The sequence below is a fragment of the Lissotriton helveticus genome, chromosome 3_1, assembly GCF_964261635.1.
Source record: "Lissotriton helveticus chromosome 3_1, aLisHel1.1, whole genome shotgun sequence".
NCBI lineage: Eukaryota > Metazoa > Chordata > Amphibia > Caudata > Salamandridae > Lissotriton > Lissotriton helveticus.
Genome location: NC_136061.1, coordinates 425,976,032 through 426,120,210, shown reverse-complemented (window position 1 = coordinate 426,120,210; position 144,179 = coordinate 425,976,032). Strand labels below are relative to the sequence as shown.

The following is a 144,179-nucleotide window of genomic DNA, read 5'->3' as shown; positions in this document are numbered from 1 at the left end:
CTTTGGGCACTTTGCCACTGCTGTTCAGTGCCAAAGTGCAAGTGCTCCCTTTATAAATTGTTGTTATGGGTTAGTGATTCCTTGATTGGCATATTAAATTTACTTGTCAGACCGTAGTAAAATGCATTGCATGTGCCCAGGGGCTGTAAATCAAATGCTGCTAGTGGGCTGCAGCATTGATTGTGCCACCCACAGAAGCAGCCTGTAAAATGTCACTCTGGCCTGCCATTGCTGCCTGGGACTGCCATTTCGACTTGGCAAGTGCACACACTTGCCAGTCCCTAAAGCTTCCCTTTTCCAAGGTACCCCTGCGGGCTGGGTGCATTGTATGTTAAAGGTAGGACATGCCCTGATGTGTGTGGCATGCCCTGATAGTGAATTACTGCCAACTTCATTTTTCACTATTGCAAGGCAACTTGTTCCCATAGCGCTGAATGGGGAGTTTGTTTATAACTGGCCCAAGGAACAAGGTAGAAAAATAAAGTTTAGTATGCCTGAACTCGGGGGCTGGAGAGGGGCTGCGGCTCCAGAGGTCTGATGAGTCAGAGTTGTGCTAAATAGACCTGGGCTGCATTTAGAGTAGGGGGAGGAGATTTCCTTTTCACTGGAATGGGCCTGGTCTGTCCTCAACAATGCTGTCTCCACCTCCTGCCAGGAAGCTGCACCAGTGAGGACAGAATAGGTTTTAGCTGGGTTCAGACACTCTCTGTCTTCCGAGAACAAATGATTTGTGTGTATAAAAAGTGGGGCCCAGACCCAGACTTTTAGATCACTTCTGTGAAATCAAGAGGACCTTTTGCTGAGGAGCTAAGAAGGAATACTGCCCCTGTGCTGTTTGCCGTCTGGGATTGGCCTGCAATGGCTGCTTGCTGCAAAGGAAAGGAGAAAAGGACTTTGCTGTTTGTTTAGTCATCTTGAGGATGATCTACAAGGGCTTGAAACAGAACTTGCCTCCTGTTCTGATGTCTCAGGGACATAAAGACTTCACCACCAGCTCCCCTGAATTTCCTTGCTGGGAATTCCAACCTGTATAGAAGTGCCTGCTGCTGTTTAGAACCTCTAGAGACTGTTTGTCGCGGGGAGCTGGAAAATCGAGACAACACCGAAGAAACATCAAGACTGTTGCATCGTTGGGGGCCGCAGTAAGAAACAGAAGCATCAACTCCCCACGCAGTAAAGAATCGACTCATCATTTCCACTGCGCTGCAGTAAGGAGCCAACCCATTACCTCCCCTGAGTGTAAGGAACCGACACATCACCTTCCGTGCGTCCATTTTATTTCTTTGCGTGACACATCTAAGGTTCTTTTGAGAAGAGTGTCGCAATTATAACTTGCATTGAACTGAACTATTTCTACCATTTTAAAGTCTTATCTTTAATACTGGATCATGGGTTTTTGTCATTTGGTCTCGGTTTGGTTTGGAAAAAGATTGCCTATTTTTCTAAACTGGTGTGGTGTCCATCTGTAGTGTTTTCACTGTATTACTGTATGTTTTCACAAATGCTTTATACACTGGATCTGAGTTAAGCCTGTCTGCTTGTGACAAGCAACCAAGGGTTGAGCAGGGGTTACTTTAGGAGTGTATCCCCTTACCCTGACTAGAAGCAAGGGCCTGTATTTGGACAAAGGTACCTACCTCTGCCAACTAGAGACCCCCCTTTCTATCATTGGTGGTCAGCGGTGAGAATCCTGGACTTGCATTTGTGATTTACATACAGTGATTGGTGTACACTACTAGGGAGTGCAGACCATTACGCAGCCATATACATTTTGGTAGAGTTTTTTCCTTGGAACTTTTTGCATCTTGAGAACTGCCAATTTTCACCATGAGCAAAGCAGCATCCATTGCATCTGTGGATATTGAATTTGAGGAAGAGAGGGTTGATACCTACACTGTGCCACATCTCAAAGCTGTCAGAATTGTTTTTTCAAATCTCTGTAAGAGTCCTCACCAGAAACGAAGAACACCAAAAGGCGCTGAGGGCCTGATTGGAATTTAGGAATGCCAGTGAGCATCCAGAAGAGCCTATGGTGGAGGGAGATAATTTAGATGGGCAGCAGGAGGGGCAGTTGGGTCTGACTGGAGGTAAAGCGCCTTCTAGGGTGGGCAGCAGTGTTTCTTCAAAGGGCCTGTCTCCAGAGGAGTTGGAGGACAGGGAGCGAAGCAGAGTGCATGAATTGGAGCTTGCTCAGCTCAAACTGGGGAGCCTGGTTGAGCTAGAAAATAAGAAATTCGAGTTGGAGAGCAAGAGATTGGCCATGTAGGATAAAAAGATGCTTTCAAAGCATGAGAGAGTGTTGAGGGAGTTGGATCTGAAAGCAAACAGTTTAGAGATCAATCCCTCTGGTGGCAGCACACAATCAGTGCCTGGGGAAGGGAAGGTATACATTTCCAAGGATGTTATTTAGAACTTTATGAAGCATGAGGACATTGGTCAGTGGTTCAAAGCATATGAAGTAGCGATTAAGTCCCACCTAGTCCCTGAGAAAGATTGGGGAGCGGGGCTGTGGGGACACTTTCTTAGTGAATGAAGGGAGACATTGCTGGCATTGCCAACTGAAGATCCGATGTCCTATGCCCCCATGAAGGAAGCCTTAGTAGCCAGGTAAGGGTTGACTCCAGAGCTGTACAGACAGACATTCAGGAACTGTAGGAAGCTGGAGTCCAGGACCTGGGTGGATTATGTGTCTTACTTTTGCAGAGCATCTTAATGGTTTGGTGAAGGGTAGCAAGGTGAATGATTTTCAGAGGCTCTATGATTGGGTTGCATGGGAGCACTTGTCAGATAATTGTTTTCCAGAGCTATGCCAGCACCTGATTGACAGTAAGCTGACTGACCCCAGGAAGCTTGCTCTGGAGGCGGATGCTGGGTCAGTACCTGGGTTCAAAAGGGTTGTGTGGGAGACTCTGCCAAAGGTGGGCAGGGCCCCCAGCAGAAGAGTGGGGGGGGGGGTACAAGCATAAACAAAAGGAGTTCCAGAAAGGACCCCAAAGTAATTCCCAAGGGAACCAATGTAAGAGTTTCCAGCCTCCCACTGAAAAGAAACCATGGGTTCCAACAGGTAAGCCGGTTCAGGGGAGTCCCAAAACCTGTTTTAGTTGTGGTCAGGTGGGCCACTTCCGGGGAGATCCTAAGTTCCCCAAACCGGTTACCACCGCACCCACGGGGGCACCGCCCCGGCAGATGGCTAGTGTAGCCTTGGGGGAGGAGTTGGGTGCCCAAGGTGGATGGGGTCCCGCAGAGTTGTCCCTGGTCTCTTTAGGAGACAGTGAGATGGTCCAAAGTGCTCATCTCCCTGATAACACTAAAAGGTACAGGCAGTGGGTGACCATCAATGGCCATAATGTAGAGGCCCTGAGAGACACTGGAGCCAGTGTGACAACTGTCAGTTGTTGGCTTGTGTCTGAAGAGCAGGTGGTCCCCAACGCATTCTACCCAGTAGTTGCCACAGGCAAATCAGAGTGCCTCTGCAAAGTGGCACAGGTTCCCTTTGAGTGGGGGGGTCTTAGGTACCGTGAGAGTAGCCGTGAGGCCAGTCATGCCTGTTGACTGCCTGGTAGGCAATGATTTGGAGAGCTCCCCTTGGGCGATGGTCTCATTTAGAGATGTTGGGTCTGTCTGAGTGGGCATGTGTGACCACTTGGTCAATAGCAGCCGGTAAGGGCATTCAAGAGTACCTGGAGCCTGAAAGAGTGGCCCAAGTGCCTACCAGGAAGAGAAGAGGCAGGGGGCATGGTAAACTGCCCAAAGTTCCCACAGTCCAGGAGGAGGTAGACCCTGAGGGGGAAGGAATGGAGCCTGCAGGGAAACAAGTGGCTGAACTGGGGGACCTACCTGAGCTGACCCATTGGCAGTAAGAAGGAGGCCCCACCTGGGAGGAGTTCTGCCAGGAGCAGCAGACATGCCCTTCTCGCATTGGTTTGCAGCAGCAGGCTGTAAACCAGGCAGCAGGTGATCTGTCCGGATCACATTGGATTTACTGGGAGAATGGTCTCCTGTATAGCGAGCCTAAGGTTGTTGAGCCTGGGCAGCCCGTGGGCTGGTGGTACCCCAGGACTTCAGAGCCTTCCTACTGGGTATGGCTTATGATGTGCCATTGGCAGGGCATTTGGGGGAAGACAATACCTTTGAAAGTCTGGTCACCCACTTTTACTGGCCCAAAATGCGCAAGCACTCGGATACTCATTGTAGGTCTTGCTAGACTTGCCAGGCAAGTGGCAAGAATGGGAGGAAGTGTAAGGTTCCTCTCCAACCTTTCCCTGTAGTCAGCACCCCCCTTGAGAGGTTGGATATTGACATTGTGGGGCCTCTGGATCCAAGACAGCCATGGGCAACAGGTTCATCCTGGTCTTGGTGGACCATGACACCCGGTACCCGGAAGCCATCCCTCTCCGGACTTTGATGGCCCCGTGGTGGGTCGTCTGTTGATGGGGATTTTCTCCCGTGTGGGGTTCCCCACAGAGTTGGTGTCTGACTGTGATACTAACTTCATATTGAAGTATATGAAGTTCCTGTGGCAGGAGTGCAGTGTTACCTATAAGTTCACCACTCCATACCCCTACCAAGGTAAATGGCTGGTTGAGAGATTCAACCAGACCCTTATGAGAATGATTATGGGTCTTGGTGAACCCATGAGGCATAAGTGGGGCATACTCTTACCATGCCTTTTGTTTGCTTACAGAGAGGTGCCCCAGAATTCCTTAGGGTTCAGTCCCTTTGAACTGTTGTACGGCCATCCTGTAAGAGGACCTCTGAGTCTGGCGAAGGAAGGCTGGGAGAAAGCTCCCAGTTAACCTCCCCAGGATGTACATAGCTACATGCTGACCTTCAGAAACCAGACTTAGCGCTTCAGACAACTCGCTCAAGCGAATTTGGAAGCCAGCCAAGAGGAGATGAAACGTTGGTATGATCAGAATGCCACTCTGATCTAGTTTCAGCCTGGACATAAAGTTTGGGTCATGGCACCAGTGGAGCCTTATGCGCTCCAGGATAAGTGAACCAGACCATTTGAGGTGGTGGCGTGCAAGAGTAACATCACCTACTTGGTGGACTTGCATGCTCCGACGAACCCTTTGCGGGTCCTGCATGTGAACAGCCTGAAGCCCCACTTGGGGAGGTACGAAGTGAGCAAGCTCCAAGCAACAGATGCTAGGATGGAAGAGGAGACTGAGCCCCTTCCTGACCTCCTGTCTGCAAAGGAGTAAGATGGGTCAGTGGACGGTGTGAACCTCTCTACCGCCCTGACCCCTGAACTGCAGAGTGACTGTCGCCAACTGTTAGGACAGTTTCTTGACCTGTTCTCCCTGACCCCCGGTGTCACTCAGTGGTGTGTCCATGATGTGGACACTGGGGACAGTCCTCCAGTAAAACATAGGATTTACAGAGTGACTGACAGGGTCAGAGCTAGCATCAAGGACGAGGTCTAGAAGATGTTAGCATTAGGGGTGATTGAGCCCTCAGACAGCCCTTGGGCCAGCCCAGTGGTCTTGGTCCCGAAGGCTGCCGCACCCGGTACCACTTCAGAACTCAGGTTCTGTGTGGACTACCGAGGGCTCAATTCAGTCACCAGGACTAACGCCCACTGCATCCCCAGACCTGATGAGCTCATCGATCGGTTGGGGGCTGCCCGATACCTCAGTACGTTTGACCTAATTTCTGGGTACTGGCAGATCACCTTAACTGATGGGGCAAGAGAGAGGTCAGCATTCTCCACACCAGATTGGGCACTACCAATTCCGGGTGATGCCCTTTGGAATAAAGTATGCCCCTGCCACCTTTCAGAGGTTGGTCAACCAGGTGTTGGTTGGGCTGGAGGATTTCAGTGCTGCCTCCCTGGATGACATTGCAGTGTGCAGTGCCACTTGGGAAGAACAACTGCACCACCTCTGCAAAGTGTTTTGAATGCGCTGCGGAAGGCAGGCCTCACGATCAAGCCAAGGAAGTGCCAGATCGGACTGGGTTCTGTGGTGTACTTGGGACACCAGGCAGGAAGCAGCCAGGTGGCGCCCCTACAGCCCAAGATTGATACCATTCTGGCTTGTGAACCCACCAAGACCCAGACAGAGGTGAGAGCCTTTTAGAACTCACTGGGTATTACAGTAGATTCGTCAAGGATTATGGCTCCATTGTTGCCCCCTTGACAGAGCTGACTTCCAGGAAACAGCCCAGGAACGCGAACTGGACTGACGCCTTCCAGAAGGCTTTTGATGCCCTGAAATCTCCATGTGCACAGCGCCCATGCTTCAGGCGCCCAACTTCTCAAGGGAATTCATAGTGCATAAATATGCTTCAGAGCATAGTGAGGGAGCACTGCTCTCACAGCTGAATGAGGAGGGCCTAGACCAACCTGTAGCATTCATTAGTAGGAGGTTACTTCCACACGAACAGAGGTGAAGTGCGATTGAGCATGAGGCATTTGCTGAGGTCTGGGCACTATAGAAGCTGAGACCATACTTGTTTGGGACTCACTTCCAGGTTCCGACAGACCACAGGCCCCTCAGATGTTTGATTCAAATGAGGGGTGAGAATCCAAAGCTGTTGAGATGTTCTATTTCCCTACAGGGAATGGACTTTACAGTGGAACAACGTCCTTTTACTGAACACCCCAATGCTGATGGTCTGTCTAGATTTTTTTGCCTTAGTAAAGAGAACTCCCAAGAGGGTGGGTAGTTCTCCCCTTATTTGAGCTGGAGGGGACAAGTGGTAGACCTGGCACCACTGGGCTGGGTCTCCCTTCCATCTTTTGCTTTTTGCCTCCTATGTTTTTGCTGTGTGTCCGACTCCGTTTTGCTGGTCTAGATGCTTTGGGCACTTTGCCACTGCTGTTCAGTGCCAAAGTGCAAGTGCTCTCTTTATATAATATTGTTATGGATTAGTGATTCCATCATTGGCATATTTGATTTACTTGTCAGACCCTCGTATAGTGCACTGCGTGTGCCCAGGGCCTGTAAATCAAATGCTGCTAGTGGGCTACGGCACTAATTGTGCCACCCACAGAAGCAGCCTGTAAAATGTCTCTCTGGCCTGCCTTTGCAGAGCTTGCGTGCAATCTGGGACTGCCATGTTGACTTGGCAAGTGCACACACTTGCCAGTCCCTTCACCTTCCCTTTTCTACATATTAGTCAACCCTAAGGCAGGCCCCTGGTACCCCTGCGGGCAGGGTGTATTGTATGTCAAGGGTAGGACATGCCCTGATGTGTGTGGCATGCCCTGAAAGTGAATTACTGCCAATTTCATTTTTCACTATTGTAAGGCTACCTGTTCCCATAGGGAAGAAGGGGGAGTTTGTTTATAACATTTTATAAACATAACTGACCCAAGGAACAAGGTGGATAAATAAAGTTTAGTATGCCTGAACTCAGAATGTTAAAATGCATCTTTTAGTGAGGTTGATTTTTACATTCTGTGTTTGAAAATACCACTTTTAGAAAGTAGGTATTTTCTTGCCTAACCATCCAGTGTGCCTCTGCTGGGTTTGTGTATTCCATGTCTGGCTTTTGAATGACAGGGGCTGGAGAATTTTTCTGAGAAAATAAAAAAAGGAAACAAGCATCCTAGGAATGGTTTCGTTGTATCACCCCTCATCAGCCAGGCTAGCTTGAATCCGGTGTCACAGTGAGCAAGGGACTCAAGTCTGGGCATATCCATCCCACTTAGGGCAAAAAGTGCTGTGGCAACAAATGATGGACGGAAAACCCTGCAACCAGTCCCAGGAGGCTTGTTTCCGTTCCATGGAGGACCCGGCTTGGCAGTTCAGGCTGGACTGTCCCCATGAGGAGCAGGGTCAAGACTGATTTGCATATTGCTGGTGTCAAAGTGGGATGGCGTAGTAAGCAAAGGAACAATGGATTTAACTCAGCTCTCAAGACAGGGTGGAAAAAGTTTGATTTATTCAGTATTCTGCCCATCATTTGTTGCCACAGCACTTTTCATCCAAAGTGGGATGGGGATGCCCAGACGTGGCTCACTTGCTCGCTATGCCAAGATAGCCTGGCTGATGAGGGGTAATATACCCTGAAATTGGTCCCAGGATGCTTGTTTACGGTCCAGGGAGGACTCGACTTGGCAGTTCGGGTTGCACTGTTCCCATGAAGAGCAGGGTCAAGACTGATTTGCATATGGCTTGTTCCAAACTGAAGTGGTGTAGTGAGCAAAATAACAATGGATTTAAATTAGAACTCTTGACTGGGGAGAATGTTCAATGTATTCATTATTCCAGCCATCATTTGTTGCCAAAGCCACTTTCTAAAAGTGGAATTTTTAGACCTGCAATCTAAAGAACACATTTACTAAACGATGTGTTTTTAAATTGTGAGTCCAGAGCCACCAAACTCTTTTCTATCTATTCCCATTTGGAATATACACTTGTATGATGTTACGAGGCAGTTTTCATGCTAACCTTTGGGAGAGATAGACCTTGCTGTAGTGAAAACTGAATTTAGCAGTTGTCCACTACCAGGACATGTAAAACTCACAAGTACATGTTCAACCTCTTAAATTCACTACACCCTGCCCACGAGGCTACCGAGGGCCTACCTTCTGGGTGCCTAAATTGTAATAAAGGGAAGGTTTGGGCTTGGCAAGAGGGTGCACTTGCCAGGTCGAAATGGTAGTTTAAAACTGCACAAACAGATACTGCAGTGTCAGGCCTGAGACAAGTTTGGGAGTCTACTCATGTGGGTGGCACAATCAGTGCTGCAGGTCCACTAGTAGCATTCGAGTTACCGGCCCTGGGCAAAAATGGTGCACTGTTCAAGGGGCTTACCAGTAAACAAATATTACAGTAATGGAGAAACCAATTACCATAAGGCTTTAGACACAGAGTCCTTGCACTTGAGCACTGGTGAGCAGTGGTCAATTATCCAGAGTCCTAAAGCCACCAAAAATGAAAGTCAGCACACAGTCAAAAACAGGATGTCAGATGCAAAATGATAGGGGAAAGCACACCAAAAGATGCAAGGCAGGAGTGGCAGTACTTCATCACTCACTACAGGTGAGATTTACTAACACACGCATTTGCAAAGTCACTGTTGTGCTGCTGTACATGGCTGCATCATGCCATGTTGATTTATTTTAGGGTCCTTCATGACATGGCCATAAATACACCTAGGACTTCATGCATATTTAGATGGGCTGCTCATGTGTACCATAGACTAACCTCCACAACTTTTACATGTGCCGGGCATTAATTAGGAGTGGGCGGAATGTATCATTCCGCACGCAGAATTGGTGGAATTTGGCTACTCCGCATTTTGTAATAAAGTGTTCTGCCCAAATTCCACTAATCGCTGTGTGGTGGAAAATTATTCCTGAAAGGCTTTGGAAATGTGGTAGCATGCGAGGTTTGGTATTCCCTAACGTGATTTTCTACGGCGGTTGTTCTCAGGCAATAGCGAACAGTCGCGGTACAAGGGCTGCTTTTCGAGTAGATTTGCTGCCACACAAGTAGACTTTCTATTCAAGGGCCAGCAAAATCAACATGAATGCCTGCCAGCTCTTGCACACTGCATGGTGCCATTCACACTGATTTTTTAGCGTTGATCGTGCTACTGGCACTACATTGCATTATGAGCAGCGCAACATGCATATTTTCTTCCCGTTGGCAAAATCTCGCTGAATTTTTAAGCAACTTTGTGGAATTCCAGTAAGTGCAACTCTGTGTGTTCGCCCATTGCTGGCATAAATTTGACAATATGTCACACTTTACATGCCTAGAGGAACTATGTATAGCGTGCATGAGATTTCTTCGCCAACTCCTTGTGATACATGGCAACTGTGTTTGGATGAATCTTAACTTGTGAAATTATGTTGGTGAAAATGTGTTTGAGGGTATAAACATGGACATGATCTCTGCTTTCCACGTATGTTTGGGTTTGGGAAGGGTACTTATTACATGATCTGTGTAGTACATTGCTTATATTTTCTAGTTCTATTGTGGCTTTGCCTTTTAGCGTAAAGACTATCTGGGGCAATAAAAGGCATCACTTGATCATCTGAGGCAGTGAGATAGACCATGCTCTCTGGGCCGTCCTTTTACTTGGGGCACCGCTTCAAGTTGTGCCACCTATTTTTTCAGCTCCCCCACTGTCCTGCGATTGGATGATATTACATTTACTTTGGCTAGAAATGCATTCCACTGAGCTTCTTTCTCTGAAAGGTATGGATGGTTTGGAGGACACAACAACAGTTGGTGCTGGTGCTTAGCGACCTCTGTTATTTGGATCTCTACATCATTCTCATTTTAATTTGCTTGTCCTCCCTTCTCTGCTCTGTGTTGTCTCTTTGCTGCATGGGGGTTCCTTCTGTTCCTCTATGCCAGGATCTGCTTTTTATATCAGTTTTAACTAAAACAACCAGCCCTCCTGCACACATTCTTCATGATAAATGTTAAATGTTCAAATGTTTAATTCAAATGTTTGGTCTTTTAAAACCATTACACCAAAACAACCTATTTTACGTGCTTAGGGCGTCCTAATAAAAAACATTGATAGGTTAAAAACCGTTGATCCTTATTTAACAATGAATGAACTCAAGTCCAGTTTATATTGTCCATAAAGTGCTGCAGCCTTGAAATACATCTTCATCACAAAAACGACGTGTAAGACATTGTTCATGATAATTCCTGATAATTTGCTCTGTCTTTCAGCTCTGCTTATTGCTATAGTCATGCATACACCGCGTTACACTATTGTTTTAGCGTCATTACGTGAGACTCATTGCAAAAATGGCCGCCCAACTATTGTTTTCACTTTGCACTATGTTTTCACTTTGAACGAAGCAAGGTTGTTAATTGCCGAACAGCATTCCAGTGCGGGGAGAATGGGAGATGCATAAACCTTGGTATGGGTCTATATATTTATTAGTAGCTCCTAGCCAGAAAAGGAACATATAAGAAAAAGAAGATTTTAGGAGTTTCTCTAAAAACCTACACACAGGTCCTATCTAGCTCTTCCATCTAGCAGCGCCAGACTGCCCAGAGTTATATTGCAACACTGGAGACAGATTCACAAAGCTGCCGTCTGAAAGGAGGCCAAGGCATGGGCCAATGAGGAGTAGGCTTTCACTAATTTTGACATGCTAAGAAAGCACCTAGTAATAGGAACAATATATTCATTCAATAGCAGAATATTGAATTTTTTGTTTTACTATCCAGATGGAAACAGACAGATAAAGGAACATGCTAAATTACCCAGTTTTACACAAATCTATCACACCCAGTTTAGGTGGCAACTACAACAGGTGGATGATGTAGGAAGTAATTTAAACCAATTCCCAGCTCAGCACATCGACAGAGACCTTCTCCATGTATGAATCCAATTTCTTTAAAAGCGAAAATCTTACTATCGGAAAATATTCAAAAGCACCAATTCATTGCCACTCAGAAGTGACATTTTCAGAGCGATATGCACACACTAATGTTTTTTGAAATGCCATTATTTGGCATCTTCTAATAACATTACATTTCTTTAACAAAAAAAAAAGGCTTCTGAACACCCATCTTTGTCTGCATATTTTATCCTTGTACATGAGAGTGAAATATATCCATTACATAATATGAGTGATCAATCCACGAAACCAGTAAGCACATAATTATATATTGGATAAAGTACCCCTGACATACATTGTAAGGATATTGCAAGTCACAGAAGAGATCCTTGACCACACTGAGGAATGAGGCCTAGGGCTGAGTTATTTAATAAAGTTATAAAAGGTGACTCACAATATCCTTATCATGCACAACAGGGTGGTACTTTATCCCTCAGAATACATGGTTACACTATCACCTTTCCCATAAACCACTCAAATCCATAGTTCTCATCTCTTTGAAAATAAAGAGAGAGCATGTTTGCAAACAAGAAGAATAAAAATAGAACCTCTAGTGAAAAATGTATTGCATCAAAACGTTTTGAGATGTTTGTTGCAAGAAGATATTAGAAGCAGTTTGATACAAGCTTGTCTTTTTTTTAAACAAAAATGTGTTAAAATATATGCAAAAAGTTTCTAACTTTTCTATATTTACCTAAGGAGTGCAAAAAATAAACATTAAACACGATGCCTCAATTGTCACTGGACAGCTAGAAAAAAAGAGCAGAAGAAAGAAATTTCACTTTTGTTTTTCATTCTATAAACAGATGCTTTTGGTGCAGCGTAAAGTTGACCACTCTTTACACATCAAATATACATCACCAAATGTTAATAGTTAAGTGATATGAATGTGCACTTAGCACAAGTTTCTTACTTTTTCAGTTTCTAATGAAAATGTTGAATTCAACATCATTATTAAAGAGTGCATTCATTGTAAAATTAGAGAATTAACCAAGCTAATAAAGATGTTTCAATGAAGTCTTGACAAAATAAAGCCATCTTAATTTAATAGACAATGTATATACACTGAAGAAGAATTTCGACTTTCATAAACGTGTACCATAACGTATGAGGGACACCTAATGACTTGTAAACTAGATTAAAACCATCCTCATATATGTAGACTGTGATTTTACTTGAAAAAATATGGTTTATGTAATGTATGCATTAATGTCACATGTATATGCATTTAAATGTAGGTCTCAGCCATACTTACACTTGATCATATCTAAGATTTACTGTGGTGCTAAATGTAGTACAAATTTAATACACTGTATTAGAAACTCATACTCATTAGGGTTTACTGTGCACACACATATTAAATGTGCACCATTGACATTAATGTTTAACTTGTCCTGAAATTTTAGGTCTATATTTCACCATGTTGCATTTAATAAAATACTGTTATACATTTTCTTCTAACTTAACATTTCATGCAGGTGTTCACATGCATTGTTTGTTTAGAATAGATATATTATTATTACTTTATTCGATCAAAGTTATGATCATTCACATAATAAAAAACAGTGCATCAGAATAAAAACAGTTGATATTACATTAAAAGAATGTTCATTAAAATATCCATTAAAAACAAAGTTATAAGTTCTATAAAAACACAATAAGGAGGATCAATCATAGAAACAGGTTGAGCTAAATAGGCCCAGCAATGTTCGGAGACTGGTTAACACATTTTGACCTCTTCCACCAGGCAAATAGCAAGAATCTCGAAATAGCAAACGCTAGCCAACTTGTAGTATCAGATTTAAAATGTGTGTGGCTTCCGAAGGACACATAATAGAAAGCATACGGCAGACAGGAACTATCCAGGTTCTTCTAAAATCAACATAGGAGGGACAGCAAAAGAAAAAATGCTCAAGTGTTGTTGTGTATCGATTTAGATTCTGTATGAATTTCCCGATTCATGCCCTTATATAGGTACAATTCACATTGCCCTTATGTCCATGCTACCCAAATACAGACACGATTTACTTACATCCGTTCATCTACGTCACAACGAATTCTTGGAAAAACAGACTCTTAAGTTTTAGGGACTTCACCTTGCCTGGATATTGATTTCTCCAATAACTCATTTATTATGCATGAACATCTATTCCTTAGTGGTTCATTCATGACATTCATATGCCCGATTTTTATGTCAATACTGGCATTCCTAAACACCTTCAAGGTATAAATATACCTTTACTTGCTATGGCAAGGCACAATGCGGTTCGACTACCTACTTGCACGACGCGGCTCGCCACAGCAAGTCCCGAAGGAAGTGATCTCCCCAACTGACGCACTGACCAGACGCTGTCATCCTCCTCGCCGAGAATCCAGCACCAGTGTTTCTGACTCTCCCTGCGGGGTGTTAGAAAATCGAGTCCTGGGAAAGAGATACCAACCTCTCTCATTCAAAGGTATTTAGCTGATTAGAACCTAGAGAAACCTTTGGCAATCCTTGGCATAACTAAACTTATGGTAAGACAGCACCTACTTCTTCCCTTGTACTAGACTTAGGTTAGGTACACTGGGGTAGGATTATTTTAGAAGCACCAGTTGAGTATTTTAGCCTGTGTTATTTATGTATGTATTTTTATATATGTCATAGCTACAGACCATGCTATTACAGTATTATTTATATAACTATTGACGCTCTACACATTATACTTCGCATTCTGTCTTACGTTTGTAGCAGTTCATATATCTTGCATGAGAAAGAAGACTGTTCAATAAATGCTTTTTATTGAAACGCCCGTCTCTCTATTTCTGTGCAAACTCTGTAGAAATGAAGCATGCACGATTGACTGAGTGAAACGGTTATCTATTGTTTCCACATCTCTGAAGATATTGTTCCGACTCTAAGGGAAAAAAAGATGTCATGTTTATGCGGTTGTCAGAGACTAATCCCTTCCTGTTCATTCGAGAACGTTTCTAGTGACCTCTCAGTTAGCTGGCACACACAAGTAGTTAAGTTTAATGTACTCGATAGAGACATACTGATCTTAGTCCTATGTCAAAACTATAGTGTATATTATTCCAATGCGCAGAACCTATTAGGAATATAGGAACTACACTTCAGTGTCTCGGGAGCAGTGTTGCAAGAAGGGCACAATAGGTTAAATTACTGTATTAGAGATAGGGGAAAGAGCTTGAGAAGAAGACCTTGATGAAAGTTCATGGGGAACCAGAGCATTGACTGAAAGAACTATTGAGCAAATGTTGCAATCCACAGGTGCGTGTGTGTGGGAAATGTTGTTCCCATGTTAAAAGTGTGACTTTCTCTAAATGTAACCATCTTCAATGAGAGAACTAATGAGGACAATGATCTCCTGATGGTGGGTGTTGCCTAGGGACTTTGTGTGATATAATATACTGTTCACCCTGTCCAATTTCAGAGACCCATTGAGATTCTCTTCAGATTGCTTCGCAGATCGCTTCCTGATTTCTGATCCCTTCTGAACTTTCCTTGACTTCATGCAGATTTCTGGGCTGAACCCTTTCTACAGATCTTGCAGATTCTTTTCAGACACCTTCCCTGATTCCCTACTACCTGAGTGGAATTTGAGAGGTTTAGGCCTCAATGCTTTCTTTTGATTGCTTCCTAAGTGTGGCTTAGGCTAACACTTATTCCTGACCCAAGGAAGACTCTTGACCTAGCTTCTGAGATGCTAAGACTTTCCTACTTGATTTTGTTTCGGCCTGTACTGATTTCCTTCAGGGAAATTCCCTGATTTGTAAGCTTCTTTATTGTCCAACCATACTGTGGACTTTTATATTCTAGAATACGAATGTAGAAGCAAGAGAGTCTTAGACTATTTTCTGAGCACCATATATAGATGCTGCTCTTTTGTATCGCAATCACAGAACTGGTTGTTTATTTGATACTAGTCCACCTCAATTTCTTTAGTGAGGACTTCCAGTTGTTATGCTGTACCTTTACATCATGGTCTTAAGAGTAGTCTATTTGAATGTGATTAACAATTTGTAATAAACCTTGTTAAACTTGGATTCCTGGTCCTAAATGTTTAGTCAAATGGGTTGCACTGTTAACTGTTCTTGGTTTGCTTGAATGTAAATGCTAACTCTCATTACCTCTCAATTGGGTTTAAAACATCCATCAGAGGACCAATGGTAAGAAAGTGGGCCCAAAAAATGCAGTATCATTTTAATTATGCTCCGCTCAGTGATCTGACATGATATCCCCTTGGGTGCTCGGCTCTAGCTGTGACTTTAGAACTCAGCTGTAATTAGTTATTACAATTGAGTTCTGAAGTCTTTTCTTTATAACCACTCACTGGGTGCATCCTGAGTCATCATCTAAATATAGAATTATAGATGGGTAACAGTGAATCACAGGGATGTTTTTCACTTAGGGGTTCTGAGTGACATTACATAGACACCAAGAGCACAGCTTGAGTTGTCTATCATATGACTCAGAACCCTGAGGTGAAAAACATCCCCATTATTCAATGTTTACCCATCCAAAACTTTATGCTATGCATAGCCCCCAAGATCATCTGCCTCTACTTTTAACTGCTATGCCGTGGCAGAGGAGTTATGGAGAGCCATACCTAATGTGGCCTGTGTTATGTATTCCTGTCTGCACTAAGGTGGCTAAAGTTCCTCTTAGATAAAGATAGGTAGACCCATAGATTATGGTCTACTGAAGAAAAAGGGAAATTATCTATATACACAGGTATAGGGAATGGTTTGTTTGTTGTGCTATAGAGTGGTTGGGATATGGTGTTGTAAAAGAATTTCTCCTGTAGTCATGAGTGCCCTCAGACACCCTTGCGAGTGTCAATTATCATAATAGGGCGTTGCTCCTTGTGTGGGTGGTGCTGCAGTCCCTCACTGGCCCCACGAGGGGGCTCTTTAGTGGAGATCTTTTTAAGGATATGCCGCAGTTGTGCTTGTGGGTGTGGGGGCCTGGGAAACTGTGTGGTGAGTTAAAATGGTCTTACAGTACCCTGAATCAATTTATTCGTGGGTCTGTATGAACAATTAAAAATGGTGTGTCCTGGAGAAAACCTCTAAAAGCAAATAAGAGGAGTGGTTGGATAATTAGCCACTACTCACAGGACAGGTGATCTGGTGAAAAATTATGAATAATATTCTTAGGTCAACATGTTTCGCGCTCCCTGGCGGTCCCTAACGGATCCATAGGCACTTCTTCAGGACCAGAAATACGGGTTAGTGTAATACAAATAGTGCTCAATAAATAGCTAGAATAATAGGTCCTGGGCTTGAAGTCCCACGGACCTATAATACCTTATTCTTCAAGGTGTGGCGCGTCTGACCGCTGATGGGTACCCTGATTCTCGGTACTCATCCCCAACCCCTTTAAGATCAAAGGTCGGGCTCCCTCGACAGCTGTTCAGGGGAGGCTGGAAAAAGTGTCCAGTACTCCTGCTGCCAAACGACCTACCCATCCGGAACAGTATTGGAAGTGGACACTTATAGCTCCATGGGACTTCAAGCCCAGGACCTATTATTCTAGCTATTTATTGAGCACTATTTGTATTACACTAACCCGTATTTCTGGTCCTGAAGAAGCGCCTATGGATCCGTTAGGGACCGCCAGGGAGTGCGAAACATGTTGACCTAAGAATATTATTCATCATTTTTCACCAGATCACCTGTCCTGTGAGCAGTGGCTAATTATCCAACCACTCCTCTTATTTGCTTTTAGAGGTTTTCTCCAGGACACACCGTTTTTAATTGTTCACACAGACCCACAAATAAATTGATTCAGGGTACTGTAAGACCATTTTAACTCACCACACAGTTTCCCAGGCCCCCACACCCACAAGCACAACGGCGGCATCTCCTAAAAAAGATCTCCACTAAGGGGCCCCCTTGTGGGGCCCGTGAGGGACTGCAGCGCCACCCACATGAGGAGCAACGCCCTATGATGATAATTGACACTCGCAAGGGTGTCTGAGGGCACTCATGACTACAGGAGAAATTCTCTTACCACACCATATCCCAACCACTCTATAGCAGGACAAACAAACCATTCCCTATACCTGTGTATGTAGATAATCTCCCTTTTTCTTCAGTAGACCATAATATATGGGTCTACCTATTTTTATCTAAGAGGAACTTTAGCCACCTTAGTGCAGACACGTATTACCTTGGGAGCATTGGCACTGGACCTCATCAATTCTTAAATTAGCTCCCAGTCCCCCTCTCATTAGTGTGATAATAAATTATGTATTCCTGTCCCATACGGTAAAAAACAAAAACTTACCTGACATCCTTGACCATCCTGCCTTCCTTCCCTATCCTGGTCTGCAGCTGTGCTTTCTGTCAAAGCATACAAGAAAACCTGCACTGACAAGCTCTCAAGGAGGCCTTTCAGCCTGGCTTTGAAAGCCTTTGTAACATCACAACAGTGGGTAATTAAATTTGTTATCCACAGTTGCAATGTCATAGCAGTGGATTATGATATTGAGCAACCAAACAAATGACAGAGCCTACCTATGTGAGCAACACATAACATACAGATTTGTAGCTGGGTAAGGGTGTATTACAAGGATGTTTTTCACAGAGGGGTTCTTAGTGACATTAAATAGATAACAAGAGTGAATCCTGGATTGTCTATGATGTCACTCAGAACCTCGAGGTGAAAAGCATCCCTGTAATTTACTTTGTACTCATCTATAAGTGTATGTTGTGTATGGCACTGATAGAGCAGAGGTTTCTTCTTATAAAATTATAACAAATAAGAGAAGAAAATAATTGTCACAATATTCTTTCCTGAATGACGATAAACTTGTGTCAAGCCTCACATATCTGAAAAATGACAAATGAAACTCTGATTTAGATACTGCATTGTAAAAGCATGCACATTGCTAAAGGGAGCCTGTATCATAATTTTTGTTGAATAAATATATGTGCATTATTAACACCTTTAATGATACAGCTCTTGATGGCCAGATAATGTGAATATTAATAACAAATATTTCCATATACAAAATTAAGGTTTCCTGTATTAGAAGTGAATAATTATTTCTAGTTGTAATGTGTACACTGAAAGTCACAAAAAAATAGCATGTGTTACACAAGTCTGATGTGAACCTTTCCTCAAAATATGCCTTTAAGATTATGCGTGTTTTAATTAACATATATGCAAAGATGATTTTTGTGTACCTTTCATATATATGTGTAACAGAAACATCTTTAAAATGTTATGAGTACCCTATATTTACTAGAAATCATTCTGATTCAATTGAACGCATTCATTTGTGAAATTATTATTATATACTATTCAATGTGAGATTCATATTTTAGTAATATTCACCAAAGAAGAGCTGTATTTCATTTAGACCTCATATCTTGCTTTTCTCTAAAACTATGAATTCATGAACTGAACAGTCTGAAGTCTATGAGAACTTTTAGTCAAGTTGCCACTTGTGTACTGACTCTCAATCGTTTCCTTTGACACAATGCAGCCCTACTGACTGGATCTGCAACAAAAAAGATATATGCTAGACCAGATGCTTGGGAACAAAATACAGAAATGACAATGCATATTTTCACTTACTCTCTAATTCCTTATTGTTCGTATGACTAAATTACAACGACTTAAGGAACTGCGTAACTTGAACTTTAAGATTAGTATTCTTTTTACCTACTAAAACCTCCTCACCCTATCGAAGTCGACCAATGGGAAAGAGTGGTCTGATATTCCTGTGTGTTTTTCCAGAAATCATTGGAGTATAATTGATCAGATCTTGGAACTGTAAAGGAGAGAGCATGTGATCAGCTTCACATCGGTGAGGCCGACGACTTTGACATCTGAGGACTAACGCAAACTGTGTCAAAGGGAAATCCCTGGGGTATGCTCGTTTTCTTAATATTTAACAACCATGGCAGTTACACTCGAGTATTAGTCCCGCGAGTTGCAGTACTATAGTGTCAAAATAATAATAATTTCCACAGAGAAATAAAATTTGTTAACACTCTATTAAAATCAAAGGCGATATTTATTTTTCCATACAACAATACACAAAAAGTAATGTTTAAAATTTCAAAGCAATATTCTTTGAAAAATAAAAAGACATACAATCAATATCTCACGTGTTCAATAATTAAAAATACAAAACAGAATGGTACATATATCCCACACTCGTAATTCATCAACAATAAAACAAGATGTCACAAAAATACATTATAAAATCAAAACCCCTATTATAACTATGGCTCATGGATATTTTTGCCACTATAGATTACTAGATCCAATAGCCTATGATTACTTTCACTTTTGTACACCACTGTGACCAAACAATTTGTATATATACATCCAGTGTGTACTAGGCTTCCCTTGGATTCTCAGATTTACAAAATGCGTCGACGCGTTTCGGTGCAGTACATCTGATATTGTGGCACCTTCCTCAGGACTTCTTGTTAGGGGTTTCCTGTGTCAAGAAGATTTCGAGTTTTGGTTGCTCTTTAAATAGGAGTAATTCTCCCCTTTACTAGATGTAGTAAAGGATACAGTCAAAGTCTGCCTTCTAGTCTCTGCAGTCTCTTGTTGCTGTAGTCTTGTTTTCTTTTGCAAGACTCCTCATGTGGGGATTTCTTTTTGTAGTTTTACTCCGTCTTTTTATCGTTTGAGTGAGTGTATCTTAGAGTATTATAAAACTCTCTCCGAACGGGCATACGGTATCTGTGGACCTCACGGGGACCTCACGGGAACCGGATATGTTCTGCGTGTTTTGGGTATCGCGTCTCTGCCTCGTTCGAATCGCTTGCTGCGACAATATACTGCGATTTGCTACTGGCTGGTATGCTAGCAAGTGAAACATTTCGGCTGTAGGTTCGCGTCATATTGCTGTGACTTTGATGTTACAGCTACGGACTAAGACAGAGTGCTGTCTTTTATGAACTGGAACTGGTCACTTGGAACTTTCTGAACTTAGCTGGGGCTTGTATGAGGCGCAACTGATTTTTCTTATTCATCTATGTGCTATAGATGCCAAAAACTCCCTTGGCTGATGAAGTGAAGTATTGCTTTATTAAAATCATTATTAATTTAAATGTAGGATTGTACGCTGTCTCACTTATTGCCATTGTTTCTTGAATGCTATACTAAATTTGAAATTCTGAACTAATATCTGCGGAGTCTGACTCATTATTCCTTGTGGGTAAATCAACTTTGTTAAAATCTCCTTGATTGGTTTTCTCAAAGATTCGAAACTGCATGTGAAAATAGCAATTATCATATTCCTGGTCCTCATTTGATAGTTGCTCATCCTCCGTATATCCAGTCCCTTTCAGCGCAATACAAGATCCATCGGAGGACCAAGTGAATATGGTGGGAAATCAGTGGGTTAACTTCTAAATTTCAGTTATAGTGAATTTATTTGAAACAAACTTTGGGCCCTGTGCATAAACCCTACAACAGCACTTAAAATCATCTGCCCCTACTTTCAACCACTACACTGTGATAAAGGATTAATGGAGGAGCCATACATAACATGGCCTCTGTTATGTATCCCTGTTCCAAATTGTTTTTAAACAAAACTTACCTGCCATTCTTGACCAACCCCAACCACCTCCCCTGCCTTCTTTCCCTCTCTTGCAACTGTGCTTTCTGCTTTCGGTCAAAACAGACTAGCAGTGCCTTACTGACAGGCTCTCAGAGAACCCTGTCAGCCTGGCCTAGGAAGGTTTTATGACGTCGCAATAGTGTGTAACCAGATTTGCTATCCACTGTTACTATGTCACAGCAGTGGGTTATGAGAGTCATAAACTGACATAAACAATACAGGCTCTCTATGAGAGCCATGCATAACAAAGAAATTAGAGACAGTTGTTATACAGGGATAGCCTGAAACCCATGTATTATATTTCTGGATTTGAAAGTCACAAAATGTAATTCTTGCATGTTACTTTCTCGCTGGGCTACTTTGCAAGAATGGAGAAAAGTGCAGGCATTACTATAGGATAGCTAGGTTTCAGTGACTCCCAAACAGCCCTCATAAATATGATCTGAATTGTATTCAGATGAGCAAAATTAGGCAGTTGAGCAGCCCGCTTCCCTGTTTGGGGCCCAGAAGTTGCTATTCACCCAAGACACCTCCTGCTATTTAATCTCTGACTCAATAGCACCAAAGTCATTTTCCATAATATTCAAACTACCACAACAACAAATGAACTCATCTGTGACTTACGACTTACTTTTCTTACATTATCAGAAGCATTAATAACATGATCAGACCAGTGTTAAATGATGCGTCACCTACATTGCAGCCATGACTTTGCTTTTATGAGAGGATTACCACTGGGCACACTTCAGAGCAGGGTTGAGCCACTGGATTAACCTATGAGAAAAATCCAAGTCTATCATGAAAACAAGCATTGGCAATGCCAATCGTCCTGACCTTTAAGGGAAAATGCCCCCTCAGTCAATATTGGGTTTATGCATGCAATAACGCACTTTGTCAATCATCTCACCACTCGTGTGGTAATTATTCCACTCACTGATTCTTTTGTGCATCTACTCATATAACCACAATAAATGTACACACAAACTAAAAAATATGTGCAGGATAAATTAAACAAATAAAATTAGATAAAGAAAACATGTTGTCACCCAAACAAGGAACGGCATGTGCTTGAAGGAAACATTAAATTAAACCTTTCAGCAGGTGGGAGCTGAACTTGATGTTTCGTTGTTTTGATGTTCCAGTATGGCAAAACCAAAGGAAATGATGGACGGAGCGTTGACAATACAAGCACTCACCCCCAGTCAACTGATCTGGGTTTAATCCATCACCATTCTTTAGCCCACTCTGCCACCCCAGTTAAGACATGGCCATATGCAAATCAGTCTGACCCTGTGCCTCATGGGAACAGTCCAGCCCGAACTGCCAAGCAGTATGGCAGCCATGTTCAGAACCAATATGTGGCCATCGTGGAATAATGAACAGTTAAACTACGGACTATACCATTCCGTGACAATGGACTTTTCTAGAGGCTGTGGCCTCACGGATTTGAAGTTCGCTATTAGCACTGTATGGGAAGCTGTACTATGCTCTTAAAATAATGAAACTAAAACGATGGTAAAGACATTAAATGGATGGAGAAAACTGAATATGTAGCCCACCAGCCCTGGCACTGAAGAGCACTCATATGCATGTGCTCAGCAAAGAGATCAGAAAGATGCTGTCACTCGAGGGCAACAGCAAAGCCAGTGTCTGAAGTGGCTGATACGTTGCCTCTTTAAGTCATTGGCTATATTGCATTAGCTCAATTTCCCTGTGAGTCACATCATTTGTATGCTATTTTTCTGATCTGATGTCTTTCCGTCTCCTCTGTAGCATTTCCAACATATATACATACACACACACACACACACACACACACACACACACACACACAAATGTATATTGAAAATAAAAGAACAAAAATACATGTTTACATATTTTGACCCAGTATAATAATAATCCACCCGTAGAGGCTTATTGGCAATACTATATCTGTTGCATAATAATAAATAAGGCCTAACACCTTTGCTGTAACCTTTACAAAAACAGACCAGTACTATGGCATCTGGCAACAATTTTCTTAATGAACTAATCAAGCATATAAACTTTATCATTGACATGTCATCATAACCAAATCAGACCTTGAGTATAAGGTACAAGCTTTTTCACAAGGCAGCCATCAGATACACAGTAATAAATTTGCAAATAATTGCATATGAAATCCCTCCAAAGAGAACCTAATTAGGATTGTCACATTCTAAGGCGGTAACATGGAGTTTGGCAGGCAGAGCACTCTGTCACAAACATGCCGGAGTACCCTGTCATCTAAACTCATGGTGTGCCTACGTTATTCAGAGAACGGTGGAATGTCAGCTTTCAGTTGATGGAGCCCCTGTTGGCTTTGTTGGCACATAGCTATCTCCGACAGCCCGACAGAGTAGAGGATGTCAGAGAAAGGGCATTACCTTGCACGCCCTATTTAGGTTGGACAGTGTAATCCCTTTATTTCTGTCACTGCCAAGAAAATCCTAGAGGTGAAGAACAGAAAAAAATAAAATGCCCTCAATACCCTGAAAGGAAACACAGATCACTGCTGGGCTAGTGGTGATCTCTAAATGTGGTGAACGGTAGTTCCATCGGTCAAACTTTACATTGATCCTAAGTCTTCTGTCCCCATAGTGCGTTTGAGTAGGTCATCAACACAGAATAACCCTTGCCTACTATGGTGATCAGTGAGATTCCCTTTAACAAAATGAACTGCATAATGCTTTAACTACAGTGTAATCCCAATCCACAGTTAAATGTCGATTGTCTTTAACACTGCTTTTCACAATAATTACGTTGCGCCAACAGGTTTTCCCATAGCCTTTCATAATAAACAGATCAAACCTACGAATCTGACATAATTCCTCCCAATGAACCAATATGCCCTATAGCCATTGCCCTATAACCATTGCCATTGGCTGCATTCCATAACCAACATAGGCCTACTACTGAAGTGTACACTTTCTAGCAACCATTATGCATACAGATATATAAATACAAATATGTACAAAGTTAGAGTTGGTAAAACAATATACAACCCCTTTCAAAAAACCAGCCTAACAAGGATCATCACCATGATACTATTCCACCCCCAGTGGATGACCAGGAACGAAAACCCTTGCCACTATGGTTATCTGTGATACTTTATGGAATAAAATAACTGTCTGTAACCTATAACACACCATGATTACCATTCACCATTGAAGGCCGACTGGCTTTAACCAGTGCTTTTCACAATAAATGACGTAAGACTCCTACCTTTGTCATAATATTTTATTATAAAGATATCAGGCCTATGGATTCAGGCATAACTTGTTACCAGTGAACCCAACCAGTCAGGCCTCTACCCTTTATCACTGTCATATCTCCACAGCCAACTTTGGTCTTCAGTACTGAGCATAATCTTTCCAACAAGGCAGGAATACAGTCACAAAATTAAAAATGTAAACAACATAACAAAAAGTTGTCAAAGAAAAATGCTACGTCTCGTAAGAGGGCCTGACAGGGATTATCTATCATATGGCAAACCTTCTATCCTTATGGATTGTCAGACGGAGTAACCGACACTACTATGCTAAACTCTGAAATTCCATGTAACAAAATACCTCTTGCAGATTGGAATAGAGTAATAAGAATCAACCCTTCAATACCTATTGACATTAATACATCCTTTGCACAATAATTCTGACCCACTAACTTTATCGTAACTTTTCATGATGATCTGATCTATCCTGCAGCCTTGGTCATTAGCAAGCCACCATGACCAAGAAAGCCCTGCTGTTTTGGACATAAGCTTTCACATATGTCAACAAGCGACGAACAAACCCAAACATTATCTAATTATGTGGGATAAGTGGTTTATTAGCATTGCAGTGGCATTTGTTTGACATTAAAGGGCAAGCTTCATCACATTGGCACGTGTAAGAATGAAAGGCTAAACACAAAGAGGCTGGTTCGAGCAGCTGCATAAACAAATGTTCCAGCTATTTGGGGGGGTACGAATTATTTCTGTTGAAGCACACAGATTGTGACAACCCACCAGCTATATTCATATGAACCAACCTCTGGGTGAAGTCACAGTACATCTCTCTAGTACTCCTGAAAGTTCTCTTTTTGATCATATATTATAAGGTATAGAATACCTGTGCTGTCAAGCCAGAACTAAAAATACTCATGTTGTTAAAGGACGAGTTTCTACTGAATTAGCACATGTGGTTGGCAACTTTATAGCTATGCCACCAAAGAAGACCACAATAGATTGACATGAACATCCTACCGGTATGTCAGCATGCAAAAACAACCTCAATTCAGCCTGGTTTCAAAATAACCCACTGAAGGAAATGTTTATGGTATGTGTGGTAACTTCAGTGGTAAGTAGGTCTGTTTGAGGACTAGTTTTTAGCAATGTATTGTAAACACCATGGAGAAATAAAACCATCTACAACGTAGAACTAAAAACAGGTGAACACAGAACTCTTCAAACTCTCCTACAATTGATTTTTTGCAACAACATGGCCGCGACTGCAGAACATAGGAAACAGTTTTTCCTCACGGTCATATTAAAGAATCCCCCAAAGTTATATATTTGTTCACATCTCCAGCACAGTGAAGTAACCGACAAGAGACAAGCAACCCTCTTTAAAGTTTAAAAAACAAATACACACACGGCCGAACTAATGTTGTAATTACTGGGCCCGATGTACGAAATAATTTTGCCATTTCAATTCCTGAGATTCACAAAATAACAGTTTCCAAATGCAAAATGGCATTTCTGAATGTACCAACCCCCTTTAGACATTCAGAAAAACCATTCCGAATTGCAAAAGCTATTTTGCTATTTATTCCACATCGCAAATAGGAGGCATTAAAGGAACTTCACTCCTATTTTCATAAAAATATATAAATGGTGTGTGACCATAGTTGTGGTCACAAACCATTGAACAATTACAGACTACAGACTACTTAATGGAAATGCTAAATGATTCACAATAGGAAATCTGACCGCGTTAAAAAGCTTTCCCTTTAGGAATCGTGCTAGGTGGCCTCTGTGGCAGCAGGCAGTGGTCCCGAGGACCACTGCCTCCTCCTCAGGTCTTCCCTTAAGGAAGAGGTGTTGTTTAAACAAAAATGTTTCCTTGTTGGGAATGCAAACACAGTGAATGTGGCGTGTTCATTGCAGGCCAATATCCCTGTTTTAGTAGCCAATTTCAGAAGGTAGCAATTCGCGGCCTCCATACATACCATTCATTAAGCATGTTGTTCAGTGACCTCCACTGTACCTGGATATTTTACTTTGGGACCTAATAGGACCTAAATTGTATCACAAAATAAAAGGTAGGCTGGAAAAGGTCGAAGCACAATTTGCCCCCACTGTTTGTTACCTGTCTTTTCGTACATCCAATCCATTAGTAACATTGATAACTAGAAGAACTCATTAGGGATGGGGCTTGCAGTTACAGGAGATGGTTTTATTATTTATAAGCCTCTGACTGCTACCACTTCCTAGCCAGCCATGCTTAAAGGAAAACGTGTAGCCGAAGTGCTTTATTTGAAAAACAACCTTTCTTCTTTGAAATGGTTAAGTATCCTCAAAGTCCTTTGAAATGTGTAAAAGTGCTCAACTATGCCCAGCAACGCACAATGTGACTCATTTTTTGAGGGTAAAAATGAAATGTGTAGAGAAACCATATTCCCTGCCTCTACTGCATGTGTTGCCCTGAAAAAAAAATCCTACTACCATGAAGGGGACAGTGTTACCTTGGGGATTGATCACTTTTTAGGTCTCGCCTGTCGATGCGCATGCGCATCGAGCAAGCGAGACTATAGGGGCTCATCTACTCTTTATCTAACTTGCAAGGAATCGTGGCGATTCCTTGCAGTGCCCGTGACTTTTAAGCTCAATGCGCATGTGCATTGAGCTTAAAAGCGCGTGCACAGCCGCCCGCATTCCTCCGACACCTTTGAAGTGAAGCTTAGCTTCACTTCAAAGGCCCGGCTTCTTCACACCCACATGCCGCTCTGCCCCGCTCCGCCCCCTCCCCTGAGTCATCCTGCCTGCCCCTTCCCGCCGTGTCGCATTTCTCCTCCCCCCTCCCCTCTCCCCTCTCTTCCCTCCGTCTTGTTTTCTTTGATGCTGGTATTTCCATATCTGGCAGCTTCCTGCCCTCACCCCACGCACGCTGTTTATTTATTTATATTTAATATGCAGGAGATCTCAGTTTATTTAATTTATAATTAATGATGCCGCCCACGCTGAGGCTCGAACCCTGTTCTCCTCCTCCAAAGTCGGCATCGTTATATGTTGAGCCACCTCTTCGCACCGTTTGTTTGTGCTGACTTTCTTGCTCTGCCGCTGCTGGCAGCGGCATTGCGCTTGGAGGGAACATGTAATTGACCCGTCTCGCTTCTTTTCATTTGAATTTTTTTTACATTGTCTCCTTCCTTCCGCCCCTCGCAGTTTGTTTTCCTTGCACCGTCCCTTCTTACAGTCCCTTTAACCATTTTGGTGTTGCTCAGCCCCAACTAGCATGTTATTGTCAAGCCTCCAAATATGCAGCACAAACACGACGTACAAAGAGATTAACGTGTTGCCTGGAGCACATTTCGGGAATAACATTAAATGAAAGCCCAAACCCGCTTTACCGCAACTTGCTTTCACTTGTTGTCTTTGTTTCCAGTGCTATTTTAGAGCTTTGTGCAAACTACACTCTCGTTATTTTGCTGGTAATAACTTTGAGGGAATAGCGTATTTTTGTTTTTTAAATAGCTGGCAGCTTCCTGCCCTCACCCCACGCACGCTGTTTATTTATTTATATTTAATATGCAGGAGATCTCAGTTTATTTAATTTATAATTAATGATGCCGCCCACGCTGAGGCTCGAACCCTGTTCTCCTTCTCCAAAGTCGGCATCGTTATATGTTGAGCCACCTCTTCGCACCGTTTGTTTGTGCTGACTTTCTTGCTCTGCCGCTGCTGGCAGCGGCATTGCGCTTGGAGGGAACATGTAATTGACCCGTCTCGCTTCTTTTCATTTGAATTTTTTTTACATTGTCTCCTTCCTTCCGCCCCTCGCAGTTTGTTTTCCTTGCACCGTCCCTTCTTACAGTCCCTTTAACCATTTTGGTGTTGCTCAGCCCCAACTAGCATGTTATTGTCAAGCCTCCAAATATGCAGCACAAACACGACGTACAAAGAGATTAACGTGTTGCCTGGAGCACATTTCGGGAATAACATTAAATGAAAGCCCAAACCCGCTTTACCGCAACTTGCTTTCACTTGTTGTCTTTGTTTCCAGTGCTATTTTAGAGCTTTGTGCAAACTACACTCTCGTTATTTTGCTGGTAATAACTTTGAGGGAATAGCGTATTTTTGTTTTTTAAATAGCATGCACGAAAACAGTATAATTTCAATTTGCACCACTTATTTCCCATGTTTGTGTCAATGTAAAAATCGACCCTGCACACCCAGCACCAGGGCCGTGTGCCTCAATGATGCAGTACACGCACCAGTAACTGAAATATGACGAAAGACTGAAAGGAGTAGCTACAAGCTGTGCTCTAGTTCTGCTCTCCAAAAAATCAGCAAAGAAACAAGCAATTAAGAACATTTCATTGAAGAAACCATTGAGCAGGAAACAGAAGGAAATCCTACAGAAAGAATCCTAGAGAAAGAAGCTTGAGGTATGTAAACACTTTTATTATGCAAAGGACGTCAATTTCAGGATGCTCAGATGCTCTCATTGGAGTGAAGCGATGGCTTACGTTGAATGAAGAAGCAGCTCTGAGCACTTCAAGAACAGCTGTAGTTTACCACAAGGCACAGAGGCTCTGGCAAGCTTGCATAATGTGGCGGTAGTCCACATCTCGTCATCTAGTGCCCCTCCCTCTGACCACATTATAACACGTTTGTGCCGAGTTGGCTCTATGGTTTATGCAGGAATGAAAAGAAACAAGTAAAATGCATCAGAGATGAGAAAATAAAAAACAGCGAATCTTTCGTACTAAAAAGATGTATGTGAAATAGTTACGAATCTGTTAAAATATGAGCGACAATCCTCAAGTCATCCACCACTTACACTGGTGCTGTTCACTGAAGGGTTCACACTCTGCTTATTCAATTGTTGGCCTCTTGCTGAGATGGTGAATAAAAAGCTATTTAGTGTTCATTTGTATTAGAGCATGAATTACAAGATCAGCGAGTAGTAGTGAGACCACCCAACAATTCTCCATCAGTTGGCAAGTAAGGGGCCATTCTAAAATGGCAACACCCAGATCCTGGACTGCCTAACTCTCGGCCCACCCATAGTATAGTCTGGTAAAGATGATGCTCACGAGTGCCTGTGCAGCAACAAAAAATATCAAAAATGCATAATCTCGCCGGCGCTGAACTATGGATCGATAATTATTTGTCAAATACATTTTTAAAACATAAATGTTCCTCTAAGGCACATGGCAGATGCTATCTGTAGCCTTGAAAGTCCATAGGCCCTGAGAAGTGAAAGGTGATTGGTGAGGGCAAGTTGTGCTAAGACATACTCCTAAGCTTGTGTGCTCACCCTCACCCTCAAACCTTCACCCTCAACCCCTCACTCACCCTCACTCTCACTCACCCTCACTCAGCCTCAACTACTCTCACTCACCCTCAACCCCTCACCCTAACTCACCCTCACCCTCACTCACCCTCAACACCTCACTCACCCTCACCCTCACTCACCCTCACCCTCACTCACCCTCAACACCTCACCCTCAACCTCAACCCCTCACCCTCACTCACCCTCACTCTCACTCACCCTCAACCCCTCACCCTCACTCACCCTCACTCACCCTCACTCTCACTCACCCTCAACCCCTCACCCTCACTCACCCTCAACCCCTCACCCTCACTCACCCTCACCCACTCTCACCCTCACCCTCACTCATCCTCAACCCCTCACCCTCACACAGTGCAATAGGTCTCAGACCATTTCAGTTAGAGCTTTAAGAAATGTTTATGGCTTTTTTTATTTGTAATTCTTTAGCATTGGCTACAGGAAACAAAAATGCTAAACATTTACAAAAAAAACCCATAAACAATTCTAAAAGCACTAACTCTAATGGTGCGAGACCTATTGCATTTCCAATGCTTGTTTCAAGTAGAACGCACGGAGAAACACAATGTGATTGCAATGGAAAGAGAGATGGCATCTATTGTTTCTCCTGGCTAATACTGTTGCAACAGGCATCATATGTATTATTTATATTGCAACTCCAGTATAGAAGAACACTGTCTGCCTGACCCTGACCAATGTTACAGCTCCATTCTTGACCACTTCTATTGACATTGCATCAATTAGGAACTATACGCCTTTCTACTTACCTACACTGGTAAAATACAATGTCAAATGTTTATTTCAAGTCCTTCCTCCACACTTAGCACTTGAGAGGAAACTGTTGACATTACCAGGGCCGTAACATAGGCCCCTACAGCCCCTGCGGAGTAGAGGGGCCCCCAACACCTTAGAGGGCCCACAAAACTTCAGAGGGCCCCCATTGAGCTCAAGACCAGTGAATTTCTGTAAGATATGGGGGCCTCAGGGGCACCTCACCACCTTCTGCAGGGGGGCGGGGCTATCATTTTGCATTACGTCACTGGACATTACTTGGTGCCTCATTAAAATCTATAAGTGGGAGTGGCTATTTATAAACATTGACCTTTCTTGTAATTGACATTGAAATTGAAATTGAATTGAAATTGAAATTGAAATTGAAATTGAGTAGTATTTATATAGCGCATGGCTACCCTGAGGCATCCCAGCACTTGCAGTAACGGCAAAAGAAGTGTCAGGCCAGATTTAAGGGAACAGTAAAGTTTTTGGAGATCTGCAAAAAGAAAGATGATTGGGTTCTGCTCGCAGATGTGAGGGTGGGAGTTCCAGAGTCTGGTGACATTAAGCGAGAATTGTCACCTCCACTTCTGGCCTTTTTGATCCTAGGGATGGTAGCCAGGTTCAAGATTTTAGATCGAAGACTTCTGTTGGGCTCATAGGACTGAATGATATTGTTACGGATGGAAGGGCCTGTATTAAATAGAGATTTATGGGCGATGCATAAGGATTTGAATGTAATTCTTTCTTGTACAGGGAGCCAATGGAGGGACTTCAGAGCTGGTTTGGCTGACTGATGTTTGGGAATGTCCAGCAACAATCTGGGGGCCCGATTCTGGATGGTTTGCAGCCTGGAGAGCGTAGCCACCAGGACCCCAAATAAAGCGCATTTGCGTAGTCCAGCTGGGACAGGACGAGTGCCTGGACCATGATTTTTCTGGCCCGGAACGGCAGGATGCGGAGAATTTTACGAGTCATTTGCAGGACACCATAGGATGAAGCGGCGGTCTTCCGTGCCTGGGATTTGAGTGACAGGTCTTGGTCTAACCAAACACCCAGACTCTTTAGCTGTGTTTTAGGAGTGGGAACCAGACCTAGGGAGGGGGGCCACATTTCTTTCATATCAAGTGGGGAGCGATTACCCAGGACCATGATTTCACTCTTTTCCTCGTTTAATTTTAAAAAGGAATTCCTCCTCCAGGTTGCAATCTCCTCCAGACAGGCGTGCAGACACGGAGAAAAGCTTTCCTCTTTATTAAGCCCAATCACCAGCTGCGTGTCATCCGCATAGGTGACTATGTGGATTCCAAAGGGAAGAACTGCTTCTGCGAGAGTGCGGGTGTACACATTAAATAGAGTAGGGCTCAGGGAATATCCCTGAGGCACTCCGCAGCGGAGGGAAGTTATTTTGGAAGTCACCTCGTTTTGAAACACTTGGAAGGATCTGTTGTCTAGGAACAACTGGAACCAGGCCAGAGCAGTTCCGGTGATACCTATTTTACTGAGCCTATGAATTAGGATTTGGTGGTTTACGGTATCGAATGCCACGCTGAGGTCAAGAAGCAGTACCACCACGGTACCGCCGGAGTCAACTATTTTCCTTGATTCTTCCACTACTGAGATCAGGGCTGTTTCAGTACCCTGTAGTGGGCAGAAACCTGTCTGTATCTGGTGGAGAAGATTGTGGGTCTCCAAAAAAGAGGAAAGGTTGAATTAAAATATTTTTCAGTGATTTTACTTATCCCTGGAAGTAGGGAAATGGGACGGTAATTTCCTAAAGTGGAAGGGTCTAGGCTAGGTTTCTTCAGCAGGGCCTTTACAATGGCTTCCTTCCACGCGGGGGGACCACCCCTGAGGACCGTGAGGTGTTAATTAGATCTAAAATCACAGGGAAAACTACACCTGCTACCTGGGTGAGCATCCGTAGTGGGGCAGGGTCTTTGGATGATCCACTTTTTGCTTTGGAGAACAGTTTTTCTAGTTCTGGCATTTCCATTGCCGGAATAGAATCCAGGCTGGGATGATTTTTACCAAGTGAATGGAGTGTGAGGTCGTTAGTCATAGGGGGAAATGAGGAGAAAATGGTTTCAATTTTAGATGAGAATAATTCTGCTAGTTTGTCACACTGTGCTCCTGAAGTATCCGGAGAGACAGGTGAGGGGGGTTTTTGAGAGAGTTTTCACAATGTTGAAGATCTCACGAGTGGAATTAGGTGCGGCTTCGATTTTATTTTCATAGAAGGCAGCCTGTGCTGCTCTGATGTCCGCTTTATAGAGGTAAATACTGTCTCTATATTTTCTCTTCGAGTCCGAGGAAAAACTTTTCCTCCAGTCTCTCTCCTTTTTTTTACAGTTCTGCTTTAGGCCACGCAGTACAGCTGTATACCAAGGCTTTTTGGTGTTTCTTGTCTTAGTTTTCATACTTCTTTCTGGAATAAGAGCATCCAAGGATTTTTGAAGCCAGTTATTAAAGTTAAAATTGGCCGTGACTACGTCTAGTGAGGAGGTTGGTTTGGTATCTTCCAGAACTGTAGTCCATTGTTCCAATGATAGTTTGGACCAGGGCCTTGTTCTTAAATAGGGGGGGGGGGGGTTCTACATGTTGTTCTGTAGGGTGGCGACCATTAGAAAGGTATAAGAAAATGGTCTGACCATGGAACAGGTATAGGGTTTCCCCCTACTAGAGCGTCCAGATTCGAGAAGATGGGGTCTAGTAAATGGCCCTTTGCATGGGTGGGTTTACACATTTTTAGTGAGAGTTGGAAAACAGCTAGGTCCTTGATAAGTTCTGTCACCAAGGTCTGTAGAGGGTCATCAAAATGTAGGTTAAAATACCCCATTATGGAACAATTAGCAGAGGAGCTGGCTAAATTTGCAGCCAGGTCTGGGAGAGATTTACAGAAGTCCAGTGGGGGCCCTTGGGGGTCTATATAATAGAATACCTGAAAAAGTAAGGGCAGGGCCGAACTCAATAGAGAACGCGACGTTCTCACCATCTGGGACAGGACTGCCCAGTATTTGGCAGGTTAGATTGTTTTTGTAAATAATGACAATCCCGCCCCCCTTCCCTACAGGACGGTCCAAACTCATGATGGAGTAGCCCCCAGGCAGTGCCTGGACGAGGTCAGGATCAGAATTAGGGTTAAGCCAAGTCTCTGAGAGAAATACCATCTCCGGCAATTCTTCTTCGAGAAGAATGAAGATTTTGACGGAGTGTCAGGCAGAGATCTACAATTCAACAGAAACATCTTGTATCTCTGTGGATTAGTTGGAAGGGGTGAAAGGTTTTTACTTAGATGGAAGCTACAGTGTGGACATGTAGGCGAACTGTTATAGGGTGAGATGGAATGTTTGCATGCTCCCTTCAATGGGACATCCAGGCGGCGGAGATTGTCCAAACTATACTGTAGTCGCTGGCCGGCACGGGGAGCACCAAAGGCCCCTGGCCCCGGCCGGCTGCGACGGGCGCAGACGGGCTTGCCTTTGGCGCGCCTTTGGTGCGCCAGTGGCGCTCCCGCGGCCCGCATCCGCTGCGCGTCCGGGTCGTCATTGCTTTTATGCTATTTCCTGAGTGTGGTGAGCGACTATACCGCTGAGCCTCACACCCAAAATGGCTTCCACGCCGATCTTAACAATTTAGCCCGGATCTCTCTCCACACAAACGGGAACACCCGCTACGGACCAGTGAGTAGGGGACAAGGTAAGACTTACGGCAGAAATGCAGTGAGGAGGCAATAGAATTCTAAGGCAAACAATTAAAATACGTTTTTTATAAACAGGCGTTAGTGCAAATAATTTGGCTAAAAAGGCTAGTTGCAGCTGTGCAGATTGCAATAATCACGGTTCCCTCAGCGCGCACCTCTGTTACCAACTGCAGCACGTCAGGGCCGTTGATCCTTTTATGCTGTTTCCTGAGTGGGGCGAGTGACTATACCGCTGACCCTCACACGCCGATCTTAACAATTTAGCCCGGATCTCCCTCCGCACAAACTGGAACACCCACGGCGGACCAGGGAGTAGGGGGCAAGGTAAGACTTACGGCGAAAATGTAGTGAGGAGGCAATAGAATTCTAAGGCAAACAATTAAAATACGTTTTTTCAAAACCGGCGTTAGTGCAAATAATTTGGCTAAAAAGGCTAGTAGCAGTTGTGCAGTGTTCCCAGTTTTTGTCAAATAGTTGTCAAATAGTTGGACTGATACACAGGTAAATAACGTACTGGATCGTGTGACTTGGGCAACCAACGAAGCTCCAATTAGCTCTCAGTGATTCCACACTTAGCAATGTACCCATTGCACCACACTTTTGTAAGCATGCCTAATTCATGAAGAGCTCATTAAAAGCATCATATCTGGTGTTAAACTTTTACTCATGGTTCTTCATTACATCTTAGTGATTGCAATGTCCAAGGTGCCGTCGTGATACAATTTTATTGTTTTCATAATCTACTAGACAGTGTTTTGTTGCAGTTTATAGTATGGTTCTGTAGAACATATAATTGTTGTTAGTTATTCAAACTCAGTCTAGTTCCCACCAAGGGCTGTTCAAGAACATGACAAGAAACACAAGTTGGGTGACACACATCTGGAGCTAGCAAGGATGACAGCCCAGCCGGTTCCGGTCATACACCAACTCACACATTTGGGATCCCTGGTGGGGTCGACTCTGCCATTCCTCGTTCTGTAGTTGACTAAAGGATAGTAGTGACATTATTAACAACAATTATTAACATATTGGTTCAAAATAAGCTTTATTCGATATTTTGCAAAGAAATATCATATAAGCGTACATTATTATACAATGTTTTAAAAACAAGATGATGAAAACAGAACAAAGAAACAGATAGAATTTCCAATTTAAAATTCCTCAATAGCTTTAGGCAATGGTTAAAACACGCTGTTAAAAAAAAACAATAAAAAACAGCATTTTAAAAACAGCATTTTAAAACCACAAATGTTATCACCGGTATCATCCTAGGGATTTCCTAAATTTGATCAATAATTTTAAAAACTGTTCCATGGTAGAGATCACCTCCCGATCTTCAAGTTCTTGCAGACGCTCGAAGGCGATTTTGCAGGACCTAATACCCCATCTCTTTAACAGGGGTAACAAAAGGGCTTTCCGGGGAGACACATAATATTTACAAAAAAGAATAGTGTGGATATTGGTTTGGATTGACATTTCATCACAGGGACAGGGGCAAAGAATCTGAGTCCAATCGTTACATGTAGGAAAAGTTACAAGACGGTAGAAAGAACCCAGTCTAAATCTGGTAAGCAACATCCTCGAGTAGCATGAAAAATCTGAAGAGAGGTATAATTGTAGTCCCTTACGAGATGTCACCCTTTGATAAGCCTGGATATTTTTAAGATGTTTTTGGTTATTCCATCTAGTTGTTTCCAGGTGGGCCATTAGGGTCTCTCTTAGGGTTTTTCTTGAGATGTCTTCCAGAAGCGAAGGAACTGTAAACCACTCTGGATGCCCAATCTCTGCAAACAATTTTTTGACATAAATCAGCCATTTGGATTGGTTGACGGTTTTAGCCCCTTCCAATTTTTGAATGTCTAGTATCACTTCTCTGTTCAAGGCGGTCTCAGGGGTAGTCCAGATTTTGTGCCAGAGAAGGAGAGGCTCAGATTTAATAATGTCTGATATATACGGCAAATCCAATTCAATGTGCATCATGTACACGGAGGTTGCTTTTGTGGTGGCCAGAAGATATCTTACAAATTGATTTTCCACTATCTGTAACGATAAGATATGTTTATCTATTCCCCAAAGTCCAGCCCCATAGGTGGCAGTAGAGGCGCATTTTGCTTTATATATGATTATTAGTTGTTTCACAGGCCTCCCCCCTATTTTTCCTGCAAAATCTCGGAGTCCACCAATGGCTCTAACAAAAGCAAGTTTCCTCTTCTCTATTGCCGATTTCCAAGTTAATTTTTTGTGTAAACAAATGCCCAGGTATGCGAATGCCTCCACTGTCTCGAGTCTTTCACCCTCAATGAACACGGGGCAAGGGATTTTTTTATGCCTTTTGTTACATAGCATTGTGTGCGTTTTTCCTATGTTCACTTTCAGGCCCCTATCGTTCATGAACACTGAAAATGCAGAAACAGCTTTTTGTAGGCCCACTCTGGTCTGAGAGAGAATAGCCGCATCGTCTGCATATAGCAGAATTGGTATAGATTGACCGCCTATTTTTGGGAAATCACACTCGATGTTTTTGAGATGTTCGCCAATAGCGTTTATATAGAGGGAGAAAAGCAGGGGGGCTAAGATGCACCCCTGCCTAACCCCTCTATTGATGTTAAAGCGTGGCGAGCACTCTCCCTTGAGGCCAAATCTGACTCTGGCACCAGCATTTCTGTACAGGGCCTTAATAAAAAGGAGAATCGATGGATCTATCCCCAGTTGTTTTAAAATGTCCCATAATTGGTCATGAAGCACACAGTCGAATGCTGAAGTTAAATCTATGTACGTTATGTACAGGCTTCGCTTTTTAGTATCGACGTATTTGGACATGATGAGATGTAAATTGAGGGTCTGTACTATGGTTCCTCTGCCTGACCGAAAACCATATTGCAAGTTCGACAGTATGTTCTTGTCTTCTGTCCAATTAGTTATTCGTTTCAGGATGATGCGTCCGACAATTTTCATTAGGGTATCAAGCAGGGATATTGGTCTATAGCACGATGGCAAGTGCCTATCTCCTTTTTTAAAGATTGGTATTACTATTGCCTCAGCCCATGATGGTAAAAGATCAAAAGTATTTATGGAGTTTAAAACAGAAGTCAATAGGGGGGCCCAAAATTCTATTTCTGCCCTGTACACATCTGCCGGAATGCCATCCGGTCCTGGTGCCTTCCCAGGGGGTGTTTCCCTAATGGCCAATTCAACCTCCTGATACGAGAATACAATTTTACAAGGACTCTCAGGAGACGAATTTAAGATTGGTGGTAAAATGGAATCTGATATAGAGGTATTTGAGCAAGTGGGTTTACTATATAGTTTTTGAAAATGGGCCGCCCACGCCTCGCCAGTTATTGCCATGTCCAAACACCTCTCAGGCAATACTACCCACGGCAGGGGAGTATTGATAAGTTTCCAAAAGGCTGACAGGTCCCCAATTTCAGATATTGTCACCAAATTCTGCCATGCTTCCATTTTCAGTGCCCTTTTTCTATTTTTAATAGCTAGGCGATAATGTGTTCTGGCCTGTCGAATTTCTGGAAGTGGTTTGGGAGTGACACGCAACAAATTCTTTAGAGATTTTAAGGCCATGGAACATTTCTAATCAAACCACCCTTTGTGTACAATAGGACCGGATTTGAACTGGCGCGTCAATAATACTTTTAGTGTGGCCTGAATTTTGATAAAAGCTTTACAGATGTCATTGGGGTTATCGTTGTTAGAAAGACAGATGTGAATCTCCTCCCTCCTCTTGGTGACTAGGTTTTTGAGAAGATTCAGTGGATTAATTTTATTCCATTTAACAGTGTAACCGTTTGTAGCTCCAATTTGAATTGGTTGATCATATCTTACCTCTAAGCTTTTTTGATCCGTCGATTGAGAGAGAAACTCAACAGATATAGACAAAGGATAGTGGTCACTGTGAGGGTGGTTGAGGGTGTCCCAGCCTGATATTAATGAAGCATGATTTTTTGAGAAGAATATAAAGTCTATGATAGAGTTCGTTCCTCTGCCATTAACATATTATATCGGTTAGAAGTCGATAAAATAAGTGAAAGTCAGCTACATGATATAAAGTACCACGTGCCCCACAATATAACGATATTGCAAGTCACTAAGGGGTTCTGTGACCCTATAGAAGAGCAAGGGCAAAGGCTGAGTTCTTTATAAGTTACAAAACACTCTAGTGACTTGCATGTACCTTTCATGATATGTTAAGAGTTATTTTTTTCTTTTTAACACATAGTTGTGCCACAACTCTTTCTCATTAGCTAATTAAATCTTTTGCTCCTTCTGATGGGAGGGCATCTGTTTGTTTGTTTGTTGCTATGGGAAATACGTGTGAAATATGCTCTATAAAAACAGCGTGCTGATGTGGTGCTTAAAAAATTTGTAGCAAGTCACAAGCTAAGCCAGCATTCTGGTTTAGAACACATTGAGGGATTCCTGTTCTTTGCAAGGGAACATCAACAGCATGATAAAAAAAAATCCTAAATGTCTCCTTACCAGACAATGCCAGAATTTGCTTGAATAATAAATAGAAATATAAGTCAAAAGCAGTCTCACCTCCCCCACCACCCTGCCAAAAACCTGAAAAATAAAACTATACTAAAACTGGTTTAAACCCATTTTTTTTTCTTTTAAGGGCCTGGGCAGGGAGGTGACAGTACTGTCAAATTCAGGGTGCTCAGGCAAATCCTGAAGCTGCTTTCATGTATGAGAGAAGCTTGAGGATTGACCGCAAGACAGTCAGTGAGCCTGTGCCTGCAATGGAAAGGAGCAGAAGAGTGCAATGCTGGAGTGCGGCAAGTAAGTTCTTTTTTCTTTTTCTCCCTCGTCGCCCATTCACTCCCCTCTGACCCCCCCCGCCTCTTTTTCCTCACTCGAGCCACTCCTGGACAAAAGCTGTTCTCCTGTTTATCTGTTCAACTGACAGCTGTACTTTGGATACTTTAGGTGACACACATAAGACCTTGTTTTACTCCTTTTTATTTTCGTATATTAAGAATTGATCAAAATGAACGACCAGCGCCATGTTGTTTCAGCCGAATACCCAGCTACATAGGTTCCATTATTTAAAAAGAGCCTTGTATCCTACAAATAGGCCAACACGTGTTTTGTGATTTTAGCATTGTCTCTTTTTCAGTGCAATTCATAAGTTAATTTATTACTTTTACATTTGCATCACCCCCTCAGTTTTTAGGACAATTTTTGTTTTTTTAATGGCTTGGGCCCCGTGTATGGGGCCCCAGGGGCCCAAAAAATCAAAGGAAGGGTGGGGCACACAGCCCCCTTCCTAAAAACAAAAAAAAAGCAAAGGAAGCCGGCAACTCGCCAGAGATCCTGCCCCCTCATGGCACTACTCTGCAAACATGCCTCGTGGCACGCTCTTGTTTGGGGGATGAAGTCTCATTTGATGCAGAGGTCCTTAGGGGCCAACTACCCCTCCTGTTACCTCCGTTAAATCCTGCACAGTAGGATTGCTAAGAGGTCTTCGAAGTCCACGCTCCCCTTTCTCCACCACTCTGCAAACGTGCCTCCTGGCACACTACTGGTTGGGGTATGAAGTCCACCTTACTCCTGAGGGACCTTCGGGGCCAAGAAGCCCTCCTGGTACCTCCTGTAAGTCCTACGCAGCAGAATTCCTGAGTGCTGGTTGGAGGCACATCCCCCTTTCTCCAATACTCTGCAAACACAACTGCTAGTTAAAAACCATAGAAAATCACTGAAACAGGTTTCAGAGACGTTATAGTTAGAAATTAGCATTGAAAAAAACCTTAGAAATTCACTGAAAAAACACAGGTTTCAGGGATGTTATAATTAGAAATTAGCATTTAATATTCCTTAGAAATTCACACAAAAAAACAGAGGTTACAGGACATTATAGTTAGGCTGACATTTCACTCGTACAAAACCAGAGAAATTCAGCTGTTATAGTTAGCTGAGCTAACTATGACTCACGACACCGCAGTGCACTGCTTATGACCTCACATATTATATAACTCATGACATGGTCAGTGACATCAGTGATGACATCACTGATGATATCTCAAATTACATCACTGATCACATCAGTGATTACATCATCCACATCATCTCTGACACACCCAGTCACACCCCTATAGAATCTTTTATACACCCACTGCCACCCCCACACAACCACTCATAAAACCATTCACAGAGCCCTACCAGTACTTACAAACCAACTCACTGATTCATAGATCTACACACACTTCCACTCGCTAACTCATACTACCACTCATAGACCCACTCACTCACTAAAACTGTCATTGACATATCCATTCATATAGCCATACTGGCGCTCACACGCTGAGTGAGTTACCCATAGAACCACTCATACACCTATACACTCACCCATATAGTCAATCATATGGCCAATTACTCCCACAAACAGTTACACACCCACCCACTTACTTACTTATACAAATAGTAACACATACTCATTCAGCTATAAAGTCACTGACAGAAGCATCCACTCATCTAGTTAGCCACTCACACATCCACTCACTCACGCATATAGTCACCCATATACCCTGTCACTCACATATACTGCTATTCACATACTCAGTTACTCACCCATACTGACACATGCACTGAATCACAGACACAGTCATACAGATACTCACTCACCCACACATCTTCTCACATACACACAACAGTACCCCATATAACCACTGACTTACCCACTCACTAATTCATACAGGCAGTCACACAACTCCTCACCCACAAACACAGACACTCAGGCAATCATAGACGTAGTCAGACAACCAATCATCTATATAGCCATTGACATATCCACTAACATATTCATACACCCACCTAGACATTAACTGACAGACAGATACACACATTCACACAACCAGTCACTCACCCATACATTCACTCTCACTCATACAGACAGTCATGCACCCACTGAGTCATCCATTCAGTCACTCATACTTCCACTGATTTACCAATACACCTTGGTATATATATTTAACACTCATAAACTTTAAAAAACACTCACGGTCACTGGATGATGTCATCACTGATGTCATTTGAGATGTCATCAGGGATGTCATGAGTGATGTCACTGACCATGTCATGAGTGATGTAATAAGTGAAGTCATAAGCAGTGCATTGCGGGGTTGCGTGTTCTAGTTTTCTCAGCTAACTAGAACGGCTGAATTTCTCTAGTTTTGTATAAGTGAAATGTCGGTCTAACTATAATGTCCCTGTAACCTTTGTTTTTTTCCGTGAAAAAAAGAAAATATATATATATATATATATATATATGTATGTATATATATATTTATATATATATATATATATATATATATATATATATATATAAACCAAAGAAGTTGCCCCACTTGAAGCAGTCACACACGAGGGGGGTAACCACACAGCTGCCACAGGCGGTTTGCACACAGCGCTCCTGACGCGCTTTTTCTTATAATGCCAAACGCGTTTCGAGTTTGAAAAAACCCTTGATCACTGGCAGGCCATTTAATACAATAGTGCACGGGCTCAGCAGATTGTTTTTCAGGACGTGATTTATTTGAATTATAAGCCCCGCCCCTTTGGGCGTTCACAGTTTGCATGGCATTGTGGTTATGATAGTCCATTTCAGTTAATGCCGGGCTTAGGTCCCATTCAAAAACCCCAGTAGGTCACTGCATTGTCCGTAATGTTCCAGGCACCATTGTTCGATAAATTCCACTAGAATAGTAAAGAAGGCGGTAAGCAGGTTTGCTGCAGTGCAGCCAATATCTACCTGTGGCTCCGGTCCCCCTCGTTTCTTGACAAGTCCACCAGTGCAGGACTCGAGAATCCGCCATCCACGGCGGCGGGACTGCCTCGCAGCTGGACAAGCCGCTATACAAAAACCAAAGAAGTTGCCCCACTTGAAGCAGTCACACACGAGGGGGTAACCACACAGCTGAGGTGGACAGGTATCCAGCTGAGGTGGCAGGGCCACTGGAGAGGACAAGCCAAGCTGTGAGGGTGGCTGAAGAAGCTGGTTGCTCACCAGGTGAAGCTGAGGAGGGTCACAATAACAGCGACACTGACACTGCTTCGGAAACAGGAAGTTGCTGTGAGAGTGGTCCAGAATCAGACTCAGCAGAAGGGAGTGGCACACAGGGTGAGCTAGCAGAAAGCAGAAGAAATCAAAACGCAGAGGAAGTGTGCCCTGAAAGACAGAGGCGACTGAATCTGCGACTGGTTTCCAAGAGAGACCTTGCTCCTGTGTCTGAAGACTCTGAATCAGAAGAGAGCGAAGAAGTACAAGCTCATGGAAGTCTGAAAAGATCGAGATGAATGAGAGTGCCTAACCAGAGATAATTAATTAACACAAGGGAACCCAACTAGTTTGCTGAGGACCGTGGGTAGTTACTGTTATCAAAGACAAGGGTCCTTAGCTTACATATTTTGCAAGGAAAAAGATAAAATATAGACCATGATAGGCGACTATATGTGTCACTGTCCAGCCGGACAGGATATTTTTATTTACAAAAAGTAAGACTTGTAGTTCAGAGATAATTCAACAGGTACAATCCTGTACCAAGGCAATTCAGAGAACATACAAGGTGTTTGAAAGTTTTAAAGCAGGCAAAAAATGAGAAAAGAAATGAGCAACATTGGCCACTTTTAAATCGGCTGGACAGTGACACATATAGTCGCCTATCATGGTCTATATTTTATCTTTTTCCTTGCAAAATATGTAAGCTAAGGACCCTTGTCTTTGATAACAGTAACCAGAGATACACAGCTCCGGAGTGGTCATACTTTGCAACCGATGCCAGGAGCGTGGAGTTCCGGGAGGCTGAGGGCAATGACAGTAGTCAGCAATAGTCCTAACGTGAAAATATTCGTGTTGTTGGTTTTAGGACATGAAATCGAAGCAGTACTGACCCTCACGGTTCCGAATCCTCCAGTTTTGAGCAAAATTTGTCATCTGATCTTGAACAGATGTTATGTTTGGTCATGAAACTGCGTCTTACGAAGTAATTGTCCTTCATCTTGAAATTTTGCAGCATGTTCTAGAGATAATTGGTGCAAATGTTATTTTGGGTTGAAGGTGAAATTCATTGTGAATAAATTGAATGAAGATAACCTAGGCCCTAGCGGAAGAAGAGGAAATTTAGGGACTCTCCCTAAAGGAAGGAGAAGTGTTAAGGAAGTCTTTTTTGGACTGTGTCAAAAAGGAACTGAACTTGAAAAAGGGGACTTCCAGCTTTCCCTGAGTGTTGTTCGAACTGGTTTGCAAGCAACTGGAGGAGGAGAAAAGGGACTTTTTGAGTATTCGTTGTTGGAGCTGGGAACTTTGAGAACTTCCTGAGACCATGGAGGCTGGAAATCCAAATCGTAGGTCCAAATGTGTAATGGGTACACTTGTAGGTGGAGTGATAGGTTTATAATTCTAGTGGTCGTAGTCTCATATTTAGTTCCACACGAGCAGGCAGTGGAGGTTCAGGCAGACCATACACCAGAGCTTTCCAAACTGTGTGTCCCGACACAGTACTGTGTCACCTGCAAATGGTGGGTGTGTCGCGGGCACTTAACACATAACTGCTGGAGGGGTGTAACACAGGCCCATGTAGCCCCCGCATTGTGGGTGGGCCTCGCGCTCCAGGGGGCCCCTCATTGAGCAGAACCAGCAGGCCTAAATGTGGTGCACAGGGTCTTCAGTCATTAATTAAATGGTGCGCGCAGGGAACGCCAGTGACGCCACTCTGTCTGTCACCCTCTGTCTGTCGCTCTCTGTCTCCCTCTCTCTGTCTCCATCCCTCTGTTTTCTTCCCGCTGTCTCCGTCCGTCTGTCTCCCTCTCTCTGTCTCCCTCTCTCTGTCTTCCACGGTTTCACTCTCTCTGTCTCCCTCTCTCTCTGTCTTCCTCTGTCTGTCTCCCTCCCTCTGTCTCCCTCTCTCTGTCTGTCACCCTCTCTCTGTCTCCCTCCCTCCGTCTCCCTCTGTTTCCATCTCTCTGTCTCCTTCCCTCTGTTGTTTCCCTCTGTCTCCCTCCCTCTGTCTGTCTCCCTCTCTCTGTCTCCCTCCCTCCCTTTGTCTGTCTCCCTCTCTCTGTCTCCCTCCCTCTGTCTCCCTCTGTTTCCCTCTCTCTGTCTCCCTTCCTCTGTTTCCATCCCTCTGTCATCCTCCTCCCTCTGTCTCCCTCCCTTTGTCACCCTCCTCCCTCTGTCTGTCTCCCTCTGTCTGTTGCCCTCTGCATCTCTCTCTGTCTCCCTCCCTCTGTCTCCCTTCGTCTGTCAACTCACCTCAGCTTCCCGGGCACACACACAGCCGCACCCGAGCACTTCACAGGTCTTTAAAAGACCATTTACTTGTTACTGTGGCTTTGTTATGAATCGCCCGGCCCCCATAGAGCAGAGTGTCTAGAGGAATGCCTTTTAATTAGCAGCAGTTCAGTGGCGTAACGAAACTTGAGGGGGCCCCCCTGCAAAGCACATGGAGGGGGCCCCCCTCCGGCAGGCTCAGCCCACTACCTACCACTTTTCCCTACCACCCAGAAATCTAATATATTTTGGTTTGAAACCTCCAACATTTAACTGTGGTAAAAAAAGAATACAATACTAATACATAACACTTTAAGGCTGACATATCGAAGTACTGCAAGACTTTGTTACTGTTACACAAACTAACAGGATTAATGTTATCAACCTCAGAACGGCCAAAGGCCCTGCCAGGATCTGACCACATGACCCAGTGATAACAGTACAGTGGCATAATATGCTAGTTTACTACTTTTTTGCAGTGGCCATGAAATGTAGGTGGTCATTGTAAATCCAATTCACTGACTGAAAGGGAGGTATGGTAAGGCTACACCATGTTTATGTCAAACCAGATAGACACAACAGTGACCCACAAAACACCTCATAGTAGGAAGAGGGAATGGGTTTAAAAAGGATTCCTGAATTTGAATCTGGGCATTTTGATTATTGGCTGTGATACTTCTGGCCAATCGGATAGCTCAGTGAGTTGAGTGCCTGCAGTAGGCATGTGTGTAACATGCAAATCACAAATACGAATTGCACTAAGGCAGGTGCTACCTTCAGTTGAACAAAATAAGTATCATGATTTTATTAGGTTATTTTGGCAGCACTCGTTAAAGAGAATTGATGTGTTTCATAATAGTATTGCTCTTTCGAATGATAAGTATAATTTGGGATGTCTTGTTCATGTATGCCCATGGCTACCGAAAGGAGAAACAGCGCATCAGCTGTGGGCGCTTGTGTGCTACATCTTCCTGGAGATCACTTACCATCTGGATATGCAATTCTGCACCACAGCTCTTGCATTGCTGAGACCGATACTTGTTAATGATCGCTAGAGACTGGAGGGGTGCAATGCAATAAATCATTCAAATCGACCAATAGTAGTGCTGAATGTTTAAAGGGCACTGATATAGAAATTCAGATATAAAGGACTTAATTACTGCTGATATTTCATTTCACTTCATCAGGATAGAATGTATTTTTCTTACAGGCTTCCCAAGTTCAAATGGCAGTTGTAATAGGAAATATGGTGCAGAGGCTAAACTCAATCCTTGAAGTGTGGTACTTGCATCCCAATTTTACTAAAGGTCAGTTTCACACATTCTGTTAATCTTTTATCTCAAAGGTTGTTACCCATTAATGCTTCAAGCAGCATTCTAGAGCAACACCTCAGCTCACACAGAAGTGTTCAGACTTACTATCTAATACACTTAGGGGCAGATTTATGAAGGCCTTGCGCCGCCGGTGCGTCATTTTTAACATGGGAAAAAGTGACGCACCGGCGGTGCAAGGCCTTCATAAATCTGCCCCCTAGTTGTTGCAGTGTCTAGCAAAGCAAAACTGATTTGCTGGTTCAAGGAATCACAATGCAGCATGAACGGTTGTCACTTTGTGCCTCTTTTTTAGTTTGTCCTTGCAGTTTGTGGCCCACTCTCTACTCTGATATACATCAAAGGGATCACTGAAATAATATCGAGGGACAGAATATCGACCAACAAAAATATTGTTGACAAAATATCGAGAGACAAAATATCGAGTTTCTATCTACAAACAGGTAAGTACAAAAATATCGAGTTAAAAATATCGTTTACAAAAATGTAGTTGTAAAAAATATCGACTTTAATAAAAACAATGTTTAATTACATTAATATTAAAAAGTAATTACTAAAATATACTTAACAATACTTAAAATAACTTTTAATAATTAAATAATTAATGAAAGTAAAAAAATAATATTTTTTTAATCATATTTCTTAAAACATGTATATATATATAGTAACAAAATTTAATTAAATAATAGCCAATATTATTAACGTACAAATACAAAAGAGTAAAAATTACTATTCCCACTCCAGTGGGTGCAACAGTAGGGAAAGCGTTGGATAGCGTAGGGGTTAAAATTACTATTCCCACTCCAAGGAGTGCAACAGTGGATATATGACGTTACAACGCAACTTTTACAACGCACTACCATTACAACGTAAGTATTGGTAAGTATATAATCATTTTTATAATTTAAATTATTTAAAATTAATTTAATATAATTTAATTTAATTTAATTTAATTAAATTAAATTAATGTAAATTTAATTTTACTTTATTTTTACACTGTACCCCTGTACCCCAAAAAACCCAAAACTGACCCTGAACCCTAAAAAAAACCCTTTACCCAAAACCCCAAAACTGACCCTGAACCCTAAACATACCCCTTTACCCAAAAACTAAAAACTGACCCTGAACCCTAAAAATACCCCTTTACCCAAAAACCCAAAACTGACCCTGAACCCTAAAAATACCCCTTAACCCAAAAACTAAAAACTGACCCTGAACCCTAAAAATACCCCTTTACCCAAAAACTAAAAACTGACCCTGAACCCTAAAAATACCCCTTTACACAAAAACTAAAAACTGACCCTGAACCCTAAAAATACCCCTTTACCCAAAAACTAAAAACTGACCCTGAACCCTAAAAATACCCCTTTACCCAAAAACTAAAAACTGACCCTGAACCCAAAAAATACCCCTTTACCCCAAAACTAAAAACTGACACTGAACCCTAAAAATACCCCTTTACCCAAAAACCAAAAACTGACCCTGAACCCTAAAAATACCCCTTTAATTTAACATAATTAGCAATTAATCAATTACATTAAATTAATTACCAATTACATTTTAAATAATTAACAAACATTATTTAATTACCAATTAATTAAATATTACTACCAATTAATACATTTACATATTTAATTAATTATAATTAAATTACTTCCCACCCTATTCCCCTATAAACCCACAACCCGCTACAGGAAATAAATTATTTTAGTTTACATAATTTGCAATTAATCAATTAAATTAAATTAATTACCAATTAAATTTTAAATAATTAACAAATATTATTTAATTACCAATTAATTAATTATTACTACCAATTAATAAATTTACATATTTAATTAATTATAATTAAATTACTTCCCACCCTATTCCCCTATAAACCCACAACCCGCTACAGAATAAAATTACACAATAATAAAAAAAAAATCATTAATTAAAAATAATTATAACATAAAATGACACTTTTCACACATATTATAACATAAAAACACAATAAATAATTAAATATTATTTAAAAAACGATATTTTTTACTATCTTGATTATATACTTGGATATTTTCACTTTCTATATTATTTACAGTCGATATTACTTCACTTACCTTAAAAACGATATTTTGACTGTCGATATTCTGTCCTGTCGATATTTTGTCCAAACGATATTTAAAACTCGATATTCTGTCCAAACGATATTTTGGAGTCGATATTATGTCTGTGCACCACATCAAAGAAACAAGTGTTCTCACACCGATTTAGTTTTTACTTCTGTATTTAGTGCATGATCCATAGATTAAAATAATCCTTAAACATATTAGAATGCCAAACTAGTTAAAATTCTTATGCAGATGTAACATTGCAGTGAGCCAACTAATAGTCATTAAAAGTATAGTTTATTGTTCAGTGTCAGAAAAACTGCATTTTTCTTTGGAAGTGAAAGGAGCCAGATCATTTAAAGTTAGAGAAATCCTCTTAAGAAATTAGTTGAAAGCACCATTGTTAGTGTAATCCTCTATTATGTACTCAACGTGCACTGGAATTGGCTTATAACTGAACAGTTGAATTTTTAGGTTTTGTGTCAGTAAAAGGTATTGCTACAAAAAAACCTAATAAAACAAAACTGGCTTAGAGCCCACCCATTACTTTACATTGGTTGGTTTCCATGTCACTCTAGTCTCCTTGCTTCTTACTTGTCATGCATCCTGCTGACTGCTCACCTCCTCTTGCAATCTTCCCAGGGCTTTTGCCTCTGCTGTGGAGCAAGGACCTAGCACAGCTTCCTGTTTGCGGCCCGTGTCCTTCCACTGGTTGCGTGCAGCTCCAGGTACTTTTTCACTTTTAACCACTGTAAGAGTGCATGGCACTGTCTGGTGTCCGCACCCTCTTCCCTCATGTGTTGCTTGCCACCACACCCCTGTGCTGTTTTTTCACGTATTGCACATTAGTGTGGGCTACTGTGCAACATGGCTTAAAGGAAAAAAGCACTTGTGCTGTCAATGTTGGGTGTGTCATAGTGCTTTTTTTATTCATGTTGCATAGCAGCTCTGGCTGCTGTGTATCATGTCTATAAAAAAGAGATGACCAGACCAATAGATCTTGTATGGGAGAACCTATTGTCTGTACTATATTCATGTGAAACTCAGTTTGCTTCGTTGTTTAGCATGTGTCTGGGAGTACACTTAGCATAGTACTTGAAAGCCATTGTGTACATTGCTGTGCAGCAGCCCATGACTGCAGTAGAGCATTGTTTAGTTGAGGAACTCAGTAAACTGACATTAGTGGAATATGCCAGACCAATTTCAGAACATTTCCAGCTACACCGTGGCGCACCCATGTAAGGGACACACTCTTATATGACTTTACCCAGCCTCCGCAAACATATGTATGCTGCTTATCTCTTCTTTAAGTCATGTGTACTGGGTGCTTTGTTATTTCTACCTTGTCGCTACACTTTCTATGTTCTTGTTAATGCTGGCGGTAGAGTGCTCATCTCTTGCCTTAATGATGTAACCGGGTATTTTTGCAAAGTAGGGCGAGGCAGTGTACATCTGGCCTTATAAAATTGAAAGCTGTAATTTGGGTGTGTAGGGGATGCAAGCTATAAGAATTAGAATTTCCGTGGTATGAGACAGAAGAATTTGATACTTAAACAACAACAGATTGTGGTATGTCACTCACAACTGTGTGTGTAGGTTTTAGTACCCCTCTAAATAAAATCTTTTATTACTAGCTTATTTTGGTGAACTTTAATCCACGAAAGGGTCCGCTAGCAGGCTTTAAAACATGAGAATTGAGAGGTTACAGATCAATTAATCCAATGCATTATCTTGCCTGTCAACGTGTCCCAGATGGCAAATTCATGAAGCTATAATGAAGGTAAGCATGTGTCTCAATATTTGCTGCTATTGAAATAGCCTTCTCGTAAAATGCCCCTTGGTTACATCATTTATTCCAGAAAAACCCAGAAGTTCGTCGCACATTGAAAAAACACTAAATGGTCTGGTGAAAACAAAATTGTTCACTCAAACTACCAGCTGAGATGCGCCACTGCGGACCTCGACTGCTAATATTAATCAATATAGTGCCTGAGTCTGTCAACGGAGCCCAGCCCGCCGGGGCACCACCACATCCTGAGGCGAGTAGTGAGTTTATAAGCCGAGGCAAACACTGTAAAAAAGTATTATATTTAAATATTCAACAATAATCACACAAACCTGAGTGAGGAAGAAGGCACTTCTGCAAGTGCCATGATCGTGGGCCGGAGCCTCTTGACCAATAAATAGCCCCTCAATGCTTACTCCCTTCCAAATCAAACTCCCCGGCTTCGCCAGCAGGACATGACGTGACGTCACTCCCGTGGCGCCAGTATAGCTTAATCTGACTGTGTCCCGGCTGTGACGTTATATCCTTTGCACTCTTCCATGAAGTCAGGCTGGCTGAGAGCCGGACAGCAGACATAATTTGCTATGCCATTTGGCTTCACTGGCGTTCCCTGCGCGCACCATTTAATTGATGACTGGAGGCCCTGTGCACCACATTTAGGACTGCTGGTTCTGCTCAATGAGGGCCCCCCTGGAGCGCAAGGCCCTACCGCAATGCGGGGGCTGCAGGGGCCTGTGTTACATCCCTGCAGCAGTTATGTGCTAAGTGCCCACGACACACCCACCATTTGCAGGCGACACAATACTGTGTCGGGACACACAGTTTGGAAAGCTCTGGCCTATTGGATTCTCTTTGCTTTGGAATACGAGGCCTATTCGTGATTTCTTATGTTAGCTGAATATCGTAGGCCTGAAAAGTATTTTACCTTGGAAAGGCTCTTCTTAGTCGAATGTAGTTAATGGAATTTATGTGCATCCAAGGCTATTCTGTTCACATGCTTCTTGTTGCAGGTACAAGGCCATACATCTCGTTAGGTAGAATAACCCTTTGTTTTAGGAGTTAGGATTGTAGAAGCTGCCATGGGAGTGTACGGAAATGCAGATATGATACTTTCGGCGGAGAAGGTGCCTGGGACCCAAGGATACACCAACGGTTTTTGGACAAAGTCAGAGTTTCGATGCAAAAGTATGGAAAGGAGACCTGTCCAAAGGGGTGTGCCTGAGGATTGTTCCACTGGTTGTGATTTTTTACTAGGCACAGTGCCCCAAGGGAGGAGAGTCAGAACGAGAGGGAAAGCTTCTGGAAACAGACAGGATAGGAGAAGGAGCATCTAAAAACAAGCTCAAGTGAATGTACTTCTGAGGGAGTCCTCACTACTGACTCCTTTTACTCTCTTGCCTGGGAATAATGCTAAGTAGGGATGTCACTTTAATGATAGTGTAGGGATAGATTAATCATTTTTGTCTTCTAGGTTAATAAGAACAGGAATACAGATTGGAGCGATCATTGCGTTCCTGATGCTTTTAAAACTGACTATTCTTCTCATTCTGAGGAGAGTCCTGCGTAGGATTATGTTTGTATTAATGTCCATGTATTTTCTTAACCTCATGCTGAGGTGTTTGTATGTCCAGTTATGTTTGGCTTTGTAATAAATTCCCTCAGTGGTCCTTGGAGTCTGGATTTTTTTAGTCATATGAAAATTACAAGTGAAATGGTTTTTCTCCCCTTTACACTTCTTAGCAGATAAAAAGATCCAGTCAGTTGTGGATTCTTCAATTGGTAAGAACAGGTTAAAGAATAGGTAAGAATCCGGCGTTATCAGTAGAGTATTTTTTTGATTCTGGTATTGTACTGAGTTTTTATGTCACACCGGGACTCAGTGCAGTAGCCTCCTTCTCCTCCTCTAATAGAGACTCCAGAAAGGGTCAGACACACTTGTGCCCCTTACTGCATGCACACTGCTCTGTCCCACTGCATCAATCTTTGCCTCTTGGGTAACCGGGGGAGAAAAGGGATTGGGATGCAACAGGGTGTGAAACAGTTGTGTCTTGCACAGAGAAAGCACCATGCCCGGTGTGGCATGTATGCATATACTTCTTCTAATAGACTATAAAAAAGCTTCTTCAGAATTGTTATTTTATTCGACATTTTATTAAAAAAAAATTATATAAAGGATAACATCAAAACATGAATAAAAGATACAGAAACATAAGAGACACCAACATAATATTCAGTCCTGAAATAATAAAAACCAGACTCTTGGGGGCATGGAGTGTGAAAAGAGTAAGGCAAATCCGCAGGAGAACATCTGAGGCAGGGGCAGAGGGATAGGGAGAAGGTGTGCAAATCACAATCACAGACCAATAAGTACATTGACATCACTATGCATCTTAGGTGTCTGACAAACCCCTTCCACAAGTGTGGAAGTCCAACAAGTTATAAGCCCCATGATATTAATCATTATCCGGTTCATTGACCACAGCAGAGGCACTTTAGTCTGTTGAGCTAGACATGGGCTGGCAACAACTCTTCCTTGGGCACATGTTGTACCATTCGCCATCCTCCAACTTGCGTTTTTACGTAGGTTCTGAACAGTGCCCATACAGATCTAAATTTGGATATTTTGTTTACAATAGCGGTTAGTTTTTTCACTGCATAAATGTTCCAGATCTTTGTCCACCACAGGCCCAACTGTGGAGGAGACGCTATTTCCAACAATGAGCCAATATTACTCTACCCGCTAGGATGAAATGGGTGAGGTCCCTTCCTTTATGTATGATCTGTTCCTTAAGCTGAAAATTATGAACACAAACCAGGATATCAACTGGACGGTTACTCTCCTGTCGTGAGTGCATATGTTAGAATGTAACTTCTCTCGGGTGGCCCAGCAGGAACACAACCTGGGAGGGCTATTCTGGTGATATCATAAATAAGTCAGCAGGACTCCCTAAAACTCTGTAGCCTGCGGGTAACTTAATTGTTAATTTAATGTAAAATGGCTTTTTCCCAATTGTTTTTTTGCAATGGCTTCCACAGAAATATATTTCATCATTTGTGTTTTTTAATTGTCCCATAAATTCTTGAACGATTAATACACCCTCTGTGTGTCTTTGATCCGAATAAAGCTTGCGACTACAAAACATCAGTCTATATAACATTCCAAATCCTGGGAATTACAGATGCAAAAATGTTACAAACAACCTTGTTGGTACCCCTTATCGCCTACTCAGCAGTGATAAGTTAGAAGCAGGGAAGGTTGTCTGTCTCATCCATGATAGTTGAAACAACCTCATGGCCATTGTAAATAACACACAGAAACGAAGTAAGCACAATCCAGACTAGCACAACCAGTGGCTACAAGCTCTGCTGGATACCCCAAAGTTCCACAAGTTTTACTATTGACAGAAACACATTTTGACAGTAATTTAGATGCTTCTTCTTTCACCTACCCGACAGATAGATGTGGCACACTTATAATTTATACTGAGGTCCTCCAATGGTATCCTGACGGAAGCCTAGTGAAAACTCAGTGGTACAGGCTTATGAGGGAAACATGTCAACTATTGGATGTAATGCAATGCCGGGTCTGGTGACAGTGGACTAATGGTTCCAGAGCAGGAGCCTGTGTTTGACTTCATAGTCACAGGTTCAAATCAGGGTGGGTCAAAAAGCATTTCATCCTAACAATAAACATCTGTTATTCAACGTCAAGATTCCTACAAGTGAACGTACGCTTTACAAATACAGGTTATGTTGTGTAACTACAGTGAAACTTTATATATTGTAATCTGTAACAATGAGTTGTTAAAACAGCAGTGGAAATGACTATGAACCAAGTTTCTCACATATGTAGTTTGATTATGTATACACTCATGAACAACTGAACGAAGCATAATAATATCGACTCAAATGTTATTAACATTCTATATCACTAATGGAAGTCGTAATTCATTCCATTGGCTCTCCAATTCAATATACTATTGGCTACTCCCTTTTGGGGAGATACCATATGACTGGTTGATAGCATCTGAGCGCTTGCTTAGGGAACTCGAGGAAGTACCAGACATACAGTGTATTTGTAGCATATGAAGTCATGCAGCTAAGGCTGGGAGGCTGGCTCAGTGAGCTGAAAGTTTGCCGCTGAACACGTGGTCATCTGTAGGCCACAACCGAGTCATCCTTCCGTCCTCTTTAGATTGGTAAACTGAGTCCCATTGGATAGGGTCATAGCCATATTTTACTGTTAGTAATAGTAAAGATTTTATATCTAGCGCTTGTAAACAACACTACAAAATGCTATATAAAGTACTGATAAACAGCAGAAGAGTGGTATGGAGTGCTCTACGCATAAAATCAAGGACATACAAAAATAATTATGAATTAGAATTGCCCCCTTTGTTTTAAGAAGTAGTCGGAAAAAAATAAAATTGATCACAATGTTAGCACTCTAAGTTAAAACATTTCAACTGGAATAAACGTTTTTTATACAGTTGCAAAAGCCTAAAATTACAGTAAATTGAATTGCTTTGCATTAACGAAAACATTTCTCAATCTGGAGTACTGCTGAAGAATTTGTTGTATACATATGTCCCTAGAGCACCTCTTTCATTGCCCTGAACTGCTTCTGGTGACTTTTTCGAAACGCGTATTCTGAAAAAGAAAATTGGATTCATTGCAGTTTATTTTCTCAACAGATATTATATATTTCCAAGCTTTTAAATATGTATGTGCATTTCAATTTTTCTGCTCCTTATTCAATGCCTCACCATGATGAGCTTGGCATTTATATGATGATATACAGGTGGCATTTGCGCACTGTACCTACAGAGTATTAACCATTTTGGATGATGTAACAAAGTTTTGAGTATTTGCCTGGTCTACAGCTCTGTCTGTACCAACAGGACCTCCACATTGAAGAATTTGAAGTGGATAGAATATTTAATGGATGTTTGAGGAAATGCATGTCAAGATTCCTCTGGGAATCATTAACTATCTCTGGCTATTACCACCCCCATTTTACCTCTCCTTAAGTAATTTTAAATGTTGTAAGAACCTAAGTGCTGCACGGAGACGGATCAGATAGTTTCCATAAAATGATGTCACTGCATTTTGACAGGTAGTGGTACGATACTTCTCATGGAAGTCAGGATGTTTGACACTATCTGGCAGATTTTCTGCCCCGCTGTAAAATTCTTTCTACTGGCAGTTTGGAGCGAGGCACATTGCGTCAAAGTTGATATTTTGGGGAAGTTCAAACACCTCTCAAGACTGATGAAGGTCTTTGTTTAAACTAGTTAAGGAATGATGTGCCACCAATAGACACATAACAGCTGAATGATGGACCAAAGATTTTGCTACGCTCAAAATCACTAATAGGTCTTTGAATGAGTTCAGGTTGTTTACTTTTCACCATAATCCTCTCAAACAATGCACATTCAGTGAACTGTTCCACATGAGTCCCTTGTAGCACTTTTGCTCTTGAAAATAGCCTTTATCAAACGTAATTCATTCCATTGTGTTCACTTTCCACAACCACGCAGATGACAATAAAATTATTCTATGGCTAACTGTTGAAAATTCAATTAGTCAGAACCACCTTAAACTCAAATCCACCAAAATAAAAATCTTGTCCATAGAGTGAGTGACTATCTCAACTAGGAAAACACATTAACTTACCAGTATTGTCAGAAACCTCAGTATTACACTGGGCACCAGCAACCTCTTGGCTTGCCTTTTAATTATTAGGAAATGTGTGAGCTATTGAGACATACGATGATGGGTGGAAAGCCTCCGACCAACAGAACCCTTCTAACTGACTCTGTTGATTTAGAATCCACCCGACGAATTATGGTGTTCGCAGTCAGATTGTAAACGGCACGGTCATTCCAAATCGGTTCCAACTGGCTCTCGGAGCATCCGTTTCAGATTAACCGCATCGTACACCTCTATTGGGAGCGATTCCGACTGCACGCTTACAATGCTGATTTTCAAAAGCCTTTCCGAGTCAACCTGTCCAACACGGAAAGGCTGTCGGAAACTGACTTTGGGGGCCCCTAGCAGGGCCCTCTTCATCCTGCGGCCTCCAGTTGGAGGCCGAAGCGGTACCTAAGGGACTTCCCTGTGAAACCATGCACTGTGTGGCAGGCGCAATGGGGTACCTGCGATAAGGTGCAGGATTTTCTGCATACACCCAATTTCCCCATAGGAGCCTGTGTTATTGCCGGTTGTCAGTTGGAACAAGGGCTCCCGTAGGAAACAATGGGACTCTGAATGAACATTGTTCGATCGCATCATAATCAGTCGGTTGAAACCGCAGAGACAGTGTCGGGCGGAAAGTTTTCGCCCAACATCTTAATGAGCTCCTTAATGACTCGCGCAAAGAATAATTGTTTCTCAGATAAACATTGGACCAAGCACTGATGCCTACCAAAACAGGAAATCCAAACACTGCTACTAGGCCAGATACTTAGATAATCTCATCACACTTGAACTTAACTGGACCAGCCCCCAAATATGGGGTCGATTAGGATCGCGGACGGACTTGAGTCCGCGACCCCAGAGGAGGAGGGAATGTCCGCATGGGCTGCGGCGTTCCCTCTGTGCAGATTAGGATGTGACCGCCAGGGTGGCGGTCACATCCTCTATCTTTAACATTGTGGCGGGTGCAGCTTCAAGCTGCACCTGCCGCAATGTTAAAAATGCATGCATCGCATTTGCGTGCACAAAGGGGCAGGCACCGCACGGTGCCTGTTGCTTTGTGCATGCAAATGCAGGGGGGTACCATAGGTACCCCCCATGTGCACCCCCCACCCCCCCTTCACCAAGGGGGCCCGCCACGGGCCCCTGAAGTGAATGTCTGTATGCTTTGCCGTGGAAAAGCATATGATTTCCTCCATCCTAATATGGCTGGCGGTGTCTGATAGACACCGCCAGCCATGTTAGAGCTTTTCTGCCGCGGTCGGAAGGCGACCGCGGCGGAAAAGCTGCGGACGGATTTCAAGACCCACCGCCTTCCTAATATGGCGGTGGGTGTTTCGAGGCTCCGCAGCGGTTTTCCCGCATCCTCTGGGCCGGCGGTGGCTTCCGCCGGCCCAGAGGATGTGGGTAAACCGCTATCATAATCAGCTCCTATATCCGGCAACCAGAAGTCCACCGTTCCAACTTAGGCACCTTTAGGCTTTTTGACTGATTAATTTCACTAACAATAATTTTTACTTTTACTTCATTTACTACCCATAACATCAGGTGCATGGTCCTGGAGAAGAAAACAGCGTCTGCCTGCGATTACAGACCAGTGGCTCTCCTCGATGGAGCTGAAATCTACCAAACGTCATTTTCATGGGAGGAGTAGTTAAACACCCACTAAAAATACTCTCAAATGCCTGACATGTTCAAAACACTCTTTACTTGAGTCCATCTGTGTGCTACTGCAACTCTGGCACCATCCATGTCTCAGAAGACCCACTCTTTCTGCAACATTTGTCAACCATCCCCCAGCTCTCGATCTGTTACCATCGTATGGCTTCATTACCATGTAGATCTCATAGACAGTCTGTGTAGTTGATTTATTGTTTATAATCCACAACCACACAACTGCCGGATTCAAATAAAAATAGCCAAAGCCCTTTACCTGGAAGAAAGCCTAAATGGACACCACCCACCACCACCCTCTACCCAGTTTGCTTTTACTTCAGCCATGTTGTCCTAGGGATGTCATTCTTCCCTGTTCCATAGGAAGGTCTTCAACCAGTAAATCATGTGGTAAAAGAGTCCATATGTTTTGAATTTGTTTAATTAGTTTTAAGAGCTTCTTCTAAAAAGGAGAGTGGAAGTTCTATCAGTAAATATGTAATGGGCCTCCCTTTCATGGTATTTACACCATGCTCCGCACCTTTATAACAACCTAGCAATACGAAAAGTCCATTAGGAGTACCCCTAAGGACTTCCAATCAGATATTAACTAAACCTTTATCAGAACTGCTAACTTAGCTGTAGAATACTGGTACAAATATTCCAAAGCCCAGGATTAACTCAAATGTGTTCAACCAATCACCTGAGTATGTATTGAAAATTGAAACACTTGTTTTTCAGGGAGAAAACATACTTTCCACCAAGACACTGATTTTGAGGGAGATTGTGGTCTTCAACCAAGATGTTGCTCAATGACTAAAATAAAAACAAAGTTGTTGATTTAAAAGCATGTCTGTACTCCTAAGGATAGACCGCAAAAATCTATAATGTTTACTTGTTGATCTTTTCTGGTATATTGTTGAACCACATTGTTACACTTCCTTTCGTCTCTCCTGTCGTCTCCTACCGAATCCTCCCTCTATTTATGTCTCTCCTTCCCTCCTCTCTCAATGTATTGAGACTGAACTATTTTGTCTGACGCCCGATGCAGCTACTTGGTTTAGCTATAGGGGAGATGGGCCGTGGATTCCCTCCTTGGTCGTCACCTACCCATTCGGTCTTTAGGCAGACTTCTTTTCGTCTCTCCTTATTGTCTCTTCCCTAGCTCCTATCCTCTCTCCCCTGAATCTCTCCCCTTGTCTGCCCTGGGATCACAGCTTACTGGAATTTGGACGTTGCCTTGACTCGTCTACCGGTTTGTGTCCCCATCAACCTTCCCCTCCTCTTCCCATGCTGTGTCTCTCACCACCCTCTCCCCGCCCTCATTATCTGTCTACTTCCCGTGCTCCAACCACCCCTCCTCTGAATCTCTCACCTTGCCTGCTTTTCCCCTTTCGTATTTGTGCTTATTGTTTATCTTGACCTTACATGTAACTATGTTGCCATGCTCTAAGGACTGTGTAACCTTTGTAATGATGTAAACTGTAACTATGATCTGATGCTCATGTAAAGCGCTGTGATACCTCCGGGTCTAGCCAGCGCTTTAAAAAAAAAAAAAAATCTATTGATGCCTACCAACTCCTGGTGAAAAATATTATATTTGGTGAACCATACTGGTAAAACACACTGGTGGAGTTCTAGATTACATTTATTTTGCATGTTACATTACAAATATTTAATTAGATGGTAAAGAAGATCGTCAGCACAAGGTGCAAAAGGAGTATGATGCACCATGCCTTCACCACATGAATTTAAGTAAAGGGCTTAAAATGGGCAAAGGTTTAGATTCCCTTCTATGGCCTTTGAACACTCTTACACAGATTGTGTACTATACCCATTGAACAGTACAGGGAATATGTTTTAGATGTGACGCTAAGGACTGTTGCTGCTGGATCAAGTTTTCTGCTGGGTTAACTTCATCAGTGGGCCCAAGCATTTTTTGGGGCAGTTTTAAATACTTCATACTCGACCCAAAGGTATTGCAGTGCTTTACATGAGCACCAGTTACATTACACAAGGACACATTCATCTTTTGCAGGCACGGGGAGATTAAGTGAATCACAGGATGTTGAGCAGGAAGTCGACAGTTCTGGCCCCTACACCACATCCTCTCCTGCTTTGATTGCATTTGTGCTCTTCCAATTAGACCATACCACCACAATATCCCTTACGATGTGATTTGAAAATCTAATGGTTCCCTAAATAGACTCAACAGGGTTTGGAGTCAGCATTTATGTGATGTAAATTAAACACATGAAATGATTTGGCATAAATACTGATCTCTCTTTTCACTACTAAAATGAAGTAAACCATTTTTTGTGTTGCTCCCAAATACATGCTTAATGTAGATGTCTTCATACTCATCATCATTAACTCATCTGATAGAAGACAATTACTTTATTGTGGGGTAGGGTAAGCACCTGGTCTATTATGATCTTCTATGTATGTCAAGATAACTACTGTTCTCTATTATTTTACATTGGAACTGAAGAAATCAAATGTGATTGTACAACCTATGACGTTGCTAGCAGTCTCTACTCCGTATTGTAAGGCTCCATGGTAGTGTTATTGCCTTGGTTCACTGCCATTGGAAACGACCTGCTCAAGACATTGAAAAATGTCCATGACATTCTCCTTGATAGGAGGAACACTAGGCAAAGCCCAGTATTTAGACAAACTCTGGAAGGAATCAGTTGGGAATGATCACACGCCTGCTTGTATGTACTCATTGGCATCCCACTGCTTACTGTGCTACCAGACTAGGATACAACTTTTAGGAAGGAGATATCCTAGGATGAGGTCATGGGAAAAGTGAAGAATGTTAATGTACTTGTGTGAATGTGAGCCGTAAGAGCCAGTATGTGATGTACACAGTATTTATATAGTTTGCAGGGTAAACGTGAGTATAGAAGACCTTCTGCAAACCTGTGGCCCTGAAAATAATTTCTGTTGCTTAGCTTCTGCAGAGACATATTTGTCTTGTCATCGCATCAGTGTGAAGCTTGTATCTTGCTGTGTCTGAACGCTGATAAACAGATTTATTTCAAGTTTATTTTCATAGAATGCACATTGCATACAACAAATTTCTTTCTGTGAAGGTTAGTGCCAAATCCAGATAGACATCACAAATAGGAGAGCCATCCTTGGCTTTGTTTCCCTCAGCTTTTTGCCTACAATCCTCCTGTTTCTGCTAATTTAATTTTTGCTGGCCTTAGGTCTCTTCACATTTTATGACTGCTACCCAGTGCCGAAGTGTAATAATAACATTTTGGATATGGATAGAGAGTAGGGACACCTCTAAAATCTCCCAGCTGTGCAAATTGAGATGATGTATAGCGAGCTAACATGGGCATGTGGAGTTAGAGGGGGAATTCATACATGCTGTAGGGACTTAAAATCAGATGTAGTAGATGATATCAGTCTGATTGGCGTGAGTAAGGTAACATTTAAAAGAATAGTAAGGCAGGTCTCAATGGAAGAGGATCATACTTACCAGAGAGAAAAGCAAGCAGTTTCCCATCTGTTAAGTTTATGGACGGATGGTGAAACCTTTCCTTACTTGGAGAGATTAATAAATAGCAAGATGCGTCAAAGGCTCCTGAGATTTAGATGTGGGCTCAATCAAGTGTTGATGTCAGGAAGTAATGGTATGTTGTTAAACAAACAGAAAATCTGCCAATGTGGCCTTAACATGAAAGGGAATTCAGTAAAGTTGTATTTTAAGTCACAATTCAGAAAATGCCACTTTTAGAAAGTTGGCAGTTTCTTGTCCCAAACAATTGGGTCCTGCAGCCTGTGCACTGGGTCACATGTAGCTGGCAGTTGGTCTTTGTGTGTTACTCCCAGACAGTGAGCCAGAGGCGCAATACGTGTTGGCAGGATGGGCCATCTCTGACTTGATGAGAGGTGGAGCTATCACCTACCACACCTGCACATCACAATGTCTCTGCCTCAGCACACTCATGAAGCATTTCACACTAGTCTTTCATGCTCCAGACAAGCTGTGGTCAGATCTGGGAGGGAGGAAATTCCAAGGACCTCTGTAGGGGGAATACACTGTAAGTTTACCCAATTTCAAAGGTGGCACCAAGAATACATAATGGACCCTCAGACCCAACCCTTCAGATCACTTCAGGACCTGTGGACTGCCCAGCTGTGACGTTTCCTTCGCTGACTTGCTTGCTGACCAAGGACTACTTTGCTGCCCATGCCCTGCTGTTGCTGCACCAGGACTCCTCTTCTGCTTTGAGCTGACCTGCTTAATCCAGCCTACCAGTTTGAGCTCAGAACTCCAGTATATCTCCTGGGGTCAGTTGGCTGGCGCACTGTTTAAAGCCACAGTGACATAGCAGGCTTCTATAGACATCAACGCATCTCCCTGCATCTCGGAGCAGCTCGCCATCAACTCTGGCCCAGAGCACCGCAGCTCGTCCTTTTCACTGAAGAATCTCAGCGCAAGTCCTCACTGACACCGGCAGCTCCTTTGGTGCCAGCACAGCCACCTGCCAAGCGCATCCCCTACTCTGGTGCACCACATTCTCCGCAATCAATCAATCAATCAATCAAAACACTTGTATAGTGCACTACTCACCCGGAAGGGTCTCAAGGCGCTTGGGGGAAAGGGTCCGCTACTGCTCGAACAGCCAGGTCTTGAGTTGTCTCCTGAAGGCGAGATGGTCCTGGGTAAGCCGAAGGTGGATGAGGAGGGAGTTCCATGTCTTGGCCGCCAGGTAGGAGAAGGATCTTCCTCCGGCGGTGGCTCTTCGGATGCGTGGTACGGCGGCGAGCGCGAGGCTGGTAGACCGTAGCTGGCGGGTGAGCGTGTAGAAGGTCAGGCGGTTGTTGAGGTACTTGGGACCCAGGTCGTGGAGAGACTTGTGTGCGTGGGTGAGGAGCCGGAACGTGATCCTCTTGTTGACGGGGAGCCAGTGCAGGTCTCTCAGGTGGCCGGAGATGTGGCTGCGTCGGGGGATGTCCAGGATGAGTCAGGCGGAGGCGTTCTGGATGCGTTGGAGTCTTTTCTGTAGCTTGGCTGTGGTTCCGGCGTAAAGGGTGTTTCCGTAGTCCAGTCGGCTGGTGATGAGTGCTTGGGTGACCGTCTTCCTGGTTTCGGTCGGGATCCATCGGAAGATCTTGCGAAGCATGCACAGGGTGTGAAAGCACGATGAGGAGACGGCGTTGACTTGTCTGGTCATCGAGAGTGAGGAGTCCAGGATGAAGCCCAGGTTGCGTGCGTGGTCTGTTGGCTTGGGTGTGGTGCCCAGGGCGGGGGGCCACCAGGAGTCGTCCCAGGCGGAGGGCGATGGTCCCAGGATGAGGACTTCCGTCTTGTCTGAGTTCAGTTTCAGGCGGCTGTTCTTCATCCACTCGCCGACGTCTTTCATCCCTTCGTGTAGGCTGGTTCTGGTGGTATCGGGGTCTCTGGTGAGGGAGAGGATCAGCTGGGTGTCATCGGCGTAGGAGATGATGTTGAGGTTGTGTTGGCGTGCGATGGCTGCAAGAGGTCTCATGTAGACGTTGAAGAGGGTGGGGCTGAGTGATGATCCTTGCGGTACGCCGCAGATGACTTTGGTAGCCTCGGAGCGAAACGGGGGGGAGGCGGACTCTCTGTGTTCTTCCGGCGAGGAACGAGATGATCCACTCCAGGGCCTTCTCTTGGATGCCGATGTTGCTGAGGCGCTGAACTAGTGCACGGTGGCAGACAGTGTCGAACTCTGCAGAGAGGTCCAGGAGGATGAGTGCCGCTGTTTCCCCGTTGTCGAGCAGGGCTCGGATGTCGTCGGTGGCTGCGATGAGGGCGGTCTTGGTGCTGTGGTTGGCTCTGAAACCGGACTGCGAAGGGTTGAGGGATCCGTTCGTCTCGAGGAAGGCGGCAAGCTGTCTGTTGACGATCTTCTCGATGACTTTAGCAGGAAAAGGGAGGAGCGAGATGGGGCGGATGTTTTTGAGGTCGGTGGGGACCGCTGTTGGTTTTTTCAGTAGGGCGCTGAGCTCGGCATGCTTCCAGCTCTCCGGGAAGGTGGCGGTGTTGAAGGAGGTGTTGATGATGTTCCGGAGTTGGGGTGCGATGGTGGAGTCAGCCTTGTTGAAGACGTGGTGGGGGCAGGGGTCGGTTGGAGATCCGGAGTGGATGGTGTTCATCGTGCGGGCTGTGTCTTTGGTGGTCACCGTGGTCCAGGTGCGGAGGGTGGCGGTGGGGGGCGTTGGTTCAACGGTTGGGTGCGTGGATGGTGCGCCGAAGCTGTTGTGGATGTCGGCGATCTTGCGGTGGAAGAACGAGGCGAGGGAGTCGCAGAGCTCTTGAGACGGAGTGATGTCGTTGTTGCCGGTGCTGGGGTTGGAGAACTCCTTGACGATGCTGAAGAGTTCCTTGCTGTCGTGGGCGTTGTTGTCCAGTCGTTCCTTCAGTGATTTCTTCTTGGTGGTGCGGATGAGCTGGTGGTGCTTGCGGGTGGCGTGTTTGAGGGCGGTCATGTTGTCTGTGGTCTGGTCGAGGAGCCAGGCTTTCTCGAGGGTGCGGCAGGTCTTTTCTTCTTGGAGTCCTTGAGTTTGTCGGTGAACCAGGATGCCTTCTTGCTTCTGGGTCTGCTGGGGGGTTCGTCAATGGCGCGAGGTCATCGGTGCAGGCGGTCAGCCACTGTGTGAAGTTGCGGGCTGCTTCGTTGGGGTCCGTTGTGCTGGCAGGTGGGTTCTGGCTGAGGGAGGTGGTGAGCTGCTCGGTGGTGATCTTGCTCCAGCTTCTGTGGGGAACCTGTAGCGGGTGGTGGTGGGTCGTGGTTCTTCTGAAGCTGAAGTGGACGCAGCTGTGGTCGGTCCAGTGGAGTCCGGTGGAGTGGCTGAAGGTGATGTGCTTGCTGGATGAGAAGACGGTATCAAGCGTGTGGCCGGCGTAGTGGGTGGGGGTGTTGACCAGTTGCTTGAGTCCGAGGTTGGTGAGGTTGTCCAGCAGGGCGGCGGTGTTGCGGTCCTTGTTGTTCTCCAGGTGGAAGTGGAGGTCCCCTAGGAGGATATAGTCGGCGGAGGGGAGGGCTGATGAAGTCCGTGATGTCTTTGCTGAATTGTGTGCGTGGTCCCGGGTGTCTGTAGACGAGGGTGCCTCTGAGGGTCGTCTTTGGGTCGGTGTGAATCTGGAAGTGGAGGTGCTCGGCGGCGGCGAAGGTGTTGTTGGAGTTGGTCGTGATGCGGATGGTGTTCCTGTGGACGATGGCGATGCCTCCTCCGGTCTGGTTGACGAAGTCCCTCCTGATGATCTTGTACCCGTCCGGGATAGCGATGGCGATGTCAGGCGCTGAGGAGGCGTTCATTCATGTTTCCGTGAGGAAGGCGACATCTGGTGCTGTTGCGTCGAGGAGGTTCCAGAGTTCCACGGCGTGTCTGTGGACGGAGCGGGTGTTGAGCAGGATGCACTTGAGGTGGTTGCTGCTGGTGCTTGGCGGGTGCGGTGCAGGTTCGGAGGCAGGTGAATTTGCAGGTTTTGCAGGTGAAGGGTCCGTGGATGCGTCTCGGGGTGGCTCGGCAGCAGGCGGGGTTCCAGCCGGCATTGAGTGCGTTGAGGGCGGCGGCGTCGTAGGTCTGTCGGGTCGTCTTGCATCGGCAGGGGCCAGGGGTCCTGGCGCTGGGCGCGGGCCAGGCACAGACGGGCTTGCCTTTGGCGCGCCCGCTGCGCGTCAACGATGCGCGTGTGCGTGGGCATCATAAGAAGGAATCCGGGAGGGCGGGTCAGCAGGGTGGCGGGAGCGGCGAATGGGCTGGCGGGGGCCTGGGCCGCAGGGAGGCAGCAGCGGGAAAAGAATCAGGCAAGCGGGCGGCTCAGCGGCGGCTGGGTCGCTCGAGGCAGGCAGAACAGGAGGCAGGCAGCGGCAGCAGCGGTGATGTGTGGGGGGTGACCTCGCCTGGAGCAGGCTCAGCGGTCACTCCCTCGTGGTCAGCGCTGCTTCCTTAAGAAGTAATCCGGGAGGGCGGGTCAGCAGGGTGGCGGGAGCGGCGAATGGGCTAGCGGGGGGCGGGGCCGCAGGGAGGCAGCGGCGGGAAAAGAATCAGGCAAGCGGGCGGCTCAGCGGCGGCTGGGTCGCTCGAGGCAGGCAGAACAGGAGGCAGGCAGCGGCAGCAGCGGTGACGCGTGGGGGGTGACCTCGCCTGGAGCAGGCTCAGCGGTCACTCCCTCGTGGTCAGCGCTGCTTCCTTAAGAAGGAATCCAGGAGGGCGGGTCAGCAGGGTGGCGGGAGCGGCGAATGGGCTGGCGGGGGGCGGGGCCGCAGGGAGGCAGCGGCGGTAAAAGAATCAGGCAAGCGGGCGGCTCAGCGGCGGCTGGGTCACTCGAGGCAGGCAGAACAGGAGGCAGGCAGCGGCAGCAGCGGTGACGCGTGGGGGGTGACCTCGCCTGGAGCAAGCCCGATATACTTCCTCGATGACAAACACAGGATGTCATATCGCAGATCATCATTGGTGGTCATCGACTCCGCTGCTGTGCGATGTGTCTCAACACATCGTGGAACCTGTATCCAGCTCACAGTCCATGTTGGTCAGTCTGAACTTGAGACTTGGACCTGGTCTACCGCAACCAGATAACCAAGGTCATGCTTTTTTCTTCTTAACACTTGATTTTCACAAAACCTTTGAAATTGCATATCTCCTGTTCTGCTGATTAGCTTTTTGTCATGTTGGTGTCAAATAATTTATTACGTTTTATTCTATTGTTCTAAATTGGTGTGTGATTTTTCTTGTGGTGTTTAATTTTTTTACTGTTTGTGTGCTTTATAAATGCCTTACACATTACCTATAAGTTAATTAAGCCTGACTGCTTTTGTTCTAAGATGTCACAGGCTTGAGCACAGGTACATTTGTGGTGTGCATGTGTTTCACCCTAACAAGAATTGTAGTTGCTCCTTGAGTAGGGTCTCACCCCATTCAACCAATAACCCAATTTCCTATATATGCTTGTAAATAAAAAACCATTGTGCTACATTTGATCAGTGGACTTGTTTAATTAAGCCTGAAACACCCCTCTGCAGCAGCTGTGGGGGAAAACTTATCCGTTCCTCTACACTTTGAACCTGTTTTGCTCAGGTGCCTGGTGAAAAACATGTTTAGCCTTTAGTCATGTTTTCTCAGGAGCTAGGAGCAAAACATCCTAGGACTTTGAAGCACATTCATCCATGTGTTTCAACCTTATCATCAAAGTGATAGAGGTGTGCTTAATAATTATTCGAGGCTAAGATGCATGTTGAAAAACAAGTTCTGGCACTTATCTTCAGAATGTGATCTATCCTAAACTTAGATGTTTTTAAGGAATGTACAGAAAGCTCTGGCAAACTCCTAGAATGACACATAAGGAGTGGCTTGAGCCTGGAATTTATTGACCTCACAGGAGGCAGTCCACGGATACCTTCAGAAGGAAGACCACCACAGACCTAATACGTGGGTCTTATTACGATATTGGGTGGACTCCGGAATTGGTGCCGACTGACCTCCAGTCAATGGTCTGTGACGCAGTATTACAATGCGACCCCACACGGTGCAGTTGCATACTCCCATTTCCTTATGGGAGCTTGTGCTGAGGCCGTAAACCGGCCGTGGCACAAGATCCTATAGAGAAATGGGAAAATCTGTTCATCCCTGCACCGTGTGGCAGGCACCTCAAGGTGCTTTCCAAACAGTGCAGTGCAGTGCAGGCCCCCAACCATAGGCCGCAGGGAGACGGGGGGCCTTCTAGGGGCCCATGAAGTCACTTTCTGACAGGCTTTCAGTGTTGGAAAGCCCGACGTTGAAAGCTTCTCAAAAACTGACATCGTAAATTTGTAATCCCAATGGCTGAAACGCCATCCATAGGGATTATGGTGAGGCCTCTGACTGCCAGATGGCCTCCTTGAGCCCATAGGAATCCAGCTTCTGCGCACTAGAACTAAAGATGGCTGCTCTGTGTTTCACATGCTGATACTTGCACTGCTGCTTGTACTAAACCCTGTTCGTTCTGCCTAATCACTACCGCTATAGTTAAAATAAAGTAAAGTGAATAGAGTAGAGTAGAGATAAGTGGTATACAGAGCATTCATTTATTCTTTGTTCTAAAATTGTTTCTCTTTGACTTTGCTCCTAGCTCATATTTGGGCCTGATGTATCATTGCTCAACTCCATCTTGAGACTCTCAAAGCGCATGTGCTGAATTCAATTGATTCCACAAGCCATGGCATTGAATCTGTGCCAGTGACAGTCTTGCCTGCAATGCGACAGAAAGGCAGAAAAATTACAAATATTCGGATACATTGTATTTGTAATTGAAACATCCATTGTAGGGTGGAATAAAAGTGCATGGGAAAATAAAATTATGGGAGGGAACATTGATTTGAATAGTTGAATGAAATGATCTGATAACTAGTATGGTGTGATGACCTCTCCTCGCTTTTGACCCATCAAATTGAGGGAATACACAAACTTGCAACAGTGGGGGGTGGTACACTACCCTGGAAAATGGCATAACTAAGGTAGGCTTAGCTAGTTGGTTTGTTCGACTTGTCCGAATAGCTGACCTGTCACTGACCCAACGTACTCAATAGGCGATCGAGAGCAGAGGTGCTCGCGGAGCACTCTGTCAGAAGATTCGATAACCCAATCGGGGTTCTGGGAAGGAGTTCGATAACCCAATCGGGGTCCGACTGTTAGATGCAGAGAGGGGTGTGACGCTGGCGTTGCACTTTAGCTGTGGGTACAGGTCATGACCTGCGGTGGTCCTGTCCTGATCCAATTTGGTCCATACTTTTCCTGATTCTGGTCTGCACCTGTCCTATCCTGTTGGCACCTGAACTATCGGGAGTCCAGTCCTTTGTCCCAGCCCGTGGGCAGGGTTGGTTTTCACACCTTTCTAGGTAAATATAAATTAGTGTGTGTATGTCATTAAACTATTTCCCTTTCTTACCCTTCCTATGTTTCAATGCTTAAAGAAAGTCTCGTAATATTTTCACATCATCTTGCTTTGATTATTTTCATCTTAATTGAACGAGCTATAATTGAATTGGTATGGACTATGACTTATAAGAATTTACATAGATAAAGAGTTTAAACCTTTCCCGAGTTTGTGGTCATTTTATAAATGCAAATGTTTATTTACTGCCTATTATGCTAACTCCCTATATCCCTTAGGACTATAGGTACCGGTGACAAGGATTGGTAAGTCAGTGGTATAGGTCCTAAAAGTTAAAATCTGGTAAAGCGAAGGTTTACCTGTTCAAAGTGTGTATCGTTTATGGGCCCAGGTGAGTATGGTAAAACGAGTAGGTGAGCCCGTGTTCTATCAGCTACTGACTCCAAGAAAAATGTATAGACACTATGAGGTGTGAGTACCTCATTTTGTTTGAATTGCTATGACGTTATTTGAGGGAAGACATGAGATCATATGCATTGCTGCACACACTGTGTGGACTTTTTAATGGTCAGTACTGTGACAAAGGCTTGAGCAAGAGCACTTCAAGAAGAAGGTTTGGAGTGTTATTTAAAACTAATTGCTACTTCGCACGTGCATGTTGTGAGGTAGTGTGCTTCTCTGTAATTTTTATTTATTGTGGTGCATATTTTGTTCAACCTGAAGCAAGCTACGCCCACTGAAATCATGCTAACTGTGTATCACATCTTTACACAAACATGATCATGGGTCTAACTGCTTCAGTATGACCCTGCTGGTGGCTCACGGCTTCATTATATCTAGTGCTACATTGCTAGAATTGTTTTTTTTTTCTGCAGGTAAAAAGTTGATAAAATATGTAAACATGAAAAAACTGAAAGGTGAGGTTTCAACAAGTTATTTTATACAAACCTCTTTGAAATGACTCTTTCTTGCAGCATTGACAGCTGCCATGGCCATGTATTCACTACCGGGCTCATGTGAGGCAGGTGCAGACTTTGTAAGCTGTATTGAAGAGAAAAAAAGTAATGAGGTGTGCTCTCTACCTTATGTCTTATCGTCTTTATTTCTCCCCTTTCCCTACCATTTTCCCCCCCATTGAATCATTGTTCACTATCCTCCTCCTCCCAGTAGCTACCTTCTTATATTGTGGAGGACATCACAGGGGAGAGAGAGATCTTGGAATAATCTTATCCAATCACCTAAATGGTTCAAAATGTTGCTAGCACCACTAGGACACATAAAGAGGCAGGGGGATGCTCAGACGCTCGTTGGGGGAATTTACCCTACCTGGGAAACCATGTTATGTCACAGCTGTATAACTGACTGTTGAGACCTCATCTGGACTGTTGTGAACAGTTCTAGAGGCAGCATCTCCAAAAAACAGAACATATACTATCGACTGTGCAGAAAATAACTATTAACACGTTGCAACTATTAAACATATGCTGCATACGAAATTGTGTGAAGAGAGGTGCAAGGAGTAAATTCTGTAAGGTCAAGAAGAGAGGCTTGTGATTGAAGACATGGTGAGAAATTTACACACCCGGAGGAAATAACTACAATGGAGGAGGTGAGTATATTCTATTGGAGATCTGGGTCTGGAGTAACGGAGAGGTATATGGTGAGGTACGCCAGGGGAAAACAAAAAGTAACATATGGTGGCATGGAAATGCCTTGTATCTGAGGTGGCCTCATGCAGGCATTCTATGCTATGCAATAATGTGCTACCAAAACATACATTTATGTATATGTATATTAAAATATCTTTTTCCTTGGATTATTCAAAATGACTCACCCTCATTCGAAGGCACAGAGCTATGAGGAGAACTGGACAAAGCAGTAATGCCACAGCTATTCCTACTAGCGGCCAGAAAGGCAGAAATGGTCCACATTCACATCTCAGCAACTCTTTGTCTGAAAATGGAAATTAGAGCTCGTGTCAAAACCCAGATGCATATTTACAAGAACCTTAACACCACCGGAGCATCACTTTTTTAGCGCTCTATGCAAGCCCATCTTTGCAAGACTGTGCAAAGTCACTATGCATAGCTTAACACAGCCTTGTAAATATGGCTCTCCCCAAAGCAGTTTTTCTGCGGCAAAGTTGAGTGCAATGGGTGTGGCTTTTTGACACTGCTCCAGATTTACAAAGATATATAAATCTGAAGATGGGCCAAAAACGAACGCCTTCCAAAAGGAGGCATTAATGTGTTTTTTGCTCTTTCTATGTGTGCTGCATTCTGAAGCATACTCAGAAGGAGTAAAACACCCTTAATTTTGTGCAGAAAGCTATTTTTTACTGAACAAATGCAATCATCCCTGCAACGCAGTGGTGCAAGGGTGCATGCATTGGCGCTAGACAACTGTTTTAGTGCTGGCGGAGGGGTGAGAACTGGGATGCACCGTATTCTTGTTGATATGGCACACCCCTGCATTTTGAAAATGAAACGGCTTGGTGCAGCAAAATTGCTTGTGGCACCGTGCTGTGCCATTTTCATGTAAATATGCCCCCAGTTGGGTGGTGTTTGACTAACTCTATATACATTTTATCTCTATTAATATGTTATGTTATTAGTGGTTTTGTAGCGCGCTCAATTACTCAGGAGTATCCTGGCGCATAATATAACAGAGAACTAGCTGTAATAACTCTGTCTACTGTACTGTTCCTTGACAGCACATAGTCCTGAATCATCCACAAGAGCAGCTGTGTCGCATAAGAGGCCACCAGAAACTGCATTTTTGCATACCTAGCAAAGACAATAACCAGTTCAGATGGGCAGCATTACACTAGCAACCAAAATACTCCACAAAAAGTAAAAACACCAAAAATTGAAAACAAAAATAAATGCCTTTCCAATTTTCATGCCTAGGATTTGGAGCAACGTCCCTGTCAATATCAGAATGATCCAAATCCTTTTGCCATTCAAAAACACTTTAAGGACACAGAGATGATTTCTTCTCCACCCGCTAAAAACTAAGGTGCTGATTAGGATGGCAGGCGTACTTATGTCCGCCTGCCACCCTATTGGACATCGGTACCACCCAACAGGCTGTTGGCGGTCCCAACACAGGCATTTTGTTGCAACTGCCACCATGGCGGTCGCAATGCCTATTCTTTGCTTTGCAGCTGGTGCTGCTGGCTGCAGCACTAGCTGAATTGCAAAGTAGGGGCCCCTGACATATCCCTGCTCTACGTGGCAGGCACCATGCAGTGCCTGCCACGTGGTGCAGGGATATGTGGGGGGCACCATGAGTGCCCCCTAGTGGCCATATCAAAAGGCTGGGGAGCAAGAGGGGCCTGATACGGGCCCCCAAAGTCCCTTTCTGGCAGCCTTTTCATGGTGGGGAAAAGAGGACGGAAAGGGAATACCATATTCCCCACGGCGGTGCCTGGTAGGCTATTATACCCCTCTCACGCCTCAGTGGGCTCAAGGAGATTGTTGAATGTGTGGTGGTTGGTCTTTCCCACCGCCACCCATCTGCCCACCATTATAATATGGGGGGCAGATACTATGGGTCCGTTGGCCGTGAGACCACCACCAGCAGGCTGTCAGTGGCGGTCCCTATCATCATCATAATAAGGCTCTTACTTCTATGAATATTCTGCTTCCTTTAAACGTCAGCAAAAGACACACAATTGATGGATGGAATGCAGAACAAATCAAAACATTCACCCCAGTCAAGAGATCTGAGTTAAATCCATCATTCTTTTGTTCACCATGCCACCCCAGTTTAGACCTGGCCATATGCAAATCAGTGTTGACCCTGTGCCTTATGGGGACAGTCCAGCCCGAACTGCCAAGCCAGGACCTCCCTGGACCGGAAACAAGCATCATAGGACCGGTTTCAGGGTTTCACCCCTCTTCAGCCAGGATAGCTCTATTCCAGTGGCACAGAGAGCCCAGGACCCACATCTGGGCATACGTGGCGCTGTTTAGGGGGAGAAAGCAAAAGACAAACATTTGATGGACGAAATGCAGAACAAATCAAAACATTCACCCCAGCCAAGAGATATGGGTTACATCCATCATTATTTTTCTCACCAGGCCACGCTAGTTTAGACCTGGCCATATGCAAATCAGTCTTGACCCTGTGCCTCATGGGAACAGTCCAGCCCAAACTGCCAAGCCAGGTCCTCCCTGGACCAGAAACAAGCATCCTAGGACCGGTTTAGGGGTTTGACCCCTCTTCAGCCAGGATAGCTTGATTTCAGTGGCACAGTGAGCCCAGGATCCACGTCTGCGCATTCCTGGTGCACTTAGGGCAAGAAAGCAAAAGACACACTTTTTGCATTTGTCACCCCGAGTGGGACGGGTATGCCCTGAAGTGGGTCCTGTGCTCTCCATGTCACTGGAGTTCAAGCTATCCTAGCTGATGAAGGCTGAAAGCCCGAAACCGGTCCAAGGATGCTTGTTTCAAGTCCAGGGAGGACCTGGTCTGGCAGTTCGGGCTAGACTGTTCCCATTGGGCACAGGGTCAAGACTGATTTGCATATGGCTGGGTCCAAACTGGAATGGCATGGTGAGCAAAAAACTATGGATTCATGCCCAGATCTCTGTCCTTGGTGAATGTATGGCATTGTTCTGCATTCTGTTCATCAATTGTTCTTTTTGCATTTGTCACCCCGAGTGGGATGGGTATGCTCAGACGTGGGTCTCGTGCTCTACATGCCGCTGGAGTCATGCTATCCTGGCCGACGAGGGTTGAAAGCCCGAAACTGGTCCTAGGATGCTTTTATTCCAGTCCAGAGAGGACCTGGCTTGGCAGTTCGTACTGGACTGTTCTCATTGGGTGCAGGGTCAAGACTGATTTGCATATGGCTTGGTCCAAACTGGAATGGCTTGTTGAGAAAACAAAACAATGGATTTAGGCCCAGATCTCTGTACTGGGGTGCATGTATGACATTGTTCTGCATTTTGTCCATCAATTGTCCCTTTTTCCTTTAAATGTCAGTCATCTCTTGGGGCGTACACCCAGAGTTCTATTACCCATCAGCTAGGTTTGCTCTCTAGAAATACTGTCACATGAAATAAATACATATGGCACACCTGTCACCAGGAGCCATGTCATGTTCAACCAAATGCTGCCTGTGTGGAAGCCTAGTTTCTATCACTAGCAGCCAATGTGTCCTGCCTTTAAGTCTAATTGTGGTGTAGGGACAGTCAGCACCATTTCAATACAGACATGACAATGAGGTAAGGTGTCTCTAATGCAGCCAAAAGTGCTTTTAATGGATGTGAATATGATGTGATATGTGGTGTAATACATCATCAACAGCAGCAACATTTCTAGAGAGAGTAAATAAGTATTAAAAGAGGCATTCATGTGAAGAAAGGAAATTATGTTGTTATGTTATGTTTTGTTGCATTACACTATGTTAAATTATAATCTTGGATTTCTGGTTTCATGGATCCTGCTAAGGAAACAAATATGTACCAACTTGGAGAGTCAACAAACTCCTATAAAAACAAATTAAGGACTGACGGGCAGTCGGTATTCAGACAGGATATCGAAAAAAAATATCGGCCTACAAAAACATCAAGTGTTTAATGTTGAGATATAGAAATATCGTGTGCAAGAATATCGTTATCAAAAATATCGATTTTAGATAAGTATTATCAGTGTTAAAAATATCAAAGTCATTAATATAGTTTATAGAAATATTGGAAGCATTAATATAGTTTACTCAAATTTGGACCTGATTACCATGTCAGGTGGAATGTCAGGTGGAATTGTGGATTTAACATCCAACCGACCTATTAGGATGATGGTGGTTGGAGTTTAAACCTGAAGGAGGATTCTGATGCCTACATAAACTCTTAACAGCTCTGCCATCGGGATTTTCCGACATGGAAAGTGATATTGGGGCCCCCTAGTAGGGCCCCCAGCACCTCCTGGGGTGCCTGCTACACGGTGTAGGGATGTCCTACAATGGAAGCTTGTGCTACGGCCCTTTTCCGCCCACCACACAAGCTTCTATTGTGAAATGGATGTTTGCTACTGCCCACAGGTAATAGTGTGGTCAGAAATGCCGACCTAAGGTTGGGAGGTTCCTTTCCACAACAGTGTTGGGCAGACAAAAGTCCACCAGACATCGTAATAAGTCCCATAGTTATTAATAATAGTGTTTTTTAATTAATTTAATGTATTTTAGTATGTATTTGAACTGTATATGTTTTTTGTATGTATAAATATTGTTAATGTTTTTTTAAAATATTGTTATTTAATTATTAGTAGTTTGGAAATTTAATGTTATCATTTATTTTTAGTTTTTAGTACCGGAGGGGGTTGGGGCGTGAAGTAATTAGGGCTTCTGGTTTTATGGAAATTATTTTTTTAATATTTCTGTATGTATTTATCCATATTTAATTTTTGGCCGCCGCATTGGTATTTATCCATATTTATTATGTTTTTTGAGAAAAGATGGAGCTGTAAAATGTGCTATTTCCACTTTTTTCCCTCTTGAACGTGCTAATATACATGGATGCCTGTCATGATTTAGCAAATCAAGAAGGCACATATAGCAAAACACTACACTCACAGGTACATATTAGCGTTATACTTCAAATATGGAACTCATTACGATGTCGGTCGGAAAGGCTCTGAACGGCATTTGGTTCGTCCAAATACGTGTGGGAAGCCTTGTTTCCGACAGACTCGGAAACATTTCTGACCGACCAAATATGATGGTTGGAAACCGTGCGGACCTTATGATTCGGTTCTGACTCATGTCCGACCTGTATTCACAGAACCTGAGTCGGTTGGAGTCGAATCGTACAGATCAACAGACCGCATTTCCGACCAACGTATTACGATGTCGTATACAGACAGCCGTTCCAACTCGGTTTATCCAACATTGATTGGCTGTGGGAATCTGACTTTGGGAGCCCATAGCAGACCCTCGTTCACCCGGAGGCCTCCATTTGGGGCCCGTGGGGGTACCCAAGGGACCTTCCTTTCCAACCATGCACAGTATGGCAGGCACCATGGGTTGTCCACCACAGGGTGCGCAACTTTTTCTGCACCCACCCCTTTCTTCAATGGGAGCCTATGTTGTCGGTCGGAATGCAGGCTCCCATTGAAGTCAATGGCAGTTCGACCGAACAATGTTTGTAATTAGTTGGTCGGACTCCCCGAATTCAATTCAGTCAGAAACCATTCTGAGACCAAGTTGGATGGAATGCTTTCCGACCAACATCGTAATGAGGCCCTATATGTTAACATAGGCCTGTATTTAAGGAAATCTCATGCTGATTCACCATGTTGTCTATCTGCTTAGCAGTTGCCTGAAAGACAGCACACATAATTGATCACAACAAGCAACATATTCAGTAATTTTCCGTTTAAAAAAATAAATACAGACAGGAAATACATTGTTTTCTGTCTCCATTTATCCGTAAAAATCAGTAAAAACAAAAAACATTATTTAATAATAGTTTTTGTTAATAATTCCTTTTTAAATTATATTAATTATTTAAATGATAATTAATTATGTCAACTGTTAAATATATTAAACATTTTTATTGTTTTTGTGTGTTGTTTTTGTATGTGTAAAGGGTGTGTAGGAAATTAATTAAACTAATAATAAATAATGTTTATTTATTTTATTTACAGAAATAATAAATAACTAATAACTATGTAAATAAAACATTATTTTAATTATATATTATGTCTGAGCTGTTGAATTTGTAAGAGTAGATGTTGAGAAGTTATTTAAATATTATTGATTAAATATTAGTTAATTAATAATTGTTTACTTGAGATTTAATTATGAAAATGATGGAAATAATAATTTGTCAATTTATATAATTGGTGTGGGAGTGTTTTCATTTTATGGATAAATGGCGCGGTGGTGATGAACTAATATTATTCAAAGAATAAACAATTATTATGAATATTTTAACTAATATTTAATTATGTAACATGTGTAAATAATATTATTTTAATAAAGATTTTTAGATAAGTGTTGTGTATGTAGGTGAAGAGTAGGATAGAAAGCTAATTCAGTAGTAACCAATTCAAATATGTGATTGTTTTTTTTAATTCTGTTATTTATTATTATATGTGTACATTTTGTAGTGTTTTTTAAAAGTAAATACTATTGTATTTATTAGTTTTATATATTTTGAGAATATGGTTTTGTATTTAAATTATAAAAATATGTGTAGTAATTTATTATATATATTTAACTTTGTAATACATATTTATTGTATTTAATGTTCATTAAAAATATCATTGTATTATCTTTTTTTACATATTTATTTATATTTTTAATATTTTAGTGTGTTGAAATTATGTTATTATGCTGAAGTGAATTAGTTTGTTTCTAATGCTGGATTGACTGGAGTGGGAATAGTAAATGTTACCCCTCTCCAATCCAACTCTTTCCCTACTGTTGCAGTGATTGGAGTGTGAATTGTACATTTTACCCCTCCACAATCCAGCACCTTCCCTACTGTTGCATTGACGAATCAGAATAGTAAATTTTACCCCTCCGCAATCCAACACTTTCCCTACTGTTGCACTGACTGGAGTGGGAATAGTACATTTTACCCCTCTGCCATCCAACTCTTTCCCTACCGTTGCAAGGACTGGAGTGGGAATAGTACATTTTACCCCTCTGCCATCCAACACTTTCCCCACTGTTGCATTAACTGGAGTGGGTATAGTAAATGTTACCCCTCCGCTTTCTAACACTTTGAATACTGTTGCACTGACTAGAGTGGGAATAATATATTTTACCCCTCCACTATCCAACAATTTCCCTACTGTTCCACTGACTGGAGTGGGAACAAAATATTTTAGCACTGTGCAAACCAACACTTTCCCTACTGTTACGTTGAAATGGGAATGGGAAATAGTAAATTTTACACGTTCGCTATCCAACACTTTCTCTACTGTTGCACTGATTGGAGTGGGAATAGTACATTTTACTCCTCTGCCATCCAACACTTTCTCTACTGTTGCACTGACTGGAGTGGGAATAGTAAATGTTAGCCCTGTGTAATGTAATAGTTTACCTACTGTTGCATTGCGTGAAGTGGGACTAGTAAATTTGATTCCTCCTTAGTTTGTGCACTTTTGTATAAATTGTAGTGGGAGTAGTATATGTATTAAGGGCCTCATCATGATGGTGGTCGGAAAGCATTCCGAACGACTTGGAATAGCTTCTGACCAAATCGGATTCGGGGAGTCTGACCAACCGGTTACGATGTTTCCGAACACCGTTCGGTTAGACTCCCATTGATTTCAATGGAACTCTGTGTTCCGTCTGACAACACAGGCTCCCATTGAAGAAAGGGGGGGTTGTGGAAAATCTCGCATCCTGAGGCAGGCACCCCATGGTGCCTGCCATACTATGCATAGTTGCATGGGCCCCAAAAGGAGGCCTTTGGGTGAAGGGGGCCCTGCTAAGGCCCCCAAAGACGTTTTCGGACAGCTGTTCCGTGTCAGAGAAACCGAGTCGGAAAGGCTAACCGAATCCGACATCATAATCGCTCGGTCGGAAACACAGTCCATAGAGCCATACCGAGTCGGCTCCAACTGACTCAGTTTCTCCAGATACCATTCGGAACCCAGTCAGAACAACTGAATGGTTTTCGACTATCATAATCTGTCGGTCGAAAATGTTTCCGAGTCGGTCGGAAACAAGGCTTCCTACACAGATTCGGACAAACCGAATGCCGCTCGGAGCCTTTCTGGCTGCCATCGTAATGAGGCCCTAAATGTAAAATATTACAGTTTATTTTATATTATTACAATTTACATTTTTAGGTTTTTGTTTATTTAAAATTATATTTTTAATTATTAATGAATACAATAATTTTAGTAAATTGCAATTTTTATGTTGCTTGGCTTTTAATTTGTAATTTTGTTGTTATTGGGTATTTGTATATGTACATATATCTTTATTTTTATATTTTTAAAATATTTAAAAAGGTATTAAATTATAATAGAAGTTAAAATTATTAGTTTAATAGATTTTTTTAACAAGATATATGTAATATTTATATTAATTTAAGCTCACTTGAGAGGCCCACAACCGGCCAATACTGCTAATTAACAGGCTAATAGGAGGTGCTGCAGGAGCGTTGGTGCAAAGCTGTATTTCTGCTTGTGATCAAGGACCAAGGAAGGAAATGGGATAGGCCAAAGAAAGGAACTTCAATGCTAAATGTCGTTTTTTAGCCTCTTTAAATACATTACCTGCCTGGGAGTGCGTCTTCGAATCGTGGATAAAATTGTGTTTGATGATTAATATATGTGTGTTGAACTTTTTTTAAATCAGTTTAATGTATATTTGTTTAAATAGATATTAAATATATAATATTGTTATTATGTTAATATATAATTTTATGTTATTCATATGTAATATTTAAATATATATTTAAAAAACAATATTTTATACTACTTTTGGGTCGATTCAGATGTTGTTCGGAAAGCATTCCGACCGAGTCAGTTCCGGAATGCTTTCCGGACGACTCAGATCGGGGGAGTCCAACCTTTCGAGTAAGATGCATCCGGATGTTTCCAGATACGATTCGGTTTGGCTCCCGTTGACTTCAATGGGAACCTGTGCTCGGAACGAGAACACAGGATCTCATTGAAGAAAGCGGTGTTTGAGAAAATGGTGCACCCTGTGGCAGGCACCCCATGGTGCCTGTCACACTGTGCATGGTGGGAAAGGAGGGTCCCTTGGGTACCCCCGCAGGACTGATTCAGAAGGGCCTGAGTAAAGCAGGCCTGCTACGGGCCCCCAAAGACTCATTCCAGCACCCAATTCATTCTGGGCAAACCAAATCAAAAAGGCTGTCCGCATCGGTCATCGTACTCGCTCGTTCCAAAACCAAGTCCATAGAGCTGTATGAATCGGCTCCAGAAAGGCTCGTCCTGTCTGAATGCTTTCCGGAACCAATTCGGTCAGCCCTAACAGTTTCCAGGCATCATACTTGGTCGTTCGGAACTGGGAATGAGTCAGTCGGAAAGAAGGGCTCCGGATCGGTATGATCGGAATTGACACCTATATGAGTGACAATGATATTTTATGTTGATGTTTTTGTACTAACTATTATAAGTATAGAGTGACAATATTTTTAACATAAATATTTATGACACAATATTTTTGAATCTCGATATTTCCAGAGGCAATATTTTGTCAATGAACTCAGTTTTTGATCAATAGTACATCAAATAGGTAAAGAATGGTATTCCAAAAGGTAGGGATAAAAATGGCAAGGTTTCTGCACTATCGGGATCTCTGAAATATAAGAATGATAATTACAGTCCTGGCCCCTTGAAATACCTCCCAAAAAATTCATTAGAGAAGTAATTTAGCTTGGGTAGACATTGCTAATCCATGCCAAATTTTTCTGGCTGACATATTTAGAAATGGGGGAGCTGTTTCAGTGATGATGTAATATTTCAGAAACCATGATACCTATATACTTCATTTTGGTGTCAAAATATAGGTTTTGGAGGTCAAGTAGTCTTATAGAGACAGAAAATATCTCCTCAGAGCAACACTTCCACCATTTTCTAAAAAGTCAGTTCTATAATGATGTGTTTTTGCCATCATATTGGAAATGTATTTCAATATTATTATTGTTGATGGTTTTCCATTGATTCAAATTTGTAAACATGAGCGCAGCAGGTGGTAGGAGAGGTTCTCTACCTCCTGACAGCTTACTACAAAACTGAGAACTCCTTCAACAAAGAAAAATGTGTCTTATGCTAAACTAATCTGAAAGAAAATAAAACTACAGCTGGACAAAAGAGAGTTCAATTTGCTGCAGAAATTCAGCAAGACAAAGTTAACAAAAGATTGAAACTGATAAGTGAAGAGGATCAAATATTTTATCACTGTAACAACAAGTGCTACAAGTCATATACAATAGAAAAACGTGTGGACAAAATGTGTCAAAAAATGGAACCACAACAAGAATCCGAGTCAACCAAAGCCAATGCTATTCACTTAGAAGATCGATGGCTACCCCTCGTCCACCTCCGACAACTGATCAGAAAGCAGAGGATCTTCAATGTATTACCTATGGTTTTGCCAGAACAAGGGCCAAAGAAATTGACAAAAGAACAAAGCACAGAGTATGGGAGTCTCAAAGGGCAAATATGTTTTTATCTGCAGCTAATTTCCTCCAAGACGAAGTTTTCAGGGAAGTAGTTGATCTAAACAGTAAGGTGAATGTATTTGCAGCAGAATTGCATGCCCACCCGAACTGCATACGTGCATTGATTCAAAAATAAGAATTTACAATAAGCTCCCAGCAGCAACGTAACCACCAGCCTTCAGTTAAGTTTGCACTCTTTGAAAAAGCAAATGAAATTTTAAAGCCACTCATGAGTGCTGGCTACAGGTTCACACTGAGTGAGATCAAATGATGGAATGATATTGAGCCATAAAAATTAAATTAAGATTTTTCTGGTTAGAATGTACAATACCAGAATATGTTTTTGTCAGTCTAACAAAAAGAATGAGCCGCTTATGGTGTTCTCGGCTGGTTTGACTCCTGAAGTTCTTGCTGCCAAATAAGATCACAGGATGCAGGAAAATCAGCAGGAACCATTTTACGAAACATTCTGAAAGATTTAGATTTTGGACTTAATGACAAATTTTATGACCGCGAACATCGTAATAGGTAGGTCAGAATGTAAACCGACCGAGTCGGTTGGATAGGTTCCGATGCGGTCGAGGAAATTCTGACTGACAGAAGTAGGCTTTCCGTCGGATATCGTAATCTGCCCCATAGTATGGAGCAGGAACTTGTTAGTAGCTCATGCTGTAAAGTCTTGTGAATCCAACAGCACACAACTTCCAAGTCACTTTACCAGGAAAGGATTTACAATTGCTGCTCTTGATAATTTTAATTTTGAAGACAGCTCTTCTTTGTCTGGAACATCCAGCACACATGCTACTGCCGTGGTGCTTTCTCAAGATTGTACCAAGGAAGAAGCTGCTGGAATACAAGCTGTGTCATCTGTAGGCACAAGCAAACAAAGTTGCAAACTTATAACCCAACTGCCTTGCCAACGTGTGCAAAATCACTACAAGCCATCAAGAACTCACAGCCTACCAGAAAGTTTCAAAGTAGCTGAGGACATGAATCTTCTTCTACCTGATGCTGTGGTATGCAAAGCTGATTTAACTGAATTTCTCAAATAGCTTATTCGATGCGGGCTGAAGGATGACAAAAAGTCAGTTCCTCCGTGGCCTGGAATTTATGCTCTGATCTCCCAGAATACAGTCCCACTGAAGAAGGTTGGGTTTTTAGCAGTACTTCCATCTCCAGGCAAAAACTAGACAACAGCATACACAGCTCTAAAGAATTTCCAAAATTTGCACGCTCAGCTTGAAGAACAGCCTATCCTGCCAATTTTGTGCGATGAAGGTGTTTTCTGAATTGTAGATGACATTTATATGAGCAATCCAGTAGAATTTGATCATTTTTATCCAACGATGGGCGTTTTCCACATGAAAAAAGTTGCATTGTGCAGGAAGTTATCTCAATGGATGTGGCATAGATGATTCACTTATTGAGGCTGAAATCTTTGGAAGCAAAACTGTCCAGTTAGTATTGAGCAGAACTCATTATGTTTGTTTGTTACACAGTATGTTGATCATACCTGAAGCTATAGAAACCTTGCATTGGAATGCTTTCTGTAACAAGAATGACAAATTAGGTTTTGCAAATCTTATATCAGAAGTGAACAGGGTGCACATCATTCAAAAGACATAATGCAAAACCAGACAAAGTTCAATACACTCTGTTCAAAATCAGAAAACCTGAAAACCAAGTTTGTAGAGTTTGTTAAAGAGTATTATTGATAAATATGAACTTTGCAAGTACTGGGAAAATGTTTTACACATGTTAGCTCTAGTGTAAAACATGGTACATGCTGATCTGGAAGGTCATTGAGAACAGCATGTGAAGACTGTGGAGTCACTGATTAAAGTGTTTCATAAATTTGATAGCATAAACTACTTGAGATATGGGTCCTGGTATTTGGAAAGAGTGAAGAAGCTCGAGGTGTAAAAACCATACCTCTACAGAAAATTCATCCAAAAACATTTTGTGGTATAAGACAGACAGAGAGGGAAGTTTCAATTCTGTAACTCCAGATATAAAAAGGGAATAGAGGATTCAGAGGTCACAGACAAGTTCCAAGGGAATTGTTGGTCATACAGATAAAAGTGATTATGTTTCTCAATGGCAGCTAGTTTACCATGAGGTCCTTTCTATTTGCAATGTTTTCAGAGAGATGACAAATTCAAAAATAATGGACCATCATCAAACTGTTCCTCACCACAAACTTGGGGGAAAGAGAGGGGAACATTTTAATAAACATGTTGACAGCCTTCTTCATTTCATGAAGCAACAAGGAAACCACTTTGAAATGACTGAGCCTGTGCAACTACACAACTTCGTGACCAAACAATATGCGGATAATGATATAAAGACACGTGAACCAGATGTCTTTGAACATGAATCAAATCTATGTGCAGAACTGAAGCAGGAGAGATTTGTGTTGAAAGAGAAAAAGCTGTTTAACATAATCACTAAAGCTAAACTTCCAGGCTTTAATTGCCATAGTAAGAGTTTGGTCCAACCAGCTACTACAACACAGGTTACAAAAAACACACCTTTCGCAAGCACATAGACAGAAAGGGGCAAATTCATCAAGGACATTCTGTTGCATGATCTTCTTTCAACAAACTCATTATTTAATGGAGTTGCTGCAACAAAACCAGTGAAGCACAAACTCATAGAAGAGCTCCAAAAAAACTTTCACCTGAAGAATTTCAATTCGAAAAAGTGTCCTCATTGAAAACTGCTGTTGTTTTGGACTATACCTCACAAATGGTCAAGATTTCATTCATGCAAAGCTTCGGAGAGGCCGTTCAGACTGTTCTATATATATCAAAGTCAGTGTACACCTTGCAAGAAGTGCACATTGTCTTTGACAGTTATTCAGTCAAAGAATGTGAGAAAATCAGTCCTTTGTCTACAAGTGGAACAATTGACCTTGCCTGCATCCAGAATTCGACACATATACCTGTGCAACTTGATACATTCTGGTCATCAACATCGAACAAGATGAACTTGGAGATGTTAACTCGTCATAACATTTCTGATGCTTCAGTGAACACTGAATTTCCTATTATTGCAAGTGGAATGACTGTTAATGAGGAGTTGGTGCCTGCAGAGATATCATGTTAAGAAACTTAACAGCAAATTGGAGTAAGCTGACCTTCATGTTGTGACAATTGTTGAGTGGGATGACCTTGCCTGTCTTAAGAAATCAACACATATACGTATGCAACTTGATGCATTCTGGTCATCAACATCGAACAAGATGAACTTGGATCTGTCATAACATTGCTGATGCTTCAGTGAACACTGAGTTTCCTATTATTGCTAGAGGAATGATAAATAATGAGGAGTTGGTGCCTGCAGAGCCATATTGTTAAGAAACTTAACAGCAAATTGGAGGAAGCTGACCTTCCTGTTGTGGCACTTGTTGAGAGGACTGTTCGAAAAGGTTTCAATCGAGTCATTGTACTGTCAAATTAAACAGATGTTATTACTGTGCTATTTAGATATGTTGCTATGTTCATAAGTCAACGATTACCAGAGTTATATATGCGTTATGGAACAGGAGAGAAAAGACACGTAATCCCGCTTCATATTCGGTACAAGAGACTTGACCCAGACATGCCCAGTGTTCTTATCAAGGCACATATTCTTAAGGGTGATGACACTATGAGCAAAATTGGAATTAAGCTTGAAGCTTCAACTGCTGAATATGTGAAGACTCTAAAAGGATTTGCTGAGACAGAAGAAGAATGTGACTTTAAAGATGTAGAAGAAGACCAAGATCTGAATGTCACACATTTGTTGATCTTTGGTACAGTGAATTTAAGAGATCAGTCCCACTAAATTACCTCCACCAACATCAAAGTCTGTGTGTGGACACATTAAAAGAGCATTCTACTTGATCAGATGATGTGTAAATGTTTTGGACCATGCATATGTAGAGAAAGATCCTTGTGAATTTGGTTAGGAAGATATCGATTGAACTATCCTTCTCTTCCCCCCTCTTTCCTTCCAATATCCCCTCTGCCAACACCACCTCCCTTACACTCCTACTGCACCTTTTTCCTCTTCCCCTACCTACCAGGACCCTTCTCTTCCCCTCCCTACTCTACCCCAACCTGACTCTATTTTTATGATGACCCATGCTAAATACAATGCCACCTGGAGTGAATTCGAACCAGTATCTGAATCTATTGTCCTCAACATCATATCTAAACTCAAACCATCCTCACACACCAATGATCCTCTTCCCGCCCAGTTGGTTCAGGAACTCAAACAAATCTTTGCCCCCATTTGGACTAATATCATCAACTCCTCCTTGGCCACTGGTTGTGTACCTGCATCCCTTCAACTTGGTCAAATCTCCCCCATCCTTAAAAACCCCACCGCCGACCCTAACGACTTTAACAATCTACATCCCATCTCTAACCTTCCATTCCTCTCCAAAGCCCTTGAAAAATGTGTCCTGTCCCAATTAGACAATCATATCCTTTCCTTCAATCTCCTGGACGTTTTCCAATCTGGTTTTAGAAAAGGATGCAGCACTGAAACTGCTATGCTCAGTATTACTGATGATATTCATCGCTCTCTTGACAAAGGCGAATCCTCCCTCCTTGTCTTCCTTGACCTCTCTGCTGCCTTCGATACTATCTACCATCCCACCCTTCTTAATACTCTCAACGACCGCTTTGGGTTGGATGGCACCCCCCATCAATGGTTCACCTCATATCTTCAGAGCAGATCCCAACAAATTAAACTTACTCACTGCCTCTCCAAACCCCAACCTGTCTCACTCGGTGTCCCACAAGGTTCTATCCTTTCCCCAACTCTATTCAACCTATTCATGGAACCACTCACCCTCATTCTCAAACAAGCTAATATCAGTTACCACCTCTATGCTGATGACACGCAACTATACTATAAGATCAAGTCCCACCATGACATCCTTCACCTCAATGATACCTTGAATAAAGTCCAAGCTTGGTTCCATCTTAATCATCTCAAACTGAATCCTAAAAAAACTGAAATCATCCTTTTCACTCCCAAAAACAGTGCTCTGCCTATCCAACTCTGGATCAATGATATCAAAGCACTCAACTGCTCCCTCTCTACCTCTAACTCTGTCAAATCCCTGGGCATCAGCATCGATCAGAATATTACTCTCATCCCCCACATAAAAAATGCTGGTAAAGGTGCTCTCTTCACCCTTCTCCATCTTAAAAAAATCAAACCTTTTATTCCAGCTGACGACTTCAAAATCGTTGTCCAATCTCTTGTACTTTCCAGATTTGACTATGGCAACGCCACCCTTTTAGGCACCCCTAAAGTTCACCTTGCCCCTATAAAATCTGTTCTCAACCTGGCTGCTAGGCTTATCTCTGATTGTAAGCGATTTGATCACATCTCCCCTGTCCTCAAAAACCTCAACTGGCTCCCAATTGAAGGTAGAGCCACCTTCAAGGTGGCATGTATCACTCATAAAGCCCTTCACCAAAACACCCCCCCTACCTTTCAGAGAAATTACAAAAAGCAGGTTGCTCCCGATCCTTGAGAAGCACTAACGCCCTTGTCCACATCCCACCGAGACTCAAATGTATGAAGACCCAAACACGTGCTTTCTCTGGTAATGCCCCTACGATTTGGAACTCTCTCCCCAAAGATCTTCGCTGCAACCCCTTGTATCCTCTCTTCAAAAAAAGACTCAAGGTGCCTCTTCTCAACAACTACGTTAGGTACTGGGTTACCTAACGTAGCTGTTATGACACTGTCCTTATTTTATACTCTCCTGGACTCACCACCTCCTTTTCTTCCTTTGCCTACTCTCGCTCCCCCCTCCTTCTTCCCATCTCACTCCTATTTTTCAAGCTCCCTCCTCCCCCTTATTTATCTCTTAGTTATTCTCTGTCCTCCTCTCCCTCTTCTTACTAAAATGCCTTACCCTACGTTAGTTCTATACTCAATGTAATTTTTGGCTTGATAATGTTTACCTATCTGTAAAGCGCTCTGATACTATTGGGTCCAGTAGCGATATATAAAACCTTTTAAATAAATAAATAAATAAATACATAAAATATGACATTTCTAAAGCTTCTACACACAGAATTTACAATAGCCATGGGCGGATTTTGCGTATTGGCAATCCGCGGATCTGCGTATTTGCGTATTTGCGGATTGCGACAATACGCAAAATCCGCGGATCCCAGCGTATTTTTTTTTTTTGCGTGTTCGCACGGGTTTCTGCAAGTTCGCGAGGGTTTTATTGTACAAAACGCTCGCGAACGTGCAGAAACCCGTGCGAACACAATGTAGCTACTCATGGCCAAACGGACGGGCTTCCATGCGAGTGGGCATGCCTCTTGTGTGTATAAAAGGTCAGAGGCCGATCAGAGCAGCAGATGAAGATGCAGAGACTCCTGCTCACAGGCCTCTCTATCCAGCATCACAGCTGACTTTCGACGGTAGATTGGGTAAAGAAGGCACATTGCCCAGCCTCGACGGCGCTCTCGATTGTTTCTGGGCTGATGAATGAGTCACTGCATTTGAGCTTCAACAAGTTCCAGGGACCACAGTGAAAATCGTAACCATTTAATTGAAGTTTTTTCAATTGGTTTTTAGTCATCTATTTATAGCTGTTCAATTGAAGTTTTTAAATGTGATTTTTAATCTTCTGAGTATTTAACCATAACAGCCACGCAAAATCTACAAGTGTGGCCATTTTGCTTTTTTTTATTGTATTTATGGTTTTGTGAGAACGAATAGCTCAAGAAAAAGAAAATAACAAAATAAGCATTGGCAAATGCCAATAGGTCTCGCTCCATCTCCGAGTTTATGGTGTTTAGCACTTTTGCTCCCCACCCCCTTTTATTGAAGGCAGTCACAACGTAAACTACTCAGTGAGTCTGTCAACCAGGATGTCACCCAAGGAGGCATAGAGTGAGATATAGAATTCTAATGGAACTTGCGTAACAGCATGCGTGATTTGGGAAACAGATCCATTATAGCTTGTCAGCTCCAGAATGTAAGAGTTGTTCCATTTCTTGCCAGGGACCATCTGTGTACTGTTTCCAACGGCGCCAGCAAGCTGCCAGCGCCGTTGAAAAATAGTTACAAAGTTAGCTGCACCTGCTCTGTGCAAGCTAACTTTGTAACTATTTTACAACGGCGCTGGCAGCTTGCTGGCGCCATTACATGAGTGGGTGGGGGGAAGGGTGGGGGGAATCCGTTACATCCGCGGATTTTGTCGGATTTTTGGGAAAATACATAAAATACACGGATTGCGTATTCACCAAAAATCCGAAAAATCCGTGGACGTAACGGATTTGCCGCCCATGCTTAATTTACAAGTATGTGTAACTGCAAAACCTGTGCTGCAAAAAGATGTCCCTGTCGATATGCTATTCTCAAATGTCCAACATTCTTCAAATGTACCATGAGAGATTGCCAAAACAAATTAATAAAGTATACTATGAAACAGGAGTGATAAACATTATTTTTTTTTCATATTCAGATCGTAAAAATTGCTATATATATATGTCTCTTCTTGCTCTTTTATAGCCCCCATTTTGGAAAATGCTAGAAGGTTGCTCTGAATAGTTATTTTCTGTCTCTATACGACTACTTTACCCCCAAAACCTATGTTTGACACCAAAATGAAGTACATAGGTCTCATGATCCATGAAATATTACATCACCACCGCAACACATCTGCCATTTTCAAAAATGACATCCAGAGAAATTCGGCCTGGATCAGCAATGTCTACCCAAGCTAAATTGTTCTTCTAATGATCCAAAAACAAATCAAAAATAAAAATATTTGGACAACAATTTTTTACGAAGATATGTCAGGGGGCTCGGATTACTAATATCAGGCAGCAACAGAGAAAAGAATAAGCAATCTTTAACAAAAATGGCCTTACCAAAAGCAAAAAAATGCTGCTGTACAAAGGGACATTGCTGATTTGGAAGATCATAATTAAAGGAGTAACTTGCATATTTTTGGGCAGCAATAAGTTATTAAAGATGGTGTGAACTTGTGTGAAGGGATCTGGGAGGCTTGCTTCCTGAAGATTTTAGGCATTACCTCTGCAAGGGAATTTAAACTGGAAAAATCTCACAGAGCGCCCTTATGCAATATGCAAGATGCTAAATATTCAAGAGTTATTGTCTGTAAACCCCTTTGATACCAACATAGGAAGCCAGGGATAAAACTATCTGAACCTGTCTCCTCACCCGCTCATCCTGCATCTTCTCACCAAATTGCTGCCAAAAACAGAAAACACCTGTTTGTCTCACACACTCATGCCATATGCTCTTTATGTTCTTGTGGCCCTTTGTTGGACAAGAGACAGCAATAAAGATGAAACCTCATCCCAGTGCATCAAATGCATCCAGGCCACTGACATTTTTAATAAATCTTTCCCCAGGCAGGAACACATATACAAGTACTCTCACTCAGTCACTACCCTCACTTAAATCCCTGTTTGTTAGGGGTGCTGCACACATGTAAATAATAAGAGGAAGGAAGAAAGAATAGGGGCCTCATTACGATTTTGGTCGGAAACTAAACCACCCGACTTCTTGTCAGATTCGGTTACGACTGACTCGCAACCAGCAGTTCCGAACAACCGATTACTATGCTTCCGAACACTGTTCAGAAGGACTCCCATTGACTTCAATAGGAGCCTGTGTTTCGACCGACAACAGAGGCTCCAATGGGCAAAATGGGTGTCTGTGGAAAACCTTGCACCGTGTTGCCGGCACCCCATGGTGCCTGCCACACTGTGCATGGTTTTAAAGGGGGGGTCCCATGGGCACCCCCATGACCCCCAACGAAAGGCCTCAGGATGTAGTGACGGCCTGCTAGGAGCCCCAAAGTCAGTTTCTGACAGCCATTTTGTGTCGGACAGACTGAGTTAGAAAGTCTGCCGTATCCGACATCGTAATCAGTTCGCTCAAAACATGGTCCGTAGAGCTGTACGAATCAGCTCCGACCAACTCGGATTCTCAGATTGACGGTCAGAACCGATTCAGAATAACCGACCGAAGCATCGAAATCGGTCGGTAAGAATTGTTTCCAACCAAGTCAGGTGGATGGAATCTGACTGTCGGTTGGAGGCTTCCAACCTACATTGTAATCAGCCCCCAGATACGGAAGATGAATCAATCATTTTGCAGCCGGGTGGGAAGAGTCCACATGAGGATGGGTTTATAGTGAAGTAGTGTGGCTCACTGGTTAGAGGCGGCAGACCCGAGAGCAGAGGACGGCCCGGGACCAGGGTTCGATTCCCGGCGCGGCAGGTTTCTGGACCAGGGTCAGCGGACTCGATAATTCTCTCGCCTCGGTGCCCACTCTGATCAGCGTTCACACTCGGCAACTCTGGGCATTAGCTTGCCTCATCTTCACTAACGGCCCCACCAGACCGCCGGGGATGCCTGGTCTCACCCTGGAGATACCCATTAAGGGACCATCTCTCAGGGAAGCCAGGAAGGGTTTCGCAGCAGTCGAAGCGCCTTGGGACCCTACGGGTAAGTAGTGCGCTATATAAATGCCTATACATTTATAATAAAGAGTGCAGTTTTGTGGGATTAATATACCTATTGTTTATTTTGTAAAATGTATAAGAGAATACTGCATCTTTCCATGCCTTGGTTTCCAAACACAAAATGCAAGCTACTATCTCTGGTTTTCTGTCTCACCTCAGACTATACCAACTGACTACCTTGAAAACCCTCAATCTCTTCTCTGCAGACTCCAGTGAATCCAAAAAGAGCCTGTGAGACAGTTTTTAGCCACCTGCATTTGCGACCACATTACCCTCTACTAGCTCCCTACTGGCTGATTGTGAAAAAGTGGACATCTCTATAAGTTCTTTGCACTGCACAACAGCCCACCCACGACACGGAAGTCAATCGCTTTCACACCTATAGCCAAGGAAGGTCCCCTGGCCTCCCTCCAGTCCATCCATGGATTTAGAAAGTTTGCATTGGTGGAACATCATTCTCGGTATAGACGACCATGATCTGGAACATCCATTAATAAACAGAAAATATCAGAAGCATGCAAATTCAGCTGCATAGACTTTGTTGTTTCAGACAAATTACCTTTCACCCAGCAACATGTAGACCAAGAAATATATGGTATGTTTCCACAAGAGAGACGCTATAAACCCTACACTTTTCATCCTCAGTTGAGACAGAAATGCAGAGCTAATACTTGATTATAGCACTGATCCAAAACTCACTCTTGACACTCCATGCTTTGAACATAGGCCAGACAATCAACCCTCATTCTACAAAGTATACACAACAGATGGAGACTCCACTTACCCAAAACCACCAACCCCGCCCATTCTATCATAGAGCTGCAATGACTATTCTGCATTATAGAGCACTATGCAATTATTACAGCTCAGCCCATGGCTATTTATACCCTTTTAGCTTGCTTCCTTACTTACCATGCACATACACATAGGTTGTGCTTAAATTTGTATTCCTGTAAGGAGGAGGGTAAAAAATCTCCACGTGGCAGATATAATAATCAGTGTGATTTCTATCCAGCTTGGTCAGAATGAAAGATACGCTTTTGGTGGACCTTTGCACGTCACAGTGAGTCCCACCCTGACCAGGATCGATCTCGGTTTTGTTCTTTGTCCAGGAGACAGTACAGACAGGCTCCTGATGATTATCCTTGCGAAGAGTCAATTTGAAGTCTGCATCCATCCTGTCAGGAATTGGTTTGCAAGGCAAGTGGAGCTTTCCATTGCGAAAAGCTACCAGCACAGATGGTCTGGAGCCTTCATGTTGGGCTGCAAAAAGATCAACACAGTTTACTTTGACTTAAAAGAAAAGAGTGCCACCAAAGTTCATGCACAGTTCCTACTACCAAGACAGAATTAGGCGAATGTATTTATGTATTTTCTTTGGAAGATTTACCATGTATTGTGTGTAATTCCTTTTTTACCTTTTACCAGGTTCCCAATTTTTTTGCAAATTCTCAGACTTTGAAATTCTAATAATTCGAGTATATTGTTTATTACATATTCTTAATATTGCGAGAATTCAACATAACATTTGTTAAAAAACTAGCAATACCTGAATCGATGCACGTACTTGCGCCGGCCCCACCGCCTGCAGAAGACATCTGTCATTTAGTAGAAAATGTCACCGTCTGGCTAATGATGGCTGAGCTGGCTCACCCAGTCGACCCCAGCCGGTTGGTGTGGGAGCTCCGGTGGAGCAGCCCAGTCGACCCCAGAGGAGCACTGGTGTCTCTGATCTGGGTGCTCCGGGCTGCTCACCCAGTCGACCCCAGACGGCCGTCTTGGCCTTTGGGTCGGGTGACTTGATCACCTCACCCATACCACCACGGTTGAACTCTTTCCCCCTCCCGTCCTTTGAAGAATTTTGTAAAACAGCTTGCTCGGTGTCATCTGGATCTCCGCTTGATCCATTGCCCCCCAAATTTTGGAAAACTTTTCATGAAGAACTGTTCCCGCCTTTGTTTTCAATCTGTCTCCAATCTCTGGAATCGGCGTCTGTCCCAGATTGCTGGAAACTAGCAGTGGTGTCGCCTCTGCTAAAAAAGCCAACCTTGGATCCAGCCGACCTTTCCAACTACAGGCCGATCTCCTTGCTTCCCTTTCCAATCAAGATCTTGGAGAAATGGGTAACTCGCTCTCTTTCCTGCTACCTGGAACATATTGGGTGGTTTGATGAGGCCCAGTTTGGCTTCCGACCTGGTCATGGGACGGAGACCGCACTTGTGACCGTGCCGGACAATCTGCGTTCGCGTGTCGACAGTGGTCGGGCAGCCTTTTTGGTGCTGCTCGACATGTCGGCCATCGGACCCTGGTTCGGAGGCTGGAAGAGTGCGGGATTTGCGAGGGGGCCAGAGACTGGCTGATTTCATATCTTGAGGGCAGACAACAGTTGGTGTCACTTCCGCCTTTCAGCTCGGCGCCAAGGAAAATCGGACAGGGGGTGCCACAGGGCTCGGCCATCAGCCCGATATTGTTCAACTTGTACCTGCGTCCGCTTGTCCAGCTAATAAAATCTTTTGGGGTCTCGGCATTTAATTATGCTGATGACACTCAGCTGGTGTTTTCCTTGGAAGGGAATAATGCGATTTCGCTGAACACCTTCCATTGCTGCATGGCAGCCACAGCGGATTGGCTTCGAGCAAATTCTTTGCAATTCAATAGCTCGAAGACGGAGGTGCTCCACTGTTCCACTGACCGGATCCCGCGGGCTCTACCCACCGATTTCTGGCCTAGCACTTTTTCTGAACCAGTGTCGGCATCGGAGTCAGCTCGTAATCTAGGGGTCATGTTTGGCCCTAACCTACAACTAGACCTACATGTCAATAAAACCACGGGAACATGTATGATGCTGCTCCGTATGCTACGCAGAGTTTTGCCTCTGCTCCCTGTTCAGTCCAGGCCGGAAGTAGTCCGTGGGACTATTTTAAGTCGGCTGGATTATTGTAATGGTCTCCTCCTGGGGGCCCCAAAAAATTTGATAGGGAAGCTGCAGAGGGTGCAGAATATGGCTGCTAAACTGGCCCTTTCACGACCCAGATCTAGCTCTTCTACTCTTGCGCTTCGTGATCTGCATTGGCTCCCGGTAGATCTACGGGTCCAATTTAAAGCGGCCTGTTTGGTGTTTAGAGCGGTACACCTCCTGGGCCCTATCCCGTTACAAAACATGTTTGCATGGTATTCTGCCCCACGGCTTTTGCGGTCGTCATCGGCTCACCTTTTGGTGGTGCCTAGGTTTCAAAGAGTGAGGATGGGCGGCCGTTCATTTAGAGTGGCGGCAGCTAAATTGTGGAATTCTCTCCCACTCACCCTCAGGAGCTACAAGGACTATCTTCCGTTCAGGAAGGCCTTAAAGACTTATCTTTTTCCCAAATAATGGCTGCGCGACTGCTCAGGTCTTGTGCGGGGGTTCTCTGATCAAAGCGCCAGGATGCCCTCTGGGTGACAGGTCTGCGCTCTATAAGTATGCGAAATAAATAAATAAATAATCAAGAAGAAGTAAGTGCTGCCAGAGTTGGGAACGAGTCGAGGAGCACAGTCAGCAGAGGCAGGTAATGTTAGTGCCGCGGTAACTTCTGTTAAGTGCGGAAGCGGCCGACATTAGGCCGGTGTGACTTGTGCCATCGGAGGTTGGTTCCTGCAGCTGCCTGCCTAAACACCAGGAGGGGAATTTACTTTTCTTGGCGCATCCCTGCAAATCAGCAGGGATGCACCAAGTAAGATGCGTGATGCTTTACCCATGCGCCACCACAGATGTGCCGCACTTACAAATACGGCGCATCATGACGCAAGGATAAACAGATGGGTGTAGCTTCTGCTGGCGTAAGGTTGGCGCAGTGCTGAAGTTGTGTCGTGGGCGCGATGCAACTCCAGCACTGTTACAACCAGGCCTATCCTCAACATGGAGCGTCACACCTAACGTCTGCTTCAAGTGTCTGAGTGAAATCTTGTACATTTCACTCAGGCACTTCACTTTTCCGAGGCGTTCCCTAGATGTGTCACGTTGTAATAGGGTGCAACGTGGCGCATGGTTTACGCGGCCGCTGCATCACAGAAGTGATGCAACGGCGGCGCAAATGTGGCACACGGGGCTCGTAAATCTGCCCCAGGGGTTCCTTTCATAAATCATCAACGCTCTGGATACAAGAATCTAAACTCATTTACCTTTATTTAATTCTATTCAATTTCAACTTAATTTACATCATTGCGGGGACAGAGGATTGTGTGAGATTTTGGGAGCTCTTTCAACCCCTCGTTTTAGTAGCAACACACAGGGTGCCTGGGTTTACCGCCAAGCTCCAGGCAGTGTACAAGTATGGAAGCCGGAGTAGGCATCAACCGTATAACTGCATCAACCGTATAACTACCTCTGCAACCTTTTTGTTCCTCCTGCTTTCTAGTGTAACGCCCATTGCCACTTTCATCATATGCTCAGGGAAGAGAAGAGGGGTCCCAACAACAGCCTGGCGGAGACAGAAACGCTCCAACTTGTCAATTTTAAATAACAATTCGCACGAGCAAGTAGAGGCTGCAACAGCTACTGCAGAACGAGAAGGGGGATTCCCTTTTATTACACCAGAGGTTCTAACTTTCAGCCAACAATAGGGGAAAATGCAGATGAAATTGTGCTTTCTAAAGAATTCTGTGGACACCCTAATTTCGTATCATAAAGACGTAAGCGGACTGCAAACCCCAATACAACCATTCTCTCCTGGTGCTTCTATCTCAGTACCTAAAGCTCAGAAGGAAACTCCAGTGTCTCTTGCCCCTGAAGAAATAAAAACAAAAAATCCCGCCTTTCAATGGGAGGATTGGGCAAAAAGGAGCATTAAAGCTTTGGAGATAAGGTGATCTCAGAAGCTTGACTCTTCAAAAAGTAACAATGATCCTGAGATTTCACAGCATGCGCCGGATACAGTTCTTGAGGGAGAGGATCACAATCCCAATGGACTAGAACTAGTTAAATGCAGTTTGAAGCCAAATAATGTGCCGATAAAGGGCAAGGTTACTAGGGTAGCAGTCGAGGTGCACCATCACTTTTCCTACACTAAAAACAGCTTTAAGGCTCAACCAACAGATCTGGTTGGTAACGATTCTATCTCGGGTACCATACAGCAAACAGCTATGGGTGCATCATCCATAGGTCAGTAAAATAATAGGATATCTGTGGCAGGAGCGGCTCAGTTGGATGAGGGTTTTCCACTCGCTCAGGTGGAGCTAGATGTGAGACAATATGAAGGTATGTCCTTGGCTGGCTCCCCTTTATCGAGGACCACAGATATTCCTCTTAAAGCTTAAACATTGTACAGCCAATCACCCTCATGGAGGAAAATACATCGATACATGGGACATCCTGCTTCGTTCATTTCAAACTGTAGTTGATGCTCTAACATATCAGTCTAGTAAGCAAGACATACAGGTGGACCTCTTCAACACAATGGCTATCTATATTATTGCAATTGAGTCAAAAATAGGTGCATTATACTCACTGGTCCAGAGGGCACAAACTGACGTTCAATATGTCTTGTCTCGAGCTTGCAGTCCAGTCTTACATAAACTAACCATTCTCCCAGGAATTTTAGAAACAGTGATAGCAGACATCAAGCTGCAGCTAAAAACAGTCTTGGAAGCAGGTTATATACCAATGCAACTAACTCTGACAACTGTGCCTCGAAAGTTCAACAGCTGGAAAAATTCTCGAGCATCATGAGGAAGCAAAGGTTGCCAAGCTGACAAATCCTCGGAAACAGCAATCGATCTGAAGTCATCTCTAACAACGAAGTCATCTTTCCAAATAAAATACCAGCTGAAATGCCACTGTGGAGTTTTATTTATTTATTTTTTATTTAAGAAGTTTTCTATAGCGCTAGCCAGACCCCAGGGTATCAGAGCGCTTTACAGTCGGTACAGCACAGATTATCAACAGATAAAGAATAGAGGGGAGACATATCCACAGAGGAGCGAAAAAAGTAGTGAAAGAGCAACACATTGAGGTAAATGACATTTTCAGGGAACTTCAGAGTCTTAGAGCTGGAGCGGAGCTCGATCATTGTTAATTGCTCCCCACTATCCATTTCCAAAGGAGCGGTTGAGGAACAGGTCTTTGAGTTGGCGTTTGAATTCTACATAAGAGGGAATGATTCTGATATGCGGGGGGATGGCATTCCAGATTCTGGGAGCGCTTCCAGTGAAAGATCGGTCAGCAGTTTTTTTCTTTCTGGTCTTAGCTGGGATGAGTAGAAGGGAGTTTGAGCTTCTTAGGTTCCTGGACTGACCTGCTTTTATGAGTTTTTTTGCCAGGTAATCTGGTTTGCCGGTGTGAAGGGCTTTATGGGTGAGGCAAGCTGTTCTGAAGCTAATCCGCATTTCTGCTGGGAGCCATTTCAGTTCCTTGAGTGCGGGGGAGATATGATCATATTTCTTGATACCGGTGATCATTCTAGCCGCCGCATGTAGCGTTGTTTTGATGGGAGCCAAGTGTGATTTTGGAATTCCTGAGAGGACTGCGTTCCCATAGTCCAGTCTTGACAGAACCAGAGATTGGGTGGCCTGTTTGAGGTCATTGGGCGGAATGTAGGGTTTTAATTTGTTCAGTAGTCTTAGGCTAAGGAACGCGTTTTTGGCCGAATTCTTGATGTGCCTCGTCATATTCAGTTTTGGATCGAGAGTAATGCCTAGGGATTTGGCAGAGTCTGCTAGAATCAGATTTCCATTAAGTGCATCAATGGCTTTTAACCACTCGGCAATTTGTGGGTTGTCTTCCTTATTTGAGATGAGGAGTGTCTCTGTCTTGTCAGGGTTAAGTTTTAAGTGATTGCTTGTGAGCCAACGTTGGACATCTTTCAAGACATCATTGAGTCTTTGTATGTCTTTGAGAGAGGTTGTTTCCAGATAGATCTGGGTATCATCTGCATAGAGATGGAAGTGAATGTTGGCTTTTCTGAGTAGTTTGGAAAGAGGTTCCATGTAGATATTAAAGAGTTGCGGTGAAAGCACCGAGCCTTGAGGGACTCCCCTGTTGACTTGCTGGAGGTCGGAGGTAAAGTTTTTTATTTTTATTTTTTGTGTGCGGTTGTGGAGGAAGGAGGAGAACCATTTGAGGACAACCTCGCCAAGGCCGGCTCTTTCTTGGAGAGTCCTTAAGAGGAGTTTGTGATCAACAGTATCAAATGCTGCCGAGAGGTCAAGGAGAATGAGGAGGCAGCATTGGTCAGAGTCTAAAGATCCATGTATATCGTCGATGATATTGAGGATCGCGGTTTCTGTGCTGCAGCCTTTTCTGAAGCCAGACTGGTGGGGGTCCAGGAGGCTGATGTTGTCCAGGTGCTGGGTCAGTTGATGTAGGACGCATCTTTCAAGTGTTTTTGAGAGAAGGGGGAGGTTCGACACAGGTCTATAGTTGTTTAGATCTGTCACATCTAGTCCGGGTTTTTTCAGCAGGGGTGTGACTTGGCCCATTTTGAGGCAGTCAGGAACCACTCCGCTTTTCAGGGAGCTATTTATGATTGTGCTCCTGAGCGGGGCTAGAGCGTGCTTCATTTTTTTGGTCAGTAGGGGAGGAATGGGATCAAGGACATGGGCTGAGGGTTTGGAGGTGGAGATCAGCGTGATTATCTCAGTTTCTTGGATAGGATGGAAACTGAGCCAGGAATTGGGGGAGGGACCAGGAGAGAGAACAGGTGAAAGGTCTGGTGACCCAGCCGCATTGCTCTTTGCGTGCTGCGTGTTGAAATCGGACAGTGAGAGTTCGATTTTTGTAATCTTGGCCTTGAAAAATTTGGCGAACTTGTTGCATAGTTCTTTGGACGCCTGCACCGAGGAGGGTATGGGCTTGGAGGTTTGTTGTCTGATGATGCTATATAACTCCTTGGGTCTGTTTTTGGCACTGTCCAGTGCTGAGCGGAAAAAGCTGGATTTTTTGTTTTTGATGTGATTGTTGTACTTCCTGCACGCTGATTTGAGTTGGTCACGAAGAATAGAGGAAGGGTTATTTCTCCACTTTCTTTCTTTGGCTCTTAGAAATCTTCCTTCGGAGTTGAGTTCGGAGTTGAACCATGATCTGGATGGGATGGCTCTACTCTTTTTGAGTTTTAGGGGCGCTACTTTGTCGAGGATAGAAATTAGCTTGGCATTGTAACAATCAGTGAGGTCATTAGTAGAGAGGTCTTTAGTGTTGTCTGGGAGAAGTGAGCTTATCTCTTCTTCGAGGACTCCCAATGGAACATCGGAGAGGTTTCGCAGCCATTTGGGGGGGTCTCGTAGTTCCGGTTGAGAGAGAGTAAGTTGGTTTATGTGGAATAGGATCATGTGGTGGTCTGACCAGTCAACGGGAAGTATGTGATTGATAGTGATTTTGTTTCTTTGCGCGATGATGGCATCGAGGGTGGCTCCTTTGTAGTGTGTCTCTTCTGTGCAGTACTGGGTTAGATTGTTGTCACAGAGGAGAGTGGTTAGCGATTGGATTAACGGGTTGTTGGTCTCGTTCCACCGTAGGTTCAGGTCACCAAGAATTATATTGTTGGTATCGCCAAGTGCACCTTGAACTATCAGGTCGGCTAATTGTTCTCCAAATTCTGAGTTTTTACCAGGAGGATGATAGAGAAGGTGACACAGTAAGGAGCCATTGTCATTGGTCTTGATGTTGGTTGAGAGGCATTCGAATGAGTTGTAGTCGAATGAGTTTATTTCCGTGATGGCCATGTTGTCTTTATGGATGATAGCTACCCCTCCTCCTCTCTGGTCTTTTCTGTCTTTATTAATGAGGGAGAAGCCCGGGGGGACAAGCATGTCTAGGCATGGAGGGGATAGCTTGTTGAGCCAGGTCTCCGTGAGGAAGGCAATGTCGATGTCATGGGAGAGGATGGCCTCTGCTAGTTCTGTTGCATGCAGGGAGGCCGACCTGCAGTTGATGAGTAGGCAATTGGTGAAAGGCTTTTTGTTGCTGGCGTTCTTTTCCTTGGGCGCCCTAGGTATGGTGGTCAGGACGGGCGGTCTCGGGTGTTTTGTGACGGGAAGGTCTTGTCGGAGACCTGTGATCACTTGTATTTTGGATTTAGGTGAGTCGGAGGGTGGCGTATCGTAGGAAGAGGCTAGAGCGGCTGCTTCCATATCGGACATGGTTGCTTCTGTTCTGTTGGGTCTTGCTGTCAGGGCTGTTGGAGGCCAGGGTTTGGAGCCCCTTCTTGGGGGACTCTGAGGATATGTTGCAGGGGTTTCTAGGGATCGGGCTGGGCTCTTCTGGTCGTTGGCGGTGGGGGGAACCCAGGGGGGAGCTTGGTGGTATCTGCGGGCCTTGGTTACGTTGGAGAGTATTTCGGCTAGACCCTGGTAGATCGAGTCTATTTGGTCTTCGAGTGCCGCAAGTCGCTGCGCCATTGAGTCGAGGGAGGGGTTGAGGGCGACTTGGGGGGATTCATCTTGTGAGGTAGAGGTCGGGTTGAAGCAGTGTTGTCTCCTATTTATAGTGTATGACAGGATGTCTCTTTTTGGGATCCTAGGAGGGAGATCTGTGGGGTAAATAGTGAGATTAGTGGTCGCTGTCTGTTGGGCGCCTTCTAGAGGTTGCGATGAGTGAGTCCGGTAGAGTGGTGAGGTTGTGCTATCTTTGGTGAGGTTGTGCTATCTTTGGAACGCTTCGGATCTGGAAAAGCAGGGTAATCCTACTGTCAGGCCTTCAACTAGTAAGCATTTCACAATATGCAACGGTAGCGACAGGCCCCGGCTTTGATCATCCCTAACAACAGCCCGGGCTCAGGAGATCCGGAAACACACTTCGCTCCAATGTCTGTACCACTTATAGATCCTGCTTAGACCTCTAAAAGACAGTGCAAGAGGCTTAGGAATGCCCATAGTAAAAAGTCTAACTCGTGCCTGTGTGAAACACACCCTGGTCAGACAGGTCAAGTTTGTGCTGTTTTTAAAACTTCTGCAAACACAACAAAGACCGTCATTATAAAGGGAGATGAAGAAGGATCATATCGAGGAGGCAGCTACCAGCAACTACATGATTAATGTGGTCACCAACCAAGCTAATGTTGTCACTATAAGCAATATAAGTGGATTTATATTACAATTGGACCCAAATCCGCTGTTGGAAGGCCTCCTCCCTCAGAGAAAGATGTGACTCGACATACTAGGTTTAGAGCAAGAGCAAGTCACAGTAGGAGAAAATAGGCCCACAGATGTGGGAATAACTTATTCAAATAACCCGGTCACCGCAATAGCTCATCAGGTTAATAAGGAAAATAATTCCTGGGTCAGTCACCCTGTAAGGGGGGTGCACACCCCTATCAATGAAAGGTCGATTTCTTACAAAGATGACAGGAGAAAAATTCAAGTTCGGATCCAACAGTCAGAATTAGAAGCCTCTCTAATGATCGTGGCAAAATGAACCCTGGCACTCCTAAAATTTGAATTCCAAATGTGTGACCTTAATAACTTAATACCAATATGGCAAAGGTCCACTCAATCACAGGAAAACACCTGAGATTTATTTATACAAAATTTCCTCAGTTTATTTCATACACAAAATTTGACATATGAGCTAAAAGCATATCTGTATCAATTTATAACATGACTGACTGCACTCCAATTTTATAATGGGTACAGATGACAAAACATTCCTTTGATGGTGGTGACGTGCATCAGTCCTTGTTAGCAGATACGAGAACAGCCGACACGTGTTTCGTCACATCCAGTGACTTCCTCAAAGCTCTATGGAAGAGTTGCGCTGCTAAAAGACTCGTTTTGTAGCCATTACTGGCCTTCTAGTAAATTTTCACGGGCAAATTTAACATTTTCAGGACTTACCTGGACTGACAAGCAACCTATATAACACGGTCAATCACCGAACTATGGTCTTTCAGTAGCGCAACTCTTGGCGCAACTCTTCCATAGAGCCTTGAGGAAGTCACTGGATGTGACGAACCATGTGTCGGCTGTTTTCGTTCTCGTTCTCTGTTCCCTTGAATCAACCGCTCTCTCCAGGGGAAAAGCTGTGGCTCTCGGGGCTCTACAGGACTGGCTGCGAGACGCTGCACACTGCGAGCGCTGCGGTGGGAGCTCCTGCTGGAGGCTTGGCCGGCTGCTGCTGCTGCTCGTGTCCCGCAGCTCCCCACGTGGCGCTAGGCCCCACTGCGGATTGATCCAGGTTGGAGCCTCTCTGCTACACATAAGTTCCCTCTCTTGTGACTCCCCCCATGTTGTGCTGCTGAATTCTCCTCCTGCAAACACCGAATGGCCTTTCAGCGGCGGGGTGGTGAGAGATGTGGAGGCTACGGAGCACATCTTCTGATCGCGAGACGCGCCCTTTCTAAGAGCCTTCATTTTGCAGCGTACGCATGAGTACTTGTGTGCAGCGCGCCATTCTGCTACCTGGATTCTTTGCTTTTCCTTTGCGGACATATCGCAGAGCGCATTGCTTCTGGGGAAACTCTGACAAATGCCTGCATATGGAAAAATTTCTCTTTCACGCTCACCACTCTCCTGAAGCCTCTGAGACAGGCTCGCACTCCCTCTGCCCCTCTTCAAAGGCACTACAATAGCCGTCAGTTGCTCTGTGACCCTCAAGATGTCAAGCGCTTTGCCTGCCTCGCAGCAGGAACCCAACAGCGCTTCTATCTGCACCTCCACACTGCTGACTGCATACCCATCACGAATGGTGTCTGCATCTATCTTCCAGAAGAGTAATTAATCGCTTGTTGCTAAACGCCGCCATTCCTTTGCTCACCATTCCTCGTAACACGTTTGGGCCTGCGATGCGCTCCGACAAGGGAATCTCCAAATTATAACCCGCCCTAGTGGACACCAACGCAGCGGAGGACTACAGACTGTGTTCTGTCTAAAGACGCTGAATTCCTCCTTCTTGGCCTTGGGCTTCTTGTCACTATGCCCCCCCCCCCACCGTATCGCTCAGTCACATCTACGCTTGGCCTACTAACTGGGTGACACCTGCTCGCCCGCACGTTGGAACTGCCTGGGCGACTGGCAGGGTGCGATGGGGAAACCTCATGGCCGCCAGCCTCGATTGATAAGCGTGGCTCAAATCCACCTGAGCGACTTACCTCACTCATCTAACATTCTCATATAATAAGCCAGCCGGACAGTGGAGAAGAATTAGAAATATATTTATTAGGACATAAGATTCATCTGCAGATGGGCCCCATGAGACATTGGAGCTGCAGAGTAAATGTCAGCATCAGAAATCTCTCTGCCATAGACAAGCCTCTCTCTCTTATTAGAGAAGTTGTAGCTTGCATATTACAAAACTAGCTCAGTGGGTTGCAGCACATGAATAATAAGCTGTAACTGCATATTGGTTAGACACATTAGGCTAACATATTCATAACATCATTAGAAAATTCTGCAACAGGAAAATTACTATCTATCAGACCCTCCTTTAGCCTATTGTGGCTAACATAAGTGCAGCCTTTATTGCTTAAAGGTAAGGACTATGCAATTCTAAAGGCATCACTTATCAATCAAAGGGAAACAAAAAAAACACAAGAATAACCAATAGTATATCATCATAAAAGATATCTGGTATCGGGAAATGAAATACTAGGATGAGTATGATCACAGAAGTAGTGCAGCATACTATAGGGCAGGAAATGCAGAGGGACTTCTGATGCTGACATTTGCTCTGCAACGGCTAATACATGGCGCGCACTAATTACCTCACTCATCTATCATTCTCATATAATAAGCCAGCCGGACAGTGGAAAAGAATTACAAATATATTTATTAGGACATAAGATTCATCTGCAGATGGGCCCCGTCAGGTCTACACCCCAGGGAGTGCACCGAGAGGACTGACCCATCCCATCATGACAATACATTATAACATAGCATGGCAGGGTAAGGACACACCAGACTGGAAAAGTACTGGGCTCAGCAGAGGGTGAACAATAGCCTCACACAAGAAGCATCTGCACCTGCAAAAGCAACATTTTCTCTCAAGGCCACGGAGCCGAGACTCGGCTTCTCCAGAGCATGGAAACATTTCTGCAAGAAAAATACCCAAGGCGAGAAATGCTGAAACCAGGGATTTTCTGCTCATAAGGGAGGGGGGAAAACTGTACCATGAGACATTGGAGCTGCAGAGTAAATGTCAGCATCAGAAATCTCTCTGTCATAGACAAGCCTCTCTCTCTTATGAGAGAAGTTGAAGCTTGCATATTACAAAAATAGCTCAGTGGGTTGCAGCACATGAATAATAAGCTGTAACTGCATATTGGTTAGACACATTAGGCTAACATATTCATAACATCATTAGAACATTCTGCAACAGGAGAATTACTATCTATCAGACCCTCCTTTAGCCTATTGTGGCTAACATAAGTGCAGCCTTTATTGCTTAAAGGTAAGGACTATACAATTCTAAAGGCATCACTTATCAATCAAAGGGAAACAAAAAAAACACAAGAATAACCAATAGTATATCATCATAAAAGATATCTGGTATCGGGAAATGAAATACTAGGATGAGTATGATCACAGAAGTAGTGCAGCATACTATAGGGCAGGAAATGCAGAGGGACTTCTGATGCTGACATTTGCTCTGCAACGGCTAATACATGGCGCGCACTAATTACCTCACTCATCTATCATTCTCATATAATAAGCCAGCCGGACAGTGGAGGAGAATTACAAATATATTTATTAGGACATAAGATTCATCTGCAGATGGGCCCCGTCAGGTCTACACCCCAGGGAGTGCGCCGAGAGGACGTGTGCCGAGAGGACCGAGAGGACTGACCCATCCCATCATGACAATACATTATAACATACATTATAACAACATAACATTAACCGAAGGCATGGCTTGGCAGTTCGGGCTGGACTGTTCCCATGAGGCACAGGGTCAGACTGATTTGCATATGTCTGAACTGGGGTGGCAGAGTGGGCTAAAGAACGGTGATGGATTAAACCCAGATCTTTTGACTGGGTGTGAGTGTTTGCTTGTTTCAGATGCTCCGTCCATCACCACCCCCTTTTGTACCGCTTTTGGCCGCCATAAGTGTGGCAGGGTATGCTCAGACGTGAGTCCCTTGCTCACTTTGCCACTGGATTCAAGCAAGCCGGGCTGAAGACGGCTGTAATGCCAGAAACCGGTCCTCGGAAGCTTGTTTCCGGTCCAGGGAAGGCATGGCTTGGCAGTTCAGGCTGGACTGTTCCCATGAGGCACAGGGTCAGACTGATTTGCATATGGCCATGTCTGAACTGGGGAGGCAGAGTGGGCTAAAGAACGGTGATGGATTAAGCCCAGATCTTTTGACTGGGTGTGAGTGTTTGATTGGTTCAGATGCTCCGTCTATCACCACCCCCTTTTGTACCGCGTCTAAAGACAAACACAGCATATGGTGTGGAAGGGAAACTTGACATATTTCTCAGGCAAGCACACCAGTCCTCTTTTCATGTTTTGAGATTTCAGAAGGGGTTGTAGGCAAGTGACCTTCCTTTTCAGGAGTTTTTCCAGTAGTTTCAACATCTTTATTGAGCTTCTCATTGCTCAAAAGCATGCAGTACCTGATATTTATCTTTTCCCGTGCACTCCATTGCGTGGTTTTACTCTCACCAAAGTGTCACACATCTGGTCACTGAATGTCACTCATAAGTATACCAAAACCATGGAAATGTCATACACAAGCATTCTGAAAACTTGACAGCTATGTAAGGAAAGCCCTTCAGCAAAACATATCATTTTCTGCACCGGATCAATGCAACACGGCTAATCAGTTTACCAACTGGATTTATTTTTATCTTTCCATGTCTGTGTATCCTGTGGAGAATCACAGATTTATTTTTAGACTGGGCTTGTACCAGTCAGGAGGATAATATTTACCTACCAGCACCACTCCTCAGATCACTTACTCTGCAGGCTGCTCTAGCTAACAAACAATGCTATCTATCTGCGGGGTTCTTGGCGCCTTCATTGCGAGGAGAGCAAGAAAGGCGAATGAAGCTGCCACATCACATCTCCATGTGGAAAGCACCACATTTAAGCAATGCTTCTCAAGAGATGAGATGCTGTGCTTTCTGCATGCACGTTGTACCTAATGCTGCATGTGCCTGCTAATGGATGTGTGCGGACAATGCCCCTGCAGCAGACGGGAATCTTGTCCTTTAGCCCCCAACTGTGTAAAGTTGCACTGATACCACATGTCAGTCACAACATAGGTCTCATGAAATGGCGTGACTAATGACCTGAGAGGCAAAGGGAGGGCTCATTTGCCAGGTTCTGGTCAGAAGACAACGAGGCTGGCCCACTGTTCATAGTTATAGTGCCTAGCACAAAGATGAAACTGGGTCACATTTGAGGGTGTATTTTTGCTTAAACATACAGTGCCATAAGGATGTGATCATTAAATCACCCTTGTGTATACAGGTGCTTCCCTTCATTGCACATCCTGAGAGAAGGGCTGTTACACGTGCAAGGTATAGCCACATACTAATAATGTATATTCTGAAATGCATTGTTTATGAAAAAAATGTAGAGCAAACTCTGCACCAAATAATGAATGAACACTTTTGTCCGCTGGCACACAGGCATAACATCCAAAGATGCAGGATTAGGGCATTGTCCTTCCATGTCCTTTGCACCCACTCTCCCCCTCCTTTCTGCCGCCACTCAGCGTCATTTATTTTTAACCAAACTCTTTATTTGTCCCCTGCACGGTGTGCTTGCTCTCACTATAGTGCCTGCAACTTTAAGATCCAGCTCAATTGTGCTTGCTTTCTGCAGTGTTCTGCTTTCCTGTGGCTGCCCTGTGTGCTTTAAGTGTTTATTCCACGCTTCACAGGCTTACCTTGTTTATACATTTCCTTACTATTCCTGATAACTTGAATTTCTATATTTTCCTCGTTGGTCTTTTGACCACGTATTCGTTGAATTACCAGCATTTCCTTCTACTTCCTTGAGTCCATTTCCTGATTAAACTTATTAATTGAATGCACCAGGAGGGCATTATTTGTTCCATGGCCTGTTGTGTACATTCTCAAACTCCTTGTTCTGAATTCTTGTACCAGGTTACATTTACCACCATGGCATTACGTGTTCCAATGCTTCTTGGGTACATTCTAAATTTCCTTGTTATGAATCCTAATTCCATGTTCTGTGTAGCAGCAAGGTATTATGTGTTCCAGTGTTTGTAGAGTACAGCATTCTCTTAATCTCAGAATTCCTGTTCATAAATTCTGAAGCCCTGTGCATAATTCCTAGTCTTGGTTTTCTGTCTGTCTCCTTTCACCCCAAAGTGGGTATTTGTATTTAGAAGAAAAAGTAGTAATGACCCTGGGATTTTTCCTAGGATGTAGGGTCATTTGTGTGGGGTTACTAAAGACAGCTCCAGCTGTCTGTTGGAAACAGTATTGTTTACAATACACCACAGAGTCTTGCATTGCTCAAAATTGGATGCCTTTTGTGTCTATCTCTGTTGCTTTGCTCAGATTTGCGGCTTTCTTTTCTTTCTTTGTTTTACCCACCCACAGGAGGTTTTAGGTCGAGCCCGGGCACGCATGCGCTTCTCTGTCTGGCATGCTGTATTTGAGTATAGACTTGCAGCTCTGCCCACTCTCTCCCCATATTTTTCATTGGCTTGTGTCATTTATTTGTAAATGCTGGCTTCTGATTCATTAACCCCTTTGCTGCGGGGTTTTTTCCCCTGCTGTGCGGGGGGAGGGGGGCCGCGCGCGGTGCCGCTGTGCTTGTGACGAGCTCAGCTCGTCATGAGGCACAGTGCAGCTGCACTCATGACGAGCGAAGCTCGTCACAACCACACCCGTTTTTCAAACGTTCAGCACAGTGGGGTAATGTTCCAACGGCCGTGACGAGCTCAGCTCGTCATAAGCAGCCGCGGCCGGTAGTGGGAGTACCGGCCGGCCAGTGATGTGGGGATGGGGAGGGGCACGGTGGGAGGTAGTAAGGTATGGATTCCGGACCTTAACAGGTAAGTAAACATGAAAATAAATAAAACGAATTTCGTTGCACGCACTGCATCGCATTTGGTGATGCAGTGCATGCAACACAATTCGTTTTATTTATATTTATGTTTACTTACCTGGTATGGTTCTGAATCCATACATTACTACCCCCCACCCTGCCCCTCCCCCTCCCCACGTCACTGCCCGGCCGGTACTCCCACTACCGGCCGCGGCTGGTCATGAGTGCAGCTGCACTGTGCCTCATGACGAGCTGTGCTCGTCATGAGCAAAGAAGAGGTTAATAGGCTTGTTAGTCCCTCCTTAGTACCACCTTGTCTTCATTTGTAGCCTCCCATGAGGATAGGCCCATTTACTTCTGTGGTTACAATGTACGTCTTTTTTAGTATATGAGCACTATTTTCTTTACTGAGTTTCTCCTACTGCAAGCATGACATGCTATCCTGCAACATTCAGCATGCCTTGCATGCTTTCACTTTCCAAGCAGCCCGGGACAATGGCGGACAATTCTTTGAAATTAAATAGGTTTCGCATTTACAAGAGTTTGAGCTACTAAAATTGTAAGTGACAATGCCTTTTATATATGTGTTAATTATCAAAATAGATAAATAAAAGCCATTGTCATTTACAATGTCAATATCTTAAACTCTTGCAAATGGGAGACCTATTGTATTGCAAATGCTTGTTTGGTTTCGCCTTTGGTAGAGACATCATTGGTCCTGCTCTAAACGCAGCATTACTTGGAAGAAAACAGTCAACTTTAAACAAAATTCCTGCATTTCAGTGCCATCTAGTGGTCACCAGAAAAACTACAGCAGAATTGTGGAAGATAGCACTATCGATCTGGAGAGACTACTATAAATAATAGGTCTTCCTCGCTAGTATATAAAGGAAGTGAGACTGATTGGCATAGCCAATGATGGATCTGTGATTTTCTCTTCAGGACCATCGGGTTTTTACTGGTGGTTTCTAATAGGAATAAAAGCAGTGATCAATTTGTAAAAATAAATGTGAGGGCCCTCGTCAAGAGGCCACTGCAGCTTGCACCACCAGTTGCACCTGCCAGAGTTACCAATGACAGCACCAACACACTAATAATCATCAGACTCTTAAAAGTGTGACCATTCCAGGCCGTACAAGGTATAAAAATAGCCTGGGTGGTAGGTATTGGTAATTTTGTATTGTGTATTGAATTAATAAATAGTTGTTGTGCTTCTCTCTGCATTAACTGACAGAACCACCCTGTGCCAGACTGTCATAAGTGCCAGTGTTGACAATTAAGTGCCAGTGCCGAGCACCGGAATCCACTGGCTCAAATTAAGCAAAATTAAAAGCACATCAGGCCACCATACTATCAAGTCTAAATAGGGTAGACTGTCTGATGTACTTACACTGACGGCCTCAATCCCGACAGGCGGTTGTGTAAAGTATACACGGGTGAAACCAGTGGGGGCTCTACCAGTAGAAGCCTGCTAACGCTGACAGGGCACCATTTTGACAGGCAGGGTACTCCATTACACTTGTGTCGGAGTACCCAGTTTGCCAAATTCTCAATCAGAACTTTTGTTAAAAGAGGTGAAATATACTCTTGAATCTGCTTCCAATCATTAACAGGGTTTTTGTGGAGAGGGAAGCAAGCAGACAGAACGTATTACCCTGAGCTAAAAGAATATAGAAAACAAAGTTAAACCTTTCCGGCCAGGGCAGACAAAACCTACAAATTATGATGAGCAAAAACCTAAACATAACTGAAAAGATTGAGCAAAACCCATGTGAAAAGAAATACACATTAAGATACAATTGATTAAATCTAGGATAGACTACAGGATACTTTAAATCAAACAAGCATAAACCTGAGAAGCAGATGGAAGGTCCATTCGTAAAGATTCAAAATTAGGAATAGAGAATCCAAGATGGACTTCCCTGCATCAGCAGTTACAGCTCAAACTTGGTTAATTAAACCCGTCAGCTCCTGGTGCCATCACAAAGAAATGTTTCTTTACTAAACCTCGTATTGATGTTTCGTCCATACCTGCCCCCGCCCCATGAATAATGTCTGCCTTAGTTCTTGTTTATGGTCAGTTACTCGTTTAAGGTCGTCGTATTTTCAAATCTGCGAACTAAACAAAAAATTGTTTGCCTAACATCACATCCAATCGAACGACCCAGCGACACTTGACAAAACGGAGAAACTGGAAGAAACGGAGACTTGTCCTACGTCACACCGAGTGTCAGTAATGAAAAACTTTGGAACTGGGGACCCTGGTTTAAGTCTCAGTGTCGGCTCAACATCCTATTATTCGGACAAATCACTTAATCTCCCTGTGCCTCAAATAAAAAAAAAGAAAACATTTAAAAATATATATATATATATTTTAAAGAGACCCCCGCATCAAAAGAGGGCCCCGGACAAACTTGGATTCTGCTTTTGTGGTATTTTCTGTGCCCAGGGTACTGGGAGTACCGGGACCCACCACTGGACCTGGCAAGCAAATGGGCAGTGTTGGAGTATTGTACGCCACGTAGGGTGAGCTGGACTTCCGGATCTACCCCTGCTTAAACGCTATGCTGGGACTCGGTGGAGGTGCGGTTTGGGGAGCTGAGGAGACGCCGGCATTTTTAATATCAGATGCAAGTATCCCGTGGAAAAGTGTATTACTTACCCTCGCAGTTTTCCCAGAGCAGCCAACAGCATTCTGGGACATGGAGTACTGATGCATGGGGCGTCCTCCATTAAGATCAGCTGAGAACACGAACTTTTGCTGCGAGGGGGCGGAGACTACTGACATCATGCAGGTGGGGCAACCGGTATTAAAACCATGACTAACGCCCTATTCCTGCTTAAACCATTCTGGCGCTGAAGAAGGCGACAGAGATCGCCGAAATGCATTCGCCCTGCAACTGAATTTGGTTTGGTTTTACTTGCAAATAAAGGACGTCTCCACTGCCTCCCCTGCTGTGGTCTCTTCTTCTTGCCTGTGGAGAAGGTTCTTTGCATATATATATATATATATACACATACATATAAACATATATATATATATATATATATATATATATATATATATATATATATATATATATATATATATATATATATATATATATTCCAAATACTCCCTCCAAGGAAAAGAGCAGAGGCCACACGGGAGACTGTTAGAAGACACCTTTAATGGAGTGAAAGCGGCATAATGCATTTCGCCCTGGAACGGCCTTCTTCAGATGCTTGTGTTACAGGAGGCATTGTAACACCAAGAATTTCTATGTCCAGCAACATCCTCATTGCATGCTCACTCACCAAGTAGTAGTTCATTGGAACTACCAGTCCCAGGATGCCTCAATAAACCGGGTCGGTGCTGCGGGGGGGGGGGGGACAAGGATATTTACAGTCCAAATGGAAATGCGGGGTGCGGGACATCCGATGGTGAGATGAACTTGCCAATTTCCTGTTCAAATAATGTCCCAGGTGCCTTCTCCGGTCCCCAAACACCGCTTCAGCCCCTCATACCAGGTCACAAATACGGCAGAGGCAGGAATGTGAATACAACCTGCCCCACGTTTCACTGCCTGACTGTGTCCTGATTAGCGAGGCGGGCCACAGACTCCCGATCCCTCGGAGTACAAACAAATCTGTAGATGCAGCCGCCAGCAATGTCGGCAGCCAACTTGGGAAACGGGGGCCTCTGAATCACGTCACCAGCTGACGTGAAAAATATTCCAAATACTCCCTCCAAGGAAAAGAGCAGAGGCCACACGGGGGACTGTTAGAAGACACCTTTAATGGAGTGAAAGCGGCATAATGCATTTTGGCCTGGAACGGCCTTCTTCAGATGCCTGTGTAACAGGAGGCATTGTAACACCATGAATTTCTATGTCCAGCAACATCCTCTTTGGTGAAGACCCGCTCCGCCCCCTCACTGCATGCTCACTCACCAAATAGTAGTTCATTGGAACTACCAGTCCCAGGATGCCTCAATAAACCAGATAGGTGCTGCGGGGGGGGGGGGGGAACAAGGATATTTACAGTCCAAATGGAAATGCGGGGTGCGGAACATCCGATGGTGAGATGAACTTGCCAATTTCCTGTTCAAATAATGTCCCAGGTGCCTTCTCCGGTCCCCAAACACCGCTTCAGCCCCTCATACCAGGTCACAAATACGGCAGAGGCAGGAGTGTGAATACAACCCGCTCCAGGTTTCACTGCCTGACTGTGTACTGATTAGCGAGGCGGGCCACGGACTCCCGATCCCTCGGATATATATATATATATATATATATAAATGCAACCTGGTGTAATGTATTGGTGCTCATGTAAAGATTGGGATTGAGTTTGCGCTATAAAACCGCAGAAATCTTTATAAATAAAAATGTAAATGTTTGTTTGTTCAAAATCGTAAATCTCCGAAAGTTCTTCACCGATTGCTTTGAAATTTTGACACAACGTTGGATTCGAATACGCGCGTGGTTTTATATACACAACGTTGTATTCGAATACCCGCGTGTCGAATATGCGCGTGATTTTGATCGAAAGCCCGAACAGACACATAAAAATATCAATGTTCGTTTGTTCAAAATCTTAAATCTCCGAAAGTTCTTCACCGATTGCTTTGAAATTTTGCCACACCATTGGATTCGATTAAGTTCATGTTAATATATAGACAACGTTGGATTCGAATAAGCGCGTGTCCAATACGCTCGCGTTTTTAATCGAAAGGCCGAACAGACCCTATCGATTTAGTTGCTATGCAACAACTACAAGGGACGCATAGAGACAATAGTCTACATATATTAGGATAGACAGTTGGTGTCAGGATGGCAGACCGGGAAGTGGGTGGAGGGAGGGGGGAGGAGTTGGTTCACTTTGCAACATTAAGAAGGGACGCATAGAGACAATAGTCTACATATATTATTTAGGATGGACAGTTGGTGTCAGGATGGCAGACCGGGAAGTGGGTGGACGGGAGAGAAGTTTTTTTCACTTTGCAACATTAGCGCATGTTTATATATACACAACATTGGATTTGAATACGCACGTGTCCAATACGCACGTGTTTTTAATCGAAAGGCCAAACAGACACTATTGATTTGCTTGCTGCGCAACAACGACAAGGGCGCATATAGACAATAGTCTACATATATTAGGATGGACAGTTGCTGTCAAGTTGGCAGACTGGGAAGTGGGTGGAGGGAGGGGGGAGTAGCTGGTTCACTATCCAACATTAAGAAGGGACGCATAGAGACAATAGTCTACATATATTAGGATGGACAATTGGTGTCAGGATGGCAGACCGGTAAGTGGGTGGAGGGAGGGGGGAGGAGTTGGTTCACTTTGCAACATTAGCTCGTGTTTATATATACACAACGTTGGATTTGAATACCGGCGTGTCCAATGCGCGCGTGTTTTAATCAAAAGGACGAACAGGCCCTATCGATTTGCTTCCTGCGCTACAACTACAAGAGCCGCATAGAGACAATAGTCATAAAAACATATTGTATACCCACAAGCATTGTGAAATTAAACACATTAGAAACGTGCTTGCTCTTTTCTTTCTCTTCTTTAACCAGACTGAGCCACAGCAACGCGTGGCCGGGTACAGTTAGTATGTAAATATTGTGCGTTCATTCTGTCTTCCCGCTGCCAATAGTTGCAGGTCACAGCAGGAGTACTGCAGTACTCTTGGGACATATATACATTGTTGCTAATCACAATAAATAATGTTCTGCTCATGCATGTAGGTATTGCCCCAATAAACGTGTGGAAGTGCTGCCACATTAAAAGTAGAGCAGCCCTGTTGCAAAGTTCTAGAACGGAAGGTGAAATGGCGAAATGTGCCGTCGCAGTGACTTTTGTATAATTATAGAATTGCCGCATTAGCACATAATCCATCATCTTCCGCATAATCTGCAGATTTTAACAATCAAAAAGTATTTGTTTCTAGCCCAAACATTTCAAAAGTTAGTAAAAACTCAGAGGCACGTGTTCCTGGGTAGTGGAGGGTCCTTTGAAAAGGTTGACTGTCACCTTTCTGTTGCTTATTGATATATTTGTGAGTCAAACTGGTACTAATGGGGTACAACCAATGTCCAGACAGTGTTAACAAGTTGTAAACATGACAAAATAAAGAAGCAGTGCCGCATAATGCCTAATAATTCGCCTTCTCTTGCACTGCCTCATTGAAAGCAGGGCGGAGCTGCAGTGAAGTGCTGGAATTATGACGCAAAAGGTATCGCAGTGCTGCTGGGAAGAGGTTCATTTCAAGGAAACAAAAAAAAGCCCCATCTCAAAATGATGTTACTGCTCCTATTTAAGTACAGAAGTGCTTTTGAAGGTGTCTTCCTGCTCACACATGCTGGTGCTGTGCCTTTAAGAAGATGACGGTTCTGCCGAAGAGTGCCACTAGCGCCCCCTGTAACACACCGCAGTCGTTCGTGGAAGCTTCAGTTTCACACCATAAAGTAGATGGCGACCCAGCAGCAGAGAGGTGTGGGCACAGCCCCCTTTAAACGACTGCAGCTCGGCCGAGGAGTCCTGATACATGAAAGTGCTGCAGCCCGTCTGAAAACCGCCTGTTTGGGCCTAATTACTGTCTTCCAGCACGAGTCACGACCGACCGTGAAGAATGGAAGTGTCTGCGGGGTCCCAGACACAGCACTGTTGTCTGCGCATTAAGAATACTGCAGCCCTGATGGGAAGTGCTGGCCCTGATCAGGGAGTAGGGTTGGTGCTGCACCACCGAAGGTCTCACACTGCTTCTCAGTGCTTTACAAAGATGCATCTGCGTGCAGGCACTCATTATTCCAGAGCAGCTGCTGCTGGTACTTCCCCGTTCATTGGAAGCACTGCATCCCTGCTGAGATGGGCTGCTGCCCACTGTAGCAAATAAAGCGTGCCCGTTGGCAGTGTCTGCCCACGTTAAGCGCTTGATACCATTGCAAGAACTGGTCAGTATGGTCATCAAGTACTGGACAATATATAGCCGTCAGCCCAGCCATCAATAGAGTCATCCTTCTCAAAGTAATAGTGGCTTCCTAGTGCTTTGCAATTGAAATATATTTGAACTGAAGCTCACTTACCACTCACAAGCTGGACAAAGGCCAGGGCAAAGATGAGCATCTTTGAGCAGGTGTTGTCCTTCAGCGACCCCCACGGTTGTGCCTCTACGTTGTGTTCTGTCAAGCGCTAGCCTAGAATGTAAGTTCATTTTTCTGGGGCACGGGTGGGGAGATGGTAGAAGGGTATGGGTGGTTTGAAAACCGAAAGGAAGTGACTAAGTGGGCTGTTGTTTGTACACGGCACCTTTTCACACCAGTGCAGCGGTGGAAAGGCTCTGTCAGCAAAGAGTTGAATACAGCAAAACGTGGAGCCACTTGTTTCTTTCAGGTTCACTCACCGCCAGCCGACATACAATCATACCAAGAAACAGAGGTGCTTACCGGCACCTGAATGATGTCAGTGTAGAAAGAAAGGTGTATTTTCAATGTTTTGCTCCAGGCCTTAAAATGTGAACCAGGTCAGCGCTGTAGCAAGGATGCCATAGACTCTCATGCAAACAAGGAGAATCCCAGTCTTCTCCACTGCTGATTAGTTAAAACATCTCCCGCTCCTAGCGGGAAGTGAGAGGAACAATGCCTGTGTGAGTTTCATTGGCTTTGATAATGTTTTAGCTATGTTGCAAATGGCTAAGACTAATGTAAAAAAGCTGTATGAAACAGTCAGCGTTGTCTGCGTTATAATGCTATTTTTCTTTTCCGCTGTGCTGCACTGAAGCTAGTGCTACTGTATAATATGGCTAAAAAACATTGACAAACCCAATAAAATTCGCATAGGCGAGCCCTATTGGCTTTTTCAACGCTTGATATGGAATGTCTTATGGTAGGTTCTAAGTATTGATAGTGTTTACAATGACTGAGGTGCTGATGTTATAGAATGGAGAATGCCTTTGCCAAGGTGTTAGCGTGCCCAGATTCAGAAGCATTACAGGACCATTCAAAAACTGTGAAAATGTGTTATATAAATGCTCTGCATGTAACATACGTTGTAGGTTGACAGCAAAGTCCAATTGGTCACAGCTTTTATTACAGTGATGCTTTAGGCTATGTGTTAATTTGGGTGCAATGGTTACAAAAGAACCACAAAAGTACTCCTCACTGCTTGTTTTTTTTAACAATATGTAGCAATAATCAAAGTTCATTGGGTTTCCTAGACCTGTTGGCCCCTGTGCCACTGCACCTGCTGCTTATTACAAGAGACAACGGTCCCTTTAGAAGGAGAATCAATGAATTGTAGCCAAATTAGCACAATGACGACTGGCTCAGTCTGTGTCTAAAATGACAGTATCAAGAAATTTAATCGCAATAAATGACAAGAATTTGCAATGCAATAGGCCTTGCATTATAAAAGTTTGAGCTATTAGCATTGCTAATAATAATGCAACACCAATAGCTCAAACATTCAGTAATGCCAGACCTATTGCATTGCAAATGCTTGGTTTGTCTAAAATGGAAGATGGATTTAATGAATTTGGGAGATGTGTAAAACTGAACTTGTAGCCTTACTCTTTACGTCCAACTGTGTAATGGTAGGTGGATCGTGGAGACTTGGTATAAAATATCTAGAAATTAAGACATGTAAACAACCCCCTCTTTGTGTGCGGAAGAGCTGAAGTGAAAGGGGTGCAGCAGTCCCCAACACACATTATTTATTCGGTCAGCAAGCAGCCGGGGCAGACCGAAAGAAGGCAAAGGAAAGCGCACAAATTCATCAAACGCTTCTTGCTTGGACATCACTGCTGCAATCGATAGTTCACGAGGCAATCAGGCTCTGTAATTGTCATCAATTCACCTGGCAGAGATGCCACCGTCTCAGGGACGGATCAATGCTATCAACAATCGCAAAGGAGACATCAAGGAGAGGGGATGCAGTGCCCATAAATCAGGCATGCGGGTTGGGGGATAATGAGAGGAGGCTGTCCCTGTTTCTATAAAGGAAATATCAGTTCTGCACTTATGCGCTCTGCACGTTTGGCCTGCAAACACGACCTCAAAATGGAAGCATAATGTCCCTCCCATTGATGTAGGGGACTTAACTAACACAAGTGTAAACTGGCACTGAAATAATACACGGTTTTACCTCAATCAACTAATAAACTGATCAGGTGTGGACCTACAACCTTGAAATCAAGTCACTCACGATCCTCCCCTGCCACTGGTCAGACCATTTCTTAATTTCTTTCCTTCTCCTGGTCCCCCCCACTGTCCCCCGCAGCCGTGGCCCTAGCCTCTTGGCCCGCAACTGGAATAAAGCAGATCTCGACCTTTTTCTTTCTTCTTTAACATCTTCAGCTCCGCCCGACCTAGGTTCTCTAGACTCCCAGGAAGCCGCTCTTGTCAATTGGCTGGAGTCTACCAGCGACAAGGTCGCCCCTCTTAAGTCTATCAGAATTAAACGTCCTCACGACGCACATCGCTGGTTTTCAGATAGCCTTAAAACCTTAAAACTGGGACTTCGCCAAGCCGAGCGTCGCTGGCGCAGAAACTACGACCCCTCAGAAAAATCTCACCTCTTAAAATTATCCAGAGAATACAAACAGGCAATTTCAGCGGCCAAAACTGCCTACTTCTCCACAAAAATTCGCAACTCTGCGCAAAAATCCAAGGACATCTTTGCTATTGTGGAGGAGCTCTCACACACGGATAGGGCGACCATCAAACCCCTCCCATCTCAGGTACTTTGCGACTCCCTCAACTGTTTTTTTACTGACAAAATCAGCAAAATCAAAAATAGTATTTCCTCTGTTGCCCCGCTGCCATCCCTCCCGGAGGCCGTCCCCCTTCTCAATCCCCTTTCCCTGACTCAGCTTCCCCCCATACCCGAAGCAGACTTCCTCTCCCTTCTAAACAAAGTCTCATCCGGTTCCCCCACAGACTGCTGCCCTCCAGCGATTCTCCGGGCCGCTTTTTCGGCCTGTCCTGCCCCTCCACTGGCCCTCCTGAACAACTCCCTCTTGCTCGGTGAGGTCCCCAGTCAGTTCAAGAACGCCGAAGTGGTTCCCATATTAAAAAAAAACAACGCCGATCCCACGGTTTTGGGCAACTTCCGTCCCATCTCCCTTCTTCCTTACCTGAGCAAGGTACTTGAGACCCATGTGACCAGCGTCCTCAGCTCCTTTATTGAAGACTCCAACTTCCTAGACTCCCAGCAAGCCGGGTTTAGACCTGCCCATTCGACAGAGGCGGTTATCCTCTCTGTTATGGAGGAACTTCGTAGAGGCGCTGACTCCAACATCAGTCAAGCCTTGGTGCTCTTAGATCTGTCGGCAGCCTTTGACACGGTCGACCACACCATCTTAGTCGACCGTGTCAAAGAGGTGGGCATTAGTGGGACGGCCCTTAATTTGGTTCGCTCCTTCCTAGTGGACCGCCATCAATCGGTCCGTCTTTCTCAGTTTACGGCAGACAGGACGAGGGTCACCTGCGGCGTTCCGCAGGGCTCTTCCCTGTCACCCCTTCTTTTTAACCTGTACCTCACCCCCCTGATCCGCTCCCTCCGTGGCAGGAATGTCACTGCATTCAATTATGCAGATGACATTCAGCTCGTCTTCAATCTCGACTCCTCGGATGAAGCGGCTCAAGATTTCCAGTCCACCCTCTGCCATATCAGTAATTGGATGGGCGCTCATCATCTTAAACTTAACCCCGACAAGACGGAGCTCGTTCTTGTCGGAGGCCCATCCAATCCCTGGAATTCCACCTTCTGGCCCCTTTCTCTCGGCCCCCCCCCCCGCCCTGCTGACAAAGTGAAAAGCTTGGGGGTTTTCATCTCACAGGACCTCTCAATGAAGCACCAGGTCAGTGCTACTGTGTCCTCCTGCTTCTTCCAGCTTAGGAAGATTCGAAAAATAGCTCATTTTCTGACCACTGAAGCCCTCACCCTGGCACTGCTGGCATTAGTCATCTCTCGGATTGACTATGCCAACGCTCTGTACGTTGGCATTTCACAATACCAAATTAACAGACTGCAGCTGATACAGAATCAGGCAGCTCGCCTGATCTTTCACCAACCTAAACATCATCACGTTCGCCCCCTCCTCAGGGCCCTTCACTGGCTTCCCGTTTCAGAGCGCTGCAAGTTCAAATTGGGCTGCCTGACTCATAAATCTTTGGCCGGCATCGGTCCCTCCTTTATTTCTTCACTCCTGCACCCTTACGTTCCCTCCAGGCACCTCCGTTCCTATTATCTCGCGCTCCTTCAGACACCTCGTTTTAGGCGCAAAAACCACGGAGGTCTCAGATTCTCCTCTTTGGCACCTTCATTCTGGAACTCTCTTCCGTTGGAACTGAGACTCTCTCCCTCCTACCCTCACTTTAGGTCGCGCCTTAAAACTCACCTCTTCCGTAGCATCTACACATAAGCTACCCTCTCCTCGCCCTCTGCCTCTCTCCGAATAAAGTGAATAGCGCCAAGAAACCGTCCGGTGTATGCCGCGCTTTATAAGTAATTTTTACATTACATTACATTACATCTACTTTAATCCAAGAATTCAATCCTGAGTTGCACCAAACGGATTCAGACTGCGACGTGGCTGATATACAACAGATCTCGGCAGCACGCGCTCAACCCACCGAGCATGCCCCCTTTGGATTGAGGGATGGAGATCGCCTTCTACGTTGTACCATGGGCAGGCTGTCCTGTCATAAAATGGGTAGTGAAGGATTCTCCACGTTTACCTCTGAACAAATTTCTTCTCAGTAAATATGTAGAAACACGCATCACTGTGACAGAAACCACCACATAAGCAGCCTTTGGTTTAGGCGCTTCACGATCTGTGGGTAAACCATTCAGAGGCGTGGGAGCACCCGCCTGCACTTTGCCCTGGCCTGTGCTCGCCAGTGGAGAATTCTTCATCGAACCAGGTCGGATGGACGTTGTCCACATCGCTTCCTGCTATGGGCTGCAGTGAGTGCTTCGAGGCTCGTCTAACGTGGACCTCCCGAACCCAAAGACGCAGAGAGGGCCTCTCGACCCACAGCCCCTTCTGATGCAGGCCACCTGATGGACATGGGTGCTTTCACGTTCCTAGTACTTTCTCAAGTCACTCTAATACTTCTATTTTCAAAATGGCCAAAGACTAGCTCTACTCTTAGCGCCTAAAGCAGAAACAGGTACTTGTAAGTGTAAGACCGTGTATCTGGGTCTGACAGTATATCATTTGCCCATTGAGATACAGTGTCTTGCCCAGGATCACATATTTAGTTTAGCAAGGAATCTGAGATCAGGGGCTAGGATTTTGATTCCACTGCATTCAGAACCTACCTCAGTGAAGAATTTAAACCTAACTCCCACAAACCCCGCTGTGCTCAGGCCCCTAAACTTCCACAGAGCCCACAACACACCCGCCACATGCCAGCCAGCTATGGCCTGGGGCATGCAGTCTCAGTGAAACCATAGGCATGGCAGCCACAAATACATATTACAGAATGTTTTGTTCTTTTTAGCCACTTCACTGCCCCGCCCCCACATTCGATGACCACATGACCATTGCACTCTGGATCACAGTTCCCATACTTTGCTTTATACACTTAGACTGCTGTCTTAAACCTCATGCTGGAAAAGGTTGTAAGTCAGAAATTGCTCTCAAAAACATTGTCTGACAAACACTGTGTCCTAAATATTGTTTACAAAACTAACACCCAATTGGGTGTAGATTTTCTATAATTTTTTACAATTTTATACAGCGCGAACTCGACCTGAAGTTATTGGAGCGCTTTTTATGAGCACCAGTCACGTTACACAAAGAGACATTCATTTTTGGTAGACACAGGTGATTAAGTGATTTGCAGAGAATCACAGGATGGTGAGGCAACACCGAGGCTCGAATCTGGTTCCCGAGCTCCTAAATCAGCAGCTCTGGCCATTACGCCACATCCTCCAGTTGGCAATATTTTTGCAAACTAAATTCAGAACAAAACATTCTTGTCAGCCTATACTTAGTTCACAATGTTCTGGCTCCATTCTGCTGGGAACCACCATCATGTGAACCATGCAGTGACCTTGCACAGGTTATTATCCATACCGCACATAAGCACAATCATTCAGTGCACATAGGATCATAGACTGGGTTAGCTATACAGATTTTTATAACCCGAAGAAAATATTACAAAGCATGTGCCCCCACACATGATAAACACCAACATCAGGCCACAATATTTACAAAATGTTTGTAGAGCGCGTACCTGACACAAAGCGTTGCCTCAATTTCTTTACCATTATAATAAGAAAGATTACCCTACTGTGAGGGTCAGCTGAAGGTTTCACTCCTGAGCCTCTCGAGGGCCGCTTCCGCATGTCGGCAGTAATCTGAGCTCCTCTTGAGCCCAGTTGGAAGTCAGGCAGGACCGCCCGGTACGTGGGCGAGGTCTTGAACCAAGCCGGAAGAGGCCGGCGTGAGCTGTGACGCGGGGCTCCCATGCTCAAGGGAGAGCTCCGCAGTGGCAGCCGCCGAATGGAGGAGAGCCCCGGGTCCCAGGAGGGGGCCCGAGTGAATCAAGGAAGGCGGCCAAGGCCGCCAACGGCAGTGCGAGGCTCCCAGGATCCAGGGAAGCCCCGCAGGTAAAGTCCTGCTGCCACAGAGGGAGTGCCCGGAGAGCAGCCCTGTAAGGTCAGAAGGGCTGGGGGGCTCCATAGGCGCTTAGTTAGTGCCGACAGCGGCACAATTGTGTGAGGTGTTGCAAAAGAAAGTACAGTAAATCTAGTAGATAGCAAGCGCCAGCTCGACAGCTTTAACAATGAAAGTGAAACTGCATGCTGGCTTGCCTCCCAAGGGGGACAGGAGATGTGCGTGGACATTCACATTTCCAGTCCGGCCTGCAGCCTGCGCGTGCCCATCTCCTGTCTCGCATGAGAGGCAACTCAGTAACAATAGTCTTGCTGGCGACAGCGCTTTGCGCTACTGCGCCAGGTGCGAGACCTAAAAAACAACACAATACATATAAAGGAAGTGAGCTGGACGGGATGTATGATGTTACAACGCCTACCTTTACAACGCCTACCTTTACATTGTAAGTTTTACAACGCATACCATTACAACGCATAATGCTTTTGGGCGCTGGATAGTGAATAGTTTAATTTACTATTCCAACTCCAGTCCCCGTGGATAGTAGGGAAGGTTATTGGATAGTAAATTAACCTATTCCCTATCCTAGAGCGCCCCCCAGAGCAATGCATTGTAATAGTTTGCGTTGTAAAAGTTGCGTTGTAATGGTAGTTCGTTGTAAAAGTTTCGTTGTAAAGGTTGTATACCAGCTGGACGTGACAGGGTAAAAGGAAATCAGCGGATTTCCTTACCCCAGGCAAGTGACTTAAAAATGATTTTTGGGTGAAAAATGTAAATATGTAAAAGTCGCAATCGAAAATACATCTTGTACTCCACATATATAATCAATTACAGTTCAGAGTTAAGATGCAGGTCTCAACGACGTTTCGATCCCAAGTATGGTTATGGGATCATCATCAGGTCTAAATAATAAAACAAATGCCTGGGAAAAAGCCCTGAATGAGCGACACACTGTCAATTTAAACGTGCTGGCAAGAGCCAGCCAGTTATACCAGGATGAAACTGCCGAGGGTTGAGGGTAATATGAGTGTGTATAGATAGCTTGGGCGATAAGCGATGAGGCGCACACAACAAAATCCGGCGAGGAGACTACGATAAATAACGTCCTGTGTGGAGCGCGGCCGGTGTGATACCGGTATTAAGGTAGGAGGTCCAGTTGTGGATGGAGCCGTATTGAGGCTGGAAGAATGCCCCGAATGCGTCCTCGGTATTGGGTTGCCAAGGGATTATGCCGCTGTGCGTTGTGCTCGAAGGGTACCTGCTGCACTATTCCAACCATGGCCCAAGTGTCTGCAAGGCAATTGCATATGTGACTGCTTGTTTAGTAGTAAAATCTAGCAATAATCATTGTTCAGTGGGTTTCCTAGAGCTTTTGGCACCTATGCCACCAGGCCTGCTGCACTATTCATATCATGGTCCTAGGGCCTTTCTGGTAACTGCATATGTGACTGCATGTTTCGTAGTAAAATATTGGAATAATCAGAGTTCTATGGGATTTTTTGAACCTTTGGTCCCTATGCCACTACACATGCTGCATCCTTCAAATCATGTCCTTAGTGTCTGCAAGGTAATTGTACTTGTGACTGCTTGTTTAGTAGTAAATTATAGCAATAATCGGTGTTCAGTGGCTTTCCTAGACCTTTTGTCATCTGTGCCAAAGCCCCTGCTGCACCCTTGATATCATGACAGTAGTGCTAGCATGGAAAAATGAGGAAATTGTTTATATCTGGTAATATATGTGTTCTGAAAAAGGCACAGTTGCAGACGGAATACATAATTATTGTGTAGCTAAACATAAACACAAAAGCATTACAAAAAATTCCTTTAAATGTATCCAACTCTCCAAACGAGTAGCCAGAGATGTCACAAATAAAACATATGCTTCACACAGCAAAGTGAAAACAAAGCAGTGTTATGTTTTATTACAATGTGTATGGCTCTTTCTGTGAAAAGATCTTATCTTGTGCTTGACAGTGAAAGGGCCATAAACAGTGCAAATTGCCCAAGATCACCATACGTTAGTTCCTAAAAGGCAGTTTCACAAAATCTCAGAAGAAGAGGAATTTTGCGAAAAATTTGGAAATGTTTTGTGCAGCTGAAGAACAAGGTACCTTTTGAGATGGCTATGTAAAATTAAAAAATGGCACAATCAGTCTGCATGGAGTAAGTATACCGCATTATTCCTTCCTATAAAAGCTCTCCCTTTGAAGTCAGCGGAAAGCTAAATAAACAGAAAACAGAGCTTGACATTTGACCTCTGTCTTTGAATGCCCAGCAAAGGTGACGAGATAAGAACAAGATTTAAAAGCCTGTTTATTATAGAAAACAACTTGTGGAAGAATGCGGTAAACACGGCTTTCGCATGGAAAGGTGCGGACTCAAGCTGGGCAGCCTAAATCAAATAAAGCCAGCAAATGGAAGGGCAGAAAGTGTGAGTTACACAAAGCCAATAGCAAGCCACAGGCGGATTGCATTCCAGGTCAACTTTCTGAAAGTCTCCAAGATGTCTTTCGCATAGCTAGAGAGCTGTGCTGTCTAGTAGGTGACAATCTAAAAGCAGTTCGCTGGTACATCCCGTCATCAACTCTCCTTGGAGCATGTTGTCTCTAAGTGTTTGGATCCTGTCTATCTCGCTGGACTTGTGTACATAAGAGGGTAGTAAAAACAGCCATGATTTGGATGAAATGGGCACCTCTGGGGCCGGTGCCACTGCACCTATTGAATAAACAACAACAACACCCCTGTGATGTTCCATCTTTACTCAAGCACAAAAGGACTTAAATAAAAAAGATATGTTGAGTGGTGCGTACCACACTCACAAGACTAAGCCTGTCATTGGTTGTCGTTTCAGAGTATGGCGCTAGCACTATTAAAATGCAAAGTTTATTTTGTGGGAACTAAGGCTAACCGGTTGATAGGGGCTAAACCATGGAAAAGACCATGTAGGACTTGAAGGGGGCCATGGGAAGAGTGGGGGAGTAGAGTGGACAAGTAAGATAGGGCAGGAGTTGATGATAAGTGATTGTTGAAGTGATGTAGTGGATCATGTCAGTTGCCTTTTCCGCAGGAGTTCTCAGCATTATATGCTTTATTTCCAAATTGTAGAGACAAGGAAGCTCTGAATGGCTTCAGGTTGCTCTATGTTAACTCCTTAGGATGCTCATTAAGGTATCCTCAGCCAAGTAGATCTATAAGCAGAAGGCAGCATGCAGAAGAGCAGGGTCCTGGACAGAAATTAGTTCAATCACAGGAGAAACATACAATACTTCATCAAATATCTCTCTGAGGAAGGTCTCTTACTCCACTTCATCCTACCACTGTCAAATCCTACTTCACCCAAGGCATCTTCCCAGAAGCTCTCAAGACAAGACTAATCCTTGCATTTCTAAAGAAACCTACATCAGCCACTGATGGCCTCTCCAACTAACGACCCTCTCTCACCTACAATTTTCATCAGCAAGGCCATTGAAGAAACAGTCAATTTTCAACATCATATCAAGGCTATCTATTTCCTGCACAATTACCAGTCAGTTTCAAATCATAGTGCAACATGGAGATCACTACCTTGCACACCGTAGACAATGACTTCTGGAACACAGATAAAGATACCCCCTGCTTTCTGATAATGCTAAATCTTTCAGCTGTTTTCGACACAGCTGTGCATCCACACACCCTGGAGTCTCAAATGGGATTCACCAGAAATGTCCTTCACAGGTTTATCGCCTACCTTGCTGGCCAACAGCAGTTTTTTACATGGGCACCTCCAGGTCCCAATATATCCCTATCACCTGCATAGTCCCCCGGGTGTCCATACTCTCTTCTGTGGTCTTCAAACTTTACATGGAGCCACTTGGTGCTCTGCTCAGAGATAACAACATTGAGAGTCACCAATATGCCTATGATACACAACTTTGGTTGAAAGTATCCTCTGCTTCAGACATCAAATGACCTCAAACACTGCCTGCACATCCCCCAGACATGGATGTCTAGTGCCTACCTGAAGCGCAACCTAATTAAAACAGAATTCTTGTGATTTGCAAAGAAAAACGAACAATAAAAAAGCACATACCTTGCTCAATGTTGTGAACCTTGATTGTTTGACCCCAACTTTAACTGAATACCAAGTCTCTTGGATTTACCCTAGACACCAACAGCACCCTTAAGAAATACATTACCAAAGACAGCCAGGTACTAGTTTTCTCCTATAAAGTAAATGAAACCATGTCTTCCAGAACTGCTGTTTAAGCCTGGTACACTTGCATCTGGATGATGGTAAATGCCCTGCTTCATGACCTCATAGTCTCGACACTGGCATCCCTTAAAGGCCTCTTACACACTGCAGCATGACTCATCTAGGGTCTGAAGAAATATGATCACATCACCCCATCCTAATTGAACTGCACTGAAGAACCATCTTCAAAGCCAGCTGCATCATTTACAAAACCATCACGACCCGCAATTCCCTCTTCTCTTGCGGATGACAGAAAATCCAGTGATATCACGATCTGCAGTTGGATGATGAAAAAACCAGCGATGTCACATGGTGTGCTGATGGATGAGAGTCTCACATAAGGTTATAATAGAAATCATTTTTTTCACCACTGTTTAAGCCATAAAACCTTGATAAGGGTGCCACAGCTCTGCCATCTCCTAGGGTGTTGATTATATTGACATGTTCCTGTTTCTGAGTACCACCAGACTGATACTGGTTTCTCACCTATTCTTTGGTTTTTTGAGCATTTATTGCTATATTGATAATATTTATATATGGACAGTGCTAGACTTCTTTTAAAAGGCACACAAGCAAAATCTAACTAAAGCAACTGCACAAAGGAATCTTTACAGATGGTCAAGTCTCAATCTGCTTCCTGCTAAACCAAAAAGACTTAAAATGATCCACCATCTCCTATTGCCTCTTTTACTAATATGAGTCTGTATATAATGCTGGATAAAATGGGAGTACTACATCCCTTTATGAAAGCTATGAATACCACACTGCAACAGACTGAAATCAAATAGCTGGTGATGGAAACAGGCTTGTTGAAATGGAGCAGTGTAATAGCAATGTGCAAGATGCTTCTTCAAAGATAGCAGAGATGGAGCAAGAGATACATTTGTTTATAAAGCAAACAGTGGTTTTTAAAACAAGCTTAATAATCTCCGCTTATTTGACCAGAGGGATTAAAGGATGAGGACATTTTAGCACTTTTAAAATGATTTCCACAGAACTACTCAACACTCATTTCAACTTTTAAAGACCCGACCTGTCAGCTTTTAAAGAGCACATTAAGAAGAAGTGTCTTCAGAGTCAAAACCTTGTGGCATTATAATTTTATTCATGGATTCACTGTTCCTACAAGTGTTCTTAAAGCAGTCTAATATGGTCTTGTCAAAACATATTTATTCTCAGGAAATGTCTAGTTCCATAAATGCTAGTAAAACCGAAAGCAAATGTCTGATATAGTTCCTTACTTAAAATAATCAAACATGGACATAGTTATTTTTTCCTCACAATCAAATTATATGTTAATTGAGCTTATTAAAACTGCAAATAAAATAAAATAAAATCTCTATGTATTTCTGCATATCAAATCCAAATTTCATGGCAGTCAAAATAAAACTGGTAGAATTCTTTAAGTTTATCAGGGTGATTGTAAGCTCATAGGAAGCATTTCTAACAAATGTGATCATTCCATTCCTATTTACAGCTCTACTAGTGCTGCTTCTTTTGAAATATTTTATAAATCTATTTACTCAGATGTTGTTGATATTTTGAGTCAAGATTGTGCAAGTATTCTTAAATCAATAATAAAAAAACATAGATACTGATTACCTTGAAAAGGATATTTCTTTTCTGGAGATTTTACAATCAATACAGTCCTTGAAGAAAGTCAGGACCCCCGGACCAGATGATATTTGCATTAAACTAATTTCTAATTTTCATCTTTTTTTTAACCAAAAATTGTTGTAGTTATATCATTAATTTCCCCATAGCTTCAGGGCTACTGGTACGTTCTTAGATTCACTCGTCACTGAAATACCTAAACAAGATAAAGACCTGAACAACTGAAAGAATTATAGGCCCATTTCATTAATCAATTAAGATTAAGATTAAGATTTTTTTTAATTTAAAGTTTGTATTTTTCCAAAAAAACCTAATGAGTGTTACAGCACACTTAATCAATTATACCAATATTATGCCATGTCACAGTCATTACATAATAAACAGAAGACATAAACAGAAAGCAATTTCCCGCCTATAGTCATTTGTATTTTTCAGATGGTTGTCAGAGATACCTCCCTGTGCCCCTCACCCAAGGTGGCATTTTTCCAGTAAGTTATAGGTAGCCAGATCTTCCCCCCCTAATGATCTAGCTGTTTGGCCCTTCCTTTTGTAGATTGCTTTCTCCAGATTATAAATAGAGAGTAGACTTGCAATCCAGGTTTGAAACGATGGCGGGGCCCTGTCCAGCCATGCCCTTGCTATGCAGATACGATAAACCGCAGCTGACATAAATACAAACTCCATTGGTAGGCCCTCTACGCCTTCCACCACCCCCAAGATTATTCTTCTTCTGTGAGTTTGACCTTGATCTTTAAAGAGTCCTCCATAAACTTCTCAATAGCAACCTTTAAAGAGTACAATTGTGGACACTTTGCAAACATGTGGACAATATCTGCGTCGTTAGAGTCGCAGTGAGGACATGTTATTTCTGATGTTCCGCCCCATTGAGCGATTCTAGCCGGAGTGTGATACAGTGAGTAAATCGTCTTGTAGTGCTGCGATTGTAGTGTGGCTGAACACAGAACAGTGCATCCCAGATCCAGAGATGCCTAAAGGCCCTCTGATTGTGTGCCCACTTTCTCTATCCACTCAGCAGCATATTTTCCCCAATCATCACTTTTAATTGCAGTAAATTCTGCATATAGCTGCCTGATTGTGCAGTCAGTAGATCGTTCTATATACTCCATTACTTGACTCTGACCAAATCTTAGTGGGCCACCCTGCTTATGTGCGAAAAAGCTTCTGACCTGCAGGTACTTAAAGAAACTATTGCCTTCTAGCTTAAACTTTGTTTGCAGTTCACGAAACTGTAGTATGCCCCCCTGGTTGTCCATAAGGTTCCCAATCTTCCTAACCCCCTTATTATCCCAGTCCCTCATGATCGTGTCCTTAAAGATGTCTCCCGGTAGTGAGTGATTCGTATAGAGCCGTGTGTAGTTATTGTACCTGCCTAACCCAAGTTTTTTTTAAATCGCCATCCAGATCTTGTATGCCCCTCTTAATGTCTTGAACCGTGTGTGTTTAAAATAGCTAAATACAATTGTGTTTAAGAAGCCATTCTCAGCCTCCTCACCCAGTAGTGCAGTATATACATTAGTGAAGCCAAGTCTGCCGTCTATTTGCACCGCTCCTCCACCCCCTAGCAGGGGCTGCTGCCCAGTAATAGAGCCTAAAGTCTGGGGCCCCCCATCCCCGCTTTTCCCTGGATAGAGTGAGATAGCGGTAAGCTCTCCTAGTCTTCCCCTGTGCCCAAATGAACCTATTCAGTATTGCTTCCAGTTTGTTAAACCATAGATGTTCAAAAAACAACGGGATAGCTCTGAAAAGGTAAAGGAATTTCGGGAATGTTACCATCGTAATCACATTTATGCAGCCCATCAGAGTCAGGTGTAGGTTATGGATCCTTTCCGTATTTTCTTATACTTTCCGAAGCAAGGGCCCCATATTTAACTCTACCAGTCTGTCTAGATCAGCTGTAACCTTTATCCCTAGATATACTGCTTCAGTCAACACTCTGGTATCCTGGTGTATTACAAAATTGTTTTGCACTATCTGTGTCTTCCCCTTGTTTATCAGATACCCTGACACTGCACCAAAGTTTGTCGCTTCCTGCTCAATTTCTATTATTGCTATCCCTGGGTTTGGTGTAATGATAGCTACATCGTCCGCATATGCGAATATTTTGTACTCCTTTCCATGCAGCTTAACCGGAAGGATGTTGGTGTTTTCGTCCAGCCTTTGAAGGATAGGGTCCAGATACAGCGCAAACAAAAGGGGCGAGGCCGGGCAGCCCTGCCTTGTTCCGCGCCTTATCCGTACTTCAGATGTATAGCCTCTATTGATCCTTACTCTTGCAGTCGGGACTACATACAGGGCTTGGATAGCTTTAATATACCCCGAGCCAATGCCAAACCATTCCAGCACCTTCCACAGATAGCCCCAGGAGACCCTGTCGAAGGCCTTCTCCGCATCCAGGAATACGGCCGCGACCGGGTCTCCTGTAGCCCCCAACCATCTAAGATAGTAATCATTTGTCTTGTGTGCTGAATAGTCCCTTTCCCCGGAATAAATACGTGCTGTGAAGTGCTAACTAAGCTCTCAATTACCTTGCTTAGCCTCTGTGCCAGTGTTTTTGAGAAAATTTTAGCATCCGCATTCATGAGCGTGATTTGTCTATAAGACCCAGGCTCCAGCGGTGATTTGTTCTTTTTAAGGATTACTATAATGTCTGCCCCCGCCCAGGAGTGCGGAACAGAATTCCTTATCTGTGCTTGTCTCAGAGTCTCAAGCATATCCCTTCCCAATATTCTCCAGAAGGTTTTGTAGAATTCAGCCGGGATTTGGTCGGGCCCAGTGGCTTTCCCTGAGGGGAGATTAAGTACTGCATCTTGTGTTTCCTGCAGAGTCAGCGGAAGCTCTAGTAACTCTTTTCCCTCTTCGTTTAGCTCTCCATGCGGTATGCCAACCAGATATTCCGCAATTTCAGGGTCTTTGTTAATAGGGTCGTGATCATATAGGGCTGCGTAAAATTTCCTAAAAACTTCCCGCACCTCCTCTATCTTATTTACAACCCCTCCCGTACCATCATTAATTTCCTTTATTTCCCCCGCTGCCAAATCTTGTCCAGTCCGGACTGCTAAAAGGTGGCCTACTCTCTCATTATATTCATAAAATTTTTCTTTTTTAGCCAAATAGTTGCCTGCCGCTTTTCTTGCCATGCTTTCGCTAGCCTCTGCTTTGTTTAATTCTATTTTTACTAGTGTCTCCTCTATTGGGTCTTGGTTGGTAATGGCGAGGATTAAGTGATCTTCTAGATCTGCCAAGTCCCCAAATCTTTTATTCATAGCAGATTTCTCCTTTTTGGCCCTCTGAAGCGTGTAACTTAGAGTTTCTCCCCGGACTCCGGCCTTGAACGCGTCCCAGACCATCCCCGCAGAAGCTGTTCCCCTATTAATCTCCCAAAACTGCCCAATCCAGACCTGCATCTTGTTGAAATAGTCTTCTTCCCTTAATAACCCTCTCTCAAAAGTCCAAGTATAGACCTTTCCTTCCCCCTTGTAAGCCTGAGGGATAGTTAACACAAGCGGATTATGGTCCGAAAGTATCCGTGGAAGCCTTTCAATCTGACTACCACCTACCAAAGAGCTTGAGATCAGGAAATAGTCTAGTCTGGCCACTATCCTATGTGGCGCCGAGTAGAAGGTGTTGCCCGTTCCCAGCGGATAGTTATGTGTCCACACATCAACTAACGCATTGTGTTGTGCTAAGTTACAGATGGCCTTACACGTTCTCTTCTTTCAGCCCCCATTGACCCCCCTCTCGTCATACCCAAACCTGCCAGTCCATTTATGTTGAAATCCCCACAGCAGATTACAGGCTCTGGCCACAAAGGTAATTCCATATCTAAAAAATCAAACAGCTCAGGTTCATCATCAGTTGAGCCATATACAGAGGCAATTGTGCAGCAGCCGGCCACTGTTTCTCCTTCGATCATTACCCATCTCCCCCATTGATCTTCTTTCCTCCTCTTAACCTTCATCACGCCCTTCTTAGCTATTATGGCAACCCCTCTTGTCTTGGAACCTTGCTGTGTGTGCACAAGAACCTCGAACCCCAATTGTTCCAGCAGGAATTTACTCTTTCCCTCTATATGTGTCTCTTGTATGCAGATCACGTCTAATTTCAATAGCCTTAACATAGCCGCTACCTTCTGTCTTTTCCCTCCATCATTTAGGCCGCATATGTTAATAGAGGCGATCCTTAATGCCATCTATGCTTACTAAAAATTCCCTTGCAATATGTCCAATTAGTCCTCCCCACTCCTGATGTGACTAGTACCAAAATGTGACTGTATGTCCTCTCCTTTTGTGTGTAATTACCAACCATCCGTCACCAAACCCTTGTGCCCCCCTCCCCGCCTCCTCCTGCCTACCCCCCCTTCTACAGGCAGATAGGTCATACATGACCTATATGTGACTGCTATCGGTTGTAGTGTCGCCTCCCTCTCCTTCCCTTACCCTAACATGTTGCTGATTTATCTTGTGTGTTACTCATGAAGCTGCCCTACGTTTGCCACTATGGGGCGGTGGTCGGCTCTCTTCCTCTATTGTTTTTCCCCTTATGATTCACAGTAAGCTCCGCTAGGAATTCTCCTGCCTTGATCTCAGAAAAAAACATTCTGGTCTGCCCCCCAGTGATGACTTTTAATTTTGCTGGGAACATTAGATAAGCCTCTGAACCCTGACGCTGGAAAGGGGTAATTAGTTGCCTGAGTTTCCACCTCCTTTCGACTGTCACGTGACAGGTCTTGCGAAGAAGGTGACCCCCTCATATGTTTTTTTAGCATCTGGCCTGGCTCTCTCCATTATTTCCTGCCTTGCCAAAAAATTCCCTAGAAACACCAGCATTGCTCTGGGCAAAGTATCTTGGGTTCCCCCCCCTTTTCTTCTTTTGTGACAATGGGAATCTGTGCGCCCTCTGGACCTCTGTATCACATTGCCACCGGGCCTCAGGAAAAGCGCCTTTCAACAGTTTAATAACATACCCTCTTGCGTCCTGTCGTTCCACCCCCTCTTCCAGTCCAAGCAATCTCACATTATTTCGTCTCTGTCGATTTTCAAAATCTTCAATCTTCCATTGTAAGTCCTCGACAACCTTCCCCTGCTCCATTTTAAAGGTCTGCCAATCTGTAACCTCGTCCTCCAGTCTGCCAGTCCTTTCCTCTACGTGACCCACTCTCTCCTCAACTTCTTCGTATTTCTTGTGCATTTTCCTTATAGCTGCTTGTATTTTTTTCCTGTCTTGCCTAGCTCTCCGGCTTTCTGTCCTAGCCTCCGCCTGCATCTGCTTCAATGTGTTAAACATTATGTCCAGTGTAGCGTGCTGTGATGGGTTCCCAATGTTCGCTCCTCCTGCAGCCCCCTCTCCCAGGTTATTTTCTCGATAGACGCTAGAAATACCAGAATAGTCCCATAATAGCTTTTTATTTGTACTGGTTGCCGGGCCTCCTCTTCCCCGCCTTACTGCTGATCTTCTTTTCTTTCGTGTGGTTCTTCCCCTGGAGCCACTGCTGTGATCATCCTCCGAGTTTGTTGATAGATCGGTGGTGCTCCCCCTTCCTGATCACTTGTATGGGAAGAGTCTGATCATTCATTTACAGAATAAAACCTGTCTCCTTCTGGAGAGCCTCCCTGGTTCCTTTGCTCGCCTCTCGCTCCTGCTGCAAGTCCAGGCTTGTCAGGCTCCCCCATTTTGCATCGTGTGTCTGCTTCCCATCGCTGCTAAATCCTGCCTCTTCTTGCATCAAGGCATCCAGCATTTGTAAATTGTTCTGTCTCTCTGTGTCGCCCAGCGCGGCCCCTGCTCCCTCTGGTACCCCCCGCTCACCAGTAATCCTTGGACCAAGCTTCCATCTCCGTGAGCGGTTTCCGTGGGAGGCGTACACTCTGGGCGTGATTCCTCCTGTTGCTCAGCAACCATGACGCTTACGTCCTCGAGGACGGTGATCTCCGACCCAGCGTCTACCAAGGCGGGGAGACTCTCCAACGGCCTTACTGATTCTCCTGCAAGTCCTGCCGATCCAGCAGACATTTTCCCTGCAAAGGGCTCCGACAAGGTAGGCTGCCTCAGTTCTTTCGACAGAGTGGAATTGGCCCGCTGCAAGCTCGTAGCCTATTTACTTTGCGGGCTGCTGTCCTGTTGCGGCCCTCGCTGTGTTCTATTCCCAGCTGCTGCTGCGGCTTTTGTTGCCCTCGGGTCCAATTTCTTTTCCTTCTTTTTCTTTCGCTTTCTCGTCTTTTTTCTGCAGTGCTTTTGAGGCTGCATTATTAGCCGGGATCGCCCGCTTGCTTGAGAGCGACAACTTCGGTATGGCCCCAGCGCGCTGAGATCTCCCAGGTTGTTCTGATATCACTGTAGAAGCTCCTCCAGTGCTTTTTCAAACTCCACAGTACAGCCGAAACGGTTTTCAATATACGGAGCTCAACGCCAGTGCTTAACCTTGACTGGTTCTTGGTTAGCCCCTGAAAAATGAGCATGTCCATTCTAAACTGCCAGCGACATTCTCAGGTCGGGAGAGGGAGTAGAGTGCGACTGTCCTCTACAACAACCCAGCGGCAATCTTGCCCACGTTCGCCAAGATTAAGATTAAGATTGTAAGATTGTAAAATGTAGGTGGAATCTAGCTAGATAAGAGCAGATGCTGACAATAATCAAGTTGTTTCCAATTTTATTTTACAAGCATCTGACTTCAAAATTCCTAAATTGTCTCTTGATGCTGAGAAAGATTTAAATCACATTCATTGGTAATATATGTTTAAAACCCTATGCTGGTTAGATATTGGTTCTTGCTTTATAGCTCACATTCATATATTCTTCATACAATGCAAATGTTTTTGTTATAATGTGCTTTTTAATCTTAATTTAACTTGAGCCAAGGTACCAAGTAGTGTTTCCCTGCTTCTCCCCTATTATTTGTAATATGCTTTGAGCCCTGTCTTAACTCTGCACTTGGTGGTCTTAAATATAATAATTTTGAAGTCAACATTTCAGCATATGATGATGATATTTTGTAATGCATGTCTAATCCCTTCTTATCATTGAAACCAACCCTAAATTAAATTCAACTTCTCTCACGTACCTCTCTATATAAATAGGGGTGAGTGGAATATTCCATTCTGCCTGCAGGATTGATGGAGTTTTGGTGACTCCATGTTACTCTTGTAATGAGGAGTTCAGGTCAAATTCAGCCAATCGCCGCATAGCAGAATTTTTGATTATGCACGACTCCAGAATGGTAAATTGTAGAGCGAGATTTGGTGTCCCCTAGCACAATTTCTGATTGCTAGGAGGACATCTGGTGAGATTTTCGTACTGTCGAAAGCCAGCGGTGGTCGTGCTCATTCATGGTCAGAAGGTTGCAGCTCAAGTAGAAAATCTACTCAAGCAGCAACAAAATCAACTTGAGTACTTGGGCCCTCTGGCACACCATGGGGTACCGTTTCAGCTGACTTTTCAGCAAAATCACAGCGCGAGCAGAGTAACATGTCTATTTCTGCCCATTCTCAGAACTCCATGGAATCTTACGGAGTTTTTATGTAGCTCTGCCAAATTCCTCTGAGTGAAATTCTGCAAGTTCCAACCTCCCTAATTTATTTGGTGGCCATAAATGATTAAATACTATTGGTGTATGCTTTTCACTGAATAGTAAAATACACTATTTTTAATGCTTTGTATATATTTTTAAAGCTAAATTGTAAATCTGGGTGGTGAACTCCACTCCGCTCGTGGAGTTTGTTGAGTTTTCTGCACTCCGTGTTACGCGAAGCTCGCAGAGTTCCAAAAACCTCCCCTCCGCATTGCGGAGGGAGTTTTTTCCCTTGCTCATGTTCATCCATGTCAAGTTGGCGAGCGTGAGCGAGGAATACCCACCTCCCAGCAAGATCTTTCCTCGTTCTCGATCGTCAATATCAACTTGGCGAGCGCGAGCGTGGAAAATCAACCTCCCGGCACGCTTTCTTAACGCGGGTAGTCAGATTTCTCATTGCGAGTGGTCGCGTATGCTTGCGGCCTCTCGCATTGAGAAACTGCCCGCAGGCATTCAGAAAGCTGCCGCTCATGTAAAAATCTACTTGAGCGGCAGACAGGATGCAGCGCCCGCTTACGTTGAGCATTATGCCGTTTGCAATGATTGCGCAATGCGGACAAGCACCTGGCACTGAAAATCACCGCAAACTGCATTTATCTAAAGAAACTCCGCCGCTCACAGAGCTCCGCGTAGTGTGGCAGAGTTGATTTTACACTTCGCGGTGTTCCGCATAGTGGAACTACGCAAACTCTGCCCAGGCTTACTAAATTGCAGGAACTGATATGAATCTTAGCTTTTTTATCTCTTCCTTTGTGGGGTGGACACAATACTATATAAATGATGATTGTCCCTCGCAATCTGTATGTTCTCCCTATGTTACCTTTCAAAATGTCCAATTATGTTCTTAAACAATTAGATAGTATATGTTACAAAATGTTGTATAATAAATAAATCCTACTATGTTGCTTTATCCATACTTAAGAAATCTAAAACTGAAGATGGTGTAAGATTTCCTAATTTCAAGTTTATACTACTCTTCCCTCATTATTAAACACACATGTGCACACTTTGCTTTCAAACTATTCATGCAAGACCTCATAAGTACTTAAGATGGTTGATCTTCCACAATGTTGTATTAAAAAGTCTTCTTTGGAATGATACTCTATTGATAGCTGCTATCATATGTTGCGAACTAATGTGGCAAAAACATTCAAAATAGATTTGAAATTCAAGCCTGGAATAAAATGATGCCAAAGGTATTAAAAAAAATGTATATCAGCAAGTTTTACTCTGTCATTGTTTTTTATTTAGAATGGACTATCCTTAATGCCTGTTAACTTTAGTAAATTTGATAATACTGCTTCTAAGTTACACTGGTCATGTAAAAATGAAGAAGGTTCGATCACCCATATATTATTTTTTATTATAAATATGTTAATTATATTAAAAATCTGAGATTTGTAACTTTAGTACACCTTTTTAAAATGTAGTGCACCTATTTAATTAGAAAACATATTGTGGGTTTACAGTTGCCTTCCCATGCTCATTCCACTGGCAATATTAGGTTACAGTTTTTTTTTATTGCAGTTGACTTTAAATAACTTCTTGTTGGAATTATTTTGTTTATTATTATTTTTTGTTATTTACATTTGTTGAGCGCACATATCAACCACCTCGGTCTCATGGCGCTGTAACGGGTTTGATGGAGAGGAATTATTCACAATATAGGAGAGAGGAAACAATGTCTTCAAAAGACAGGTTTTAAGCTTCTTTCTGAACAGTCTGTGATCTGTAATGGTTCGAAGTTGCATTGGTAGCTTATTCCAGAAAAAGGGAGATAAGTAGGAAAAGGATCTGCTGCCATTTCTGGTGGTACGGATCCTGAGAGGAGTAAGTAAAAATGCTGTCCCCAATGTAAGATTCCTTTCTGGTACATACTAGTTAAGTTTTATGGCCAGATACCCAGGCCTATTTACATTCAAAGCCTTATGTGTCAAGAAGTAGATCTTAAAATGAACACATTCCCTGACAGAGAGCGAATGCAGGGATTTTAAGCTGTGAGCTGATGGAGGCCGATATGGAAGATTCAACACCAGTCTGCAGTATTTTGCAGCACCTGGAGTCTAGTGTATAGTTCCTCAATAATGGAGGCCATCAACGCATTTCCATATTCAATACAAATAATTATTAGACCCTGGATGAGTGATTTCTTTGGTTCCAAGGGAATCCATTGAAAGATTGTATGCAGGGTTCTCATAATGCCATAGCAAGTGGAGAGGACATGATTTACCTGGTCCTTCATAGAGAGCTTGTTGTCTATTTTTACACCAAGGTTTCGTACAATGGGCTTGGGGGATGGACAGAGGCATAGGCTCGCTGGCCACCATTTGACCAAAATTCATGTGCCTTTCCAAATAGTATTACCTCAGTCTTACTTGGATTTAGCTGAAGATGGTTAGTTTGCATCCAGGTATTTATCTGAGTGAAGCACCTTTTGAATCCGGTTTTGGTGTCAACTGGATTAGGTCCTGGATGATTAGCCGCTGCGTGTTGTGTGAATACGAACGTACTATAATCTGATTATCCTTGCCAGAGGTGCAACATATGTATTAAAATTTAGGTTTGGTGCAACCATATACTCAATAAATATTAATTTATACTGTTTCTACTTCACATGTTATAAGTAAGATTAGAAATGGCATGTTTTGGCTCTCCTTTATTAGCCATCTACCTACTATTTGCTTCATCTAAGATTCTGAAATAGATTACTTTACACTTAAATCTCTTTCTCTCCTTTCTTTACTCATTCTCTAGCTATAAATCATTTTAACTCTTATAATTCTATGCAATTTTATTATATACATCACTGTTGCCTAATCTCTTATTTAATATTGGTTTTATTGCATTCTACAAATTGATTATTGTATATTTCATTTAATTTTTTGTTTTTTTTCTGTGTTTACGAATAACAATTATGAAACTTACAAAAGAGTAATTAAAAGCAAAGAAACAAGCTATGACATTTTAATATTCTCTTGCATCCATTTACCTTTTAGCTCTAGGAAGCCTCATAGTTTGACCCTCCCACAGAAAGACAGAAATGCAGAATTTGTTACAAGGCATGTTATATTTCCCATTAGGGTCAGGGAACTGCAATTTAGAAGGTGAAATATTAAAACAATAACAGTGGTACTACAATACATAAAGAGGTTTGCACCTGACATTGTACTCCTCCAAGAAACCCATCTTATAGGTAATACATGCAAGGCAATGCATAGATATGGTTATCACATGATAGCACACGCAAGCTATACCTCGGGCTCAAGGGGAGTGGGCATACTACAGAGGAAATCATTCCCCCTATCCGCTACAACCACATATCTAGATGACCGGGGGAGGTATGCGAGAATCACGGGCACCTGGGAAGGCGCTACCTTTACTCTCCTCTCCATATACGCCCCACCAGGACTACAAGACGCAACATTCATTGATCTCAGTGCCCTATTGTTGACATTGCCAGAGGGACACCTGATTTTGGGTGGCGACTTTAACTCAGTCCTATCGGGCTCTCTCGACAGACACCCACCTCGCACCCATGCCTAAAACCGCTTACTCCTTTCCCAGATTTTTAGAGGCAATGGGTTTACTTGACTGCTGGATAACCTACAACCCAGACAAAATGCAACATACTTTCTACTCAGGGGCTCACAACACCCTTTCACGCCTTGACTACATAATTGTCCCTGCCCCGCAGATCTCCACCATTCATGAGATCCGTCACTTGGCCAGGGGAATATCAGATCACTCCCCTCTCTGGGTCCACATCGTTCTTGATCACACACAAGTGGGACGTGTCGCACCTATCAACCCCTGGTATCTCAAAAACCCCAATATCCGTAAAAACCTCATTAAATCCAATGACAATTATTTCCATGAAAACGACGGAACGGTGAAATCACCCCAAATGTTGTGGGAGGCCTTCAAAACCGTGGCTCTTTTCCTAATTGCTGGTACTAAAAAGGACAGGCTCAAAGACATTTCAGAGGCCGAGCATAGGATCTATAGCCTTGGGTGAGACATACATACAAGCGCTACCCCGGAAGCCCTTCACTTACTTCGTCTGTATCAAGATGAATTTCGGTCTCTAGTAACAGACCGGGTGAAACTAATGGGGCAAGATAGATTGGGACGTATATACGACTGGTGAGACAAAGTCGGGAAGCTGATCGCCTGACCGGACAGAGGAGACCATGCTAGTAGACTCTTCCCAGAACTCAGTAACGCGGACGCTTCCATCATCACGGAACCTCAGTCCATAGCCAACCACTTTGCTACCCGCTTCCACTCCATCTACAGCTCGGTGACACCCTCCACAGAGTTAGAATCCTCGGCTTTCATCAGAGATATCACACTCCCAAGTCTATCTGATATCGACCGTAAGTTCAGCACCCTTACAGTAGATGAAATTGCACTTGCTATTGGCTCACTCCGACTGGGCAAAGCCCTCGGCCCAAACGGAATTCCAATTGAGCTCTACAAGATCCGTCCCGACAAACTGGCCCCCTATCTAAAAATCAGGTATGAATACAGTCTCGACGAAGGCACATTGCCCCCCGATCAGAGACTTGCCACTTTAGTCGTTATCCATGAAGACGGAAAACCAAAAACAGACTGCTCCTCTTACCGCCCTATTTCCCTTCTCAATGCGGAACCCAAAATGTTTGCCAAGATTCTTTCTAACAGACTGATTAAAGTAATCGGGGATTTAGTACTCCCTGATCAATCGGGTTTTATGCTGCGAAGGAACACTGCCCTAAATCTGCACAGACTGCACGGTGTGATGGGCAGGGTCTCAACCATAGAAGAGGATGCAGTCATAGCCTCTTTAGATGCCACTATGGCATTTGATACTCTTGAGTGGCCTTACCTCTTCGCAGTGCTTGAGAAGATGGGCTTCGGTCCGGTCTTCCGTCAGTGGGTTACCCCTATTATATAATAGACCTATGGCCCAAATCGTTGTTAATACCAGGAAGTCTGACACATTTGAGCTTAGCCAGGGTACACGTCAGGGATGCCCACTCTCCCCATTGCTCTTTGCCCTTGCCCTCGAACCCCTTGTGGCATGGATCCGAAAGGACATCATGATCCGAGGGATGCGATGGTCGGCGGACTGGGATGATCGCATCTCCTTGTACGCAGACGACATTCTTATTTATCTGCAGTCCCCTAAAAGGTCTCTTATTGCCGTATTTGATATCCTCGCTGCCTTCGGCAAGTGTTCCGGATTCTGCATAAACTGGCAGAAATCCCTCCTCTATGTTCTTCACGGAGATCCTCCCCCATTACCCCACAACTGTCGCATATCCATCGTCTCTGACGGCTTTAAATACCTCGGTGTATACATCTCACTAGACCCGATGCTTAGACATGACCGTAACCTCACCACACCTTGCAACGTCTCCGTAATGATGTCACACACTGGATGACACTTCGTCTCTCTTTGTTGGGTAAGGCGGCCCTTTTCAAAATGATGTCCCTCCCTCGGTTTCTCTATATCCTCCAAAACTCTGCAGATCCTGTCCCTAACGCGTATTTCAAAGAGATCGAGGGACTCCAGAGAGACCTTCTGTGGGCGGGGCGATCGCGCATAGCCATGAAAAAATGTACACTCAGCTGGTATGATGGCGGTATTGGACTGCCGGACATCAGGAAGTATTACTAGGCATCACACCTATCAACCAATGCACCTATTGCTGCCCGCATGATCCCGGTTTCAATATGGACCGGTGGATTCTCCCAAATAGATCATTTGCCCGTGCACATACTCCAAACCGAATAGATTTCCACTTACTGGCCCTACGCGACATACTGTCAAAATTTGGCATGCTGCAACCAAATCTCTTGGCTGGAATGATAGGTTGACTCTTGCCACTCCATTGTGGGACTCTCAAAAACTCTAGACTTGCGACAAACCAAGGGTTTTGACAAATGGGATCTAATTGGTATCTCCCACATCAAAGACCTTTGGAGCGCCGAGGGCATTAAATCATTTGACATATTGCAGAACCAATACTCCCTCGTGAACTCGGAGCGCTTCCGCTACCTCCAAGTCCGAGTCGCACTAACCACAACACTGCCACGTGGTACAACCCCTCCGGACAGCTTCCCCTTAGAAGACAGACTATTAGATGGCCACCTACCTGAGAAAGCCATCTCCCTTACCTACCGTAAACTAATAAATAATATGGGCAAACCCCCTCCGTGATAAATGGACCAATGACAGGATCGAACTAGATGACAAGGACTGGCAAACGGCAGTCTCGTCCCCCAGGACGGTCGCTATTCCGGCGCAACTCCGCCTAGTGCAACTGAAAATCCTTCACAGGACATATATGACAGGGCCCCAACTAGTACACGTAAGTGGACTACCTGATGACTCATGTAGATGGGAATGCACACATACAGGTACTTTTATGCACATACTCTGGTACTGTGACGTGATCCAATAATATTGGCGTGCAATACACGCGGTCATGAGCGAAACACTGGGTGTCGAAATCAAACCACTTGCATCCCGCTGCCTCCTCAATATCTAGGAGCCTACCGATCTCAACACATATAAAGCACAATGGGTCACTTTCGCTTGCATGCTCGCTAAGAGAAAAATAGCCCAACTCTGGGTGGCCGCACACACACCTACCGTAACTGACTGGGAAAAAGACTTCGATTGGAGTATGATGCGTGAAAAAACTGTATATGTGGCGCGGGGGTGTCCCCGGAAATGGTCTAAAATATGGGCCCATTGGAACACTCACCGAGGAGATATCTGTTCCCCCCTCAAGAATTAGACAATGAAGATTCTCCCTCCCCGTGATTTACATCAGTCCCGCCCATTGCAACTCTACATTGTTTCCTTTGTAACCTACTGTACCCTATCTATTAATTACTGAGACTATGTACCATCATGTCGAGATTGTTAACCCCTTCGACGCTCATGACGAGCTGGGCTCGTCATGAGGTAGCCTCCTCGCACGCTCATGACGAGCTCAGCTCGTCATGTAAAGTGCGAATCCCTAAAACCCAGCGTACGGGTGGAAATCCTACCGCACGCATGCGGTTAAATAAAAAGATTTGTAAAAGAAAAAACAATGAAAACATCAGTATTAAATTATCTCCAAACTCATAAAACATGATTTAAATTTAGATAAAACCAATGAAGAAATAAAGCAGAAATTTACAGATTGTCCACTTTAGAACCCTAAGTTGTAGGGCCACCAATTGCAGGTCATTTTTTACCAGAGTGAGGATCTGAAATTGTTCAAATGTGATTCTTAAATTAAGGGGTCTGATACTGCTAGACAATTGAGAAAGAGGGTTGTTGGCAGTGTGTGGAACCCTCATTTTTCACGTTCTTTCCTATGCAGCCCATTCTGGGGCCGCAGAGTCATGAGTGGGGTCCTAGCAGCTTGGGCGTGCAGAGTACAGGGTCCCCAGCAAATGGGGTGATTCTCTTAGGTGCTGGCATGGCAGTGACTGAATTTTAGGTACCTGGAATAGTGCCCAATAAGACAGTAAAGTGCTGTTGTTTAACATTATTCCTGCTGTGCCCATATATTGGACGGGAAGCCAGCTGGATATCTCCTCCCTCAAAGCATGCTTCACTGCCTGCCTGCATGTTCTTACCTCCTTTTTCCTCAGGGATGGTTTTAGAGAGTCTTCGTTCCTTGTTTAGACTCCTGCATATGTGCAGTAAGTGCAGCACATCCTATTTTGATTCCCCACATAATCAACACTGGGTTGTTAACTGTGGTTGTTTCCATGGGGGCAAATGCAGTAATGATAACAGGATGCCTAGCCCCATGTGCAGGTATCTTTCATTTATTGCTCTTGTGAAGCCTGCACCTAAGTATGGTTGTGGGGAACATCTAGAGCAGGGGTACTCATAGTACGGCCCGCAGGCCGGGGACAGCCCGGCAAGCCTTCCCTGGCGGCCCGCGAACCCCCGAGACATCACACCTGTGTTTTACGGGTTTTTTTTTTTAAGTGTCTGCAGCAGCGCAAGATATTCTGCTGCTCTGTGGGGGCTGCCGGCCGGGCGATCCTAGCAATGACCTGAGTAAACCTGCAGTGGCCTAAGAAGAGGTGAAATACAAAGGCCTCATTAACATGCAAATGGTCTTTTGAAGATCTGTGAAGTGCTCGAGTGCCGCTGTGAGTGTGTGTGTGCCCCGGCTGGCACACAGGCGGGGGGAGGTGACAGAGGGAGTGGGAGGGAAAGGGAGGGGGGGGGTGGAGAGGGAGTGAGAGGGAGTGAGAGGGAGTGAGAGAGAGTGAGAGTGAGTGAGTGAGTGGAAGGGAGGGAGTGAGTGAGACGGAGAGGGAGTGAAACGGACAGGGAGTGAGAGGGAGTGAGACAGAGACAGAGTGGGAGGGAAGGGGAGGGATAGGGAGGGAGACGGAGAGGGAGGGAAAGGGAAGGAGAGGGAGGGAAAGGGAGGGAGACGGAGGGAAAGGGAGGGAGACGGAAAGGGAGGGATACGGAGAGGGAGTGAGAGGGAGGGAAAGGGAGGGTGAAGGGAGGGAGACTGATAGGGAGTGAGATGGAGGGAAAGGGAGGGAGACTGATGGGGAGTGAGATGGAGGGAAAGGGAGGTAAATGGAGGGAGAGGGAGGGAAATGGAGGGAAATGGAGGGAGGGGAAGGGAAAGGGAGGGAGACGGAGAGGGAGTGAGAGGGAGGGAAAGGGAGGGAGACGGAGAGGGAGTGAAAGGGAGGGAGACAGAGAAGGAGTGAGAGGGAGGTAGAGGGAGGGAAAGGGAGGGAGACGGAGAGGGAGTGAGAGGGAGTGAGAGGGAGTGAGAGGGAGGGAAAGGGAGGGAAAGGGAGGGAGACTGGTAGGGAGTGAGAGGGAGGGAGAGGGAGGGAAAGGAAGGGACATGGAGAGAGATGTGTGTATACTGGGACGTCTCAGTGGACGAAGGCGTCCGCCGCAGGGACCTGTGATCAACCTCATGGTCAGTTTTAAGTTGTTGCTCTAGCCCCGCCCCCTCGCCCACTGACCCCCGCCCCCCACCAATGCAGCCCTCGGACACAAACCAAACTGTAAATTTGGCCCCCGAGAGAAAGTTTGTGAGTATCCATGATCGAGAGTAACTCTGAATGACAAACCACCCGTGTGCCCTTTTTTTAATGCAGCTTTGACCTCCATAATTTTTACTGTTTTATTTACCAGTTCTCTAAAGTTTTTGAGGGACCCTGCATCCTCCCAAAGATCTCGTAGAGCCAGACAATCTGTTGAGTCTTGTCGGTAGTTCATGACCTCGTTACCTTTTTTTGACTTAAGCTCGTTCCAAAGGTGCGTATTCAAAGTCCCTGCATCGGCTCCCTTTATTTTGTGCCAGCATTTGATGAAGACTCCCTTGCGTGCTAATTGTTGAGTCTGTAGGCAGAATTCTAGTCTTATTTGTGCCACAGAGATGTACTTGGAGAGATTGAATAGTGGATCCCTGCTTGGGGATTGCCCCAGGAGAGCGATCCCCAAGCAGGTGTCCACCCACTAGCACCAGAGAGGGGCCCCTTGGGCAACGGCCTTTGTTCCCCCATTTTCTTTTGGGCACAGCAGTCTTTCTGCCCCCCCATGGGGGGCAGATGGGGACAGTAGCCCCCAATCTGCCCCCACTAGACACCAGGGATTTTTTTCATTGAGGTTGGGTTGGGGGCTGCCCAAAAAGGGCAATTTTGATGTTGCCTCAATACGTTTTGGGCTCTTGCCTGTCGTGGGTACTTGGTCCCCCCACATGAGTGAGGCACCATTTTTATTGGGAGACCTGCGGGAATGCTGGGTGGTAGAAATTTGTGTCAGCCCAGTGATGCCACAACTTTCCCACACAAAAATGTGTTAAAAAAGTAATTTTCTAGCTAAAATTTGAGATTTGCAGGGGATTCTGGGTAAGGAAAAGTTGGGGGATACACGCAAGACATACCTCCCTGGAATCCCACGGGTGTCCAATTTTCATAAATGTGTGAGTTTGGTAGGTTTCCCAAGCTGGCCGCCGATCACGGGGCCAAAAACCCAGGTGTCCCCCCTTGCAAAACCAGGTTGTTTTGTGATAGGCCCTTTTGATCTCACGTCAATTCATTTCAGGCCCTTCCCTGTTGCAGGTACTTGGGTTTCCCACTCGATTGAGGGACCATTTTTATTGGGAGACCTGGGGAACGCTGGGTGGTAGGAAATTTGTATCAAACACACAAAAGACCTGTCACCCAGGGCTCTATATTCATATACGTGGAGGTGGACTTTTCATCATTTTTCTTCACCTATCACTCCTCACTTTCTTAAGAGGTAGTATTCTTCCACGTTATTTGCCCAATTTATAAAACAGTGTTTTTTATCAAGTGACAGTCATTTATCCCCTCTATAATTATATATGGGAAAAGAACAAAAATATATACGGGATATATGACTGTCTCTTGATAAAAAACACTGTTTTATAAATTGGGCAAATAAAGTGGAAGCATACTACCTCTTAAGAAAGTGAGGAGTGATAGGTGAAGAAAAATGATGAAAAGTTCCACCTCCATGTATATGAACATAGAGCCCTGGGTGACAGGTCTGTTGTTTGTTTGATACTAATTGAGAGGAGGGCAACCTGTTCCTTTTTTCCCTCTACAGCTCCTTATTGTTAGAGTGGTAGGAAATGTGTGTCAGCCTGGTGATGCCACAACTTTTGCACACAAAAATGTGTGGAAAAAGTGATTTTTTCAGCTACATTTCAGGTTTGCAGGGGATTATGGGTAAGAAAACGTTGGGGGATCCTCTGGGTAAGAAAACGTTGGGGGATCCACGCAGACCATACCTCCCTAGAATTCCCTGGGTGTCTAGTTTTCACAAATGTGTAGGTTTG

At 44.0% G+C, this 144,179-nt stretch overlaps 1 protein-coding gene across 1 annotated transcript; it reads right to left on the bottom strand.

Moving 5' to 3' along the window:
* Positions 1–51,596: 51,596 nt before the first annotated feature.
* Positions 51,597–113,500, bottom strand: ICOS (inducible T cell costimulator). Its single transcript, XM_078683631.1, has 5 exons — positions 113,367–113,500; positions 90,273–90,623; positions 69,507–69,625; positions 68,621–68,713; positions 51,597–54,114 (listed from the first exon to the last, which is right to left on the bottom strand). The coding sequence occupies exons 1-5, from the start codon at positions 113,404–113,406 to the stop codon at positions 54,070–54,072; spliced, it is 648 nt and encodes a 215-aa protein (XP_078539757.1). The 5' UTR covers positions 113,407–113,500; the 3' UTR covers positions 51,597–54,069.
* Between the last annotated feature and the right edge of the window lie 30,679 nt (positions 113,501–144,179).

Bases quoted from the DNA above. Each gene is read 5' to 3' on its own strand.
- ICOS (XM_078683631.1), bottom strand. From the start codon at position 113,406: ATGCTCATCTTTGCCCTGGCCTTTGTCCAGCTTGTGAGTG. The intron at 69,626-90,272 runs GTAAGTAAGGAA...TTCCATTTTCAG, and splicing joins AACCTATGTGTATGTGCATG to ACAAAGAGTTGCTGAGATGT. The intron at 54,115-68,620 runs GTTTGTATAAAA...TTTCTTTTTCAG, and splicing joins GAAAGAGTCATTTCAAAGAG to AATACGCGTTTCGAAAAAGT.